Here is a 118765-nt window from a genome sequence, read left to right as displayed (position 1 = left end):
GCTGAACCTTAACGGACTGAAAAGCAGCTGAGCTGATCATAGTTTTCAACATTTAATCGTTTTAATAGAAAAAAGGAATGACTTGAAAAATAAGACTTGCACAAAAATAGCTTTAGCTTTTATTTATGTGCATAAGAACAAACAAACTTGCAGCATATTCGTCCATGATATGATTGTTAGCAAACCCTTAACTTGCAGTTTTAAGGTTACGTTTTTAGAGTAGCTTTAAGCATTATTCAACAGATTGAAACCCTATTTGTGAACATTAACAATGCGATACAAACGATAACAGGAAGGTGGCAGTTGCTGCTGCTTGAGGTGTTTTGGCACATCAGGGCTTCCGTTGGAAGTGGGCGCTTTGCGGTGTGAGCTGCGAGTTAGTTCATTTGTTCGTGATTAACGGTTTTGCACCAAGAAGGTATGTGAATATTTATATATACATATATAGTTGAACATAGCCTGTGGTTTATTTAACATCTAACGTGTTTAATGTGGTTTAATGAGCCGCAAAACTAACGATTGCTATCCAATGAACTACCGTAGCACAGTGCTAACATTAGCCAGCTTGCTAACAGAAAGGTATTCACGGCTTTTAAGGTCATATTTTCCATTGTTATCCAGCTACTCATGTCGTCGGACGCCCTGAAAAAACGAAAGTCCAAGGTTCTCCGCAACGAAGGAGGAACCCCGGAGATGAAGCGGGGTCGAGCAGATGCGGACCAACAGGTAAAGTTGAGGAGAAGATACACGACTCCTCGATCACCTGTGTCATTATCAAAGTGGCTTTGGGCAGTAATGCACAGACGTTAGTATACATTTTAAAATTAAAGTATTTAGACCCTAATGTGCTAAGCAGTGTCTGCCCTTTAAAGTTAAAGTGGTCCTTTTACACAAATACATCTTCTATCTGAATTAGATTTTCAAATGGAAAGCATAGAGACTGTTGAATCAAACAGCGAGACTCTTGTTTATAATAAACCTGGGTCATTTTCCCCCAAACCCACGATTTCCAACTTCTAATTTTAATGAGGTTGTTTCCACTTTTGTCGCAAAATTCTGATTTAATACTCTTTCAGTACAGGAGGAAGAAAAGCTCATATACTTTTGAAGTATTTACACTACTTAGTGTAGTGGTGCAGACCAACAGAGAGATGGGGACGCTGGATTTACATGGAAGCATGTTGGGAAAATGTGAAGAAACGAGTGAAAACGTAAAATGAGCAGCATCTGGCTGACATATCAATGATATGTCTGAGTGTCTAAAGGAGTCTCACAGGCCTGATTGTACACTTCAAGCCATTTATAATTCTTAACTTGTTAACAACACAAAACTGGAGCATCTGGGTGAAGAGCTACCAGATTTTTTTTCTGTAATCTTAAACTTCTTTATACTGATACAATACCTGCTTCACACTTTAGTCTAACAGTAACAAAAGTATCTTAACCTTGTAACTCTTCAGGAGCTGCACAGTGTTGTTGCATAATAAAAGTGAAATTGAAAAATATTTTCTACATGGGGTGTTCAAACTTTTTAATCACTTGCTAAAAGCTCCTTTTACCAGCATGTACCCGAATTAGTAATTTTCTTCCACAGTTTGCTCTTACTGTTAAACAGAACACAACTAACAAGTGTAGGTAGCATTGTTTGTTTGAGTCACTCGTTTATCTTTGGGCCGCACCTCACCAGCTGCTAGCATCTCCTCCTCACATACCTTTGTAGACTGGTTGTGCTCCATGATGTGTTTTTGCCTCAACCTTAATGGAAACAGAGAGTTTTTAAACTGCAGTTAAAATGATCCAGGAGGTCAGTTCCAGCTTAAGGGGTATATTCTGCCTGTGTGTTTTATAATGTGGATCCTACATTTTATCCTTAGAAATTTAGAGTTCACTCAACAGCTTTCAGCAATTTATAATGTTGTCTTTGTTCTGGATCTATACTGAAATACCTTTGAATGATTAGCAGTTTTAAAAAGGTGTTTTATATCCATCCTTTATACTGCAGCTCATCTCATCTCACAACATATTATAGACCAAAGTATGAAATGCAAAATATATCACCTTTAAGTCATATTTAACTTAGTCACACTTAGACCTCTCAGAGCAGTTAAATAAATGATATCAAGTTTAACCATGACTAATATCTCATAGTTATACATCCATCCTCTTCTGATTAGTGTTATCAGCCCCCACCCCCGTGTGAACCTTGTACTTAATATACATTTATGTCATATATTTACTTACTAATTTATATACTTTTTTTGGCCAGGATGTGCGTGTGTATCATGAGGAGGTGGAGCTTGATGGCAGGGACCCTCAGCAGGACTACATCCAATACAAAGAAACATGTCAGAGTCTGGCTAATCTCATGAGTGAGATCCAAGAGCTTAAGGCCAACGGAGCTAAGGACGGGGTAAGAATGTGTCATTATATGCTGATTTAATGGCAAACGATTCATGTACAGCAGACACCTTACACATAGAGTTTGTAGTATAAGTATATCTAAAGCACCATAACATTTGTGTCAATAATAATGAAGGGCAACTGGTTGTATGTCTCCTCAGTGTGCAGAGGTTGAGAAGAAACGTATGCAGAGCTGCATCCACTTCATGAATCTGAAAAAGCTCAATCGACTTGCTCATATGCGTCTAAAGAAAGGCAGAGACCAGACACACGAGGTAACTCCCACGCAAGTCTCAAGCACTCTCAAGTAAAACCAAGTAACAGCTTAGGTTACTATCACTCTTTCATTCGCTTACTAAAAAAAGTGCTGCCTCAAGCCTTAAACTTCAGTATTGTATTATGCATCTAAAAATATTTACTTAGAGTTTGCGAGTCAACTTTAACAATCTCTCTGTCTCTCCTCAGGCAAAACAGAAAGTCGATGTGCTGCACCTTCAGCTGCAAAATCTGCTGTATGAAGTCATGCATCTTCAGAAGGAGATCAGCAAGTGTCTGGAGTTCAAGTTAGTAAAAAAAAAAGATTTCATTTAAAATTGCTCATTGGTTTTCCTAACTTGAACTTACAGAGAATAATTAGAATAGCGTTAGTTGCTTATTAGTTCCCTTGTTTTTAGTTTATACTTAGATTTTCAGAAATGTGTCACAGTAGTAATGAGTACTCGTTTCCATATTCCAGGTCTAAGCATGAAGAAATTGACTTGGTGAGTGAAGAAGAGTTTTACCAGGAGGCACCGCCAGAAATTTCCAGGCCTCAACTCACAAAAAATGACCCCCACCAACTCACACTGGCGCGACTGGACTGGGAGCTTGAACAACGGAAGAGGTATTTAAAAAAAAAAAACAACAACAAACAAACCACAAGGCGCAGTGAAGGATTTGTGCCTGCACAAAGCGTTTGCAGCATGTTGTGTTTAAAAACTAATTTGCTAATGGATAATAGGGACACTGAACACTTGTTAAGAGTAGGGATGTGTATTGTTTAGGTTTTATCCGATACCGGTGCCAAACCGGTACTTTTGAAACGGTGCTTAAACGATGCTCAAACCGTGCTTAAAGAATGGAGAACACAAAATTGGTCCAAAAAGCTCTCATGTTCAGCTGTTTTTTTGTAAAAAGATAACAATGTTAGCCTTTTCTGCAGCTATGGGGCATATATGGTATCACTCTTGGCTGGAAGCAGTGCTTAGACAATGGAAAAAACACAAACTTTGTCCAAAAACCTCTCATGTTTAACTGTTTTCCACTTTTTCTTTGGCCTTTTTGGCCAGGGTGAAGGGAGTATCTGCCATCAAACAAGAAGACAGCTGCATGTAGCTATGATGGTGTTTGCTAGTTCACCTTACATGCATTAATGTAATAACGTGGTTAGCCTACTCAACGTAAATTACACACGGACAACATTAAGCTACTCACGCAGAGAAGAACGGCTGCTGCTGCATCATCATCCGTCATCATTTCTGCTGCACTGGCAGGGCTAGGGGCCAGGACTCTCCTCTTCGTGTTTTTGGGGGATGTTGCTAACTCCGGGTCCGATAACAGGCACCACACCCGCAGTAGATGTGCTCAGTGTGAGGTCTCGCAGCAAGCTATCAAATACGGCGCATTTCTCGGCTTTTAAAAAAAAAACGCTATGCGTCGCCAGGTGTTTCATCGGATTTGAGGTGTTACCTCCTTTGACAGTATCACAGTATCAGCTTAAAGCACTTGTTGCAGGCTGCTGAGTTTGCATATTTTGCTGTGAAGTACAGCCAGACTTTTGACCGCTTCGCCTTGGACATTTTTAATCTGTAGCTCTGCTCTAAAAGAACGTACGTACCTGGACCCACCTACTATCCTCGGAAACGTAAAATGATTGGCTAGAATTCGAAGTGTATGACATCTCAGGGAAAAAAAGCACCGAAATAAAGCACCGAAATGTGCGCTGCTTTTCGGTCTGGTTACTACCATTTATGTCAGAACCGGTGCCATCATGGCACCGGATACCGGTACCCATCCCTAGTTAACAGTCTATTGTTGGATGCAGGTTGGCAGAGAAATACAAGGAATCACTAGCGTCGAAGGAGACAATTCAGAAGAGCATTGAGGTGAAGAAGGAGCATCTGAGAAGCTTGCAGCCAGGTCTTAATGCCATCATGCAGGTATCATTGCTGTGTTAATTCATAGTTTGTAATCTAAAGAAAAGCTCAGCGGTGTTTTGTACTTGTTGAGGTGAATTTTTAACTGCCGTGCCAACAGTTACACCACATATGCCTCCTATGTATGCTCACAGGCCTCCCTCCCAGTCCAGGAGTTCCTGTCTATGCCTTTTGAACAGACTCAGAAGCAGACGGAGATTGCCCGCCATCTGCCTCCACCTCTCTATGTCCTGTTTGTTCAAGCAAATGCTTATGGCCAGGCGTGTGGTGAGTAAGAATGAGAGACAATGATGTTTTCCAAGACAAAATATTAGTTTTTCTTTAAAGGATTGAAGTTTGGATCGCTTTGATTTTATTGCAGACAAGAACCTGATTGTCTCAATTAGTGGTGATGTAGATGAGGCCAAAGCCCTGTCCAAACCTCCAGAAGATTCCCAGGGTACAAAGGCACACATTTAATCTATGTATAACACACAGACGACTCATTTTGGGATTCATCAACAAACTTAAAACTGTGTATTCTGGTTTTATTCAGATGATGAGAGTGATTCTGATGCAGAGGAGGAGCAAGAGAAAACTGTGAGTATCTGGCACTGCTTTACTCATGAACGAACACACACACTCAGGACACTGAGGTCTATTGTTAGTTAGTATACAAATCACTGCTCTGGACACATGAACTGTCTCTGAAGCCATAGCTGTCATGCATTGAGTGGCAGCTATTGATCGGAGTGGCAGTGGGGGTGTTCTGGGAAATATTTACCGAGAATGGCTCTGTGACTGTAACCGGATCTTAGGTTTGTATTTGATTGCAAATACAGTGTGTATTTCTTTTGTTCTATCTCCATATTTGAGCTCATCTGGAGCACTGTTTGCTTTTCAGGCTTCCTTTCGGTATTCTTTTTAAATGTGCTTGCAGGGGGCTAAGATTTTAGAGATGCTTTGTCACTGGAATTACGTCTTTTATTTATTATTTTTTCTTTTTTTTTTGTCTTTTTATTCAATTGCTTTTTATTGTCCATTTGACAGAAGAGAAGAAGGCCAACTGCAGGTGGCCAGCTGGATGATAAAAGACGAGAGATGCTGAAGAGGCACCCTCTGTCCCTAGGCATAGACTTGAAGTGTAAAGGTAACTCTTTCTCTGTGCTTCATGTCCTTGTTGGCAAAATCATTCTCTGTATTCACACAGCATCCTTCAACCCAAATATTTGCAGCCCCTTTGTGCTCCAACCCTTGTAACGTGACCATATATATATGGTGCTGTGCAACTGTACACCTATCAGATGGCATGTGAAACAAAGCAACTGTGGCTGTGACATGACACCACTTGACCCTTGTGTTCCCTCTGCTGGCGATATATGGAATACAGTGACAGATTATAGGGAGATCTGCATTGCAGGCGTAACTCTACCTAAGGGGGGGTGGAGTGAGGAAGTGAGGGGGAGGCCGAGGGATGGAGGTGAGAAAGATGCTTGCAGCCTTGTAGTTCTGCAGCACCTACAACATCTTGTAAGCAGTTTTTCTCATCACTGCTCTTTGTCTGACTTCTGCTTTTATTTCTGGAGCCCCTCCTTTCCTCAGTTATCCTCACTGCTGCCAGCTGCAGCATTCGGTCTAGTGCAGTAAAAGCAAAAAGTGAGCGGTGTAGGTGTGAGTGAGTGACAGTGTGTCACTGAGTTCACCGTGACTGCAGGGAGTGCAGCGAGAATGATGACCATCGGTGTAGTGGGTATCCCATAGGTGCCATTAGCTGCTGCTATGACCAAGGCCTGTTATTGCTCTGTAATGCGCTGCAGTGTAATATAAACCCAGAGGAGCTATCGCTGGCAGGATTAATGAAAATATTGAGTAGAGAGAATATAAGATTAAGATAGCAATCCATTAGTGTAACACCATGTGTTGTCTTCCTTGTGTCTACAGATGGCAGTGTACTCTATCTTTACTTCTACTACCTGATGAATCTGAACATTATGACTGTCAAGACCAAAGTGTCCACCTCCACCGATCTCAACACGGCCATCAGCGCAGGGTATGTGTGTAAACGTAAGGATTTGGCTCTCTCTCTGACCATGACAGCCTTATAAAAAAACCTAACAATGACTTTTTTCCCCCCAGGGAGCTCCTGAAGTCAGACACTCTCCTCAGCTGTCTCTACACCAGCGACCAGGGACGAGAAACACCCAATCCAGCTAATCGCTACCAGTTTGATAAAGTCGGGTAAGGAAGTAATGTTCATGGTTGATGTGGTGTGTACTGGATTACAGCTGGCTGAATTAACCTATAAGTTATTTTTAGGATCATTTCCTTTGGCGATTATGTGGAGGAGCTGGGCCATCCCTACATGTGGGTTCAGAATCTCGGAGGACTTCATTTTCCTAGTGACGCTTCGGAGGTGCGTGTGTGCTAACCTCAAGTATACAGCATGTGTTACAACTGTATAATGTTAACTTTTGCTAATTTATTTATTTATTTATTTTTTAGGGTGTGCGCGTGGGTAGTTCACTGAGTGCGAGCCACATGGAGAACACCATGAAGCTGCTGAGGGGACGAGTCCAGTCCCGCTTGGCTTTGCACAGACAGTTTGCCTCTTTAGGTATGTTATTTGATTACAACCTTGCACACTGAATCATCCTAATGAAGAGATTGTTAAGTTTGTTTGTGTTCCCGTCATCAGAACACAGCATCATCCCCATCTCCAGCGAGTGTCAGCACCTTTTTCCTGCCAAGATCCTTTCCCGTTTGGCACGTTGGACCACAATCACTTACCAGGAGTACTTGGTAAGTGAAAGCAAATTGTCAAACGATTGTACTCAAATGTAAAGAAAGCATTAGTTAGAAGTGTGACTGATTTTGATATTTCCTTTCTTTTGCAGGAATTTCCATATACACGTCATGTGACTGAAGCTGGGCTGGCAAAGGAGACTGATCTGTACTTTATGGGAGTGGTTGAAAGAGGCACAGGTAACTCCTGTCGCTGACAGCATAACTGAATATTGCTGATGTTTTTTTTTGTTTGCTTTGAATGTGATTCTATACGCAAACTCATCTGTGTCCCTTTCAGCTCGTCTTAATGCTGCAGTGGTGCTGAGTCCCAGATACCCAGAGATATCTCCTGTCTTCTCCCTCTCTCTGAGCTGGAAGGGAGAGCGCAGCGGACGCACCGACGACAACCTCCGAGTATGAACATTTCAAAACCTCTCAATATGATTGTTTATAAATACAAGTCATTTTTCACTTTTTGACTCCCTTTTTCACTTTTAAGGCCATGGAGAGCGAAGTTAACGTGTTCAAAAACGAACTACAAGGACCACGTCCTGGGCACCAGCTCCTGACCAATCAGTTTGCACGACTGTGCGTCTGCCTGGATGTTTATTTGGAGACAGAAGGACAAGACGACAGCGTGGAAGGACCGCGAGAGTTCCCCCGTGAGAAGATGTGCCTACGCACTGTCAGGTACAGTTAGAGAAAGAAGTGGGAAACTTTTTGATACATTTGGTGAAAGATTTTATCTCTGACCACCGGTTTGTCTCGTTCAATTCAGGGGTCCTAATCGTCTGAAGCCGTTCAAGTATAACCATCCTCAGGGTTTCTTCAGTCATCGCTAAAATTTGTGTGCACATAATTGTGTGTGTGTGCGCGCGTATGTATATAATTCTCCTTCTGTAGTTTATCACTCTTAACTCCCTCAAGATTACCTTTGTGACTCTTTGACACACAAGTATCCTTTTTAAACACTTCATACCAGTTTGAAAATAAAAGAACATCCTATTTTCTGGAATGAGTTTGTCTTTTTTTGTCTTCCTTCGCTGCGTACAGACTTTGTTGTGCACACAAAATGTTTCTGTTTTATCCCCTTTACTTCCTCTCCACCCTCACCTCTCTGAGTGCTGCTCTATTTATAGGTGTCGTCTGAGCTTGCTGATTATTATGCCATTGTGGTTCAATGCTGGATATAGCTGAGTCATTTCCACAGAGGATCTCTCGCATTGAATAAAATATTTGGGCTATTGTCTGCTGTTAGCCTTTGACTTCTCATTTATCATCATAGTTTCAGTAAAGAGCAACAGGTTTTCATGTAGGATACTGATCCTCAATTTCTGACTTGATGCTAAAGTCAAGGAAAACGGTCATTTAATGATTAGCTAGCTTTAGCTTTATAGAAGAATCTCTCCTTTGCTCTTGTGTGTTGCAGCAAAGATCCAGCAGCAGGTAATCGAATCTAGGAATTCAATGCTGCACTGATGCATGGAAATAATGTCTGTAATTGCAAGAGAAAGGAAGCATTACTTATTGGAAAATGGGCAGTAAATGCTAATGGTTGAGATGAGACTGGTAAATGGTACAAAATGATTCAATAGATTGAGAATACTGTAAAGCTTACCAGTGGCACAAACATAAAGCCCAACAGATGAGTGTCTATTGGCTGTGCAAAGCTAGGGGAGCATCTTACAAGCATATTGTTGAGCCAGCCTATCCCCATTTGGAGTTAAGAGTCACCGCTAACCAGTACGAAGTTGTGAGTGATCGTCCATGATGAAATGTGAATACTGAAGTGTTTTCCAGTGTGTCATGGTGGATTGGTTTGCACTGCGACCTCACTGGGTATGAATGCACCACCCAGCCACTGTGTAGAGCAGGGGTCCCCAATCCCAGTCCACGAGGGCTGGTGTCCCTGCAGGTTTTAGATGTGTCCTTGATCCATCACAGCTGATTTAAATGGATAATTACCTTCTCAACATGTCTTGAAGTTCTCCAGAGGCCTGGTAATGAACTAATCATGTGATTCAGGTGTGTTAAACCAGGGTGAGATCTAAAACCTGCAGGGACACCGGCCCTTGTGGACTGGGATTGGGGACCCCTGGTGTAGAGTGTGCATGTTCCCCCTGTACTCCAGTTTCATCCAACAGGCCAAAGACATGCACGTTAGGTTAACTTGTGATTCTAAATGGGCCATAGGTGTGAATGTGTATCTCTGTTCGCCCTGTGAGAGACTGGCAATCTATCCAGGATGTACCTCTCCCGCCTTGTGACAGCTGGGATAGGCTCTGCGACCCCAAAGAGGACGAGCAGTTAAAATTGATGGATCTTATATTGGTTCACTTTTGTTCAGTTTGCACCGAGAGCAGTCACATTTAGCAATGATGTAAATGTTTTGGAAAAAAATAAACTTTACAGAGTACACAATCATCAATAAAACAGTCAATTTCTGTTTAACAACAGATGGCAGTGACAGCAGTCAAAGCAATCTCCGTCTTCCGACTCTGGTTTTTTAATGACACGGTCGCTGATCTCATTAATACACAGCCATCTATTAGATGCAGTGAAATTGGATTACAGGGGGGTGCAGTCGTGCCAGGAGAGAGAGCCTCACAATGTCAGCCAAAGTGTGTCCAATGTCAGTGTTTCACCAAGAAAGAGAAGCTTTTGGTGATGGCACAAATCTAACAGTTACCTGCTTTTCAGTAGGATGGTAATGAATTGTCTTTTTCACCAGCACTCATTAGAAAATCCTATTAAAAGTAACCACACATTTTATTTCTGTCAAACAAAAGAAATCTTAATATTTCAAAATATTACCAAACCACAAGTGACAGAGGAGGATTTGCATTTCTTATTTATACGTTTCAAAGCAAAAGCCTGCTCTGTTTAATTTTATGGCTGTGCCTGTAGGACAATTTGATCATTCTGGTGATTTTTAATTAACAATCCTAAGATAAATGTGTGTCCTCTGCTCCTGTTTGTAATGAGACAGGCCTTGGAAATGAGAGAGAGAGTCTGTGCGAGCCGGCGACACTGCTCTTGATTTATACATGAACGCGGTCTGTGGGACATGAGGAAGGGTGCAGCAGCTTTGGAGAGTGGGTACAGCTCCCCCTCTCCACAGCCGCAATGCAGTGCAATAACTCGCAGCGTTTACCTTTTGGCATCGCACCTCGTAGAATTTCTCTTGACACTTTATTAATCTTCACTTTAATGAGCTGCAGATTTCTGCATACATGAAGAAAAGCCGCCAAGCCTTGTGTGCTTCATTTTTCATTCTTTATTTTTGTGTTTCATATTGCATATTCTCAGCAGTTTATACAGAGCACAGTCATCATTGTCCTAACACTGCAGACTAGAAGAGTGAGACACTCCAGTTCACCCGTAAGGAGAAGCTGCATTAAGGTGCACAACAAGCAAAATTCAAGTCTTCCTTATTTATTCATTTGTAAATATAACATTTGTGTTTCCCTAAATATAAGTTTTCATATTCAATATCTGTGACAATCTTTAGCTAGACATTGGTTTGACATCTCTACCCTTGAAGGCTTGCGTAGGTGCAGCAGGGTCCTCCTGCCCCCATCAGCGGGAATCCTGTTTAAATGCACTTGATATTGATTAAGGGCAGTTGTCACATTCTGATAAAGAGTTTAAGAGCATTCTGTATTCACTACAGTCATACATCAGAAGCATCAGGGGCATATAATGGCCATACGTAGGGAGCGGGGGGGTATTTGCTACAGAAATCACTATTGCTTACATACTGTTACCTGCTTGGCTTTGGGCATTGCCCATCTGAACTGCTGGGTACATCCAGCTTCTCTTTCTCTTCAGTCACTTTTTGCCCTTTCCTCACCTCACCTCCCTCCATCACAGATCTTTGGCATCTCCTCCTCTAGCCCTGAAACGCAGCATTTTTGTCTTACTTCTTGGGTTTCTCCTCCTTGCTTTCCTTTGACTCAGTGCCAGAAGATTTCTCAGCCTTCTCCATCTTTGCTCCTTCCTTCACCTCTTTACTAGCCTCCTTTTTCTCCTCTGGCTTCTTCTCCTCTTTCTTGCTATCTTTTTTCTCAGGCTCTGCTTTAGGCTTCTCCTCTGGCTTCTTCTCCTCTGTTTTTTTCTCCTCTGGTTTCTTCTCCTCTGGCTTCTTCTCCTCCTTCTTGCTTTCTGTTTTCTCAGGCTCTGCTTTAGCAGCTGGCTTTGCCTCAGGTTCGGCCTTCTCTGATTTAGGAGCAGAGGGCTTCTCCTCCTCCTTGGCAGGGGGAGTACTCTCTTTAGCCTCAGACTTGGGGGCTGGCTTGTCCTCAGCAGGCTTGCTGGGAGTTACAGGTTTTGAAGCCTCTTCCTTTTTTGGTGTTTCCTCTTCTTTGCTTTCTTTCTTTGTTTCAGGTTTGTCCACCTTCTCTGGTTCTTTCTCTTTGGGTTCCTGCTTCTTCTCCTCCTTCACAGGCTGCTCTTTCTCCTTCTTTTCCTCTTTGACAGGCTGAGGCTTCTCTTTTTTCTCCTCTTTTTCCTCCTTTTTAGGGGTGTCTTTGGCAGAAAATGGTTTGGCCTTCTCCTTCTCTGGAGACTTTGGTTCAGGGCTCTTGGGAGGAGGAGATTTGGACTCAGGAGACTTGCTGGGTGGGGATTTGGACACGGGTGACTTTGACTCATCTCCTGCAGGAGACTTGGCTGCAGGGGATTTGGCTGCTGGTGATTTGGCTTCTGGTGATTTTTGTGGCGATTTAGATTCTGGTGATTTGACAGTAGGAGATTTAGATTGAGGAGATTTTGAAGGAGGGGAAGCAGCTTTTTCTGGAGATTTGGACTTTTCTTCTTCTTCACCTGCCTTTTCTTCCTCTCCTTTCTCCTCTTCCTCTCCCTCTTCTTCCTTTTCCTCCTCTTTTTCTTCCTCTCCCTCTCCTTCCTGCTTCTCATCTCCTTTTTCCTCACCTTCTTCTTCACCCTCTTCTTCTTTGGTTTCTTCACCCTCTCCTTCCTCTGCTTCTTCTTCATCTTCTTCTTTCTTTTCCTCCTCATCTTCATCTGCTTCCTCTGTCACCTCCGTCACCTGTGTTTCATCTGTCTGTTCCTCTACAATGACTGTATCAGAGATCTCTTCTCCTTTTACTTTCAAGTGGGCAGAGATTCTGCTTTCCAGGTAGGAGTATGGGCCTCCACCTGACACAAAGCGATTCTCCTCTCCCTCCAGTAGTTTCCTGTTTGGAAGACAAGAACACAGAGAATGAAAGTGTTAATCACTTTTAGCATAAAGAAACCAATTTAAAGTTACATTTTTTAGATCCCAACTAACCTGTAAGCAGCAATTTCGATATCCAGAGCCATCTTCACATTCAGAAGCTCCTGGTAATCTTTTAGCTGGCTAGCCATCTCCCATTTTGTAGTTTTTAACTCGTTGTCGAGCTGATTGATGGTTTCCTGCAAAACAAACGTAAACATCCTCTCTGGTCACATATCATTCATCAAGTGTCTGAAAAGAGATTTGCAGTATTGGTGCATTTCTGCTTTTTCTGCATGTCTGTGCTGATGCCTTGCCTGTAGTGAGTTGAGGTCGTCTTGGTGTCTGTCTTCACTCTCTATACGCTGCCTCTCCAGTGACTCCTTGGTTCCTCGAAGAGTCTCCAGCTCAATGGTGCGGCTCTGGAGCTTGCGGCGGTATTCTGCAATCTCTTCCTGGGTTCCACGGATTGCATCCTGGTTAGACCGAGCAGCCTCGGACAGATGCTCCATGCGCACTGTGGAAAAAAACGAATTTTAAAAAGTACATGACATGTTTAGAAATCACTTTTAATTAAGATAATCGCCTGAAATATGACACATATGCATACTTTTAAAAGAAAGGGGAACATTTTGAGTCTAAAGACGTAGGCCTTTTTTTAACTGAAAATATTTAACCAGTCCTGCTTTAGAGAACAGACAGTTACTACAAAGATCCTCTGTAACCTTGACACTGTCCAGCTGCCAGTCAATAGTCTGACTCAGCTCCCTCCTGCATCCAAGCATGAATAAACCACTGCTGCAGTCAGCTGGACTCAAAGAAGGTCAATTTGTTTGTACCTTTTACTAGCTGTACCAGGTCAAAATGTACACCTACTGAGAGGGATTGGGTATAGACCAATATGTCCTTTGACATACCCAAAACTACAATGCGCAGGAAACCCTTCTGGGCCTTCAAAGTTGTCAGCAGTTTGTTTATGTAGCACCATAAAAGTCAGCAGTGCTGTGTCTAAGTGCTGCTCACAGTGGCTGTAAGATCATGTCTCACTTATTTCTTTGCTAGTAATTCTATGCATCAGATCTACGTCCAGGTGCTTTTATTAATCACATCAGCCAGGAGAAGATGGCTGTAAAAAGCACGACCGACTGATGAAACATTATCAGCCCGCCGCGACCTTGAAAGGTACTTTTCTACTCGTGGAAGTCCAGGGTCAGATCCATCAGCACAGCAAAAAGAGAAACAGGTAGTGAACACCCACTGCTAGTCGGCAAGAGTGCAAATTAATCGTAGTCTCTTCGCTGTGTGCCACCTCACCTCTGCAGGGCTGGCCTTTAATTTTTTTTAAATATTCTTTTAAAAGGTCACTATGCCGCAACTGCGCAGTCATAGAAAAGGGCACCAACTAAGATAAAAGGCAAATTATTGATATTATTTAAGTGATTATTATTATTTTATGTATTTATTTGCGCATTTCCAAACTGGTTACCTTGCTTCTTTCGCGTAATTCGTCACTTGTAATTTAACCTCTAAAGTTTTCGATGTGATAGATTAATAAATGTTATCAACCAACATTCCAACGTAACAGTCGGAGACGCCTCAAATAAATCCCGATCTGGATCCATGAGGCACACCTCAGCACCACGGACAGCGGACAAACGTGACTTTACGCACGGAGACTTTTGATCGTTTCAATAAACTTTCCTCCTCTTTTTTGATCGGACTCACCTTTGAACCACTCCTCGGCGTGCACTGAGGTCTTGGATGCGTGACTGTCCAGCTGCGAGCGGATCTCGCGCAGTGCGGTGGTGACATCCGCCTTCAGGGTGTCCCGCATGTCGAAGCTCACCTGCGCGCTCTGAATCTGCTCCAAGAGCTCCGCCACTTCTTCCTCGTGGTTCTTCTTAAGAAAAGCGGCCTCCTCTTCCAGCGCACGGAGCTTCTTGTCTAGCTCCAGGCGTACCAGCCGGCACTCCTCGACATACTTTTTCATAGCGCGAGCGGCAGCCTCCAACTCTTCCCGGTTCCGCGCTTCATCCTCCAGCCTGACCCGCAGGTGCTGGATGTCCTCTTCCAAGTGCTCGTGCTCCACAGCCGCGCGGGCCTTCTCTCCGGTCAGCTGCTGCAGGAGACCCCTGAGGTCACCCAGTTCCCTCTCGTAGTGCTCCCCGACCGAGGCGCGCCCGGCTTGGTTCTGCCGCAGCGCCGCCGCTTCCGCCTCCAGGTTGCGGTTGTGCATCTCCAGGTTGCGCACCTTGTCGATGTAGCCGGCAAACCGGTCGTTCAGAGCTTGCAGGATCTCTTTCTCGCTCTTCCGAGTCATGTCGCCGTTAAAGGTCTCCAAGCTGTCGATTGAGGATGGCTGGCTGTAGGTGAGGCGACGGCGCTGGGAGTGAAAGCCGCTGGAGGACACGGAGGCGGGCCGAGCCTTGCGGTACGAGCTCGGGCCCATGAAGTGATGCTCTACCGTGAAACTCATGTTGGCTGGGCCGGTGAGAACTGACTGCAGTAGGAGGGAGAGCGATCAGCTTTTATAGGAGGGAGGGAAAAGACAGTAGTCAGCACCAAGACACGCTCGTTTTTAAAGAGATACCTTTTCCTCAGAAAACTACCGGCTGCGCAGGAATGGCAAGACGATACTCGCTCCCGTTAGTGTAGGATCCTGATGATAAGTATGTATTTTGAAGGTATTAGAGGTGTTGATGAGGGGATACTTTACTGACGGAACAATCCTAAATATTGGGACTATAACATGCGATATGTTTTTTAAGCATCCAAAACTGCACCTGGAAATATCTAGGCGATGTTTCAAAACAAGATTGTAATATAAATAATTTTAATCATATTCACAAATGCCTGCTTCTGGGTTTCTTTACGCAGTTTAAAAAATATATATTTAAAAACACATGGGAATACTGTGGGCATAGATGTGGCTAAAGTCCTGGTGGACCTTCTTTCTAATATGTTTCTTTAATAGGGACAACTCATCTTAATAATAAATACCACTTTAAAATGTAACAAACTGTAAATGATTTTAGCAAATTTGCTCATTTCCATCTGTGACTGATTGTGTGGGTGTCCACTGTGTTCTGCTGATGCTCTCTGTAGCTTCACTACTGCAGTGTGAGTTTGCAGATCCACAGCCATACCCCCTGGGACTCAACTCAACTGCTGGGCCATTGACAGACTCCTTCTTTTAGTACAGGCACACACACAAAGAGTATTTCCTTCTTTCCCCTTTTCAGAAAGCAGCTTCCCATCACTTAGTTTCTGCTTCTTTTTGAGAGAGCAATTTTAACATGTGCAGAATCTGATTGCAGGTTGAGTGTGTGATGCACACAAATGACACAGAAACCAAAAACAGCAGCATGAGTTACACTGATACAGCATTCACAGAAACCCCAAACAGCTGTCTCTGCTGATCTAAAGAGATGTCTGCTCTGAGAAGAGGAGCAGTTCTGAAGAGCACATACAGCACCTATTGATCACTCAGGGTGAGTGAGTTTATTCTACCTTAAAGGGAAACTGTAGGCCTCGCCTTTAATATGAGCAAATATTTGGAAGAATCCACCATTTAGCAGACAGCAGCGATTTCTCATTTTCAGCCATTCTTTGTTATTGTAACATTAATGTCATCAGCTCAGTGACACCCATAGATGTGTGACACTTAAGTGCTCTATAGCAGATGCGCTACATTTGTAATGAAACACGCAAAAGTCTCTGTGTGCTTTGCATCACGTCTCACACGTTTGGGGTGGGGTGGTGGGGGTTCTCCAGCATAGGAATTACATGCGTCACAGCCCCTCCATCCACTGGCTGCATGTTTTATAGATGAGGATAATGCAACAGAGATGACAGGATTCTGCTGTGAAAGGCACTTTCTGTAGCGCATGTCAAAATGTAAGTGCACATGAAATATAAGCAGCAGGCCAGATCTGAGGTTTATCAGCAGTTATTGCAGTAACTCAAAACAGTCTGGCCTGAAAGCACGAGTATCTGTTACTTGAAACCAAAAATCTTGTAACAGCCAAACTAAGATATATTGCTTGGAATATGACCTCCAAATAACAGGTCACCTGCAGTCTGTCTCCTGCTTTTGCTTCTCAGAATTAACATAATCCTCTCTCCTGTGCTGTCATAGGTGAATTAATCAGTCACATTTTTCAATATAGCTGAAAGCTTGATGACTGCCACTGCAAAGGCTTTTGATAGAAGAGCACAAAGGATGTTGCCATGTAGCGGCCTTGTCCTTGAAGCGATGGATGGACAGACAGCAGCAGAGTGAGACAGATACAGAGATGGAAAATAGCAGAATCGATGCAGAGGAAAACGTCAGAAAAAAGTGAAACGTGTCCCAGAGGAATGATATCTTGCATTTGCAGGTGCACTGAGTTTAGGCTGTGGAGTTTCCCTTGTTTCAGAGGGGTATATTTAGACATTTCAGTGATTTGAGACTATCAGAGAACAGAAGAGCTGCAAGGCTGTGTTGGAAGGCAGACAACGAAGAACACAGTCGTCAGGGAACAAGTGGATGCACTGAAGGAGGGATGACAGGGTGTGACTGGAACTGGGGGACAAAACAGGGAGTCACCTTGGGAATGACATCCAGAAAAATGGTAGTCCGAAGTCTAACGGATGAATCAGCTGTAATTCAATTAAGGTTTAGATAGTGTTTCCTTACATTAGACTTCTGTGTGTTTGAGTATGTGTGCATGCATGTTTATACATGTAACTGAGGCTGATGCTTTTTTTTTCAGAACTACACAGCAGTCATGCAGATAATAAAAAATAGCTTTGTAACTGTGGAAATTTACTGACCATAGAGAAGTAGCTCACAGCTTGATCATGGCTCTGCCAGACCCAGAGATTGAACTTTCTAGAAAGCATCTAAACTTGACTCCGTTACAGCACCACCTGCTGGTCAGTCAGCAGAATGCCGGTGTCATCCCCACATGTGTCCACAGGGGGCAGCAGAGCCCCGCTGCCACTCAGCCTGTAACGTTTTATTTCCTGTGTTGCTCGCTTCTCTTTCACAAACGAGGGAAAGTTCAAACGAAACCACTCCAGCTTTTTCACCAAACACCGATGTGATGTGTGGTTAAAATGTATCAGCCGCCCTCTTTACTCGAGAAGTGGAGTCAGGAGAACAACGAGTTGGTAAATAAGTGTAAGGTGGGTAAGGCCGGCTAGCAGGTATACATTTAATCACAGCTCTGCGATTAATTAGCAATACTAACATCAAATAAAACTGTAACTGCGAATAGATTAGATGACCAAAAATCTCATAGTTTAATTCATGTGCTAAAATGTAAAACAGAGCCAGTTTTTCTCCTGACAGACTGAAGTCCTTCTGTGCTGTCTTTTTCTTCAATGATTGTATATTAGCCTCCCTACCGTAACATAATACAGAAATAGAAGAGGTTTGCGTATGTATTAAGGTGTTATACAATTATGTAAAATACTCTACCTGGAGAACAAGTCATGAAGTCTTCTTTATGATATTGTTTTGGATTATTATTGGAGCTGTAGAACAGCGTTAAGTTACACAAAGCCACTTATACCAAACATAAGAAAGGAGTAGGGGGTATCCCTCATGATGGTAGTTTGCAATGTGAAGTGCTCTCAAAAATACTCTCATGAAGGTATCTGACATAAATTTATCCAACACTGTGGTACATCCTGATCATGGTGTCATTTTGCTTTCACTTGATTGTTTCAGCAGCAGGAGGCAGCTGGAGGTGCTGTGAGCCGAGACCACAGGCAGTCCAGCCTGAGGTGGTGTTCCTCTGAATTTCACAAACTTTTGAGGAAAATCCAAGGTACTATGTGATATATTTGTCACATTTTATTTTTCAAATCATCACAAATGTTAATATTAGACACAGATAATTTGAGTAAATACAAAAAGTATTTTTTAAATGTAAATGATTAGTTCATTTATTAAGAGCTATTCAATAAAAAAAGCTATCCAAACCTACCCACCTCGGAAAGCTGAGAATAGGTTCACTAGCCACACCCAGGTCTGATTACTGCCAGACCAGCTGAATCAAGAAATCTCTTAAATTAAAACAGTCTGACAAAGTGAAAAGTTCTCAAAAAGCAACACATCATGCCACGACCCAAAGAACCACCCGAGAAACAAATTCACTGACATCCTTCAGTCCGGAAAGGGCTACAAAGAAATTTCCTACGGCTTTAGGATTCCAGTGAACCACAGTAAGAGCCATCATACACAAATGGAGAAAAACTTGGAACAGTGGGGAAACTTCTCAGGAGTGACATGGGGCCCGTTCTTCGTACCGCGCTAAGTGAGTTAGCTGGATTTGATTGTTGACGATTTCGCGTGATCCTGGATCGTTCGGTTCCCCGAAGCCCATCCGGGACTTGCTGTCATAGCAACAGAGCCGTAAGCGTAAACCTGCTCGGGAGCAGGTTTACTTTATGTAAACAGGATTAGATCGCGGCCACGCAGGTATGTCCGCGTCATTCATACGAAAGCAACAGCGATATTCCACCACTGTTTCACCATAAATAAATAACATCAATGTAACCAAAGATAATGCAGCACTTGATCCTTTTATTGATGTCACACAGATACATACAGGTCATTCCCTAAAAAAGGGACATGTACTATTAACATTCTATTACATGTATGTGATTATTACAGATGTAATTCATATTTCAGAGTAGTAATTGTAAATTACTTCGTGTAATCAAGATGAGAGACCACGGCTATAAAAGCGAAGGTGGATTTGGGAAGTCTGTCGCAGCCATGTCCTGTCCGTATACGCGAGCCACCCATTGCGGAAGGTGCAAGATTGATAAGGAGAGTTTTCAGAATTCAGCGTATATTGCGGGACAGACAGGATCCTTTAGCTCAGCGCGACAGTGTGCTCATAGAGAGATATCGATTTTCCCGTGAGGGTATTATTCACTTAACCAACTTGTTGACGAGGGGGTGCAGGACCACCACCTGTCTTTTTTTTTGCTCTGCCCTTTTCTTGGTTGCTGTTATGAACAAACAAACAGATTATTTCAGGGTCTCTGTCCAAGAGACGAAAAGCAATATAAGTGATAAATATTACCATTCTGTAGAATGTTCTTATATTTCACTTTTACTTGTTCCCATGTTCTTGTGGGTCCTGTTGTGGCTCTAATGTGAAAGGGGATATAATATAACATATTATAATATAATATAATGTAATATAATATTGGATAATATGGTGTGATATGATAAATCTACCCTACCGCCTACTGGTGTTGGCCAGAGGGGCCGATGGCGCAATATGGCAGCCTGGCTTCTGTCAGTCTGCCCCAGGGCAGCTGTGGCTACAACCGTAGCTGCTTCCACCAGTGTGTGAATGTGAGAGTGAATGAATAGTGGCATTGTAAAGCGCTTTGGGTGCCTTGAAAAGCGCTATATAAATCCAATCCATTATTATTATTATTATTAAATTACTTACGAGTTTGATTTGTCAGCAACTTTCTGCCAGCCCTCTCTCCTTGCTTTTGCAGCCTTTGCAGTGTTCTCTTGCGTTTTAATTAAACTCTGAAACTCCTGAAATCCCTCACTCAAGAGTTCTTGCTCTGCTGCCGAAAAATACCGAGCGCGCTCCTTCGACATTTTCGCCGACCAATCAGAGGGTTGCCGATCAATGTTTCTACTATCGATGCGTAGCCCCTGTTGGGCCACCCAGTGATCTCACATTACTTCATCCAGCTATACTAATCGTCAACAACAGGTGTGTTCGGGGAACCGGAATAGCGAGCTCAGAGTTAGCGCGATGATTTGGTCTTGGATGTTTCATTTGATCTTGGATGTAGTAAGCGACGTACGAAGCACAGGGCCCAGGAGGCCAAAATTACTCCAAGAGTGCAGCGACGACTCATCCAGGAGGTCAGAAAATACCCCAGAACAACATTAAAGAACTGCAGACCTCATACGTCAGTTAAGGTCAGAGTTGATGATTCAATAATAAGAAAGAGACTGGGCAACAATGGCATCCATAGGAGAGTTCAAGGAGAAAACCACTGCTCAAACACAAAGACTTCTCGATCCCCAAGACAGGAGAATATTTTGTAGGCTGATGAAATGAAAGGTTGAACTTTTTGAAGGTTTAATAAAAAAAAATTCTGATTTACTCAGTTTATCTTTGTCTAATATTGAAATTAGTTTAATGATCTGAAACATGCAAGTGTGAAAAATATATATTTAAAAAAGGAAGTCATGACACCGTATAATTTACCTCAATGCAGCTTCTTTCTACGCGTCTCTCTTCTGCAGGTATTCCTCCTCATGTAGATCACTTGCAGCTGGAGTTGGCAGTGGTGTATAATACGTGTGTATGCTTTACTGCTCAGTCTCAATTTTCAGAAGCTGAGCTGCTCCTCAAAGAAGCCACTGAGCGAGGTAGGCCTCTATGTGAAAAAATGGCCATATATGATACGATTCAGGAACTAATGCCACAAATCCAAGTTTTTGTAAGTTCAGAGATTCTCAAGTGTGAATTTTACAGCCTGCCATTCTTCTTTACAGTGTTACAGGTGACAGGAAATAACGCTGATACTTCTGATCCGCTTGTGCTGTGGAGAGCAGGGCTTAAATCAGCGGGAAACACAGCTTTGCATCCTCATGTTTTGTACCTCCTCTGTCTGCAGTGGGCACTATGGCTGGCCAAATGCCAGCTAGAAAATATAGGGGAATTACAGGTAAGATGATTTTTAGGTTATGTCCACGCCTTTCTACTTTCTTTTTAGTTTTAAACAAACTATAGGATCTATGCATTGATTAGCCACATGAGATGCCTGTTTAACTGCTTTATATGGGAAAAATCACTGTGCTGATTTTGACTTGTTCTTTGTCACCTGACACAGAGTTGGTAGAAACTATTTTCCCACAGTTATTTGTTGGATTCATGCTATCCCAGTGTTTTCTGTCACTGCATGTAATACAAACTACATTGATGATACTCCACAGTGTATAAGCATTTAAAGACCTGTGTGCAGTCCCCATCTGTCGAGTGGAGATGGAAGTTTGATCTTGGATTTGTTTTTGTTCTTGTTTAAAATGATTCAGTTATTGTATTTTTTCATGTCATGCAGGAGCAGATGTCTTCTCTTTGTGAGATAGTATGTGATGGAGTTGGGGATTGCAGTCCAAGCGAGGCAAAAGGAAGGTTGTCAAAGAGTCCTCTGTTGGTGATGGAACCGAAAAGGCTTACCGAATTATTACAGATCTGCACTTCCATTGCTCAAGGTTGGCTACATTCATGCTTTTTAGCAATGTATTTTTGAGGCTCAGTTATAGTTGTTTCTGCTCATGCTACCATAATTAATAAGGCATAAGTCATAGTGTAGATTTCTCCTCTCTGCTTTGCAAATTAACATTTCACCTCGGTGATCCCTTGTCAGCAAACTATTATTACATGCTTCCAAAATCAGTATTTGTGACATGTTTAAAGGTTTGTGTGTTGCTAACAGAGACGGGCAGTAACGCGTTACTGTAATCCGATTACTTTTTTCAAGTAACGAGTAAAGTATGGGATTACTATTGCAAAAACGGTAACTAGATTACCGTTACTTTCCCGTAGGAACGCTGCGTTACTGCGTTACTAAAACCGTGATTTTTTTTTTGCGAGAGTGTCTCATGACAGTGACATAAGCGAGTGCGACGTTCGTGGCAGCAGCTGTGTGCAGATCAACAATGGATAACATATCAAGTGCGGGAGAGAGTATGAGCGTGCAGCGTTTAAAGCGTGGAAGCACTGACCTTACTTTGAGTTTGATTCCATAAAAAGTGACAAAAACATTAATGTCCGTTGTGCGTGGGAAGAAAACTTCTTTTTACAGCGAAAAAAACCCCTAAACTTCCAAGCAAGCACCGAGTGCGCCATGACGTAATGTGAAACTCACAGAGAAACTCGCGGATTCTTCCACTGACCGCTGCGGCACACCTGCACCAGGGTAAACCTCCGCCTACCCAACTCCTGCTTTACAGGTGAAAATAGAGCAAAAGGACCGCTAGTCTTTGACTTTATTTATTTTCTGCTGTGTTTTACTTGCATCTATTTGAAAGAGTGAGTGTAAACACACACAAAAAAAATTATTTTATGTGCTGGAATGTGCACAAAATAGGTTTAAATATTAAACAAATTTCTTCCAGTCAGAGAATGTTGCATTTAATTAAATTTTTGCTTGATGCATAAAGTTAAAAGATTAAAACTAATAAAACAAGTTTTAAAAAGGGACCTTTCCATTTGATTACATTTTGTATGATGGATTATGTAGAAAAAGTAGAATTGGGCTGAAAGATCTATTGCTTTATCACCTATTCAGGTTGTAAATCGTGTTTTTAAAAAGTAACTAAGTAATTAATTACTTTTGAAAATAAGTAATCAGTAAAGTAACGGGATTACTTTTTTGGGGAAGTAATCAGTAATTAGTTACTGATTACTTTTTTCAAGTAACTTGACCAACACTGGTTGCTAATGTGTCTTTTTACACTAGCGACAGCTATGAACACTGATGATGGTGAAATATGACTGTGATGTATTCATAGACTTCCTCTGTGTGACTCCACATGTTTAAAAAAGGTGCAGAAAAGCTGAATGAGGGTCGGAGTTCAGAAGCGTTGTCTGATCTACAGGCGGCTTCTGCCCTGCCAGCTACCAGGGCTCTAGTGGCATATACACACCTTCTTTCAGGCTCCTGCCTCGCTCATATGGTATACACATGCACTGTAATCATATAAACAAAAGAGCAGCCTTTAAGCAGTTGTCTTAAGTTAATGTTTGTCTTTCCGATTGTCTCTAGAACCGCCCACAGATGGCACTGCAGTGTTACAAGAGGGCACTCGAGACAGACTCCCGTTGTGTGTGTGCTCTGTACCGAAGCATGCTCATCTATAGACAGCTGGGAAACACACAGGCTGAGATACAGGCTCTTCGCCTACTGCACTCAGTGAGTGATGCACATACACTCTCCACATAAAGGCCATACATGCAGACGAGAGAAAGGATGCCGGTAATCCCTGCATGTACATATATTTTTAAGTTAGAAGCCTCACAGATGAAGATAAAGAAGTTTATTTTGATCACTGACATATTTTCAGTTAAATTCAGGCCTGCATCAAACATCAGACCTATCTTTTCCCACAGACTTTGATGTTGCCCCCTGCTACAGAGCCCGTTCTGGGAGGTATCCAACCCCTCTCTCCGTCCTTACTCCTCAGTAGCCAATCACTAAGCAGGCTGCTTTCAGTCCCGTCTGCCCTAAGTGTCCTTTACAGCCTTGCCCTCAAATGTGTGCTCAGTGGCAGGTAAGAAGAGCAGCAGGGATGCTTGCTGACCTCTACTCCAAAACAGAAAATGCCAATAGAGAGGAGGACAAAAGTATACTTGTATTAACAGTGGAGTGTTGCTGATGTTTCTGCAGGGTTACTGAGGGTGTTGAACATTATCTGGATCTGCTGGCTGCTCTTCACTCAGAGGATCAACATGCAGTAAGAGTGAAAATAATAACAAACAAAATCACAATTCAATTCTCCTTAATGGGTTCAATGACATGTATTTGTTTGCCTCAGGTTGATGCTGAGGTTTCTGTCCTACCCAGGATGCCGGAGCTTTACCTGGAGGCTGGCACTGCCTTGCTCTTTACCTGGCGTCCTGCAGATTGTATGGCGTTCTGCAATGAAGTCATCAGCACGACACTGGAGCTGGTACCAGAGAAAGTGGTGTTGGAAGAGCCAGAGGAAGGAATTGGAGGAGACGCGAGGGGTCTGAGTGTGGAGGGTGAAGATAAAGTGGCGATGCTCCTCTGGGCTGCAGCTGCCTACCTCGTCCAGGGTCACTGCCACGCTCACTTGAAGGACTGGAAACAAGCTGTGACTCATTACACGAGGTGTGAGAGATGAAAGTAATTTTACTTGTTTCAGCGTAATTCAGTTATTAAAACAAAACAAAACACTGCATTCTGTATTACAGGTGCATCAACCTGCTGGTGAAGGTGCACTTAAAAAACAGAGGTGAATACCTTAATGAGTTTATAAATACTTGGGAGACTTTTGCCTTTTTTTCTGTCTTTCTGTTATTTTCTGTATTTTATGGTCGATTACAGATTTCCAACCACAGATCCCTGCTGCAGATGTGAATGTTAAGCATGGGAAAGATCTCTGCACCCTGCAAAGAATGAAGGGGCTTTCACTAGCATGGAGGGGTATCAGCTTCACCCAGATGGACCAGCTGAGAGAGGCGCTGAGGGACCTCCAGCTCAGCCTGCAGGCCTTCCCAGGTATACACGCCACAGCTGTAACTTAATCCTGTGAATAGCAGAAGTTGAAGCTATTTCTGACATTTGATATATCAGCAGTACTCTGTCATTGTAGCTAGCTGGTCATACAAAGAGAAAATAATATAAGTCATAGACTCCTAATCTTATACATCAGTGTATTTAATACTTTTTTTCTTATATGTAACATTTATCACATTGTTCTTCACTATTGGCCCACACTCAGTGACAAATAGGGGACACAAGACAAGTTGTATTGCTCATCATTGTTTTATTTACCATAAAGAAAACTAATAAACATGAGGTATGAGGAGTCAGAAGTATCAGTCATTACATGGATGCACGGATGAGCATTACATGTATGTGCTGATGTTGGCATCGGTGTGAAAGAGGAAACAAAAACAAAATCTGGAGGTGTCATTCCTAGGAGCTCAGGCCTGCTTAAACCATGTGGAATATGCTACACATGTGTAAACCAGTTATCCCAATGACCCTCTCCACTACTGTCCTCTGCAGGAGGAAACCCTGCAGAGACAAAAAGGGGAGGGGCCATAACACTGTAGACCACAGGATTGTATTGAGTGTGGATTTGATTTACATGGTATTGTGCTATAACACGTTGTTGTGCTGTATGTGTTGTCTCAGATTATACAGGAGCTGGGCTGTGGTGCGGTGAGGTGCTATGGAGGCTTGGCAGGAAGCACGAGGCAGCAGCTTGCTGGGAAAAGACCTGGAGCCTCACGACTCAGACCTCAGTGGAGTAAGGCTTTCATTCTTGTATTGTTAAATGCCGTCGCTACATTTGAAGTTTATAATGTTAACTGCTGTACGTCATACTGTAGAAGATATTTGATCCTATGGTGACTGGAACTCCGGGACACAGTTGGGGAGCATGATAAGGTCAAGGTTAGAGGTCAAGTTTTCTGAATATCTTGTGAACACAACAGCTCGAAAAGGATGTCACCTAGGTTTTTTGTTTTTTTTTTCTTAAAACTGGGTCATTGATGTTTTTATCCAGGAAGGATGTCATACTGGCCTCTCATACTGATATCTTAGCTGCATCTACTGACAGGCACTCACACCTTGGAATTTGGCAAGTTTTATACAATTCATGCATTTTTATTTTTATTTTGCAGGTTTCTCAATACCACAGTATAATATGTAGCTATACCAGTGCCACTGTTTCAGTCTTTTGATAAAGTCACATTCAAAGCTTTTCCTCAATTTGCATTCAGTGAATTTTCATAATGTTAATAACCCTTCTGCTGTCAGATTGCTGTAACCACATAGATTTCCAGGCTAGGGCACAACTCGATAGCAGAATCATTTCAACATTAATTTCAATAGATGTGGACATCTTTTAACTCCTATTCACAGCAATATTTATAAAGCATTAGATGTGCTTTATATATCCCATAAGTTGGGAAATTCCTGAGTTACAACAGCCTTCAGTATTTCAAGAAAATCTGAATAATGCATTAAGGTAGAAATGATAGAAAGTTAAATAAAGATAAAGAGAAAAAAAGAAACTCGGTAGGTAAAAATATAACTCGAAAGAAATTTAAATAGTACAAATGTAAAATGCTTATTATAACAATAATAACAATACAACATCACACAATTGCACCACACAATAATAAAATGGCTCAAAATCAATAAAATAAAATGAACCAGTAATGGTGTAAATGTAGTAAGTACATCAAATGTCAGACAGTGTAAAATATGGTGGACGGTTAGATCAGCTAGTCAGATGTATTGTGATCTGGAGATACTGGGTGAGCTTTAAAGATTTCCTTTATCTGTGTTTATGGCGAGGACCTACATTAGCCTGTTTGGATAAGGTTTTCAGCTGCATGTCCTGTAAATTCTGCAGGGGTGGTCAGGATTATCCGTGGTGGATCACAGTTTGTTCAATAACCTTCTCTACAGCACAGTTTCAGATGTGTCCAAAATACTGCTGTGCCATTTTTTTGTTGCTAGTATACACAAAAAAATGTTACCAGGTAATATAAGGTCAAATGTGTATTAAAGAGTTAGCCTTAACATTGCCATCGCTAGTCCTCTGTGGTTCAGTCAATTTCTCTCGCTATGTGCAAATGTTTTCCGGCTGTTTGTATATTCCTTCCACTCTCATGAAAGCAATTTCTCTCAAATGCCTTGAGGAGATTTCTTCAACTTAGACACAAACGTTTAGTTAGGGTCAAGGACGAGCTAAATAAATCAGGAATTTGTGCTGTAGCTACACGGTGCAGTTTCTCAATAAATTGCACAGGGATTGACACTCCTTCAGGTGTTGGTCTGTAGCTTATTGCTAAAAAAAGTTGGAGACAAATAAAGTGGCTTAGAAAGCTTAAAGATGAATTAAAATTAAGTGATTACATCTTATGGCTTAATAGAGCATGAATGAAACAGCAACTTCATTGTTGTTGGTTGACAGTCAGTCACAAGGTGACAATTTGTTTGTTCTCGCTCTTGTTGTTTTTTGTTGGAAATTGCATGTAAATAAGAACAAGCACTCAAAAGGGATTTGAGATAATTTCTAATTACACACACAAAGTGGAGTTTGATTTAGCTGGATTGCCAAGCAGGAGTTTAACATACTTGGCCCGACCAGGATGTTATTCCAGTGGTTATCAGAGGTCAGCACTGTCACCTCACAAAATACAAGCTGACAGTTTGCAGGCTCTCTCTCTGGGTATTCTGGCTTCCTCCCACAGACACACATGTTATGTTAATTTGTGATGAAACTACGTGGAAGGTTGTCTGACCTCACCAGGGTCTTCCCTGCCTCTTTCCCTAGGATTGATAGTTTAATCACTTCTCTATATGCAGATACATTAGCTATGCAATGATGACTCTAATCTTTGTCTGTGTTGCAGAAAACTGCCTTTGTACCTACAGGATCCTCAGTCTGGCCCTTTGTTGGACTCTGTGGAGTTGCGCTTTAGAATACAGGAACTTGGCTTTACCTAATCAGACTGGAGACAAAAGAAGAATTACTTGTGACTTAATGAGCTGGATCGATTTTGCTATGGGTTTCATTTCACACGCCATACAAACATGGACCTACAGGGACAATAAAATAAAGCTTACTGTAAGCATTTGAAACTAAGGATGGGCACAGTGTATGTGTATTGTATGCATGAAATGATGGAAGATTAGGGCATGCATTGTTTGGAGTTGCTGAACTGCCTTTAAGAAAGAAAAGTCTGGTGAGGTGATCTAGCCAATAAAGTTCTCTCTACATCAGCAAACCTTTAATATGCTGTACATGCACTGTCAGCTGAATTTTCAAAAACGGTTAAGCAAAAAAAACTACGAGCTACACTGCAGTCCCCCCTCCACACACCATACAGGGAAAAGTATCTGTCATGCCAGTTCCTCCAGTATAATACTCAGCTTAGTTACCATACCACACTCTAGCTGACAACGGTTCCATCAGCATCTCCATTAAGATAAACTGGACATTGATCATTACATGATGGACTGCCTTGATAAATGATGTATACCATATATCAGACTGTGTGATGGCTGGTGTTAAAAAAGTTTGGAATGAGGTGTTGTGGATGGGTTAGCCGACAATCCATTAAGGGAACATAATTTACTTAGGATGTCTTTGATCAAATTTCAAGCTACAAAAATGTATTGCTATCTAACATCTTGTCTCATTTTTTTTTTTTAAATTGAATAAATGAAGTATATCCTGTTGTTTTTCTTGGAAAAAATGCATTATTTAGCTTGAAAGTGTGTGTATACATGTGTTATCTGTCTTCCATAAATTTAATCTTACACATTTGCTGTTACCAACAGAAAGAGTCAATTTCATATTTTGGTGATTATTCTATATCAACGCGGTGAAAGTTAATTGGGTGGCTGAATTCAGTCGAAGGACCAATAAGAAGAAAAACCTTCGTCCAAAAGACTCGGTAACAACAAACTCCAATTTTTTGATTGGTTGATGGGTTTGACAGACAACCGCTAGCCAATCAGAATGAAGGATGCATCCAGTTCATGGTATAAGTGTAAAGAAAGCACGGAAACCGCTGCTCTTTCGCGTGAAATCACAGAGAAGGTTGAGCAGAGAACCGGTTAAGCTTCTTAAACATTTAGCTAGAATTTATTTATTAATTGTAATCCAGGTTGGACGACCATGGCTTCGGGAGGGGAGTGAGTATAATTATCATAGTGTATTCAGACAATGTTTATTTCGAAAAAAAGACCAACCAACAAATCCCTTTTAATTACCTAATGTAAGTTAAAATACGTTAGTTTACTAAAGTTAGCTGGAATGCTAATACATTGCTAACAGGGTAGCTAATGGGGTCAGTCACTTCATCCTCCGCACTTTTGTCCGTTGGTTAACGTAACAGTGTAGTTCTCACAATTGTACAATTCCCTATGATTGTTGACATTTGTCTAACTGTTGTCATTCAGGCCGTTGTCGTTGACCGGTTAACGGTGCTGAGCGTTAGCCAGCTGTGTGACAAAGCGCAGTCATCGCTGTCGTGTTTGAATGCTAACATTAGCTTAGCAGCACTGGCAAGGCCACAGCCATCCACCATCACACATCATACCGACACAGTGGCCTACCCACCGGTGAATGGCCCGTTTTTAGATTGGTTATCAGATTTTCATTACAGCGAATATAAATGAGCTCAGTAAATGGCATAAACCCATGTTACCTGTTAAAGGCTTTAGTAAAGAAAACGCTAGGCAGCTAAATGGCTATCTTTAAAGCTATAGCTGCACAGTACAAACAAGCTAGCAGGCTAACAGTGTTGGACACTCATTTCAAATGCCTCTCAGTTTAGTTGGATTCTATTTGCCGTTAGCTGAACAGTAATGAAATAATACATGTAAGCAATATGTACCCCACGATTACGTTGGTAGCTAACGTCTGAAAACTCACGCTACATTTGTAGCATGAGTGCTTAGGGAGGACCTAGCTAACAAAGTTTTTCTAATTCTTTTGCTGTGTCATCTGGGCTCGCTTACTCGCCAGTGTGTTAGCGCAAAAGCTACGGTTAGCGTGCTAACAACATGAAAGAGAAACCATATAAACTGTCCCGGACTTTTACAGAATCATATTGGTGATATTATACCCATATATTTTATTTTAATATTTTGAATGTACGAATGATGGCGTGAATTATCCGTATGTAGCACTGAATCACAATCGGCGAGTTGTGTAAACGACCTGTTTGCACTGAATACCTCAAAGTTGGTCATAAGTGCTTAATTACAAGAGTTAATGTAGAAACATGGGCATGGAATATAAAATGGGGGTTTCTGCCACATCCTGTAAATTACATTTATAATACTTATTTCTGTGGGTCATTATAAAAGTCTACAAACAATACACTGACGTACACAACTTAAGCATTTGCAGTAACAACACAAGGTACCAAAATTTTATTGTACAAGAACTCCCATTTGAGTACTAGACATGCCAGTGTGGTTTTTACAGTGTTGCACAAGCAACTTTTGAAGGAGTTCACATTATTGACTCCATTATTAAAGTTTCTTTCAAAACAGGGTAGAAAAAAGTGCTTTGCATTTCCCCAAAGACAAAGCCAGAAACTGTTACAAGTTTCACAGTGTGCACAGTAATTTTTGAGCCAGTTTCATCAACTTTATTAATGATGTTACTACACTTAAAATTGACTTGTTCTATGACATGGTAATGATAACATTTGACTGTTTTTATTTACTAGTTTTCCTTTTCTATTTATTGTAATGTATATAATATGCGTGGGCTTGAAAAAAAATTGCCAGGCAGAGTGTCGTTAACATTTCAATTGATTATCTCAGAAAAAAATCAAGATTTTGAGATGGTAACCTCAAATTTTGACTTGGTCAGCACTTTTTTTTCCTTCAGTGGTGGAAACTACACATGAGACCTTAAAGGTACTGAAATATTGTGTTTGACCTTTTTATTTTGCGTTCCTCATAGATCCAAAAATGATGATCTTGCAACTGCAATTCTGAAACAGAAGAACAGACCCAACAGACTGATTGTTGATGAATCCATCAATGAAGACAACAGCGTGGTCTCCCTCTCTCAGGTAAATAGTTGGAATGGTTTATCGCTTTATTAACAAGTTCAAGACTTTGATTTGTCATGAAAGGTAGTAACACTGATATTCACAAAATAATGGTTTAATGTGTTTAAAGACCAAAATGGATGAGCTGCAGCTCTTCCGTGGAGACACAGTGCTGATGAAAGGAAAGAAGAGGCGCGAGACTGTGTGTATTGTGCTGTCTGATGACACCTGTTCTGACGAAAAAGTTCGCATGAACAGGGTGGTCCGCAACAATCTGAGGGTCCGCCTGGGTGACGTCATCAGGTATGTAAAAGCACACAACTTTATAAAAAAAAATTTAACAACTTTTGAAAAATTTGTGTTTTTAAGGCTATTATCTCCCTCAGCATTCAGCCATGTCCTGATGTGAAGTATGGAAAGAGGATTCATGTTCTTCCAATAGATGACACAGTAGAAGGAATTACTGGCAACCTGTTTGAGGTCTACCTGAAGCCATATTTCTTGGAGGCTTACAGGCCAATCCGCAAAGGTGAGTACCAGTTTCTTTTGTCAGACCAGAGGTTTTATTTGCATATTTTATCTCTTTCAGGGTACACCAGCTTACCACTCTATTGAAACTGTATGTTTTCAACTTTTACCTTGTCAAGGTGACATTTTCCTGGTCAGAGGAGGAATGCGTGCTGTGGAGTTCAAGGTGGTAGAGACTGACCCATCCCCTTACTGCATCGTTGCTCCTGATACTGTCATTCACTGTGAGGGAGAGCCAATTCGGAGAGAGGTAGGTAGCAGCAACTGTGTGTGGTTTAACTTGTACCGAAAAGAAATGGAAAAAATCAACTGCACAAAAATGTGAACAGCTTGTGTTTGAACATGCAGGATGAGGAAGAGTCCCTGAATGAAGTGGGCTACGATGACATTGGAGGAGTAAGGAAGCAGTTGGCTCAGATCAAAGAGATGGTGGAACTGCCACTCAGGCACCCAGCCCTGTTTAAGGCCATAGGAGTCAAGGTGAGACTGCTGGGGCTATTTCTTTCTTTCTTTTTTTTTAAGTTAACTTAAAAAAATGTAAATTGAAAATCCGGTTTAGCTTTCTTCTAGAATTGTAAAGTAAGAATTTTAACTGTATTTTTGGAAAAAAATGAGGCCAATTTTCCCACTCAGCTAAACAATTTATACAGCCTAGAGATCCTAATCTGTTCCAGTAAAAGTATACCTGTGCAGGAATGACCTGTGGAAAATACCTACTGGTAATGACACGGACTTTTAGAGTATTCTTCATCTGTGTGTATGTGTGTTGTTGTTTTTTTTTTCTGTTTGTTTGTTTTATTTTTTGTTCTTTTTTTTGGGCTGCTGTGCTATGCTTATCATATCTAGTATGCATTTCTAGTATTTCATCAAAGTATAGTAAGAGTGCTTTCTATATTTTGTTTGAGTTTCAGTTTGTTTCATGTAATGGTTGACGAGAGGTTCAAAGTTCAAAGAGATTCAGTCTGCTGCCTTTATATCAGTCATAAAATACTTTCAATTTAAGAGAAAAAAAATCTTGTCTTAAATTTGATTTCATTCCTCACCCCCCTTATTTACAGCCACCGCGTGGAATTCTGCTTTACGGACCCCCTGGAACTGGAAAAACTTTGATTGCCAGAGCTGTGGCCAATGAAACGGGAGCTTTCTTCTTTCTGATTAATGGTGTGAACGTTAATTTATTTCTTCTATACCTACGTAATCCTAGTTAGGACTGTTTGATGCTGGAGTGGATTTAGATAGGGTTTGCTGTTTTTGTTTTTTAATGTCTGTGATTGATTTAAATGAGTATTTATGAGAGTCCTATCAGTAGCTGATACTATGGGTGGGGTTGCTTTTCAAACTGTTTGCCCGTGTCTTAGGCCCTGAGATCATGAGTAAGCTGGCTGGAGAAAGTGAGAGTAACCTGAGAAAGGCCTTTGAGGAAGCTGAAAAGAATGCTCCTGCCATCATCTTTATCGATGAGCTTGATGCAATTGCTCCAAAGAGAGAAAAGGTAAGCAAGATCATGGAACTGAATAGGTGGCTAAATACACACACACACACACACACACACACACACACACACACACACACACAGAGTCAGTTTTATTATGTGACTCTTGTGAAATAAATGCAAAAGTTTATAGACCTTGGAAATGAAAACAAAATGTTTAGCAATTATTTATGTATTTATTGAAGTTTATTTTTTACTGTGTTAAAAATCTGATTAAGTACTCTAATTCAGTCAGCACTCTAATTTCTACATGGGATTTAAAATGTCCTGTTTTTTTTTTTTTTTTTAAATAGACTCATGGAGAGGTGGAGAGGCGCATTGTTTCTCAGCTTCTGACTCTTATGGATGGCCTGAAACAGAGAGCTCATGTCATTGTCATGGCTGCCACCAACAGACCCAACAGCATTGATCCGGCTCTCAGGAGATTTGGTAAACTGTATTTAAAGCATGTCTTTAATTTACTTTATGGGCCAAAACCTAAAGAAACATCCACTTTGTGTGTGTCTGTTTGTCATAAAATGTTAAGTCAGCAACACACCAGCAATTTAATTTATAACATCTCACCATTTCACTACAAATTTGTGTGAAGAGTAATTTTAAACAATATTTAGGCTTAAATTTAAGACTTTAATCATTTATTTATGTATTTATTTTTGCATAATATTCAGCAGTGTCAGAATATGTTCGTTACAGCTTCTCTTCAGGCAAATTAAAATATAATTTTTCAAGTTAAATCATTACTTGAACAGATTCGTGCACATGAAGTTGTTAGATTTTTAGATAACATGAAGAGTACTGTTTGAATGCCTCCTAAAACCTTGTCGTTGCAGTTTTAAAACTGCTGGTGTGTTGATTTTGTGGGGTCTGCAGTTTAATTGTGGGTCACTTTCTCACAACTCTGCACTTCAGTTTGTCAAAGCTGTCAGAAACATCCTAACAAAGGCTTTTCAAAGAGTTAGACATGGATGTTTTCTGAACATTCAAATATGAATGCTGTTAAATGGAATGATTTATGCTGGTCTTCATACTAAAATACTTCTGTAACATCAGCAGATAGTGTTGTACTTCTCTGTTAGCGAGGCGCTAAACATGGGGTGTAAATGTTTTATTTATTTATTTATTTTAACAATGTTCAGTGAACTATGATGGGGGGATGCATCAGCTGCAATATGTGCTCAACAGGAAGTTAAGATGGGTTGTTACTGTGCAAACACATCAGTCATGAATTCCCACACCATGTTTCCACATTCCTGAAACATGGTGTATGCACCAATGCAAAAAACAATTTTTCTTGTTTGTATTTAAATAAACAGCTAGTTTTACTTTTGAGTTTACTCTTGGACTTTAATAATCTTATTCATGTAACGGTTTCTCATTAAAACTAATACTTGGGTTTAATCTTTGTCACTTTCAGGGCGTTTTGACAGGGAAGTTGACATTGGTATCCCTGATGCTACTGGAAGGTTGGAGATTCTCCAGATTCACACCAAGAACATGAAGCTGGCTGATGATGTTGACTTGGAACAGGTTTGTACACATAACTCCTTTCTTGTAATTGGTGTGGTTTAAAGATACAACACACGGATTCCTTGAACGATGGGTATAGCCATATGGTTATTATTGCCTGAGACTAAGAAGTAAAATTGTACTACATGTTTTAAGTAATTATATGTAACTATTGTTAATCTGCTGTTATACTATCTAATGAAGAGCTACTTTCACATTACTCAGTTCCCAAGCTAACCTTAGTGACTGTACTTGGCCTGGCATTCAGTGTATTATAATTGTTCCTTGTGACACAGTCATCCATTATCAAGTAGCTGAGTTGCATAAAGCTACAGATGGAGGTCTTTGTCACATGTAAGGCACATTGCTTGGAAACCTAGGGAAGAATTCCTAAGTGTTGAGCTCTCTGTTTCCAATTTTAGGTAGCCAATGAGACTCACGGGCATGTGGGTGCAGATCTGGCAGCTCTGTGCTCTGAGGCTGCTCTGCAGGCCATTAGGAAGAAGATGGACCTGATTGACCTGGAGGATGAGACCATTGATGCTGAAGTCATGAACTCTCTTGCTGTCACCATGGATGACTTCAAGGTAAGCAATCTGATACTCCTTCGTTAACTGGGGTTACTGTTACATACAGGGTTGCTGTCATGGTAGGGACAGTACTATGTATCTGAGTCTGGAGTTGGATTGATGCAAATTTCATTAGGGGCTATGCCAGGTTCTGTGTTCAAGAAAGTGCATGTCTGATGTCTTCAGCAGTTCCGGCCTAAGATGGTATTCACATAGCCAGTAGTTGCCTTTTGGCGTCAATACTAACACGATCAACTCTGTTATCCAGTGGGCTCTGAGCCAGAGCAACCCATCAGCCCTGAGAGAGACTGTTGTTGAGGTTCCCAACATTACCTGGGAGGATATTGGTGGTCTGGATGATGTCAAGAGGGAGCTGCAAGAGTTGGTGCAGGTATGAGCCTCATTTAGAAATGTCTGAAACAACTGATACATTGTAAACTGAAGGCTTAGTGTTGTCTCTAACTGTTTCCCCCCTTACTTGTACTTAATTTAGTACCCAGTGGAGCACCCAGACAAGTTCCTCAAGTTTGGCATGACCCCATCCAAGGGTGTGCTATTCTATGGTCCCCCTGGATGTGGTAAGACTCTGTTGGCCAAAGCCATTGCCAACGAGTGCCAGGCAAACTTCATATCTATCAAAGGACCTGAGCTGCTCACTATGTGGTTTGGAGAGTCTGAGGCTAATGTCAGAGAGATCTTCGACAAGGTGAGACTTTGTAGGATATCTGTCGTTGCATTTGGATGTCAGAGAATTTGAATGTTGTTAAATCAGAGTTGTCACATTTAACAGTTTGGTGCTGGATAGGACAGATTTCTTTGTATATTTGATGTGTGTGCTCATCTTCTACATGTAGGCTCGTCAAGCAGCCCCATGCGTTCTCTTCTTTGATGAGCTGGACTCCATAGCCAAGGCCCGTGGTGGCAACGTGGGAGATGGCGGTGGAGCCGCAGACCGCGTCATCAACCAGATCCTGACTGAGATGGATGGAATGTCAAGCAAGAAAAACGTCTTTATCATTGGAGCCACAAACAGACCAGACATCATCGACCCTGCCATCCTGAGACCTGGCCGTCTGGATCAGCTCATCTACATCCCCCTGCCTGACGAGAAGAGCAGGGTCAGCATCCTGAAGGCCAACCTCCGCAAGAGTCCCATCAGCAAGGTGACAAAGCTGCTACTTACTCACACAACTGACATACCCACTTAACTCTTGTGTTGTTTTTTTTGTTTGTTTTTTTCTTGGTGTAGTTACTGTAGCATAAAGTAGCATACAAACAGTTGATGCTGAATTCCTGTAAAATGTTGTCATTTTGTTAAAAATTTAAAATTTGCTTCTAATTACTTCAGGATTGTTTATTAGAACAATGATAGATGTTAAGAAATGGTCTTACAAGCAATTTAGAACATTAATAGAAATGTCCCCTTTGAGGTTTCATCAGGAGTGGCATCTGGTGTAAAAACTGCCAAATGAAACCTCAGCAGAGATGCCCAATATGATGGCCCTCTTGTGACAAGGGGAGCAGCCAAAAGTAGCTAACAAAAAATGTGACTTACTAATTGTAACTGAATAGAAGTTAAAATTTGACATTGTCTCCATTTGATAGGATGTGGACTTGGACTTCCTGGCTAAGATGACCAACGGCTTCTCTGGAGCTGATCTCACAGAGATCTGCCAGCGGGCGTGTAAACTGGCCATCAGGGAGAGCATTGAAAACGAGATCCGCAGAGAGAGGGAGAGGCAGACCAACCCATCAGCTATGGTCAGCACTTGTTTTATCTCCGTGTTCACTTTTTCATATCAGGATGAGCATCTTCAAACTATTGCAATGCTGCTGCCTCTGATCTCTCATGTATAAAATGTTGATTTCATAGGAGGTAGAAGAGGATGATCCTGTACCGGAGATCAGGAAGGACCACTTTGAAGAGGCAATGCGATTTGCTCGCCGCTCCGTCAGTGACAATGACATTCGCAAATACGAGATGTTCGCTCAGACACTGCAGCAGAGCCGTGGCTTTGGCAGCTTCAGGTACTTTCATTTCATACTAAATTTTGAAAGTCATGTAGTTTTAAGTTTTGCAGAAAAGAACCATTAATGTGGATGCTATTCCTTCTAAGTTCTCATTGATTGTACTGTAATTAGAGCTGGGCGATAGAACAATATGTATTGCGAAATAACTTTTTCTCGATAGAAAAATGAAACTAGAGATTGTCGAAAGGAAAGGCCAGAGAAATTCCGTAGTGTGGAGGTATTTCGGCTATTTGAAGTCTGACCAAAAAACAGAGTAACACGCACTGTAAATTGCGCCAAAAGCATGTTCCCACAAAGTCTGGAAATACAACAAACCTTTTTTATCAACTGAAGCAGTGTCACCCACTAGAGCACGCTCAATCTCTGACTGAAAGCGCTAATTCGTCATCGAAAACAACCAGGGGAATCCCTGCGAAGCAGCAACAGTCAATTAAGTCTGCTTTCTCCAGCGTCTTACCATATGACAAAAAAGCTGAGAGACATAGCAACATAACGAATGCCACAGCTTACTGTCTTGCTAAAGACATGCTACCAATAAACACGGTCGAAAATGAAGGATTCAAGCAGCTAATTAAGGTAATGGATCCTTGTTACCAACTCCGTTGACATAAACATTTATCTCAGACAGCACTTCCAAAGCAATATTATATAAGTTAGTCAATTTTGTCTCTTCTTCTGTAAAATAAACTAAGATTAATTTTTAGAATTAATATTTTGTTTCTAAGTGACAATTTAGTAGTCTGTTTTGTTTGTTCTATTTTGAAACTTAAATGCTTTAGTGGCTCATATCATGATATGAAAAAATCTTATATCGCCCAGCTCTAACTGTAATATGGCTATTTTGAATAGAGTAGATTCTTTAATACACTCAAAAGCTGAAACCAGCTGTGTATTTAAAGGATATCTGGAGAAGTTTCCTCTGAATGTAAGAATAAAGAATAAATAAAAATGTTTCCTTTCAGGTTTCCCTCCAGTGCTGCAGGCGGCAGTGGTCCAAGCCATGGTTCTGGTGGAACTGGCACCGGTCCAGTGTTCAATGAAGATAATGATGATGACCTGTATGGATAAACATACACTGCCCCACAGTGGTCAGTACTGGGATCACACCTGTACAAATCTCACCAGATTCCACATTTTTAGGACTTTGTGCTTCTTTCATGTGTTCCTTTTTTTTCTTTTGTATGGTTTGTTTTTTTCCCCCTCTTTTTTTTCTTTTTTCTTTTTTTCCCCCCTTGGAGAAAGCATGTAGCTGCTTGGTTTGCCCTGGCTTTGATGTGGGTGGGGTAAGGGGATGTTGGAATTGGAAGGTGGAAAAACTGACTGTGGATTTCTTTTTCCTGGGGTGGGGGGTGATGTTTGAGTGGCCTCATTCTCAGTATATCACAACCAACATGAATGACTATAGTGATGGAATTCTATGCTAGAAAGAAAAGAGAAAAAAAACACAAACATATTGCTAATGACTTCCTTTTTTTGTTTTGTTTTTTTAAATAAACAGTAGCATATAATGTATTACAAATTTGTCAAGGTTATGTTGTTGGAAAATAAAATCTCACGAAACAGAACTGTTGTCAGTTTCTATTAAGCTTTTTTATTGCTTGTATATTAGGCATTACAAAATTAAGTTAAACAGATACTTGATTCATCAGAGTGAGGTTAAATCATCTGCATTTATGGTACCTGGTATTATTTGCCATTTATCTGCCTGTTTGACAGAGATGTAAATCTTGCAGAAAGACGGCATGTAACAAAGTTTTTGTTTGGTTCACCCCCCTCCCCCCCCTCCTACTTCTTCTACCAGACACTAAAACTCTTTACAGGGCAGTTTGTAGTTGATGAGATCTGTCTGTTCTCTGCTGCCAGCAGAGTGAAAGTATAAAGACGTGATCAGTAGTGCTGTCACTGGGCTAAGATACTGTTCAGTTTCTGTCCACACAGTGTCACTGTAACTGTGAGAGAAACACTGCTGCTTGGATTTTTTTTCTTTTTCTTTCTTTTTTTCTTCCCCCATACTGAAAATGTAACGGGGGTGAAAATTGATCAAAATTACTGAACTAAAATTGCTATGAAATTAATCATAGTGACAACTCTTCTTAAAAAGTATACATCGACTTTGCTAGAGACTCAGTAAGCATCATGGAAGGGGAAATGAGGATGTTCAGCATCTCTCCACACTCTCTCTCTGTAGAAACAAATGCAAATTGTAGTTAATGGTTTATTTTAATAATTTGCCTATTAATGTACTACTATACCCAACTAACTCCAAACACTTCTGAGAAACTGTTTAAAATCCAAGACCCACTGAAATCACCAGCTGTGAGCCTTCTCCAGAGGGAGACTACAATAGTTCATGCTTTGGTATATAAACATCTAAATATTTAGGCTCTGGGGGAAGAAGCAGTTCAGAATTGTTTTTAGGTGCCAAGGAGACATGGTGACTTACCTCGACTGTTGGAGCGATGAAACGGTTGTTGTGATTGAAGGATTCAATGCTCTTCGTGTCCTCTTCTGACAAGTAAAAGTCAAACACATTCAAGTTCTGCTGGATTCTGGAAGGCGTCACGCTTTTGGGAATACACACAACACCCCTCTGAATGTGCCACCTGCAAATGAGTCATTGAGTCATGTGATTAGTCAAATAAATGGAGGACACCGTTTAAGGGATTAGTGGTGATTGTATTACTTTGAGTTTTCCTGGGCCGGTGTCTTCTTGTATCTTTGGGCTATGGCTCCCAGTCAAGGATCTGCTAGCAGACTTGGTTCATTAGCGGAGGCCCAGGGTCTGTCTCCACTGCCCAGAGGACTGTAAGCTGTCACACAAACTCCCACTGAGCTGAGATGGAGGTGTGAAACCTGTTACTTTGACATATTAATCTCAGAAAGGATGACTGCCAGTTTGAATGTTAAACAATCATTAAACTGACCGACAGTGTGAGAGGAGATCTGCTTGAGACAAATATGGATGGCATTCAACCTGTAACACAGACACACAATTATTAGGTACAGTTTACTGACTTGTTTGAACAGAGCTGAAAAAATGTAGCTGCACGTGGTTTACTACAGGTTTGTGTCTGGCCATGCTTATGATGTCATCAGTCTGCCTGGCATTGAAGTTGGACAGACCTATAGCCTTGACTAGCCCTCTATCTACGAGGCTCTCCATGGCAGTCCAAGTATCCCTGTAGTGTGTGTCAGAGTAACAAATGCTTCCATCTTCCTTTCGAGGCATCAGTTCCTTCCCCCTCCTGAAACGCCCACACCTGAATAGCTGCTTCAGGTAAAGTGACAATTCAATCTCTGCTCAGTTACAGCCAGATGGAGACGTATTAACATTACTGAGTGTGTGTAGTCACTCACTGAAATGCAATGGGCCAGTGCATGAGGTAAAGGTCCAGGTAGGAGAGACCCAGATCTGCTAAACTGGTCCTGCATGCCTCTTCAACATCCTGGGGGTCATGTTTGGTGTTCCACAGTTTGGAAGTCACAAACACTTCTTCACGCTGCAGAGCCTGGAGCGGAAAGTATGACACGGATACAAACCAATGACTGCTCTGAATACAGGGAAACACTTGAACAGGGCACATTACAGACAGTGACAAGTTTGAGCCTGATGGTAGTGAACTGCAGACTTGAACCTATGTTAAAACCAATCTTCATCTACATGTTTTGGCTTACAGACCAAATATTAACCACTTCTTCAAAACCATTTGCTGACACAGTGATTTGTATACACTCTTTGGACTCTTCTTTAAAGAAACATTATGTTATTTGGGTTTCTGAAATTTATTTGAAAAAAACAAACAAAAAGCAACAAAAAACCCACGAGAGAAGTATAGATGAAAAAACATCTTGGCAGAGCTTCCTAACCTCAGAAATATAACTAAAACTGTCATACATCTCTAACCCTGCAGTGGCCCTCAGGTTTAATAAACAACAGCAACAATCAACAGAAAAACACTTCACAGGTAAGATAAGGAGCAGATATCTTGTTTGTTTATGTGACTAAACTGAAAATATTTATCCGTTTTTTATCTGAATGTCAGTAGATTTATCAGTTAACACTGTAAAGCCTGAAACATGAAATAACTGCCAGGAAATTCTATTTAATTGTAAATAAATAAATAAATAATAATAATAATAATAATAATTAATTTGCTCACAGTAGCACTGCATGTGTCTGATAGGCTACCCTATTACATGGTCCAGCAGATAGCTCCTACAATTCTTAATATCATTCTAAAGCTCACTTTTAAAGCTCTGAGTCAAGAAAGCATGTGGATTGCTTTGAAAAGTTTGGCTAAATATTTGTAGTTTTTACTTTTGTATGTATTTTTATGGCACATGTCCACACCAGCCTACTGATGTGGCTGACGTGAAGAGAATAAAGGCACCTGGAGCTGATTAAAAGACCACCAAAGCTCACCTTTCCTGGACCCACCCAGAGAGCCAGAGCCTCTCCAACCTCCTTTTCATTCTCATAAGCAGCAGCACAATCAAAGTGCCTGTATCCACACTCTAAAGCTGTATGCACCGCCTGCTTCACCTGAGAACACACAGAGACAGACGTAAGCTTTAAAATTCCACCATGTCCAAAAACATTTGTTGGACCTGCTAACTCTGTGTGAGTGTTTATGTCCCTGCCTGTCCCGAGGTACTTTTCCATGTGCCGAGTCCAATCACGGGCATCCTCTGCCGTGTCGAGAGAGTCACAAAGGTGTTCATCCTCCAACTCTGAGAACCTGGCGGAGAAAAGACAAAGAGGAGTGTGTGAGGTCTTCACTCGCGAGCTTATATGAGGCTTAGTTGTCTGGTCATCATGACCAAGTCCTAACACTGAGTTACTGATTAAAACACATATGAGTTCATGATCTGCACTACAGCTGGGGTCATGTGTATGAATCATATACTCTACATATGCAAATTCCTTTAACAAGCAATCGTCTTGCTTGCTGACCCACTTTTCTGTTATTAGCTGTTCTTTTGCCATTTGAGCTTAAAACTGTGTTTCGGTGAAAATATAAACTCTTTGTGAACTCAGCCCCGTCGCAAGAAATGGCTGATGCGGCTAGATGCCATTCGTCACAGTGCAGAGTTACTGGAGCACATCTCAGGCAGCCTTTCCATGGTTCACTAATTGCCTGTTTTATCCTCAACATGTGGGGCGCACACACAGACTTTGCTCATCAGGCACTGCAGTTGTTTCACGTGATCTCCCAGCACAGATCACCTTCCCTTTGCTCTGCCCAGGGTGCAGGAGAAAACATTTAAACCAGTAACCATCAAACACAACCAGCATTTGAATAAAAAGTCTTTCTTCTCGTACCTGGAATTGCTTCAGAAGATGAACCAGTGATCAGTTGAAGGTTGAGTCCATCAGAATTTTAGCACGCTGAGGTCAGTCTGTCTTCATATGTTTATCTGTAACTACGGCTGATGGAAAATGTCCAAATTCCACCATGCACACTGTTAAACATTCATGACCAGGGTCACAAGGCAGATTTATTTGTTTAGAGGTGCTGGTGGCTGCTCAATTTTTACTTCCATATTACTTTCAGAATTTGGAGTCTTATTCCAGTTTTGATCTTGCTAACCTTAAATGCCCAATCAAATCAATAATCTATCCATCTATCTACGTCTGAGAAGATGAATGCAGCAGGGAAGATGAAAAAATAGTTTTGATACAGAGATTTGTTTACATTCTTTTGACTATTTTCTCTAAAGAAATGTCGGATAATTTAGTCTTCAAACATGAAGTTAAACAAAACCATGACTGAAGATTACACGAACAAATCTTGATGGATCTTGTTAACCTTACAACTGTAATAAAAACTGTCAGATAAATGTATTACAGTGGCCTTCATGCGCAAAGCAAAAATACAAATACACAAAACCCAACAATTTTAACTTTGCAAGCAAGGTAAGGACAGGCAGGTGTCACGGTGGTAAAGTGGTTAACAAGACAGTTACTGGTTCATGTTGGATGGCTGGGGCCTTTCTGTGTGGAGCTTGCATGTTTTCCCTGTGCCTGCATGGTACTCCTGAGGGTCCGAATAACATTCGTCAAACTTAAGTAACGATTCTAAATTGGTCATACCCGTGAATGTCTTTCTATGCTGTCCACTCTTGCCTCTGTACGCAACCACAGAAGATTTCAGATCAAACAGAACTCGAACAGTGTGACTGAAGTGCAAATTTTTAGCTTTAACTCAAAGCATTTTACAAAAGTATTGCATTAACTTTTAAGAAATTACAGCCATTTATAGTCTCCCATTTTCCAGTACTTAAAAATTATTGTCTGACACGCAGTTTCATGGCCAGGTGAGATCTGTTCCTTTGTTATTTAATGATAAATGGTGCAGATAGAAGATATGGAGTTGGAATGGACTCCAAGTGATGAACTTGCTTGAGGTACCACAGGAGACAAATATGGTGCTCAAAGACAGAATTGTGTGCATGGTTAAGAGAAACAACATCTAACAAAGTCAAGAACACTCTCTGGTAGGCCTATTCTTCAAACGTCTTCATTTGATTATGAAAATAAATACACAAGGTCTACAACACAGTGAAAACTACTCGTATTTGGTTTTTCAGTCTTATGGCATCCTCCTTCATTTCCATCAATATATCCTTGGATCTCATATTACGGTTTATCCTGGAATAATGAGAAAACAGGTCTCAGTTGGACATGAAACTGGTTGTCAGCCAATGGTCATAATTGTTAAGCAGTGAATGGAGGTGTTTTGTAAAACCCCTTTAATGAAATCAGAGAATCTGCACTTCAAACATCTTTATGCCTGGTTTAAACTCCACTGTGGTGGTGTAAAAGAGGCAAAATTAACAGGTTAAGGTATGTTTGTTGTTGCTGTTGTGCGCTGAGAAAGGTTTTAATCTTATATAATGTTGCATGTTGGTCTTTTCTCCTCCCCCCTCCTTGAGGTTTTCTTCTTTCCCACTGTTGCCAAGTGCTTGCTCATAGGAGTTCTGAGATTATCAGTTTTTCTTAGACTGTAAAGCACTTTGAGGTGAATGTTATTAGGAACTGGTACTTGTTCTCAAGCAGCAATAAATGAAAATGAAGCAAACTTCACACATTTGGTTTATTTGTTTTCATTTTGAAAAATTCATAGATATTGGCATATGCACAATAAGCAGTGTAAGTGAGTCTTTGATTAGCAGCAGCAGCACTTGTTAAGCCTGGTTGTTGCCACAGGACCATCACACAAGTCATTCAAGTCTCTCCCCAAAGAGAAAAAACAACAACATATCTTATAGTTTTGTCTTTCACAATATAAAAGAGAATTTATCAAACACGAAGCATTCAAATATTTTCCTGTACACCTCATTTATTCGACCTACTAGGACTGTCAGCATAACCCACACGTATTCTCACCACTGCTGCAAATTACAGCGAGGAAGAGCTCAAGGGCGTCCCCTGCAGCTGAGACAGAGAACAGTTTTTCTATTTGCACTACATACAGTTTGTAACGTTTGATGTACAGCTGTTAGGGAACAGAGGCATTTATCACATCGGAAACTGAGGACTCCATGTAACCAAAAAAGTAGACAACAATGCGGTCTACTTTTTGGCATTGCTCACAGTAGCACCGAGACATGGCCTTCAAATGCCACAAGAGAAAGCAGAATATCCCACAACAAAGCTGGCTTTCCCACAGGAATCGGTCTAACGTCACGCTTGCATTCCTCTGGGAAATCCAGCAATTACTTGTATGGCACTTTACAAAGACGAATTGGCAAAAATCATCAGTCTTGTATCAAATCACTTCCTATAAATGATCCTTCTTACATACAGTACAGTAAGGTGAATTACTTTACATAGCTTGCTTACCGTTTTTTTAAAATTACCAGGTCCTGGTGGTAACGCCTAACACAGCATAGGGCATCATGTGTTGTGTTCATGGCTATTTGTCTTTATTATAGTGTGACCTGTATGTGTGTTCACATATGTGGTGTGACACCGGGCTAAGGCACCTAAATGTCCCTCAGATATTGAGCCAGGCTATTCAGTTCACAGCTCAGAAGGGAAAGCACCGATATTATGTGCAGATATCTAAACTTACACTGCTGTTACAGTTACGTGATTGTCATTCCCAGATTCTTCCATTGCAGCTAAACTATGCTAATATTATTGGAGTAATGCAAGAGTTTTTAGAGCTCTGTGGCACTGCACGTCTAGGGATATTTTAGGGGAGACAGATCATACTAATGGCCTACAGATTTTCAAGCATAATTCTTTATTAGATTGAAAGCATGGGGGAGAAAAAAGAAGAAAAACTCTGGCATGTGCCAAAGGAAAGGCTATGCTAAAAACCACTGAAGCTGCTGGTACACTTAATGTAAACATTAAGCAATCCTTTTTTGACATGTTTGGAAAACAAAATCCTGTTCTTGTTATAAAATATTTCACGCTTTATCCTATCACAAAAAGACGAGGATCAGAGTCGGACGGCATATAAAACCACTGATAAATCCGTATAAAACAGTTAAGAAAAGAGGTTCCCTTAAAAACCAGAATCGTGCTGAGCCCATCCTCAGCACCGCTCTGCTGCTCAGGGTGCTTGTGTGTGTGTGTATTTGTGGGTCTGTGTGTGTCTGTGTGCGCGCGCGTTTGGGCTGAAAGACAAAATAAATATGAGTACTTTACATCCTGATACTGCCATTCTTCCTTTTGTGAAGTCCCTAAATTATCACAGCACATGTTCAAAGCTGTATTCATTCACAGGGACATGAGGGTAACTACAAACAAAGAAGGAGTAGATGAAGGAGTGTAGTTTTTTTCCTCAGGTTTAGTCTGGAGTTTGTGGTGGAGGAGTTAGAGATGTGTCTTTCTAGGACTGGGGGAGGTGTTGTCTGATAATTTCTCTGGACTGAGGGGGGATCCTGTCGGGAAAACGGACCGAAAACTCCACGATGAGGTCACCACGCTGTGAAGGGTTCTTTGGAAAAGGCAGGCCTTCGCCTCTGAGTCGTTTCACCGTCCCTGGCTTGATGATGTCGTGACAAGGGAGGGAGATAACGCGGTTTTCCAGCGTGGGAATGCTAACTGTGCAGCCACACAACGCCTGGAGAAGAGAGGAGATTGAAAGGGTTAATATCATTAATAGGAATAAAATGCCAAATCCATGAATATCTCGGTGATGTAATGTTTCGTTAAAGTCTGCAGTGTTCATATCTTCCCCCAGTACGCTATCGGGAGGCAGTATTTGTTGTGCTTTCGGTGTGGTGTGTGTAAAAGTATGTGAAGAAAAGAAATTGTACTGACAGCACTGCGGGGGTCGAAAGAGCAGTATTTGGAACGGGAACATTTAGGAAAACATGACTTGGCAGTGGGAAAGTTTTCTAGTCTTTGTTTCCAAGTGTGTGTGTGTGTGTGCATGTGTGTTAGGGAGTGTGTGTAAGTGTGTCAGCATTGCAGGGCCCCACATTGCACAGGGGACTAATTTTAGCAACGGTCTCATAGCTGGGACTAATGAAGTGAGGCAGGAATCGGCTGAGCTCGTAAATAGTTGGAGGGCCTGTCAGATCCCCACATGCACACAAACACACACATGCACAGACGCACACTCACTCACATGCCTCACCTCCTTATCACAGTGCCTGATGCATCCAGTCCGTGTAGAGAGCGCTAAACTAAACACAGAGACTTTCCGGTTATCACGACTTCACAGGCTTTCCAGTGAGCATCATTCACCAGATTTGCACTTAATGGAAAGAACTATTTAAATCCACAACAGTGTGAATGGACTTCCCTTTTCTTTTTTCTTTAAATATAACACTTGAAAAATACATCACTACAAATAAAACAGTAAATAAATACTATAAAAAGGTGTGGAAAAGAGAGAGAAAACCAGTGAGAATGACCAGCAGTAGAATTCACTGTGAGCTAAAGGGTTAGGTTAAATAATGAAGACGGGGAGACAGAAGCTTAATTTGGAGATTCCTCAAACTACTCTAAGACAAAGAAAGATATAGAAATTAAAATTAAACATTTTAAAGTTGTTAAAGGGTCGGCTCTCTTATGCCATTTGTTACTGGCTCCATTAACCTTTAGCCGAGGAGATAAAAAAATGTTACTGTTCATCAGGTATAGACCAATTTTAACAGCATGTTGCTATTGTTACTGTGCTACTTTTAAATGCATTTACAGCTAAGGCTGATGAAATACACTCACCAGCCACTTTATTAGATATGGCAGCAACTCAATGCATTTGCAGTTCAAACAGAGCATCAGAATGAGGAAGAAATGTGATTTAAATGACTCTGAACGTGACACGTGGTTGTTGCTGTCAGACAGGCTGGTCTGAATATTTCAGAAACTGCTGATCTACTGGGATTTTCCAACACAACCATCCCTAGTGTTTACAGGCCGTGTTCCAAAAAAGAGAAAATATCCAGTGAGTGTCAGTTTTCTGAGTGAAAATGTCTTGTCGAAGCCAGAGATCAGCAGAGAAGTGCTTTGATCTAATAAGAAGGAAAAAACAACTCAAATAACCACGCATTACAAATAAGGTATGCAAGAGAGCATCTCTGAATGCACAACGCGTTGTACCTTGAAGCAGATGGGCTACAGCAGCAGGAACACCACACTCATGTCAGCTAAGAACAAAAAACTAAAGCTACAATTTACAAGGGCTCACCAAAATTGAACAATAGAAGAATGGAAAAACATTCAGTCTGATAAATCTCTATTTATGGCACGATATTCACATGGTAGGGTCCAAATTTGGCATGAACAACATGAAAGCATGGATTCATCCTTCCTTTTATTAACCGTTCACGCTGCTGGTGTGGGAGATATTTTCCTGGCACACTTTGGGCTTGTACCCACTGAGCATCACTTAAACCACAGCCATCCCTTTATGACCACAGTATGCCCGTCTTCTGATGGCTGCTTCCAGCAGGATAACACACCATGTCACAAAGCTCAAATAATCTAATACAGGATTCTTAAACACTGTACTCAAATGGCTTTCTCAATCCAACATAGTGGCTCTGGGATGTTGTGGAACTGGATTTCATATCATGGATGTGCAGCTGACAAATCTGCAGTATCTGTCTGATGCTGTCATGTCAATATGGACTAAAATCTCCAGCACCTCTGTTTCCAGCAGACTTATAGCAAACCAAAAGCGTGTCCAATCCAGTACTACATACCTACCTAATAAAGCAGTGAGTGTGCATCTAGTACAGGTAACTATAGTGGTGCTAGATATAAAAAGGGAGATCACTTATATCACCTGGGTATCATAAAAGATCAAATCCCTGAAGGATTAAGATACTCAATAGCTAGAGATGTATAAATTCTATCCCCTTCTGGTGTAATTGTGATTTTTGCCCAGAATAATAGCTCCAAGATCCAATCCATGCGCTTAGACACTATTGTACTAATTGGAAGATTTTCAGGCTGTGCCTGTTTCTTTGAAAAGAAACTGGGGTGTAAATGTGGCCTGGAGAGCAGCTGCTTCACAGGACCAAGTTTTCCAGCCATGACATCATCATCATCCTTTAACCCATCACATACATTAGAGGGTGATTTCTTTGACTGCAGTGGAGAGCAGTGGCTCATCCTTCAGTTATGGACAGCTCCATTGACTAACACACGTCTCGCACACAGACAGGTTGCCATGACGCGCAACACACATTGCCAGCTGATCCGAGGGCCCACTGATTGCGTAAGCCTCAGCACAGACAAGGCTTTAGAAACTGACACAGACACACAGTCACTTTTTGCTATATTTGAAAGAACATTTTCTAGACTTGTATTACTGAGGGCCATATGCTAATGTTAACTTTCACTGTTAAAACCCAACAGTTTTGTTACATTTAGCTGTCAGAGCCAGCTTAAGGCGTGCTCATAGTCCGAAGTGTCCTTACAAGTGTGGGCCGCCTGTCACAGAGCCTGTCCTGAAATACTGGTTGCTAATGCTACACACAACAGATGCTGCAAAATGCAAATGCTGTCTTACTCCCATAGATTCAGCAGTTATTTGCCAGAGAGCTGCAAAAAAGCTGTCCACGCTGCCTTCAGAGCCCAGCAGCTACAGTTGTCCTGGATGTGGATTTTACAGCAATGACAGGAGCTAGACAACTCAGAGGCTTCATTATTGCCATAGAGCCTACCTACAGATCCCAATATAGACTGGTTTCAGGGAAGCCAGTGTGTCATATTTGAGGTAAACTCTCAAATTGCTTCTGACTGTAACTGTGAAAAGACAGCGGGGCTGAATGTTACCTCTGCTAATGTCTCCCAGGAGTTTATAGCATAGCCAAACAAACTTGGAGACACTAAACTGAGCCGCTGATCAGGGCATGCTTCAGGCAGAAAGCAAAACTGAACAGCCAAATATCTGGAGACTCATACAGCAGCCAAAAATATGACTAAATAGAGATACCTGCTTCAGAAAGGCGATTGCAAATATCAGCATGCCTCAGTCTCACCCCTTTTGGTTTTTACTTTGTAATGAGCACTTGCAGAGATTTTTGCTAATATAATCAATCATCTGATTCGTGAAGCTATATTCTCTACTGAAGAACTGGATAACATTTGCCACATTATGCGTGGTAGGTTTTCTAGCATGCGGCATGCATCTGGTGCTGTGATTTTACTGCAGTATTTAGCATCACATCTTCAAGAGAGCAGTGGAATATGAGCTCTTATTTGCTTTGGATACTGAATCATCTGACCCACTTCCCTAATATTCCCTAGATACCCCCCCGACACACACATCCCAGCCACAGTTCCCCTTCGCTTCCTCATCTCAACTTTAGCTGCGTCAGAAATTAAGTCTCTTATCTGGCTGCTGTGGGAGCAGAGGGTTTTAGCTGTGGGAGTTCTGCAGTGCAAACCTAATCACTGTGCTGGTTTGATCAAGTACCATCCCCTGCTTAATGTGACTCAACAAACTCTAATGTGCTCTCGTCAACTTAGGCTTCATTGTCTTTCCGTGTGCAGACGCACTTATTTTCCAGCGCATTAACTGCACGGTGCGAGAGTCAGTGCTGCTTTTAGAGGAAACCTGCTAAAAAAACAAAACAAAAAAAAAAACAAAACAAAAAACACAGGCCCGAGTTGAGTAAAAACAACATCTCCCCTGACATCTCCAGCTATTTGAGAACACCTGCCATTAAGCAGATCACGTCGAGAGCAGGCCAGTGAGTGGCAACGCTATTAGAAACATTAAAGTTTGTCTAATATAGAGCCAGAGCAGAGCTGGTGCTGGACTCTCTGCCCTCTAATTAAATGTCCTGCCAGTCACAGTAATAACAGCCTGGATCATCACCAATGTCACACTGCAATCCGTCTTTAACGGAGTGTGTTGGCAAATACGCTTGAAGATGGAGAGTGTGTGCACACACACTTGCTTGTGTGCAGCTTTGTGCTTGTGTGTCTATTTATGTATTGATGCATATGTTTTCATACAGTGTGCAGAACAAGTGAGGATAATGGCTTTGTGCCAGTCGCACAAATACACCACATTCTGGCTTCCTCTATCACATTGCAGTGGCAGAGACTCTGATGCACACACTCTCCCACCTTGGTATGTTTGATATGACCACCCACCCAGCACTGTTAAATTACAGACACACCTCTCTGGGCTGAATGACATGAATAATTTGTATTTTTAGTTCAAACTTTGCACATCTTCATTAAAAATTAACCTGGGACTGCTCCACTGGGAATCAACATCAGAAGCTTGGCAGCATTATCTACAACTACATGTAGAACAGCAACAAAGAGAGTTCAACTGGTGACAGAGGGAAAATCAGAAGACAAGACAGATGAGAGAGGGAGGTTAAATCGAAGGAGACAGGCGCACCTCTTTTAGGCTGATCTTGCAGTTATAGATTATGTTGGAACCGTCTCTTTTGAAGTGGGCGTGCCCTTTGTCTTTAAGCACAAACGCTATGTCGGCGGGAATGTTCTCAGGGGTCTCGTCCCCTTCCTTTGGGAAAGTAATCTTGGTCCCCTCCTTCCAGCCTTTCTTGATGACAATGTTGAGGATCTTGTCCTCCGTCCTCATGCTCCGTCCGTCTGGGTTCAACCTGCGGCGCGTGATCTTCATGCGCTTGGTGCAGCCGTGGAAGATCTCTTCCAGCGAGACCTTCAGCTCGTGGACGACCGGAGGATCCTGCTGCTTTCGGTTGGTCCCGAGGCGCTCTGATGGTACGCCTCTCCTCCTGCGGCCTTCCCCTGGGAAGCCATTGTTCATCCCCCCCGGAAAGCCAAACTGCCTCCCAAAATGGGTAAAGGGATCATCCTCGTCCATTTCCGCGTCCTGCTCCGTGTCATTGCTGTGGTCGTTGTGGAAGGAAAAGCCGTTGGAGCGACTGTGACTGCGGTTGGAGCCGAAAAACATATCAAAGGGGTTGGAGCCACCGAAGAAGGAGGCAAAGGTGGCATGGGGATCTCCATGAAAAGTGTAGTGGTACGATGAACTTCCGGGAGGACCCGAAGAGCTGCTGCCTCCTGTTTTTAAGCCTGAGAGATTTAAAAAAAGAGAGTGAGAGAAAGAGAACAAGAACGTGAGACCTCACATGCACACACTCAAACACCCACCAGCCAAAATACACACAATAATATGAATTCAGATACCAGACGTAGGACCTAAACACAAAGTGTGGGTAACAGTAGAGAGAAGAGTGGTGCCCGCGTAGGTGGGAAAAATCCCACAGCATCACCGGTCTTCCAAAAGCACTGCTGTTGGAGAAACTCAGGTCACTCCATCCAACACACTCGCACAGAAACACACACTTACACGCACACGTTTTCAGCAGAGACACATGCACAGAACACCCACAAATGCAAACTACAGCAGTCGCTGCTATTCATATCTGAACCACGTAATAGTCTTATGCCATCTGTCTGTCATCTAGCACACCACACAGACACGCACACAGAGTTACATACACACTCTACGGGCAGCTGAGGTAGACTATAAGGTATTAGAGCTGGTAAGTGTTGTTGACACCGAAGACAACAACAGAAAATTAAACATGTGCCAGCACATAAACATGAAAACATGGAAGAGACGGCATTATTACTTCAGTGACTGAAACCCACCAAGCTGCGATATGAGATGGTTCCTGAGCTATTTCAATAACAACTTAATCCATCATAACCCCGGCTTAATAAGGCTTCACTAACAAAGCCTGCACTCTCTGACCCCTTGCACTCAAATGACCCAGAACACCCTCTCCTTACCTTCCTCTCCCAGCTGATCATAGACCACCCTCTTCTTGGGGTCACTCAGCACCTCATAGGCTTCTGCGATCTCCTTGAACTTCTCCTCTGCGCTAGGATCCTTGTTCTTGTCTGGGTGAAAGCGGAGCGCCATGCGCCGGTAGGCCTTCTTGATTTCCTCCTCGTTGGAGCCCTTGGGGATACCCAAGGTCTTGTAGTAGTCCTTCCCCATGTTGGCACTCTCAGGAATGGGACCCCCTCTTCAGCTCAGGCTGTTGTCAGTCACTGGTGAGATACAAGACTACTTTAGAGTCTTAAGATGGATACTACGCTGAAGGAGAGGTTATATTTGAGTTGGCAAAGGTACAGAGTGGACTGCATCCATTAGGGTTTTACTGTGAACACTATTTAATGATGCTGTAGCTGGAAATAGAAGGTGCTGCTTTCACTGCTGAAAAATCAAGAGTGCCGAGGAATCCCCCTTCATCTAATTCATCACAGGGCTTCTGGCGACCAGCTCAGCCTGTTAGGCAGGGTATAGATAATACTTTAATAATAATGGTGATGATTATCTGCCTCCATCCCAGTTTTGTTTAACCATCCGGGCATAAAAACCCAAATGGACAGGCAGAAGTGCTTCGCCGAAGCACTGCGGTGGACACAGCGGGAGCGCACACGGCAGGGGGAAAGCCTGGTTTCATCTGTAACACTAAAACACCCTGACTATCTGCTGCTACAGAAACCGTTCGCTATTACAGTAAAGCCCACTCCCACGGGAAAAAAACCCCCTTTAGCGTGACAATTTCAGCTTTATTTGTGCCACTGTAAAAACCAACAGCGGGTTTAATCTGATTCACATTCCGACAGAAAGGAAAAGCCTAAAAAATAAAAAACGAATAAATGGACAGTGAGAAGAAATACAAGCAAAATCCTACCAGGAAGCTTTGCAATTAATGAAGAATCAGAACAGCATGGCCCGGCTTCTCCCTGTCTCTCTGTCTTTCTTCCCTTCAGCCCCTGCTGTCTGCCTGCCTGCTGCTCTGATGCTGCTGGGTCCTTATAAATTGACGTCAGGACGCCGGGAGGATCACTGGCTCTGAAATAACCGGTGACCAAACACCGAGATCCCCCTGACGTTTCTCTGAAAAATCTCGGACAAATGTCCGTGAACCTTCGAGTCCACATCCACCATGGGTAATAATAATAATACTAATATATATTTTTTAAAAGCAGGGTACCGTTCTCTAAAAAATGGATTAAAGCATGGGTGCGCAAGGAATCTATGAAAAAGTTACTAAGTGATTGTAACTTCTTTGATACGGGGCTGTGTTCGGTTTTTAATAACTCCTTTCACTCTGGTGATGGTTGATAAACCTAACCCCGCTTCTCGTCCGCAGTCGTGTTCTTTTCTGGTCCACCCGACTTTGAAATTTGCGCAAATATAGAAAGCTTTTCCTTAAAAAGCGTCAAAACATTTCCTTACCGAGCCTGCTCCTCCTGCTGCTGCTGCCTTGTTTCCGATTCTGGTCCTGTGTCTGAAAATTGCAGCCGGGAGAGCAGACCCAACCCTCTGTCAGCCAGCAGCGCTCTTTGTTCAGGGTCTGCTCACATACACACAAACAGCACAGGCTGATTTCTATTTAGGATTAAGTTAAATTAGTGGCATTGGTTTAACTTTTTGATTTATGGGCAGTCGAAGCTGGCAGGTCTGGGGCTTGGGTGGACATATTTGGACAGGCGTCGTCCTGATACCTTTCTTTAATTTTTTTTCTTTTTAAAGGAAAAAGAAAGCGGTGTGTGTTAATGCGTGTGATCCTGCAGTCGTGCCTGGATTTAATCGGTATAAACACTGACTGCTGAGTCATGTGATGACTCCCCTCTTCCCCACACACGCATTTTCATCTTCTATCTTTGTGAAAAGTTAACATTATTCACATCCTACTTTCTCAACACCAAACCTCAACTTTCACGCTTTCCCATCCCTCAAAAACCCATTACATCCTCAACCCAAATCTTATTTTTAATATTTTCACTTTTACACTTAACCTCACCCCCAACACAGATTACCTTTTTCCCTCCCAACCTTTAAGCCTTTCACCTATTATTATAAATCCAAGTTTAGCCATTTCCAAAATAATCCATCTGACCCCAAACCTTGACCCAGAGCTGCTTGGAGATTGTTGGAGAGTGAAAATGGCTCCATCAAGGTTGATGTTTGGTAGAGATTCAACACATACACAGCTTCTAAATAATGTCTTATTAGAATAAGTATATAAGTATATATAATAAGTATAATAAGTCTTAATTTGAACAAATCAGTAAGCAATAAGCATCCACATTTAGGCCTTCATCAGGTTACGTGCTTTACTAGTGAGGATTCCCAAACAAATAGTTAAACTTACCCAAACCTGTTGACAAATGGTCTTAAAGCTCAGAGTGACCCCTAGACTGTCCTTGTGTACAAGTGAACCTGATATTACAAGATTTCACATCTTGTAATATGTGAAATCTATTAATCTTCACATTAATATGAACTCAGATACCAGATGTAGGACCTAAAGACAAAGTGTGGGTAACAGTAGAGAAGAGTGGTGGCCACGTGCTTAAAATCCCCAGAGATACATTAAATAGATTTTGTTCAATAAAATTTACCTTATTTGGAGTTTTTTTTCCGTCTTTCACTGCAGGGAGATTTCATTCCACACATCACATCTCAAAGGAGAAATATTCCTTTGTGCAGATCAGATCAAGGAGCAGCCTACCTAGCTTTAAAAAAAAAAAAAGTAGAAGAAAATTGCATGTAATGTGGAGGTCTGAGTCATTATTGATGACTTTTAGCATTAAGTGCACAGGAAAGTACACCCAGCAGGGTGAAACGCTTCTTGTCGAATTGAGACGGGGAGAGATAATGAGAGAGAAATAAAGGCTCATTTAGGTTTGAGTCATCACTCCCCACTGGACTGGCGAGGAGGTGCGAGAAAAGTGGGCGTCTCAATGGAGGAGTCTGTCTGACACACGCTTAACATTCAAAATAAAGCAAGCACGAAGAGAACTGGCGTATAGCTGTGCAGGGCACTGGGGAGACATTCCTGTGCGTCTCGATAGGTGTGTGTGTTTTGGCAGTGGGGAGGGACTTTGAGCCATTGCAGCTGTCCCACAAGAACAACTGGTTAGTGGTGGAGTGCTATTCGTGCTTGGGAATGTGACTGCCACTGAAACATGTTGAAGCTGACTGCAATGCAACATCCGGTTAGGTGAAGATCTGCATCTGTCTGTATCAAATCACTGAACTGGTTACACAATCGACTATTCTTATTCATTACAGGCAGGAGGTCTTGCATAACTGGTGAGCTTTCAGAGAACAGAGTCACATTTCTGCTGCCGTGCACCATGTGTGTGTTTGTTTGCAAACTAATAGCCATTGATGACTGCCTGGGAGCTCATCCACGTGCTCCTCTGATGCTGAGTGTGCACCGAAACGGGGTGATGCTGGGTTTCCATGGTGACACAGGGATCTGCCAGACAGTGATGTGTCTGCTAAGAATATCAGCAACGGGTCCCACCGAGCATGTGCATGTGTATGCGGGTCGGATGGGATGGAGGACACGGTGAATGGGTTTGGGAGGAGAAATTTTATGAGGCTGTTTCCAGAGCAAACTCTCTCACATTAGTACCGACCACTCCACAGCACTTCACCACCTGAGCTGAGAGACGGGAGAACAGAAGGTCGAATTAGACGGTGAGAGACAAACACACACGGCTTCACAGAACGCACCGAAGGCCGTTTTTGAGAGCCAAGAGGAGACGGTGAGTGTCTGCAAGCATCTCCCACCTCCCCTTCTTTTCTCCCGTCGTCTCCACCTCCTCTCTCACTTCCACCCTTCCAGTAACCATAGAGACCACAGTTGCCCGAAGAGAGGTTTTTCTCTGAGACAGAAGTGGTGGTGTCAAATGCTGGATGTATGCATGCACACAAAAGCTCATTTTCAACACCCCCTGCTTTTTAAAGGCTCTATTTATAGGGGAAGAGTACTTTTTTCAAAACATTTTTTTAGTGGTGGGCATGTACTGTTACTTTGTGCATATGAAGAGAATAGGAGGATGTGGCTGTCCATGAAAATCAGTCCACAATAGGTTCTGTCATAACTGCCTTCTTTGACGAGGAAGATGCAGTTTAAGTCTATCCGTCGGGAGCATTATGAGCAGAATGTGAAGATAAAGACAACTTTGTTTTGTTGTAGAGGCTGAACAATGCATTGTACCTCTAATTGCTGTCTGGACCGGTCCTGTTTGTGCTTTCAGCGGCTCCATGTGCAACATCTGGTCCCAGATTGCTGCGTTATATTGATAAATACCAGCTGTGAGGTGTTCAGTTCCCTTTATTGAGCAGTCATGTCTCTTTTGTTCTGCTTGGCTACGGAGTACACCTCCTGCAGCAGTCCTTACAGACCCATTCCTGATCACTGACTCATAAAAAAGAAACGCTTTTGACATTAACAGTCACCACATAATACCAGCGATAAGGCGAGCTGCAGGCTGCTGAAGTGCAGCTCGATGATTACTGAGATGGCACAGAGCAACAGAAGTGGTGAGTTGACAGGAGTAATTAAAGTAAGAAAGCTGTCCAGTTCTGTTCTAGCTTCAACAGCATTAAAACCTCCTTATACCATTAGCAATTTGAATAACACTGCACATACAATTCTACAAGGAAGACAAGTTGTACTTCGCTTTTCCAGACTGTAGTTTTGGACTTAACGGACACTGATGACACAACCAGAGATCACGGTTAAGGAGGTTTAAGTAGCTAAGCAGATGAAAATAACATCTCTTTGGCAGAACAAGGAAAGCACTTTTGGCTGGAAATGAACATAATACTGGCAAATGTGCTGTTACTAGACATGATCACCTCCTACTGTATACAGCACCTTGGATTGAAATATTTCAGACTGCGGATCATGGATATGCAAGCATCAGCAGCAAAAAACAAGACTTGTGTTAAGCAATGAACCCCAACTACCAGCATTCCTGGTATGTCCCACACCCTATTTTAAGAAGGTACTACCAAACCTATAGGTCTATTAAATGAGTCCTTTAACATCCTCTAAATAATCTGTGGACCCTTCATCTTTTTTTCCTGTTAGATTCCATGTACAGGTGTGAAACTCACACCCACAGAGCCTGCTGCTGAATTCTGATTCATGAGTTCTACTTCAATAAATACATGCAACATCCTCTCAAATCAAGAACAGAACCGATGGAGCTGAAAATCAACAGGCAACTTATGCAAAAAGCAACAAGGCATGAACATCAGAAGAAAATAAAGTGCCTAAATGTCAAAGATTAGCACACATGATTGCTTAAACTTCTGACGGTCTGTGTTCCTTCACTGTACTCTAGCAGTCAAGAGGTTTGTTCCTCACAAATGTTCAGTCAGCTTTAATGAGTAAGTTTCTGTCACACAAGTCCCCCGCTGACACAATAAAAAGGCAATTCAGAACAAGTGTCTTCATCACTTAAAACTTTTGTGCTCCTTCAGGATTTTTGACTCTATTGAACAATTGTTTACTCTCAGGTAGAAGGTGAGTTCACAGTCAGCGGATAATGTGCAGGTATCTGAGGTCGGGGTATAGGAGGTTAGCTAGGAGGGCCAGCAGCCGGGGTCCATCTTTGAGACAATGTCCTGGGTAGCGAATGAACTGGACGGCTTTATTCACAGAGTCCTCTAACTCGGCGTACTGCTTATTACTGGGCATGGCTTCCAGCGTCCCCAACATCTGAAACCATCGGAAAGGAAAAAAAGAAGTTATTTTTAGGTGATAATTACAAACTAGAAAATGAAACACTTCAAGTTTTTGCATACTTGCTGTGCTTTTGCAGAGAGCTGCAAGTCAGTGGTGGGTTGAAGTCGAAGCTCGCTCTCTGATGGCACTTGAATGGACAGAAAAGCTGCCAGACTGCGTACCACCACCCTGAACCTAAAGCATTGTATACATAAACAGTTAGGTTATGAACATTTGTGAATTTGTTTTTACACATTTTTTACTCTTTATGGACTACAGGTGTTTTGATTTACTAATAATGTGCAAGCCAGCTCACCTATTAGAGACAGGAGACCTTTTTCCAAGGCCTATAGCTCCGAGCAGGCCGGAGTTCAGTCTTTCTTCTCCCAGTTGAAGCAGCCTAGTTTGAAACCTCATCAGGCCCAAGACCACACCTGATACTTCAGTCAAGCCTGCCTGTGGCTGTAGCTGCTCCGCTGAAAGATTCAGGGATTTGTGCCACCACAGAAACAGCTTGGCTTCATCAGCCGGACCGCTAGAGACAAATGAAACATGTTCATATCTTTACAGCTCACAGAGGACAAACGCTACATGCTACACAAGAGCGAGTGAAAGGGACAAACCTGGGAAAGACCTGATTGGTCCAAGTGTTAATTAGAGCCAGAGTCCTCCTCTCATTGGCTGCTGTGTATTCACTGTTGAGACGCTGCAGAATAAAGGCGTAGAGCGTCAGGAAACTGCCTCCTGATTGGCTCTCAGAAAGGAAGTCATCTACTGTGAGCTCGGGCACCTGCAGCGATGCCAACACAGGTCCCCACCTTACAGACTCTTCCTCGGCTGAATTGAAATCACGGATGTGGAAAAAAAAAATTAGCCAATTTTCGGACATCCTTCAAATGTTTTGAAAAGAAAAGGACTAAACCAACTTTCAGGGGAAATGGTAGCACTGAAGTAGCATACCCTAAACTGCTACTTACCATGGTTGAAGTACCCTGTAATGCATGCCTCCATGATGCGTGTCATGTGTCGCACTGATGCAAGGCAACGGGAGCAGGCTGTGAGAAGGGGAAGAGTTGGAAAGCCCCTCCCTTTCCTGTCCAGCCAGGTAATGACATGGGCAGCGAGTGCCTCGCCTGTTGAGACGCCCACGCCGTTGAGCAAAGCCAAAGCATCACTGAAGAGACTGCAGAACGCCATGTGCCTCTGCTCCAAATCCACCTCTGAAAGGGAACAGGAAGGAGTAGAAATAAGGCTGTAGAAATGGAGTGTCAAACATAAGGCCCAGGGCCAGAATTGGCCTGGCAAGGACTCCAATTCGGCCCAGCATTGAAAAAAAGAAGGAGGGCATACAGTTTGGACTTTTAACTGTATTTTTATAAGTTTAGCAGCTTCTCCTACTGATAAAGACCTCCCCCGTGACCAATCATACTACACCAAAGTAATTAAGCAATACAATTAAAAAAAACCCAATTAAAATCACAGAAAGGTTCCTGTTTTGTTTTGTTTGTTTGTTTGTTTTTAACAATTCTTTACAATAGAAAGTTCTGTTTTAATAAAAAAGCTTCAGAGTAAAAAGCAAAGGGATATTTTCTGCGAGCTAACAGACTCTTTCTTTCTTTTACTGAAATTTTACACATTTATTTCTTCCAATTACATTTACTACATTCACTGCACTTCTTTTTCTTATATTTAGATATTTGAGAGATTAAATGCTCAGTTAAACTTTCTTACGCTGACAGAAAGGAGAGTTTCACTGGTCTGGCCCACTTAGCATCAAAGTGGGCTGTATATGTGGCCCACCACGTAAAATGAGTTTGACATCTCTGTTATAGAAGACTGTTTTTACTGATGGTTGAAGCTTTTGATTAGCAAGATGGTGAGGACAATTCACCTGGTGGGTTGAAGGTTATGATACTCTCCAAAAGTGTTTCCAGTTGAGCCTCCAGGCTGGTGAGGGTGATGCTGCCTCCTTGCTCCAGAGTCACCAGAGATTGCACACACCAGCAAATGTAGGCTCCAGCCTTTAGCGTCTCTTCCTGATATGAAAAACAAACAAACAAAAAACGAAAGAAATTGTAGGGTTTTTTCATATTTTTTTATTTGTTGTTATACTATTGACTATAAAATATATATCAGTTCTCTGTAAACTAAAGGTTCCTGACTGCTAAAACAGATGAAACACTTTAAATGAATTCAGGCCGAAAATGGACGTGATTATTTTACATCATTAACTCCTATTCTTGTTTTTTTTTAAGTTATTAAAGATGCTGTACAATCATTCTACCCTTGGAAAATTACTGTTTAAAGAAAATTGTTAAAAGCCCCAAATTACCAAGCCCACAATAAATGGAAGTAAACGACCGCATTTTGTCAAAAATTAGACAATTTTTTAGACTAGTGAGGAACTGTTTATTGGTCCTTACTGTGAGAGGAAAACCTTGTAGATAATAAGTAAAATATGTCTGTTTTAAATTTACAGTGAGTTTCATGCTTTATGTTAAATGTATTCTTCTTTTCCACAGCTTTTGCCACGTATTTCTGTTAGATCCTGAAACAGTCGTATGTAAAGTTAGAAGGATTGTACAGAGCTTGCCAATATATTTTTTTGGACATTGGATATTTTGGGAAAAATATCACATGATGTATAAAATGTCGTACTGCAAACATACATCTAAAGCAGCTACACAGATTGAGTGTTATTGACAGCACAGTGGCTCTGTGGTAGGATTCTGGGTCAAGGAGCTCTGCCATGAAACACGCGAGTTTTCCTGTCAATCTGCCCAAGACCAAGGCTCTGACTTACATCCTGAGTTCCCCGAACGCTGCAACTGCTTACGTTTAAGTTTCATGTGTATGTTCCAAACCTTGCACTTTTATAGCAGGCATGCCAGTTTAGTGAACTCAAGATGCTGACAGAAATAGAAGTTGTTCAAAAATTCCTATATTCTTCAACACAAGCCATATATTTTATACAGCATAATACTATTCTAATAATTATATTTTATAATTTTCTGTCATTGGTTTGATCAAGTCAAAAGCAAGAGTTGAAACGTTCTCAGAGTAATCCATTTGCTGGTTTAACCTGCCTTAAGAGATTTACGCCACCTTAACAAATCTGATGCAGAAAACAAACAGGATTGTAACGTCTCACCTGGTGTGGAGCTTCACCGGGGCAGGGGTGGAGCCCAGCAGCACTACGGAGTGATTTCAGCAGCAGCTGAGGTGCAGAATCAGCACTGAGAAGCAAAGAGGGAGGGTAGTGGGTGCTAACGTATCCCAGAATGCTCTGGTACGAGGACAGGTCCAGTTTGTGCCAGGGTAGAGATGTGGACTGAACCAGCAGACTGAACAGAGGTGAGTCCTGGAGGTTAAACAGGAAAAAAAGAAAGAAAAATGACTGAAAAAAGGAAACAGGTCTGATTCTTGATTCTGATATGATACCACACTAGCCTGAACTCACCTGCTGACTCAGGAGTTGTTCCTCCTTTGCCAGAAAAACGAGCATGTAGAGCAGGTATACCAACATAGTGTGCGACTCTTTCTGTGTGGCCATTTCTGACACAGCTGGATATGTTGTGGAGCCGGGAGGTGTTTGTAAGTGGTCACTCAGGATGCTGACCCAGTTAACTTCACATAACACTTCTCCCATAAACAGGAAGCAGCTCTTGGGACTTCCTCTCTCCACCTGTAGGCACAAGAAGCACAAGTAATCGAAAAAGCACCAAACACATCAAACCCTTTTGCTTTGGACTGTATTCAAAGTATCAGTTACAACATCTACTTAATGCAAGGTAAATGTAAAATGCACATTTTAGGCTCCTGTTACTGTGAAAGTAGCTATAACAGTGTAAATATCAAGACACTGATGAATTTATTTATGATAAATCATTAAACATCTCCGTAGTAGGAGTATTAAACCCCATAATGATGCACACATATCAAAAGTGTTTAAAGTTTAATATATTAGCTTGAATAATGTAAGAGGTTGCTTGGTAACCTTCTTCATGCTTCCAATATCAATTTCTGCTGCTCTTCAGTGTTCACAGATAAGCATGCATTCTTATCAATCTTTCAATCAGACCTTTATTATTATGAATTCAAGTATCCTATCTATGCCAATAGATTCCACAGGATAGCCTTCAAAGAATGATTGATAGGGGCTTTGAGACACAGCTTTTTTCCAAGAACAAGGAGCTGTGACTGTATTTCTGTAAGTGCAGGCTACTAATAGAAACTGGGGCCAAGGATCATGGTCTCAGGTTAACAAGCTTCCCTGTGACATACATGTCTAAATCAGTGTGAGGTGTTAGGGGTCTAGGGGCAAAGTATCTCACACTGAAGAGTTGCTCCATGAGCTTAGTGTCAGGGTGCAGGTGTCTCCAGGGCAGGCTGCGTAGGTGTGTGTGATACAAGTAGAGCAGGTACTCCGGTGTGCGTGGTGAGGTACAGCTCTCACAGTACTGCATCATACACAGCCACAGAGCACCCCTCTGACCAGGCAGCAGACGATCTGCAACATAAACACGCACACAACGTGTAAGTAAACACATCCTTTATGGTTCTAGCTTCTCCGTGTTATTACAGCACAGACGACAAAGATCACTGTAGATTAAACTGTTACTTGCCTCTGAACTTGTGATGAAGCAGGTCAGTGATCTGAATGTAGAGGCCAACCATACATCCTGCTGCACTCGCATCCGTCTCCAGCCAGGGGTAACACTTGATGTTACTGAGATAAAGATGCAGTTATTGAGATTATTTGTCCATAATTTGCTGTTCCTCTGGTTTGTCCTCTAAAATTAGAATCAAACTGCAAATTCACCTATCAGGTCCCTTCTATTAATGACAATGAGATGTAAAAGGACATACTTTATTGACATTCTTGTGTGCCATTCAATAAATAATTAATGCATTCTTTTTTTTTTCTGAACAATGCTACAGCAGTGCTTTATTCTGGGTAATGTATAGTGTGATTCAGAGGTTTGAAAGATTCAATTCAGTTAAGTAATGACTGTAACCTTTAATGACTGCCCTGTGAAAAGAAACTAAGAAAACTAAGAAAGATCAGCTTATATAACTGCCCCGTCTAAAATTTGCTCTATGCTCACATCTGTTTTAACTCTTGCTAACTGATAGCAGATCTTTGTTCCTGTCTGAGATGTGAGACACTTACCCGCCCTCGCCAGCGTCCACAGGAAAGATCCATGGCTTAAATAACTTCACAGTCTTACTGTGCAGGTCCTGCAGAGCTGTGAGAGTGCCATATTTCTTTTTCACAATGATGCATTACAACCGATATGCACAAAACTAGAAGTTAAACTCAGAGGTTTGACATAAATGTAAGTTAATAATCTGCAGCTACCTTTCATTATTTTGCTGCTGCCCACTGACTCTCGGGCGCAGCTGTTGAGCTGCACATTGATGAGGCAACTGATCAAATGGTCCCAGAAGGAAACGACGTCCTCGATGTAGGGAGTCCAGGAAGCATAGAGGCCGAAGCTGCGGAGGTCCGTCTTACTGAGACGACTTCGTAAAAAGTAGTCACTCAGCCAATCGACTGTCTCATCCACCTGTTAGCAACAAATAAAATACAAAAACGAAGATTTAAACGTCATAAAACTGAACAAAAACAAACTTGCATTTTGCAAGAAACTTCGGCTTAACGCGCAGCATGCTGACTCTTAATAGAGATGTGAATCACATATTTACAACGCCAAGACATCCCTGCCTACAAGCTAGGCAGGGATAGCTCAGTAGGTAGAGTGGTAGCCCCATGATCGGAAGGTCGGTGGTTCAACTCCACTGAACGGCTACCCTGAGGTACCCCTGAGCAAGGTACCGTCCCTACACACTGCTCCCCGGGCGCTGCATTGGTGGCTGCCCACTGCTTCACTGGGTGAATGGATTAAATGCAGAGGAACTATTTCCCTACGGGGACTAACATGCACACTTTACACTTTTAAGACTACCTGCTGAGGAGAGAGGGTGATGGGGGACCTGTAGGGGGAGGCTGGGGGTGCGACACCACGGGTGGAGACTTCAGTGCTGCACACAGCTGCTTCAGCTTTGCCCTTGGTGCTGCGGGATGGAGGTAAACAGCCGAGCACTCGCAGAGTCACTTTCCAGCACTCCGGACTGAGCAGCTGGTTGGATGAGCCTGAGGAGGTTAAAAAAAAATCCTTCTGTTGAAGAAGTTCCCAACAAAACACCCAAACTGATTATTCTTGATTAGTTCTGTAATCACAGCTGACATCAGCGGCTCCATTTGGAATAATCTCTTAACAAAAACCAGAAAAACAAAAGCCAAACAATGATGAACCACTCACTGACACTAAATTTGCATCTGTTGTTCAAAATGAACTGACTTCATTTTTCATTAATCAGTTTAATCGTAACTTGCATCCTTTCAGGAAGATTAATGCATTTTCTTAGATTCATTTTCTAGAATAAATAGCAGTCAGGGTCTAACGTGATGTGCAAGAAGGGAAAAATGGCTGCTTAATATAAGAGTCCAAGAAAGATGTCTCTTAAGGAAATTTTCATTCTTTACTACACTGAAGGGAAAGAAATGACAAAAAAATAAATAAATAAATCGAGGGTAATCGCAATTTATCACTTCAGAACAGATCAACTCACTGGTCATGAGGAGGCGAAGGCAATCGCTGTAATGGTCGGGGAAATGATGCCGTAAAAGCCAGGTCCAGTGTTTGGTGAAAAGGTGAAAAGGCGTGAGAAACTCAGGCTCGGGGTCTCGGCCGCAGACGCAGAGAGCTCCATGGACCAATTCCAGCAAACGTGTCCTCTCCGAAAACACGGGATGGGCTTCATTCAGCCACTGAGACAAATCAAACTGCAGGGGAAAAGAGTCAGAAGTGGACATTGTAACTGGCACGTGGTTTGCGGCGTATACATCCCATTTCTTCATTCCACTTGCACGTGGACTAACCTTAGTGAGCAGCATGAAAACGACATCGGCGCTGTCGAGGGACAGCGATGTCACGACGTCTTGGTAGAGAAACACCAGCTGACTGGGCGCTGCGTTGGGAGTGAAGAAGGGGGAAATGAGAGGGCAAAGCCGCCGCTGCTCCAGGATAGTCTTCAGGACACGGCCACACTCCTCTGCATTTCCCTGGATAAATACCTACACACAAAATTAAATACACTTTAATTTGAGTAGTTAATCGCAGCTAATCCATCCAACATATCTATGATGTGTGTTCTTTATGTACACAATAATGCTTTATGCCCTCTATTCAAGGTGGTTATGGTTATTCTCTAGTATTCCAGCTGGCTCAAATACCCATTTTTTGTACTTATATATTCCACACAACAATAAATAAAAACACTGCTACTCTGCAATATGTGCATGTATTTGTTAGAGCATATACACACCTGTCCCAGTACCTCCACACATGAAGACAGGTACTGACGAGTTGGTGGATGACGGAGCGTGTCCTCACATACAAAGGAGACCACCTTGTAAAAAGCAGACACACCAACTTTCTGGACTGCAGGAGATTTTTGTGCTTTGTGCATATTCACCAAAGCCCTAAGACCATGAAACAAGGTGCACTTGAGTCAAGACATTCCCCATCTACCTTCATATATGTCAATATAATGCATCTTGATATGAATGATATAAAATCTGATTGCACTGACGTGATGAAGTTTTCAGTGTGAACGGCAGCCTGGGCCAGGATTTCAGGTGGCGGAGCCATAGCATCGGTTTGAAGCTTTTTGATGTCCCTGCGCAGTGATGTTATCTGAGTCTGCACTGCCTCCTGCTTCTGCACAAGCTCACACTACAAATTTACACACACACACACACACACACACACACACACACACACACACACACACACACACACACACACACACACACACACACACACACACACACACACACACACAGATTAATAAAACATACCAAAGCTGTAACTTAAAACGTGGCTAGCCTGCAGTGTGAGAGGTCTTACCGTGACAGTGATGTTTGCAGCTCCTTGGCATGGCTGTCCACCCTTCCCTTTACACTCCAGGGCCATGGTGACTTGCTCTGGTCGGTTCTTAAACAGTACAGGAAGGCTCTCCAGCAGCTCCTGCTCCATTGCCACCTGCTGGGCTTCACGTGCTACAGCAATCCTGGTGCCAAGATAAATTACTTGGGAATCTGCATGCGACTTGTTTATGTTTATAGATAATTCAAAATAAAAGCTTTTATTTTATGATTTACACATACCTGGCTTGATCTTGCAAAATGCTGAGGTCCTGCTCTAACAGTTTACAGGCAGCTTTACAGTCAGTGAGACAGGCGGAAGGCACTTCAGGTACTGGTGCCTTCAGCTTATGCAGTTCAGGAGCTAAACGGGGAACTGGATGTTTCTGCAGATTGGACAGGATACGCTCCCTTGCTGAATTAAGACAATATCAAATGCAAGCATTTTTAGATTTGGAAGTAGAAGTAGATTGTGGCACATATGAAAAGCGAAACAAATACACTTGTGTATAGTTGGTCTACATAATTTTGGTCTCAAAGACAAAGGAGAAAAGGGAATTAAATCAACAAGAGAACAATTCTTTATTACAGGAGTTTCTGACATGTAATAGCAGGAAAAACACTAACAAATAAAAAGTGAAAATGTCTCCTGTGAAAAATATCTCGAACAGAGAATATATTATTTATTGTTCTGAAGCTGACACACAGTATATAAACTTCTTACAGAATTGCATTTTTGGTATCTGTATATTTTCTTTTTAATTAACCCCTGCTTAATCGTTTGGCTATAAAGCTTGGCTCCGTACCATTGCTGAGGCTGGTGTAGTCAGTGAAACCAGAGGTTTGAGTCTGGAGGAATGTTGGCTCACTCTGCACCTTCTTCCAAAGAGACAAAACTTCCCTCTGATCATATTGTAGACGCTCCTGGTCCACATATTCCAGCCAAAGTTCCTACAAAAACCCCCCCAAAAAACAACACAAAACAAAAACAATTAATAAATGAATCATATATTATAATATATATATATTAAAAAAAATTATACTCACCTGATGCCACTGCATGACCTGTGCCAGTCTGTGTGGTTCATACTCTGGAGGAAGAGAGGGAAGATACACTTCTTGCTTCTGCAGAGTCTCGTCATCCAGCCACACAGAAAATACTCCAAACAACCTGCAGACAAACAAACAAGCAGCTGAGAATTTAGAGCCTGCCATAGCCTGGAATATAGGAAATGATCTTTAAACAAAAAATAAGAAAGATTTTATAAAAGCTCTGTCTCAGGATCAGCACCATACCTGACCAGTTCTGTATGTAGCTGAGGAGAAGTGAGGTAAGGTGGTCCGGGATTATTGGGGGTTTCGTCACCCTGGTCTGATGAGGGTGTGTTCGGTGGGAGTACCCGGAGGGCCTGACTGGCAGCGTGGTGGAAGTCAGACACTTCCTGTATTCTCTGCCTCAGATCTCGGAGGAAAGCAGCCTGGGAAGAGGCCTGGAAGAACCTCTTGCCGATACATCCTCCTGCAGCCAGCCTGTTAGAGACACATGGACAGATAGATACAGATTCTGCCTATTCTCTGCTTTCTTTGACTGGGGATCATAACACATGAGCATGTTTATCATACCCGTACTCAGGTCCAGGCTGTCTAAGGTAGAGCTGCAGGAATTTCTGCCAGATGAGGGGTAGGAGGGGGTGATCAGGTGGTGTAGCTGCGGCCTGATATGCCCAACGATATACCTGAAGCCTCTGCAGAGACGGGGCTACCGGCAACTTAAGCCTCTGTTGAGCCTTCTGGCTCAGAAACAGAAATATTGTTAACATCATCTAAACACAACACTCCAAATCATTGAACAGCAGTAGACCAGGATCCTAAGTACTTTCTATGATATTTCTGCTCTTTAGTTTTGCAAATAGTCTGTTCACTTTTATTCAAAGGTCATAGAATACATCTTCTCTGAACAAGGATGTAAAATGGCACATTATGTAATGAGATAATGAACCTATTACTGATAAACTGTCTACCTTTAAGGCTTGTTCGGGGGAGATATTAAGCTCTGACAGGAGTTCATGCTCAACACAGCGCCTCAGCTGAGAATCTTCCTCAAACACACCCTCCATATTCAGCACCACCCAGGCAAACCAGATCTAAAGAAAACATAAATGTTAACAGGCCAGTGAGGATGGAGAATTCTACTAATGTGATCAATTGTATTTACACATGTGGTTGTTGCTTTGTTGTCTCTCACCTCAGCACTCAAGGATTGGCCCTCGATGAAGGAGGGTGTGGCATTTCCAGAAATCCAACCAACCAGAGAAGAGAGCAGACCCCGGTCTCCATGATAACCCAAAGCAGTCTGCAGAGGGTATGAAAAACAGTAAAAAAAAAACAGAACCCCCCCCCAAACATTGCTGCTAATTAGCTTTCCTCACCTTATTCCCAGTCTGTTTGGTTTGTGTCTCATTAAATATTAATGTGAAGTTCAGAGGTTGCTTAATCATGCAAAGCAAACACCACTTTGTAAATACCTTATGTTGCTGGTACAGGAGTTTTTGGACACATTCCTCCTGGTGGTAAGTGAAGGCAGCGCAGCAGATCTGATCCATGAGGAACAGGACTGTTTTGTCTCGGTACCACAAGTTCTGTTGAGTCAGAATTCCCACCCAAAACTCCAGAACTGCTGCAGCTCCAACAAGGCCTGGTTTCGAACTTTCTACCACATGACTCTGAAAGATGAGTTAAAAAATGAGTAATGAGTCCCAAAGTAATGAGGACTGAATTATTGAGTGTGTTTACATGTAAAAACAAAAAAAAAGTAAGATAAAACAAAACCCCTTCTAACATGGTTTGGCTGGCTCAAAATTTGTTCAACTACCCCGAATAATTAAATTAAATAAAACTTTATTTATATAGTGCCAATTCACTACCACAGTCAGCTCAAGGTGCTTTATATTATAAAGTGTTGACCCTATAATAATAGAGAGAAAACCCTAACAACCAGATGACCCCCTATGAGCAATATTTGGTGACAGTGGGAAGGAAAAATTCCCTTTTAACAGGAAGAAACCTCCAGAAAAGGCTTAGAGAGGGGCAGCAATGTTGAGGGTGAGGAAAATACTTGGTAATTTAATTACTGTTTCATAGTAATTTAAACAACCAAAAAATAAATGCACATTATTGCATTTTTTCCTGGACACACAATAATTAAAATCTGCTTCTTTTCCATATTTTTTTTTTCATTGTTTCTCATATAAATTCAGGAATCTTGCACACAACATGCACAAAAGTTTCACCATGCACCTGAATGACACTGTTCAGCAGACGGACGTTGTCTCCATAACTGGTTCCAGTGAGAAGTGGCGCCACTCGATGCGTGACCTGCTGCGTCATGCCCTGAGGACACACGCTGTCGTACTGCAAGAACAACTGAATACAGCTTACAAACCTGCCATTAACAAAGAGCAAGACAAGAGGTGTCGGAATAAAGTCAGTGCTTGAGTTAGCTGCAGATTTTACATGTGTTACGAAGGATGCCTGTTTCTTACTGAGCGTTGTTGAGCAGGTAGTAGCTAAGAGGATAGGTTGGGGGTAGGATGTTATCTAACAGATGCACAGCAGCTCTCAGATGGCGAGACTGAATCAGACTTTTCAACAAGCCAACACCATCAGTACAGAAATGTTCCAGGCTGAAAAAATAAAGACAAAATCCACACAAGATTATTCAACTTATACATGTGATTGCCATACAACTAAAGTTAGAAACCTCGCGCATCTACACCTTACATAATATACTGTAGCTATATTAGCCCCTGATACACATTTGCTGAAAAGCAAGAGTTCTATTTGCAACATTAATTGATTAATATTTGTATATCAAATTGTGTTAAATTATTTTATCATATTTTGTATTATTTTCAAATTGTTTTTGCCTTTCTTGGGTAAAACAAGGCTGAGTTTTCCAAAAACTACACCCATCTCTAACCAGTTCAATCCTTCACAATGTGTAAGTCAGCTGTAAATGTTCTCCTAGTGTGTGAATACAAACCTATGTCCCACGGTTGTCATTGCAATGGACAGGTAGCATCCAATCGGTATGCCTGCTTTTACAGCCCTCAGAACAGAGTGCATGCTAGGAGAGTGCGTAAGCTCTGGAGGTGGGTTGGATGCCAAAGCAGGGACCACCCAGGCTCCTTTAGGGTTCTGAGAATTGCCATGAAGCTTCAGCCTCAGCAGCAGCTGCCATGCCCACTGACTAAAGGATGCTTCAGGAGATACGCCCAAACGAAGGACACTTGCAAGGTAAGAGACCTGAAAGGAGATAGAAAGAGAGAGAATGATGTGTAATGCAGAAATAAGCATTAAAGAATTCAGCAGATGTGAGGCAAGTGTAAATGTGCCACCTGTTTGATTCCCTCTGATATGAGCCCACTGTATGGTTTGTCTGTAAGGTACTTCTGATAGGCTTCAGCCACCAGCAGTGCCACCTCATTGTGGAGAATTGAAGGCAGGAACAAAGAGCCATCCTACATAAGGAAACAAGGTTAGTGAAGGTTGGTTGTGACAAACTCACGAATGCACTGTCAGGAGTCTAAGACATCCTCTCTACCTGAGTGTTGAACCCCCAGTTCAGACCCTCAAGGATGACACAGGCCAGCCGGTTCTCTACAGCTGACAGAGGATGCTGAAGGAGCCACGCTCCAATCACGCATATTTCTTCTTGCTGCGGCTGCCAAAGACTCAGAGGCAGCTCTTTACACAAGTACAAAGCCACCTACACACAAACGAAACATGCAAATAAAAACACACGAGTGGATGGATCATGGATCAAATTAAACATTTGATGACTAAAAATCATGTACAGCTAAAACCTTTATTATGGAATCACAATACCAACCATTCCCACAGTCTGTATGGTGTCCCTCAGTCTCTCAAGGAGCACCGAGATAACATATGGGTGGGCTGCTGCTATAGCAGCCAGTAACTCCCTCCCCACCTTGGAGTAGGTTTCTCTGGTGGACACACTCACATAAGAGACCTGAAGCAAAAATGAGGAAATGGATGTCAGACGGAGACAGTACAGATCCTAATCAGGGATGATGAATTGTGTTGTGTTACAAAGTTGATACTAGTTTCAGAAAAATTAGCCCCCCCTACCTGGTAAATCAGGAGAGTTATAGTGGTGATGAATTGTGAGTCAGAGCGCTGAGTGGGTGTCGCCATTTGTGCTAATGCAGTGAGGAGCGAGATGCCGTCAGAGCTGTTCACCTCACACAGCCACTGTTCAAAACTCGCCTGATGCTGTGGGTCTGCATCCGAGAGAAAAAATAAAATCACAATGACAATTCCAGACTAAGAAGACCGACATGATGCAACTTTAGATCCAGGAAAGAAGTACAATAGAAAATGAGTTTGTTCAAAGCTCAAATTGAATGTTTTTGGGATATTTTAAAAAGTTCCTTTTTAATATGATGATGAAACTGAGTGGACACTTCTGAGCATTAACATATTCAACAGGCAAGTTTTAAGGATGTGAAAGCTTTGTGTATCTTATGTGTGTTTAATTGTACCTCTGAGAGCCTGAATGCAGGAGTATGTGTCACCAGCTGTGCTGAGTGTTTCTAGCCCTGCAGTCTCTGCGCTCTGCATAACATAAAGAATCTTCCAGAGCATGGAGCTGGACAAAGTCCCATATGGCATCTCAGACATAAACAACCAAATGCCCAACCTGTAGAGGATGAACACACAAAATTAATAACAAATATCAAAGTCTGTAAAGTAAATTGCTCCCAGTTAAAATGGAAACTTGAGGCTAACTCCTCACCTTTTGTTTCTGAGTACATGTAAAACAGCTCGGAGGAAAAGATGATCATATTCTATCTGCAGTTTTTCCAAAGACAGAGAGTGTACTTGAGAGCTAGATCCAGCGGCATCAGTCACACTCACGTACTGGGCCCAGTGATCACTCACATAGCAAACTGTCATTCTGGGGGAGAGCAGAAAAGAAAAGCCAAACATAACATTTTATTAATGCATCCTCTGACTTTGTGATATGGCCTGAGAAGTGTCAGGACATAGAAGCTGCTTATGTGCTTGGCGAACTGACCGTATGATGTGCCCTATTCGTTTGACTAGCTGTCTGTATCGGGATCTGTTATAGGTTTGTAGACCGAGAGCGAGAATTTCAATGAGCGAGGAAGCGAAAGCAAACACCCGCATCATCTTCTGACTGGAGCAGGCCTGGGGCTCATACACACCTGGGGACAGACGCACCTGTTAGTTCACACCGTGAGTCAAACAAACTAACACACAGATGGGTCAGACTGACTCTCTTACCCTGCTTGCTCATCCCAAGCATGTATGAGTAGAGCTGCTGGAAGGGGAACTGGGTAATCAATAAAATCAGATCTTCCTCACATAGTAGCAACCAGCTGGTTTCTGGGTCCTCATCCTAAACACAGAAGACAACAATGTCGTTAGGGGCCGACTTACTACATGTTGCGTGTATTTGCAATATGCTACGACTGGCATTTTTTAATTTTTGTTTTTTTGGCAAAATATAAAGCAGAAGCTACTTGCTTTTTTTTTTTTAACAGTACACAGTAATAACATGTTGAAAAAAAAATCACAAATGTGTTTTTTAAAATAATGTGACTTTTAAAAGCTTTGAAAACACCACAGTTCCTAGTGTTGGATTATAATATTATTTTATGCCATGTTAGACCCCTAATTAAAGATTGTGAATTATTATGTAGTTTTAGTTTGCATTATTCTCCTGAATTAGAAGAAGGTGATAACTATTGCCTTTGTTAAACTGATTTGCATTACATTAGACTGCTGATTTATTGTGAATGAATGATATTGTTTTATGATGCATTATACTGCTGAGTTATAAGAAATACTGTTCGCAGAAAGTCATCGCCTTATTTGTCTGATTAGAAGAGAACAGAACATACTGGAGTTTTCTGCCCCATCTCAGCAGGAGCAGATAAACAGGGAGCCAAGGTCGTAGCTTAGGCGCTGAGTGAGAGAAAGCATGTGAATGTTCAGGCTTTTATGATAAGGTGGGGGCCACTAGAGGCTATAAGAGTTTGATCAATGCTCCACCATTTTGAGATCTGATGCTGTCTGCGTACGGTGTCCATCTCCCACGCGTGTGATCATTAAAATCATCGTTTGAATCAACCCGGCCGGACCAGTGTTGTTATTATGGTTTTTCCTCTTGTATCCACCCCCAATATTTGAATCCGTAACACTAGGCAACACATTAGTACTGGCAGCAGTTGTGGTTTTAAGCCAGCAGACTGATATTTAAATGGTCATAGGTGTTCATTTAGCACAATTTCTCCACAGATCATTGATGTGACTCAAGATTAGAAGACAGACAAGAACATTTTTTTTAAAAAGCACTCTCTACAAATTTACAATCTGTGACAGCTCTTCTTTACAAACAAGCAGACTGAATATTTATTATCGCCTGCATCATAACTGGTGAAAGAAAACAAGAAAAAAGAGACCCTATTTTCAGAGACTATAACATTTTGATGCTTCTTAAAAACATATTGGTTATTTCCAATAAATGTGGTTATTTACAAATAAAGCACACCCTCTTTAACATCTAACATTTTATATATCAAGACATAATAGAAAATGTATCTGATTTTAAGACCTGTTGCTTAGCAGGTCCTAAAATAAGATAAATACAACCTCAGATGACCCACTACACCATGTCATTGTTTATTTAACAAAACCAAAGCTAAAATGGAGAAGCAGTGTCTAAAAATATCAAGTAGACCCTCACTGCTTCCACAGGAATTGAAAGGGTAAGTAGCAGTCAGGTCCAGCTAATCAAATGCACTTGATTAACTGATCATCGGCAAGTATGAGCACCTTTATAAAAACAGAAGTTCTGGCAGTTAGCTGGTCTGGAGCGTTCAGGTGTGTTAACACAATGTCAAGGAGGTAAGACGTCAGCATTGATTAAAAAAAAAAAAGAAAAGGAAAGAAAAAAGGACTTGTTTCTACTAATTAACCTGGGAAAAGAAATCCATTATTCAGTAAGAAAGTTCATGACAGTACAACAAGACGACTGAACAGGCATGGAGTGTTTACGGAGGAAAGCGTTTCCTCTCTAAAAAAAGAGCAGGATGGCTGAGGTTTGTAGAGTGCTAATTTTAAGACCTGCTGACTTCCTGTAATTTTTTTTATGTGTTCTGATACATAAAACCTTAAAAATAAAAGAGGGTGAAGTTTCTTTCTCTTATTTTGTAAGCATGTATGCACCAAAACTGGCCACATTTCACCTAGAGGGCACCAAGGAACTATCTACGGGGCAGACAATAGTCAGTGAGGAGTTAATGTACCTACATTTATTTACAGCTGCTTCTGAATTTTATATAATAATTTTACATTTTATTTTCACAAATAAGCTAACAATACTGCATGAGAAGTTAAATTAAAAAAATATAAATTTACTTTTGTTTTTCTTACAGGGAAACCAATTTAGCTTACAAAGCACTAGCATTCCCTGTTATAGTCACTCATTTGGATCACATTTTTGATATAAAAACTATTTTCTTTTTATTGCCATGTCATGTTTACAATTTCTATGGTACAAATGTATATCGGAAATGGTGAACTTGCACCTCGTACTTTAAATGATTCACTGTTGTTGTTTATTGCAAAAAGAAGTGAACTGTGCCTCTTTCTTCAAAATGAAATTGTTACATTAATAAACTTACCTCCTCTCCACCTTCATCCACTAAGGTCCAGTTGCCAGATTCTTGTCCAGAAGCACCTGAGCTCTGGCTCTCACACGGCTTCATGTGGCCCAGGAACTCTGCACGATGTCTGAGTCAAAACAAGCAAAAAAAAAGTTCCACATTCTGAGATCTTAGACTGTTGGCCCTTAAAAAGATGACCTGGATTCTCATAAAAGCCAAAAGCATAATTTGCAGTGTATAGCTCACAGTCAGTGGGTGAAAAGAAGAAACTCATGTAGAGACTTGCATTTTTACCTGGCAGGTGACATTAGAATGGCCAGAGCTTGCATAAATTGCTGAACTCCAGAGGTGTTCCCCCAAACTTGGATCTGGGTAAGATAATAAAGAAGAACTCTACTCCTCTGTATGTATAGCAATTGACGTGATAAAATGATAAATGACAGGCGTGTGTTCCTAACTAACCTGAAGGAAGTGTGCAGCCCACTTTCCCACCCCAGCAGGACAGCAGAGAAGGTGGCACAGGAGGTACAGGTGCTCCCCTGACCCTCCAACATGCAGCAGGACGGCGACCTGGAGAATAGACCAGGAACACACAAGGATTGCAACAACAAATTGCCTTGACCACTGGGGCAGTACGTTTGAAAAATGGTTTGGGGTTTGTGTGTATACCAATCTCTCAAGCCAGTGATGGATGTCTGACTGGAACTGTGTGTCATCAAGGACTCTTCGTGTGAAACTAAACAGGACGCTGATGGCCTCTTTCAGAGGTTGGAGAGAACACGGCTGTGTTTGGCCATCTAACTGAAAATCTGAGACAGCAACAGACAAAACTGATGTAACACATACATTTTACACTAGTAATATCAGAAGTACAGGTAAAATAATTCTTCCCACCTTTTATAAGACTGTACAGGTATGATTCCACCTGCAGGCGTGACAGCAGAGCGGTGTACGCATGCAGCACGACCTTTTGATGGAGCAGCTCACTGCAAGCTTCAAACAGTCTTCTCAGCTCAGCCTGCACACTCTCACTAAACTCTGCCTGCTGGAAGCGGTGATACCCACATACCTTTGTCTGATCTGCACACACACCCTGTAAGATAGAAATTATAAGTGTGAAAGCAATAGTGGGACATTTGATCTTTCTGTACTATAGATGTTTTGTAAAACACACCTGAAGTGTGAGCTGTTCATCTCTGAAGCTCCACAGACGATTCTGTGTGCTTTTGCACTCAGATGACTGTGTGTGAAGCTGTGTGTGCGACTGGGTCAGCTGTCTGCGGCAACGCCAGTAGTTTTGCAACAGTTCAGTCAGTTCGTGTTTCTCCTGCCGCGCCAGAGCACAAAACTGTGCTGCACAAACCTCAACCCCCTCCAGCCATGCTCGCAACCCTCCGCCTGGCTCCCAAACACTCAGCTGCTCCAGTGAGAACGGCTACAGAGCAAAAAGATTAAATAATACAGTAATACAGACCATTTTATTGTAAATAAAACTTAGCATTAGCAATAAATTTGATCTCATGGTACATTAGATCACCTGAACCTCTAAAGCTGTTTTGGGTAATTCTGGGTAGAGTTTGCTCCGAGAAAGGTCGGCCACGGACTCCAAAGGCCGCAAACTTGGAGGAGAAGATTCCTGATCAGGAAGTGCCAAAATTGCAGGTTCCTTTCCACATGTTTCCACAGCTTCCCCACAGAACTGTATCACTGAACCTTCTTCTAGTGTAGGAAGAGACGGATATAGTGCTGGGGCACTTGGGACATTTGAAGCTTCAAACTGAGTTAAAACACACAGCTGATTCCATGACTGTTCATCCTTTTCAAGCTCAGTGGTTTGTGGCACAATTTTAAGCCCAGCCCCCTGAGCTTCCTGCACATCAGCCTCCTCTTCCTCCTTTTTGGTCTCTTGCGCTGTGACCTGTGATGTCACTGTTGAGGAGTTCAGACTTGGCTGTAGAGTCTTACTCAGCAATGATGCTGTGTTTTCTGCCTGTTGCTTCTCAGAAGGCAGGTCTGATGACTGTGCTGTGGCTTCAGGATTCTGAACAGTGTCTAGCTTATTCTCCTCCTCCTCCTTTTCCTGATAGGGCAGACTCAGGGGGATCTCAGTGAAGTCAGAAGTGGAGGCCTCAGGTACAGCTGAGGGAGCTGGGGCTCTTTTGTCTTCCTCTGCCTGCTTCTGCTTCCTGACCAGCTGTGTGCAAAAAAAAAAAAAAAAAAAATCAACAATGACACATCAATTTCTCTTTGGAGGAAAACCAAGCTTGTGTAACAGCTTTTTACATGTGACCATAGTCATGTGAGTACAGAACAAACACTGCTATGAATGTGCCAAAAAGAATCTGCATTTGTAATCATGGATATTTTTGTTGTTTGGATCATGGTGGTATGTTAAATTTATGTGTTTTGCAAGTCATTTGATTTATTATCAATCTCTAAAGAATAAAAGTACAGACTGAAAGAAAAAAAAAGAAAAAGGAAAAACAAAGTGCCTTCACAACAGCTTCAACTTGCATTGGTACATGCTCCAAGTCTCTGGGAGGATCAAGCAGGGATCAAGCTGTTTTTTCATAGGATAGCTACTCGTGTGGTGTTTTGGTGACTGGGGCAGAGTGTCTAATATTTCAGTTTTCAGTTTAAAATCTCCCAAAAAGGTTTAACAGGGATGAGACCTGGCCACTGCAAAAAACCACAGCATATGACTCACATCATCTACAAAATAATCAAACCAATTTACTGAACCTCTCTGGTTCCATGGATGGGGTTACTATACTTACTGACTATAACTGATAGTTCCTCTTTGCTTTGTAATTTGTTTTACCCTCAGATGGCAGGAAATTGCATGTTCAGCAACAACCCAGGAACCACCAAAACTCACATGGCTCTGCCATGAATGGGAAAGTGTTAGAACACTAGTGTCACTGTCCACAGTGAAGTGAGTTTTACATTGTCATTGCGAGGGTGCCGACCAAGAAAGAAGCTCCTGTTCTAAAATCGACACCTTCAAGATCAACTGAAATTTGTAGCTGCCTACATGGAGAGGCCAAATACTCTCTGGTTTTAAAGTAAGATGAGACAAAATTGACTTATTTGGACAACATGAGAAGAGGTATGTTTGGAGAAGTCAAGGTGAAGCTTTCGACCTGAAGAACACTGTATCAACTGTCAAGTCTTGTGGAGGTAGCATCATGCTCTGGGGCTGTTTTGCTGCCAGTGGTACTGGTACATTGCACAAAGTGGATGGAATAATGAAGGAGGACCACTTCAAAATACTTCAACTTCATCTCAAATCAACAGCTAGATGGCTGAAACTTGACAATGCTGGGTGTTCCAAATGGACAATGATCCCAAATACACATCCAAATTTGTTTTAGAATGGATAAAGCAGGTTAATATTAAGCTTCTGGAATTGGCTCCCGAAAGCCCCAAACTTGACCTTACTGAAAATTTGTGGACTAAGCTTAAAAGAACAGGAAACTAGGTAACTTAAATGAACTCTACCAATTCTGCCAAGAAGAGTCGTCAAATATTCAGCCAGAATTATCCCCGAATCTTTGTTGATAGGCACAACAAGTGTCTGGTTGAGGTGTAATTTGCTAATATTATTTGGATATGTAAGAGCCTGTATGTAAAATTTCGACATTCTGTGGATTAGTGAAAATCTAAAATAAATTCAAGTGTGTGTACCTAATTCTTGATTTTTTCTAAACTCATTTAAGATGTATTCTGTACAATCATCAAACCTGAAAAAGAACAGTTCAAAAAAACAAAAAACAAACATTAAAAGCTCAAAACTACAATGACAATCATGCCCATGATGAGTGATTATAAACTGTCAAGGGAAAGCAGCAGATCCCCTCTCTAGATGGTTCACAGGTTCAATACTTTCATTCTTGTCACCTGTCTGTATCGAAGTGGATACCTGCAACTGTCCCTACATGTGAAGAGAAATGTATTTTACTGGGGTGTTCACTCTGTTTGGGACGTTTATACTTTGAAGGCCCTTCATTCCCTCGTGAAAAGAGAAGAAGGTAAAGAATACCTGTAAGGTACTTGATTTAATCACCTGAGATTTTCCGCTGGCCTTTGCTTTGTTCTTCTTTGGTCTCACAGCCTCCATTTTTAGTGTCTGTTCGTGTCCGCATCAGCTGTTTTTACAGCTCAGATCACTCTCACAAACAGCTGACTGAGGAGTTTCCTGGTGGAAATGATGCCGATCACCTGAAAACCGCTGATCATCTGAGCAGTCATTATAGGTGATCTAAATATACCAAAAACAACAGGCGACCATTAGCTGGAACAAACAGCGAGGTATTTCCTGTGATAAGCACCCCGTGGCTGGTTGTGCTGACAAGATAAACACAGTCACTGACTGTAAACAAAACACACTTTTATATTCCGTTGACAGGATTCATCTGCGGAGAATATCAAGATTAGCAGGCCACCTAGCGTGAACAAAATATTCAGACAGCACATTTTGGGGAAAACGAAACCATGAAGCCCCACGGAGGTACAGTTGGTGACACTGTACGAAGGCTAAGCTACGCTAACGCCGAGCCACTCGCCCGTTAGGCGGTGTTTCTATTGAGTTGTTTATTTACCAGCGGCTCTCGGTTTTCCGTGCTGCTGCTCACATAATAAGAAATCAAATTTCCACTCGTCCCAGAGAGTGAGACGCAGTGACAGCCACGTCCGCTGCCAGGCTGCAGTTTGTTTTGTTTGTTCCAGGAACTCCTCGATCAAAATCTCTGATCACGTGACTGCTCCACCTCTCTACGGAGTAGCAGATAGGCCACACCTAATAGGCAAAGACGATTTTCTGTCAAATGTTCATACTTTAGTGACGGGTGTCAAACTCATTTTACATCGCGGCCCGACCAGTGAAACTCCCCTTTCTGTCAGTGTAAAGAAGTTACATATTTAACTGTTTTTCTACACGATAAAGAAAAATCTGCTGTGACAAACAAAGAATCGTGTCAGCACGGCTCTTTGGACTTCAACTGTAAGAAACTGTAAGACACTGCGTCAAATGGCTCTAAGCTACATGCAGACATTTATGAATCGCTCGTGTTCAAAGATACCTTGTATATAGTTTATTTTATGTAATATTCATACAACTGCAATGTAAATTGAGTCTTTTTCAAGGCAGCAAATGTTTATTAAGTGTTTTCCTAAAAGCCTTATTTTTATGCATTTACTACTAGGGACAACACGTGAGGTTTAAGGTATGGACAAGTGTAAAACCTTTAGCTCTCCACAATGGAAAATGGCTAAAAATAAAAACGGGTATCATTGTATCCAGCTCTGAATTTTTTAAATTCTGCACTCAGCTTTGCAGTCTACGATATCATTGAAATACAGCCAGTTGCTGATTATTTTACGTTTTTGCTAGAGATAGGCAGATATCGATAAAAGATACCAATGCTGGTATTGGTATCAGATCTATATTATTGCAATAGAATCGATACTTTGTTTCAATCCTTTAAGTTCGGCATGTAGCCCACTTAATTGTGTTAAATAGATCATTTTTTAGGAAATAAATAAATAAACCTCAAACATGCACTATGAAAAATATCTGAAAGTGAGTCATGTCTATTTTATTTATGTCCTATAACACATTTAAACTACAGAAGAGGACCCAAAGTGCTTTAGAAGCAATCTAAGGAACTTGGAAAGAAAAGCGACTGGACTTCTTTAAGTTTCTTGAAGATATTTCATCTCTCGTCCAAGAAGATTCTTTAATCCTAAGAGCAGTTGGTGAAGAGTCCCAGATTTTTAAGCCTTATTGGGAGTGTCCCTAGGAGGGTCATTGACCCATTATTGATCATCAGCCTAATCATAAATCATAAAAATTTACATTCCAAGTCTCAATAAACCCAGTTTCAAAATATATGAAAAGCTGAGGGGTGTGTTTTGTTGTGTTAACTAATTGTTCACAGTGATTTAGTTGTAGTTAAAATCAGAATTTGCAAATTCATCATGATTTATCTCATAAATCATTACACAGCACTCTTCCCTACATAAACTGCCTTTATAAGTTAAAAGTGTCAGTATCAGTATTGGTATTGGCAATACTGGCCCTCTATTTATTTGGTATCTTCAATACCTAAATTTACAGTATCGCACACCACTGGTCTTCGCTCGTTTTTTCACCTTTTTCCGACACCCTTGCATTTAAATCCAACTTCGGTCGCCTTGTGTACCTGGCCTATAAGACTGAACATCAGTCCCTATTCCTTGTTTCGCATAATGGTATGATGACAGTCTGTCTTTGCATGGTGTGCCTATCAATGTAAAGTCTCACCCCTGCCTGCTCCTACATACTGACGGGCCATTGATAATTGACATATGAAATTCTCTGGCAGGCCGGATGTGGTCCGCTGGCTGTACGTGTGACACTCCTGCCTTAGATAATTATTTTCACTCACTACAAAGTCATAAATGTCTTTATCTGCAAGTTAGTGGTATCACTGCATAATTTCCTCCATCAACATACTTAAAATCTAAAATTTGACTAATGCATTATGACATAATCAAATTATCACAGTCTGAAATGACACATAGGATATTTAAAAAAAAAAAAACCCAAACAAACAAAAAAAGTCACAGGTTATGAGGGCAGAAAAAAACATTCATTTTGAAATGTACTTTTAAAATGACGAAATTAACGTTTCCCCTGAACTATGCATTTGTTATGTGTCCTTTATCAATGTAAAACAATCAAATAACATGTAATAGGTCAGGATCTTTCACTGTTCTTAAAAAAACTGACACATTACATGGCAGCCTAGACATGCAGGGAGGAGTGAAGCAGGGAGAACAAGTTTACATACAGTCATGTGAAAAAGAGTGTCTAAGCCTTCTATGATTTCCCGTGGAAAACTAAGGACAGCTTGACTGCTTCCATAGGAACTAAAAGGGTGAGCGGCAGCCAGGTGCTGTTAATCAAATGCATTTGATTAACTGACAAACAGAAAGACTCCACTGGCCTCAGTATGTTCAGTGTTACAATTAAAGAAAGACAGAAAGAGTATAAGTTGTTTGGAAAGTTTGCCAGGGGAAAGCCTATTCTGTCTAAAAAGAACATGACAGCACAAGTTGCATCAGAACAAATGACAAATCTTCTTGAGAGATGAGTCCAAGGTGGAGCTATTTGTTCATAATGTGCAGCACTACATTTGGCAAAGCCCAAACGCAGCATATCAGCACAAACACAACTGTCACCACATGGGGGAAGGGTGATAGTTTAAGCTTGTTTTGCAGTCACAGGACCTAGGCACCTTGCAGTCCCTGAGTCCACAATGAACTCTAAAACTTTTATCAAATTGTGTCACGTGCCAGGACAATGATTCCAAGCACAACAGCAAATCTACAACAGAATAGCTGAAAAAGGAAAGAATCAATGTGTTTAGTGGCCAAGTCAAAGTCCAGACCTAAACCTGATTGAAATACTGCAGGTGGACTTCAAGAGAGCTGTAGATAACAAATGTTAACAAACTTAAATGAACCAAAGCAAAGTTGTAAAAAAAAAGACTGATAAAGTCAAGTTACTGCTACTAGAGGTGCTTTAGGTAGGACTGCATAGAGTGCTATGAAAATGCTCTTTTGTGACTGTGCATGCTACATTGCTACAAGAATGTGCATAAATAAAATGTAGGACAGTGACAGAGTGCTCTTCATAAAACCCCCCAAAAACAAACAAAAAATTGAGGTCCACGTTAAAAATGTAATTAAGTTTTCTACTATTTAATCTAAATCACTTGAATGCTACATTTATTGTTGTTAAAGCTGCTTATACATTACAGTGAGCCATACTTTTATAGTCACAAACTAAATTGTATGTTAATTAATAATGGTCGGGCATCATAATAACACCTCAACCCAATTTTGTAAAACCTCTTTTTAAACTCTCAGTCATGCTGACAAAAAACATTCTAGTTGCCTTCTGTGTAGCAAATGTAGATGTAGAAGATTTTTTAGCTGCATAGGCAAAGAATACCCTCACTAACTTCTCATATGTAAAATATGACAGAAAACACTTCAGAAAAGAGCTTCATGGTTAATCCTAGTGGGCCTTTAGGAGGTATAGAGTTAAATGGCAATATGTTTTGCCCATCCTCTACTTTGTGATTCAGTTTATTCAAAGTCATCTAAAGGCTCAAATGTTTGCTCTGAGCATGGTGAAGGACTATCAGAGAGTCCAGAGGCTTCACAGACTGTTTGCTGTGTGTTTTTATGGACCGGTGGCAAATGGCTTAAGGGTGGGGCTCGCTGGGCTTCTGTTTCCTGGCTGTAAAATGTGTCTAAAGGCAGATGCTCTTGCTTGTATTTGCGACTCAGCGAATGGCTGAAGACCTCAGGTGTGTGGTGAATGTATGCTTGGCTGAGAGCCAAGCTAAGGATCTCTGTTTTTTCCTTGTAGAAGCGCAGCTCTACGCCTCGACGCCGGGCCAACACTAGCTCCCTCTGTGCCACCTGCAACTCAGCTCCGATGAGACCCGGTGATCTCTGCTCCCGTGCGAGCCAATCCAGAGCCATATTGCTGCGCACGTACTCATCAAGTCCTCGCTGAGAGTAATATCTAATCACACTCTGAGATGGAGGAGAGAAAATAGGCCATCATCACTTCATAGATACGGAGATGCTGACACTTAATCAAGCAGGACCCATACCTGTCGAGAGCACTGTCTTTCCCTCAGAGCTTTCAGAGTCCCGTTCCAGTGCAACAACTGAAAAATTGTCATCATCTCCTACAGAAAGATGAGGTTGAGAAAGAAACACAGTCAGAAAGGAAAGTTTAATGCACCTCCACGAGTACTGAGTTAAACCTAACAAACCAGATTAGCGTTGTAAGTTTGACAAAGACAAAAATATGAATATTTATTACATGTAAGTGGTTGGTTTGACAAAACTATCACAAATCCTCAAGCACAAGGTATGTTTCACCTCGATTTATAAAACACCAACTGGGTGAACAGCTGCCATGTGTTGGAAAACTAGTGACATTACTGTTAAACAGAGAGTCCATACATTAACTTAAACCAACATAATTAGACGCAGATGGAAAGTTGTTTCAGGTTGACATCCGTGTTGTACCTGCTGCTCTGTTTACAATTCTGCTGCACTATGAAACCATTTGACACCTCCTGCATTAACTGCAATTATAAATTATACATTCTAGTGACAGCTGCAAAGCTTATACTCAATGCTGCGTGCAGACCGGTGCACAAGTGTGACTACATTTCAGCCCATGTGCATGTGGATAGTGTGTGTATTACTTGGACACAATCCATCTCTATGAGTTGAGTTTTAGCAGGAATGATAATGACCCCATTTCCTTCTACTAATAACCCCTCTGTCTGCAGGCATGTGCTTATTTATACAAAAGGTAGAAATATTAGGTGTTTAATAACACATGTCTCTGCCAGGGTCTGAGAGATATGTAAGAGCAGAACAGAGGGGTAAACGATTCCAAGGAAGGGCAGAATTGCCACCCTGTGAGTGGCCTTTTCTTTTTTTTTTTGATGTTTGCCTTATAATAAACTGTTGATACTTAAATTGTGGGTGTTATTATAAACACTCTATTTATAGTGCAAAGTGGCACTTTACATTGTAAGTGTAATGCTTGGAATCTTTCAGTCTATCTAGTCATGAAGCCATATTTATGTAAAGCAAAAGAAATGAGTGTTTCTTTGTCCTTTACCTGGAACTCCAGCATGCTCCTTCCAATGTAGGAGTGAAGCAGCAAACTGTAGGTTCCTATACTGGTACCCGAATCACATGCATCTTCTACAGAAACCTTTAAACGCATCACAAAGCCTGTTAATACTGAGACATACAAGTTGTAATAATGTGTGTTTGAACTAGCTTACACATACAGCACTGTCTCTGGCCGCCTGACGCAAACTATGAGCGATGAACTCAGGGTCAATGCGTCGACATGGCAACTCATTCACAAGTGAGTTCATCAGAGCCACACGAGCCGCGTCCCTCCGAGCTTCTGCTTGAGTTTCACACACCTGAGTATGAGCAGAAAACCAGCAGAGTGCGTCAAAAGGAGTGTGTGGGCCTCAGGCTGCGTCCACATGTCCATAAATGGGCACCCAGTCTTGTATTTTTTTTGATAATTTTGCACTTGACTGCAGCTAATCATGGGATCTGAACTCACATCACTATTGAGATTAGGAATTCACAGATACCCAATCATATGCTGCCTCTGAGCTGGGGGCTGCTGTCTGGATCACAATGAGCCCATTGAGAAGCATCATGAGATTTAAACTGAACAACATCATTTTAAAACGACTTTTAAAGTCAGTGTGAAAATGTGAAATTTGATTCTATAACACTTCTATAAAACCAAAAGAATAACATTTTGTTTAAAAGCTTGCTATGGCTTTTATTTGCTGGTAATTTTGTTGAATTGTGCTGGTGCAAAGCAATTTTGTAATACTATTAAAAGGTGAAACAAGTGATAATGTAGCATAAGTTAATACTGTTATTACTATTACTTGCTCTAATTCTGTTATTTATGTACTCAACCTTTAGCATATAGTGGTATATTTCCTGTAGGGCTTTAAGGATAACAGCTGTTTATTCATATAAGCACATTAGATGAAAGTGTCGTTAGAGCACTGTTGATGTCAAACACACCTTATAGTTACCAAAACAGCTTCCTCCAGGAAGCGTGACATAGCAGACATACGGAGGTCCAGGAGAAGGTGCAGATTCGTACAACAGCAGGCTCTCTGTCTGGCCAGCTCCCTTCCCACCAAAACCATCCGAGTCACTGGAGGAACCATTCAGCTGCTTCTGCTCCCAGAAGTTATGAAGAATGGCCACCACGTTTACTGCACATACATGCATGTCAGCACGAAGATTGAAAATGTTTGTGAAAGGCCACTGTTAGGAATTCTTGCATTTGTATTAAGGAGATGTTATTCATCTGTCTGGGGTTCCCTTATATCATTCTGCTAACTCTCCTGTGTCATCACACTTGCTGAGCAGAAATTTTGACTTAAAAATAGAAATCAGACATCTGTGTTTATCTGCATACCCAGACAGCTTATATTGAAGTAGACTCTGGAACTGAAGGGAAGCACCTCACCACTTGACAATATTAGTATTTCCGAATACTTTTGTGCTCACTCTGACCCAGAAATGGGTTTAAAAGTTCCCAGAGTCCTTTACTTCGTGGCAGGAAAGTCACTTTAGGGCCATTTATGGCAACAGGGAGAACTTAACTCGCATTTATTTGAGCTATGGAGGAAATGTTACAAAGTAAAACAATGAAACACTCCCCTGACTTTCTTTTAATGTGATGCATTATTGCCTTGCTAGTGGTAAAAACCACTGTTAAGCAGTAAGACTTGTAGCTGTGCTCTCATATCTTCTTTGCTGTAAAAACTAACCTGTAAGTTTGTCACAAAGTTTCTTGCCTACTCACAGTCTTTGGGGCCGGCGCCAGTCTCAGTTTGTGATAAATACGACATGATGCTCTCCTCCACTTTCACGTCACTCATCTTCTCTCAGCATTTAGTTCCTGCTGCCTCAAACACGTTCAGACCATTCTCTTATTAAAATGATCCACCAAAACAGCACGTCTGACTCTGAGTAGCTAAGTAGAGTAATAACTGAGTAGCCACCACCGTCACCATGGCTCAAAATTAGAAGGAACCTCCACTCCCCTTTCTCCACCTCCCCAAATCCCCCTCCTCCTCGTCTGTTTGACCATCTCGTCAGGGCTTCTCTTTTGAAGCAGACCACCTTTGTCACCCTCTCTGCCAATTAGCTCAGAGGGCCCCTCGGTCCTCTTGTACATGCACACACACAGAGGTGCAGAGCTGGAATGCTGAGCCCCTCCTCTGGGGCTGTGCAGCTGCCTAATCCTTGAGCACAGTTGGACGGTTTAAACTCGACCTAGCAGCCAAGTTGAAACCACAATTTTTTATAATGAAAAAAACATAAGAGGAAATTATGTGAAGAGGTCCAGCTTAAAAAAAAAAAAATGCCCGTTCTCAGGATTACAGCGAAAAATTTTATCCAGGCCTTTTTTGGATATGTGGGGGGTGGGATATTTTTGACTTCACACGCAAATTTGGGCCCACTGAGCTTCACTCACTCTGTTCACTATGAAAGGCCATTGTTCATGTGTGAATTCAGACGCTCTCTGAAAGCCTCCTACGCATAAATTAACTGAATTTGAAGAAAAACATGTTTCGTTTTCTTCCTTCGGACTGCCTCAATATGTAGCCCATCCATTTCCGTCACTCTTTCATGATTAATGCGTTGGTGTGTGCTCTCTGTGAATGTGCACCATTTGAATTTTAAATCCCTGTCCACGTTAGTCACTTTGTAAGCAGCACATCCAGACTGAGCATGAACCTTTGACTCTGTAACAGGAAGCTAATTAACATTGTTCAATCTGTTGTAGAGCTCATGTAGGTATCAGCACACACACAAAAATGAAGCACTAACACAGTGATAAATAAGTGTTTTGTGAAAACAAGTGCCTTTATTTAATAAGAAAAACACTTCCATAATCATACTGTTTTGCTATATTAAGCAGTCCATATTTGTGTATGCAAGCAACAAAATTTTACTTAAGTTTAAAAAGAAAACCAAGAGATTTTATGAGAACAGCATCCAAAACAGTTTTCACTTTATGTGACCTCCACTTTGATTTCTCTGTGATGATTCAAATAAGCTGAGTTTTTGAATAAATACACAGTATTTATTAATTGTGTTTACAACTTCAGACAAAAAAAATTCAAAAAGCCAAAAAAGAAAAAAGAAAAAAGGGTGTAAACATGAATTTCATCAATGCTGTTCTCTTTATCCCCAGAATTCGCTGGTCTCCATGCTAGACTTGATGTTATTTTGGTTTTCCCTCCTGGATTTGGTTTCCAAGTTGGCCTCACCCTTCTGTAGACGTCTCCTCTGCGCCGCCTTCTGCTGTTTGGTGAGCTGCCTCCGCACCTTCTGACGGATTACCTCCTGCAGGACACACGATAACAACAACAGGTCATAACAGATGAATATACTCACCTCCTGTCTCTGAAAGCCAGACACAACACTGTGCTGGCATGTTGTTTCTGTGTTAATTCACCTTCTTACAAACTGAAGCTCTTTAGCAACACCTACGGGACATTTTAAGATTTTCCCCAAAACTGTATAATGTGTCTGCTGCAGCACTGGCTGAAACTTCCAAATAATGAAGACATCAAATCTGTCACCATGTTTCTGGTTACTGGGTAGATTAGCAGAGTGTCCCTGTCAACCAGATATATCAACAGTGTAAATCTATGTTATACTTACTGGTGGTATGGTAGAGCAGCTCCCTGTGCTTCCCATCGTGGCCTCACTGTCTGTCCTTTTCCTCCTGTGCTCTACAATTTGTAGAAGACTATCTGCATCTCTGCAGGGAGATAAAAATTACATCATAGCAAAGCACATAAATGTACTGTAATGTACATACTTCATTAAACCAGCTTAATTTGACACAAATTAGCATAGATTTTGATTCATTGTCTCTATAATTCACTAACAATTCAGAAAAAAATATTTCTGGCTTGTCTCAATAATACTTTGCCAAACAATCCTGTTAAAGCCTCAGATCCACGGGATAAGAGACTGCTTTGGTTACTAGGGAAAAACGTATATTCTCTGACAGGTTGCAGAGTGGTTGTTGCCTGTCGTTAGGCTGCTTTGCTGCACCAGAAAGAAACCTTTTAACTCTTTTAGCTCTGATCGCTAGCAGGTTGCTGCAGTTGCCTGTAGTTTGCATGGAAGACACAGACTTGTCCTCAAACACTCACCATTTACTCTGAGCTGTACTGAAACGTGAAAAAGCATGGGACAAACCAAAAACGAATGCACAGCTTCAAGGTTTACGATGCAGATTACTGTTACCACCAACACGTTTCAAAAGGAAAATATTCCATTAGTCTTACATAGTTTCACTACCGTAGTTGGCATCTTTTGTCTAAAGTACTTGTAAATGTAGCAGTGACCAAAGCAATAACAAGAAGGTTTCAGTGCAGTACTATACCTCTTTACAACCGATTTCACACTAGTGAGTGCCAGCAAACATTTGCCGACCGATTGCAGAAAACACCCTTTTCCCTTGCAAGTGGCAGCTGCCAGAGGATCACAGACAAGTCTCTAGCCCTGAGTCAATAAGGTTTAGCAACTGATTTTAGATTACCAGCAACCCCCACAACTACTTGTCAACCTGTCAGGTACAACAAAATTTACTAACCAGTGGTTGCCAGAAGGTCTGTGACTGGTCTTTAGACTGCTATGATTGGGGCTTTATTAGCCAGCTGCAGACTTATTTGAACATTACAAAACACAAATGGTCACATAAAAGGACATACCACACAGATGAGCTAAGCAGTTCATCAGCAGTTGTCTTATATTTCCCATATGCCGTTTTCCTGCAGTACCATTTATCTAATAGTGGCACATAATCATCAAAGAATAATCTTCATTTTGGGGGTTTTATTGTGTTGGCTATTCACTGCTTTTACCTGAAAGGTTTAAACTCCTTGTTGGAGGCAGAAAGGTCTGCCAGCTCTGGGAACTCATCCTCTGCTTCCTCCAACTCTTCATCTAACTGCTTCTCTGTTTCTTCATCACCTGGAGGCGAAGATGCAGTCTCAGTCTCTTGATCCTCTTGAACCTTGTTCTTACTCTTTTCACCGTCCTGATCTTGTGTCTCTGCAGGTGTTTCGCTGATTCGTAATCCCTCCAGTTCCAGCATTGTATGTTTATATTCCTCCATGTCCACAGCCTCCTCTCTTTCCTCATCTGTTGCCTCTTTGGCATCCTCGTCATCATTGTCACCGTCGTCGTCGTCCTCCTCCTCCTCCTCATCGTCCTCAGGTCCAGCTGGGTGTAGCAATGCACCATCTCGCTCCATGTCTTTCGTAAAGCCACTGGCTGAGACTTCAACATCTAGAGAATATGACCGCCTTTGGAAAGAAACAGGAGATCATGTTAGAACTGCTTTTCAGTTCAGAGTCTGGCCTCCACATTTACCATTTAAAATGTAATTCAGTTCCCTGTATTCATACATGTTTGTTATGTTTTAACTAGGGATGGGTACCGGTATCCGGTGCCATGATGGCACCGGTTCTGACATAAATGGTAGTAACCAGACCGAAAAGCAGCGCACATTTCGGTGCTTTAATTTTCCTGAGCTGTGATACACTTTAGATTCTAGCCAATAATTTTACGTTTCCGAGGATAGTAGGCGGGTCCAGGTACGTACGTTCTTTTAGAGCAGAGCTACAGATTAAAAATGCCCAAGGCGAAGCGGTCAAAAGCCTGTCTGTACTTCACAGCAAAATATGCAAACTCAGCAGCCTGCAACAAGTGCTTTAAGCTGATACTGTGATACTGTCAAAGGAGGTAACACCTCAAATCCGATGAAACACCTGGCGACGCCGAGTGGTTTTTTTTAAAAGCCGAAAAATGCGCCATATTTGATAGCTTGCTGCGAGCCCTCACACCGAGCACATCTACTGCGGGTGTGGTGCCTGTTATCGGACCCGGAGTTAGAAACATCCCCCAAAAACACGAAGAGGAGAGTCCTGGCCCCTAGCCCTGCCAGTGCAGCAGAAATGATGACGGATGATGATCGCAGCAGCAGCCGTTCTTCTCTGCGTGAGTAGCTTAATGTTGTTCGTGTGTAATTTACGTTGAGTAGGCTAACCACGTTATTACATTAATGCATGTAAGGTGAACTAGCAAACATCATCATAGCTACATGCGGCTGTCTTCTTGTTTGATGGCAGATACTCCCTTCACCCTGGCCAAAAAGGCTAAAATGACCAAAGAAAAAGTGGAAAACAGTGGAAAACATGAGAAGTTTTTGGATAAAGTTTGTGTTTTTTCCATTGTTTAAGCACTGCTTCCAGCCAAGAGTGATGCCCTAAATCCCCTATAGCTGCAGAAAAGGCTAACATTGTTATCTTTTTACAAAAAAACAGCTGAACATTAGAGGTTTTTGGACCAATTTTGTGTTCTCCATTCTTTAAGCACCGGTTTGAGCACCGTTTAAGCACCGTTTCAAAAGTACCGGTTTGGCACCAGTATCGGATAAAACCTAAACGATACCCATCCCTAGTTTTGACTAAAATAAAGTACAAGCAGTTACCTGATGTCTTTGAAAGTTGGAAAGAGCTCGCTTTCATAATTGAATCGCTTTGCAAAGAAGTCGCGGATACATTTGACGTCTCGATCAAAGTACCTACAAAAAGGAGTCGTAAAAGTAGACAATTATAAGTTGTATGCTTTGATACTTTTAACTGCCAACTTTAAAAATCGAGCAAATAAACCCACCATTCAGCATTGGGGTGTGATGTAGACACCATCTGAGGGAAGTCAATCATTGTTATGTGGTCCTGGTCATCCAACATGAGGTTGAACTCGTTAAAATCTCCATGAATCAGGCCATGATTGGCCAGTTTGACTATGAGGTCCATGAACTCACTGTACAAGGCTGATGGATCCTGTAATTCATGAACCTGACACCTAGTAGAGTGAGACAATGCACACAAATTATGGAAGAAACCCCCCCCCAGTAGGAACAGTACGTTATTTCTATTTTAATATACAAATAAAAAGAGGAAATCAATGGCTTGTTAACATACAGCGGATATCCATTGATGAGCTCCATCACTACAGCATGTCTGTTATAATCCACAGGTTTGGGAACTGGAAAGCCTCGATCGTACAATGCCTGGGATTAAAGAGGAGACAGACATTAAAATCCTCCAACAAAACAGTTTTTTCTATCACACTTGTAAGTGGTCCAGAACAGACTCTCACTCATTTGGTTCATTACCTTCATGTAGGCAAACTCCTTCATGGCAGAGAGGCGGGAGAGATAGAGCCAGGACATGTTCTTCCTGTGTTTGTGGTAATCTCTCTTGTTCTTCAGATTCCTGAAAGATGTACGCCCCAACCTGTGCAGCTTCAGAGCATACTGCTCTCCGCTTGGACTCGCCACAATATATATATCTACATGCAAGGTGAACAGAAAGAAAGAAATATTTATATAAACATGAGCACATAAAAGATTGACGGTAAAAGCCTGAAAACCTGAAAGAAAACACATTATGATTATAAATTTAAAAAACAAAACAAAACACTTACCCGACTCTTTGCCAACACCCATTTGGTTGCCAACAGAAATGATTATTTCTCTGGCGCACAAAGTCTTTAAGGCCAAGTAGTCATATCCTCCATAATTCAACTTGTAACCCTGGACAGCTGAGATCAACACACGCCATCATGTTAGAAAGCTAATCACTTACATCATAACTTGTGAGACAAAGCTAGTGTTTTTAGAATAGATAGAATAGAATAGAATAGATAGAATACGTTTTTGTAAGTTTTCTTACTCTTGGTGCGCTCATAGACCACGAGCTTGTGTTTCACAAGCTCTCTGAGGATCTTGTTGCAGCCACCGTGCTTGAGGCTTGCAATGGAAGACAGAAGACTTACTGGAACAATCTCATGGTTTTTCATCCCCATCTCAACCTGCGTGAAAAATTATCATCATTGTCATCAAAATTATCATCACCAGTGAGCTGACAGATTAAATTACAAGCTTATCTGCGTTGTAATGTATATTTCAGGAAAAACAGCCTTTGCTCATTCCTTCTATGTCCTTAAAATTCCCATGCTAAATTCTTCTTCCAGTTACTTCCTTCAGGGGTCACCACAACAGATCATATGCCTCCATCTCACCCTATTCCTAGCATCCTCCATTGACTCACCAATCTTTGCTTGTCCTCCTTCACTAGATCCATACTCTGTGGTCATCTTCTTTACCTCCTGGCTGGCCACTCCATATTCAACATCCTTCGCTCAATATATCTACACATGTATCAAGTTTGCCTCACCACCTTAGTCTCCAAACTGCTCAGCCTGAGCTGTCCCTTTGATGTAATGATTAGATGTTTCTAATCCTGTCCTTCCTGGTCACTCCCAACAACAATATTAGTCTCTTCAGGTATGCCACCTCCAGCTCAGCTTCCTGTCTGTTTTTAGTGCCACTATCTCCAAATCATACATTATAGCAGGTCCTACTGTAAACCTCCCCTTTCCCTTAACCTGGAGAGCTGTTCCCACCATTTTGCTACCTCTTTTGCTACCTCTCCAGACTCTTCCACCTGCTCCCTACTTTCACTACAGAGTTCATAATATCATCTGCAGATATCATAGGTCACGATAATCCATAGATCAATGAAGGAGGGCATGCAGCAAAACCCAGGACCCTAATTTTGTGCCTAAAAGACTGAAAACAAACACTAACTTTAGAAGAAAGCTGCTTTAATGGTCTAACACATATCACAAGGAACATATTAGCCTCAATGGCAGACAAATCCCTATAGGGCAACTGAAGTGCTGCAGCAGCAATTTCACATTACAGATATTAGGTAGATAACGCAAGGATTAATACATATGCAGATCAAGCGACTCTTCAGAGCTCGTGTGCACAGGACAAGTACTTATGCTTGGCAACCAATGTCGCCAGTGGTTTGTTTGTTACTAATGACAGATCCCAAACTCAGAATATTTCTACCACTGACACTCATATTTTGAAATTGTTTTAAATATGCGTCTTGTGAATCCACCATCAGTCACTAAACCACAGGAGTACAGTGAAACGATGTTCCGTTTACCTGACATGAACTATGAATGCCTGTGTATGTGTGCTCGCCTTCATTACAACTACATTAACATCTCGCATGCTGCTGTAACAGTGGCATGTGTAAAAGTTAATGAGCAATAACCAGCTGACCAAGCGCTGGCTTAGCACAGGCTAACCAACTGGGACCGAATTAGCAGTTAGCTTTGTACTTACCGCAGTAAGGACTCGGAAGTCATCTCGGGATAAATATCTCAATATCACAACATTTAACTTTCCCATATTTTAGCCGACACATACACGGTTACACTGAGCTAGCTCTTCAAACTTTTTTTAACCTAAAGGTGCCACATTTCTTGTAAACACACGTGCAAGGCGGAAGTTCTAGGAACGGAAAAGACGTCACTTCTGGCTCTAGAAAAACTGACGCCGGATTGGACGCTGCGGCAAGTACCCTGACCTCCAATCACAGCAGAGTCCACTGTGTCCCGCCGGCAGATGGAAACATGCCAGAATGGATCTGCTGGAGGGACAAAGTTTTAACTCTTATTAGCCAAAACAGGGGCGCATCTACTGCATCTACTGTAGGGGCATATGATGGGATGTGCCACCCTAAAATAATCTCTTGTCCCCCCTAGTGTCACCCTAGTTTTCCATATTTCAATGTTGTCTATTTATAATAAAACAAGGAATAAAAACAGTCATGGCCAGGGGGCAACAGAAATTAAAATATAACTATAAAAATAAAATTCTAGTAGACACAATCTGCACAAATCCTGAAAAACACTAAAAGTCTGTTTAAAATATTAAAACAGCCAGTGTCCCAAACATCCTCTTCAATCCCTTACTTCAGTCCCAAACTACTAATAGAAAGAAGAACATTGACTGTCATTTATTTTTTAAAATACTAGTCTTATCTCATTTGTCAGTTGGGTCAGTACTTACCCTGGGTGAGCAGAACTCTCAACTCTACCCGCCACTGATCAGAACGCTCCCCTGCCACCTCCAGGCACTCACCTGACGGGTGTCCCTGCACTTCACCATCCTCTGCAGCCTTTTTCTTGGTGAATCGAAGCAAATCAACAATAATAATCAAAAATAAGTAAAAAAGCAAGGGAATACAAATGAGCTGTGATTCACCTTCACAGTGGCTTACTGGAAGACAGAATAAGGTCACTGGTAATGTTATTAGTAACCAGTGTTGGTCAAGTTACTTTAAAAAAGTAATCAGTAACTAATTACTGATTACTTCACCCCAAAAGTAATCCTGTTACTTTACTGATTACTTATTTTTGAAAGTAATTAGTTACTTAGTTACTTTTTAAAAACATTTTACACCCTTTTTCTGCATAGTCCACCATATAAAATGTAATCAAATGAAAAAGTCTCTTTTTTAAAACTTGTTTTATTAGTTTTAATCTTTTAACTTTATGCATCAAGCAAAAATTAAATTATATGCAACATTCTCTGACTGGAAGAAATTTGTTTAACATTTAAACCTATTTTCTGCACATTCCAGCACATAAAATAAAATAGTTTTTTGTGTTTACACTCACTCTTTCAAATAGATGCAAGTAAAACACACCAGAAAATAAACAAAATCAAAGAATCAGCAGTCCTGTTGCTCTATTTTCACCTGTTTAGTAGGAGTGGGGCAGGCGGAGGTTTGCCCTGGTGCAGGTGTGTCGCAGCCGTCATGTCAGTGGAAGAATCCGTGAGTTTCTCTGTGAATTTCACATTCCCATGGCAGCGTACTCAGTGCTTGTGCAGAAGTTTAGGGGTTTATTTTTCGCTGTAAAAAGAAGTTTTCTTCGAACAGCAGACGCTAATGTTTTTGTCACTTTTTCCAGAATCAAACTCAAAGTAAGGTCAGTACTTCCACACTTTAAATGCTGCACGCTCATACTCTCTCCCACACTTGATATATTATCCATTGTTGATCTGCACACAGCTGATGCCACGAACGTAGCACTCGCTCGTCATTGTCATGAGACACTCTAGCAAAAAAATCACGGTTTTAGTAACGCAGTAACGCAGCGTGCTCACGGGAAAGTAACAGTAATCTAATTACCTTTTTTGCTATAGTAATCCCTTACTTTGCTCGTTAATTGAAAAAAGTAATCGGATTACAGCAACGCGCTACTGCCCATCTCTGTTAGTAACACTTGTGTTTTCCCTATTATTCAACTCTGGTAAACGGACTGGTACTTTCATAGAGCCTTTCTACACAGTTAAGCATGCAAAGTGGTTTCCTCAACATTCACCCAAACACACACACACACACACACACACACACACACACACACACACACACACACACACACACACACACACGCCCCTTTTATCTACGTCTAAGCACTTTCTAACACACACACAGTCATGCTGTGGTTGATGCTTCAGGGGTAAATCAGGATTCAGTATTTTATCTGAGGATGCCTTGGTAGACAAGTAGATGACTCAGGGCTCAAATCACTGACCTTCCAATTGGTAGACAACTCACTCTATCAACGATCGGTCCAATATCACCCAAACCTTTTTCTCACCTGATGAAAAGGCCAGATAAATGTTTTGTAAAAGAGTATAGAATAAAAATATGGCAGTAGGTTTGAATGTTGAGTGGTATGGAGTCCTGCTGTCATGATAGCTCACTGCTGTGAATAAGAGACAGGTTTTGCTCAGGAGCAATAAAGCATAGCGCATTTTATTGAAAAAAGTAAGAAATATCTGTAAAAGCTGAACTGCAGGAAACACTGTGTCAACCCTGTGAAATCTGAAGGTCAGGTGTGTGTGTGGGAGAAAGTGTTGAACAGAGATTTACTGGCAGGTTTTTGAATGCCCTACAGCAGGTTAGGTACACAGACACATTACTCATCCTGCTCTCCCACACACTGGAGCCTCTTTGGGAAAGTTGAGTATAGAACTACACAGTAAGACTGACAGAAAGCTCTAGAAAAAGATGTTTCAAGGTGCAGGAACCTCTCTGGCAACACATATGATAACACGCACAGAACCACTTTAGCAAAGGGTACATGAATGTGCTTCCTTAATAATAGCACCTATGCATTTACAATTATATCATGTTTTGACCATTTGTTCTAAAGCTTTCCTGTAAATCCAAACACTATAGAAACTCATCATCATTATATAAACAAAAAGATAGTTTGTTCACAAACTGTGAACAATATTATGTAGTTCATAATAGTTTTTGTCTTTTGTTAAATGGAAGCCTGAGTCTGGATTATCACTGAATTACTTACATTAACCAAGACCGGAAGGCTGGAGTTCAGCTTGCTGGTAAGTTTGTCTCCAAATTGTCTTCTTGTTTTATGTAATTCCTTCTGGGATTTGGATCCAACAAGTTAAGCATGTATATTATGCACACACACAAACACACATGCAGCTATTGTTGAATGAAGACATTGATCTGACACATGTAAAATGTGGCCCATTGTGTTTATTGTTCCCCCCATCTCCCAACCCTGTGTTCTCAAAAGGGAACAGAGGATTAGGAGATGATGGAGGAAATTGAAAGTTGGGGGGAGGTTGCAAGTTTCTTGCAACTTTTCTCCACGTCTTCTAATTGTGCTTGTTTTTCTTCAAGCTTGTCTTTCAGTTCTTTAAATGTTGCCTCCTCTATTAGCTTTGCCTTGTTTATATCTGTATTTATCTGTTCTACTTTCTTGTGCATGTCTTCTAAGTGCTGGTTTCTCTTCTGGATTTCTTGAAGTGTACACTGCAGGTCTTCATGTGTTTTCTGTTATTGTTGCTTTTGCGCCTGGATTTCAGTGTATTTGTACTTCAAGTTGTTAGAAAGTTCCTCAAATTCTGTGTTTTTTCTCAGCATTTCATTGATGCTACTCTGCATCTCTGAGCATTGTTTTTCCAGTTTTTTCTTTTCTCCTTCCAGTTCAGTTGCTTTGTACTTCATTTCATTATAATATTTTTGGAGTTTTTAATTTTTCCTCTGGAGAATAAGTGTTTCTTCTTTCTGTTGTATGTCCTGTTGCTTCTTCTCTTGAAGCAACTCTTGATTTTGGAGCAGTGTTTCATTAAGAGTTGTTTGGAGCATTTTGTATTTTTCCTCCATGTCTTCAAGTTTGCAATCCATTTCTTCCTCTTTTATGTCCTGCTGTTCTTTCTCATGAAGAAACTCTTTATTTCTGTGCAGTGTTTTATCGAGCCTCATTTGCAGCACTCTGAATTTTTCCTCCATGTCTTCAAGCTTGCAGTTCATTTCTTTCTATTTTATGTCCAGTTGCTTCTTCTCTTGAAGCAGCTGTTGTTTTATTGTGCTTCATCTGCAGCGCTCTGTATTTTTCCTGCATGCCTTGGAGTTTGCACTGCATGTCTCTTGGTTCTACAGGCAGTGCAGAATTATTAGGCAAGTTGTATTTTTGAGGAATAATGTTATTATTGAACAACAACCATGTTCTCAATGAACCCAAAAAGCTCATTAATATCAAAGCTGAACGTTTTTGGAAGTAGTTTTTAGTTTTAGCTATTTTAGGGGGATATCTGTGTGTGCAGGTGACTATTACTGTGCATAATTATTAGGCAACTTAACAAAAAACAAATATATACCCATTTCAATTATTTATTTTTACCAGTGAAACCAATATAACATCTCCACATTCACAAATATACATTTCTGACATTCAAAAACAAAACAAAAACAAATCAGCGACCAATATAGCCACCTTTCTTTGCAAGGACACTCAAAAGCCTGCCATCCATGGATTCTGTCAGTGTTTTGATCTGTTCACCATCAACATTGCGTGCAGCAGCAACCACAGCCTCCCAGACACTGTTCAGAGAGGTGTACTGTTTTCCCTCCTTGTAAATCTCACATTTGATGATGGACCACAGGTTCTCAATGGGGTTCAGATCAGGTGAACAAGGAGGTCATGTCATTAGTTTTTCTTCTTTTATACCCTTTCTTGCCAGCCACGCTGTGGAGTACTTGGACGCGTGTGATGGAGCATTGTCCTGCATGAAAATCATGTTTTTCTTGAAGGATGCAGACTTCTTCCTGTACCACTGCTTGAAGAAGGTGTCTTCCAGAAACTGGCAGTAGGACTGGGAGTTGAGCTTGACTCCATCCTCAACCCGAAAAGGCCCCACAAGCTCATCTTTGATGATACCAGCCCAAACCAGTACTCCACCTCCACCTTGCTGGCGTCTGAGTCGGACTGGAGCTCTCTGCCCTTTACCAATCCAGCCACGGGCCCATCCATCTGGCCCATCAAGACTCACTCTCATTTCATCAGTCCATAAAACCTTAGAAAAACCAGTCTTGAGATATTTCTTGGCCCAGTCTTGACGTTTCAGCTTGTGTGTCTTGTTCAGTGGTGGTCGTCTTTCAGCCTTTCTTACCTTGGCCATGTCTCTGAGTATTGCACACCTTGTGCTCTTGGGCACTCCAGTGATGTTGCAGCCCTGAAATATGACCAAACTGGTGGCAAGTGGCATCTTGGCAGCTGCACGCTTGACTTTTCTCAGTTCATGGGCAGTTATTTTGCACCTTGGTTTTTCCACACGCTTCTTGCGACCCTGTTGACTATTTTGAATGAAACGCTTGATTGTTCGATGATCACACTTCAGAAGCTTTGCAATATTGAGACTGCTGCATCCCTCTGCAAGATATCTCACTATTTTTGACTTTTCTGAGCCTGTCAAGTCCTTCTTTTGACCCATTTTGCCAAAGGCAAGGACGTTGCCTAATAATTATGCACACCTGATATAGGGTGTTGATGTCATTAGACCACACCCCTTCTCATTACAGAGATGCACATCACCTAATATGCTTAATTGGTAGTAGGCTTTCGAGCCTATACAGCTTGGAGTAAGACAACATGCATGAAGAGGATGATGTGGACAAAATACTCATTTGCCTAATAATTCTGCACTCCCTGTATGTTCTCCTGTTCTTTCTCTTGGAGGATCTCTCTTTTTTGTGTGTTTCTTAGTTTTAAACTAGTTGATTAGTCTACTTGTTTCCCCCCCTTGTGTAGCCGACTAAAAAATTAATTGCCAGGAGCATCCTTGGTGTGCAGGGTTACCACTGCCATTTCCGGCTGAGGGTTTTTTTTTTAATCTGAGTGGAGATATTGTCATTAGGAAACTGATACTGCAAATCTGAGCCACCACTAGGCAGAGGTTGGAAGCAATGTACAAATACTTCATTATTGTGCTAAAGTAGAATTTTCAGGTAGCTGTACTTTACTTTAGACATTTTTCTGTCAACTTTGTGCTTTTACTCCTTACAGTTCCAAAATGGGCTTGTTACTTTTGTTTTAAGGCATTTGAGGGAAGTTATTATTTCGTCTCTGCGGGCCAATGAGAAAAAAAAATGATATTTCAAATTGTTAAATTGATATTTTGAATAACCTGAAATTTTGACTTAATGATTCCAAAAAATGTTGCTTTTTTAGCATCTTCCATAATTTATACAAACAGTCCATTTTAAAGGTTCAGTTTAATGATATTTAAATCTCACTGTATAAAAACAGACTGTGCTATCAATTAATACATTGCAGTTTTTCATGTTTCAGCTAGATGGCACTGTGACACAGGGCGCTCTGAAGATTCTGAGCTGCTGTCCTTTGTCTCAAACGTGTCTGTGTATCGACTCTGTCTTGAGTTATAAACACACTGTGTCTGGAAAAAAAAGGCAGACCTTCCATTTAAGGAGAGAAACGACGGGTAATTTAACATTGCTATTTTGGTGAAATTTTCTTAGTTAAGCTCATAGATAATGCTGATATCATTTTAATTGTCTTGAACAATGATGATGAATGCTCCTTTATAATCCTGACATTTTCCAAAAATGTTTGGATTCTTGTTACCTGCTTTTCGTACTTTGCTCTCTTTTTTTCCCTTTCTGGAATCAAACTAAAGCACATGACAACTCTCTAAGTTCACTGGATAATCATAGACCATCTCTGTTTTAGATTAGATCATCATACCATCCTATAACTCAATTTCTCGAGGGAATTCTCTTCATATTCTGGTGCTGCAATAGGTAGAAATTTGATTGATGGAGAGGCTGAATGTGTTGTATCATTAATAAAACTTACAGATTGCTTGTTTGGCTCTCAGTTGTGGCAAACCTAAAGTCTTGTTGCATATGTTCTTGGTAAAAAAGAAAAGAAAAAAGAGCTGGTTAAGCAGCCAATAGCAGACAGACTTGACAGTTATACACAAGTCCAGACAATGTGGTCAGTAGTGTGTCCGTCCATGCAGACTGGGAGCACAGCGGGAGAGTGTGGCCCCGCCTGAATGTGGAATTAACTGGAATGTAGTGAAACAGCCATTCTTGCATGCACACCTGAGCACACACACACACGCACACACACACGCACACGCACACACACACACACACACACACACACACACACACACACACACACACACACACACACACACACACACACACACACACACACACACGCGGAAACAGTGAGATAGTGTCTTCTTTCCAGATGTGGTGAGGGAACATTTTACTATGTTTCAACACAAAGCAGCTCATTTTTCAATTCTAGCCCCATTCCACCCCCCTGGCCATCTCCTTTTTTCTCCTTCTTTCCAATGTTGGGAGTATAGAATTTAATACATTAAAGTGTTTTAAATACTGGATCACCTCCAGGTAACGTGTTTTGTTGTGCAAAGTGGAATTCAAATGTATTGTTTGAAATGTGTTCAACTGATCTTTTTTTCCGTGTATACAGAGCTGGTTTATTGTCAGTGGATCTGCAGTGAACCAGCTTCCTTTGATATTAAATTAATGAGCCCCTCGTTAGCGTAAGATGAAAGTTAAAGTTGGATAGGTCAAAATGATGAAAGGACCTTTGGAGTACTGACTGAAGTGAAATGAAGTACACGTAGTCTATCAAAGCTATGAACCCCCACCCCTAGCATGTACATAAAGAAAGAAATTACTGATGGAGTTTTAATAATGTATGAGAACTTAAAAGTGAGAGCATACCTACCATAGATTTAAGGATAAGCACAGACTACAGAGACAACTAAACTAGCTGCAAACCTTATTGCAAATGTTATTAGTTCATTTCTGTACATATTTGACCACGTGGGCCAAAATTAAATGCATCACTGGCCACTCTTTTGGGTACATCTGTTCAACTGTTGAATGCTAAATGATAACATAAATATTACATCACATTAGCCAATCACATGGCAGGAACTCAGTGTGCTTAGGCATATAGGCGTGATCATGATGCATACTCAAGATCAAACTGAGCACCAGAATACGAAAGAAAGGTGATTTAAGTTGTTGGCAACAGACAGGCTGGTTTGAATGTTTAAGTAAGAAAGTGCTGATCTTCTGAGCTTTTCCCCACATGACCATCTCTAGAGATTACAGAGAATGACCTGAAAAAGAGAAAAATATCTAGGAAGTGGTAATCTGGGAGAAAACGTCTTATTGATGAAAAATATCATGTCAACATGAACCAGAATTGTTGGACATTGTTTAGAGCACCCTGTTGGAGTTATGCAATGAAGACCCCATTGTTCCTATTAAAGAGGTGTATATTTAAAGGGTTGATGTCTTTGTGGTGTTTGTAGTAGTTTACCTTTCCTTGTTGTGTTTCTACAGAGTAAACATGGGATCATGACAGACTTATCTCCATCATCCCGCAGAGGATCCCTGCTACCTACCACCACCACCACACCCACACACACACACACACACACACACACACACACACACACACACACACACACACACACACACACACACACAGAGGCCGATAAATTGTTTTCCAGCTCTAAGCTTCAGGGAGGGAACGCTAAATTGAGGCAGGAATTGGAGAAGCTTAGGTAAGTCTCCAACAACAAGCGTGGGCTTTGTCCCTGGGTTATCATCACTGTGCCTTTAGCCAGCTGCTGTGTGTTTAGAAACATCAAATTTGATTAGATTAGAGGAGAGCAGATCCACTTTCTTTGCCTTTTTGCTGCCAGTCTCTTAAACAATAATCTGCTCTCAGGTGCTGGTACAAGCATCCAGCAAATGAAGGGCCTGAGGAAAAATATGTGGAGGGGAAACATAATCTAGTCTGGAGATACACACAGACACATAGACCCATGAAAGGCTGACAGAAAACCTCCATATGTTTTATGTCTTCCTAAAACATCAGCTCTATAAACACTTTACAATTTAGACGTGCAGGGAGCCTTTATCACCCTCATACACAGTCAAACAAGTGATAAGTTAATTTCACACCTCACAGCTTTTATATCTGAAACTTTATGATTTCTTTTGTGCAAACTGCATGTGTGTTTCTTCTACTGTTAAAATGCACATAAAGCATAATATGTAGCCATCCACTATAAAGATACCTCCTGCGTAATATATGTATAAAATTATTACATTGTTATCACTGTTATCACTTCTGTGAGGACAGCATTGTGCCATCACGCACCAGGGTGAGTTATAACAATGACAAACCCTGGTTTACTCCTAAACTCAAAAAGCTGTGGCTGGAAAAGAGAAAGGCGTTCAGAAGCGGAGACAGGGACTGCTACAGAGAGGCCAAGTACAGGTTCACTAAAGAAGTGGACATTGCTAAACATCAGCACTCTGAGAAGATGCAGCAGCAGATCTCAGAGAATGACTCGGCCTCTGTGTGGAAAGGTTTTAGGAATATCACAAACTACAAGCCTAAAACCCCCCACTCCACTGATGACTTGCTCTTAGCCAACACCCTTAACGACTTTTACTGCCGTTTTGACGAGCCATCAGGCAGCCTTCACACCTCCAACGGCCCCAACAATAGAGGCACTTTGGACACTAATTCCCCCACCTCTCCCCCCTCCATAGAGCCATCACCACCTTCAAACTGTTCACCTACAACACCCCCCTCCTCACCCCACACAAAAGAGGATTTCACACCACCTCCTCCCACCACAACTCTTCATATTCATGAAGCAGATGTGAGGAAGCAGTTTAAGAGTCTGAATGCTCGAAAAGCTCCCAGCCCAGACGGCGTGTCTCCTGCCACCCTCAGACACTGTGCAAACGAGCTGGCCCCAGTGTTTTCTGGCATTTTCAACTCCTCACTGCAGGCATGTCATGTGCCTGCCTGCTTCAAGTCCTCCACCATAATCCCTGTCCCCAAGAAACCTAGGATCACTGGACTAAATGACTACAGACCCGTGGCTCTGATATCTGTGGTCATGAAGTCTTTTGAGCGCCTAGTTCTCTCCCATCTCAGGACCCTCACGGCCCCCCTCCTGGACCCCCTGCAGTTTGCATATAGAGCCAACAGGTCTGTAGACGACGCCATCAACATGGCCCTACACTTCATCCTGCAGCATCTGGACTCCCCAGGAACCTACGCCAGGATCCTGTTTGTGGACTTCAGCTCTGCCTTCAACACCATCCTTCCAGACCATCTCCAAGACAAGCTTTCCCAGATGAATGTGCCTGATCCCATCTGCCGGTGGATCACTGACTTCCTGACGGACAGGAAGCAGCATGTGAGGCTGGGAAAGAATGTCTCGGACTCCCGGACCATCAGCACCGGCTCCCCTCAGGGCTGTGTTCTTTCTCCTCTGCTCTTCTCCCTGTACACCAACTGCTGCACCTCCACCCACCAGTCTGTCAAGCTAATCAAGTTTGCAGATGACACCACCGTCATTGGGCTCATCTCGGACGGGGACGAGTCTGCCTACAGGAGGGAGGTTGAACGTCTGGTGTCCTGGTGCAGCCACAACAACCTGGTGCTGAATGCCCAGAAGACAGTGGAGATTGTTGTGGACTTCAGGAAGCACACAGCCCCACTCCCCCCCATCATCCTGACTGACACCCCCATCACCTCTGTGGACTCATTCCGCTTCCTGGGTACCACCATCACCCAGGACCTGAAGTGGGAGCCCACCATCACCTCCGTCATCAAGAAAGCCCAGCAGAGGATGTACTTCCTGAGGCAGCTGAAGAAATTCAACCTGCCAACACGGACGATGATGCAGTTCTACACTGCAATCATCGAGTCCATCCTCACCTCCTCCATCACCGTGTGGTACGCTGGAGCCACTATCAGGGACAAACAGAGACTGCAGCGTGTTGTGCGCTCTGCTGAGAAGGTGATTGGCTGCAGACTCCCATCTCTGCAGGACCTGTACACCTCCAGGACACTGGGGCGTGCAGCTCGGATCTCAGCTGACCCTTCTCACCCTGGACACAGTCTGTTTGACCTGCTCCCCTCAGGCAGGAGGCTCCGGTCCATTCGCACCAGAACCTCTCGCCATAAGAACAGTTTCTTCCCCTCTGCTGTTGGACTCATGAACAATAACCATATGACTGTTCCCACCACTAACACATGACCCTACGCTGTGTCACTGCATCATTCTATGTTTGGCACTGATCACCACCTGCACTCATGTATATATCTTTCTACGTAGCACTCTTAATTCTTATTCTCATGTATATATCTCATGTATAGCTCATGCACATATCTTTCTACATAGCACTTTTAATTCTTATCCCTACTTTTATTTTTTCATGTCTATTTAAGTGCTATTTATGACACTATGTTTGCACTGAAGCACCGCAGCAATTTCCTAATGTTGTAAACCTGCTCAACATTTGGCAATAAACCCCTTTCTGATTCTGATTCTGATTCTGTGTTTGCACTTTATGTGAGTGGATGTCTCTACGTCTCATTTAAGTGTCTCTCTGTCGGAGCTGTCTGGTGAAGCAGGGCTCCAATCTCTCTTGAATCTGCACAAGAAAAATAAGATACTGGGAGGTCAGGTTTGCAGAGTAACAAGCTGGGAGTACAGTTCAGACACAGTGCCACACCAGTTGTTATAATTTTGTATTTTCCAGTTTTCCAATGGTTTTTACTTTGGTTTCATTTTGACTTTTTGTTTTCAAGTCAGTTCAGCTTCACTTGGTTTCCTGTGTGAATTTTCTTGTTTCACTTTAGTTTTTATTGTTTGAAAATGTCTTTAGTTTAGTTTTATTCATTTTAGTCTTAGTTTGAATTATTAGTGCATGGAGGGCATATGTCAGAAGTAACATTTAGGAGAATCAGTTCAGGTTTTACAATAAAAACTGTAGGAAAACAGTTGGCTTACATACTTCTAGACATCTAGAGTCTCAATAAACATGTCCATAAATACCTCATCAGGCAAGATGTAATATATATATATATATATATATATATATATATATATATATATATATATATATATATATATATATATATATATATATATATATATATATATATACCAAACTAACAACTATTAAAACTCAGGATTCTTCCTCTGCTTTTTAGTTTTAAGTTTAGATATAGTTGTTTAGAATCACACTCAGCATTTAGGCCCCTGTTTTATTGTTGTTAAATGTTATAATTGTGTAAATTTATACAAATGCCTTGTTTGGTTGCTGACTAATTAGATCAGTCTCTATAATCTAAGTTCTGGAAGAATCTTTGTTTACATTACCAACAACTAGGAGATCATTTTTGAGCCTCTGTGACACATGTTCAGTCTCCCAAAATGATAATGACCATTTTGGAGATTAAAATTTTATTTCACTGATTATAGAGTTTCAACAAGTAAGCTTCAGTCAGTTTTACTGGGACTTACATGCTGGCACATGTCTTTGCCAAGACTACCAGCCTAACAGTGGAGATGCTAAAAAGCCACTGGGGCTGGCCAAGAAACGGTCCCAGTTTGTAACTCCCTTTATAAACACATATGATCATGTTGATTAAACAAATGAGTACAGCTTTTGGACAGAGCCGTGACAGCTTTCTTTTCCCATCCTGGATCATATCCAGGATGGTGGCTATATCTCCTTGATTCAAGGTCCATAATAACTTATTATTTGTCCCTCTGGTGCACAAAAAATGCAGTCATATTCTCTGTTTCATTCATTTACAGCTATCACTATGCTTGCAGTGCAAAACACAATTTCCTTTAAACGTTCAGCTCTTCTGTTTTAGCTGTGAAAGCAGACTAAACCTTCCTAATATTGAAAAATGGAGATTGTGTCATTAAAAAAAGAGTTTTATGTTTGCATTTTGCTCCCTCTGAGAGCTTCTGAAATTGACAGCTATATTAAAACTTGGAGATCTACCTATTCATATATAATAGAGAGGTAAGTGAGTGGTGGCAGTCAATTAATCTAAGTCTTGACCATAAAACTAAAAGGTGGTTTTCCCAACACATGAAAAGAGAGGATTTGGTGACTGGAGAGTATATACAAAAATATCAAGACAAATCTGTTTCTGTTTGACTGTAGATGTGCATGTTTTTATGTGCGGACAGGCACACATGTGTGTTTGTGTGTAAGCATGAGTGATGTCACATAGGCTTTTGCCAGATAATAACATGCCACAGTGATCGAGAATGCTGCTAACTAACAGCATTTCTGAGCTGATTTTCCCCATCACTCACACACTTGCAACCCTTGCGTGGCAGACTCTTGTAATGGGATCAGTGAGGGATTGGTCCTGCATCAGTCACAGCACAGGTGCAAATTTGTGCTCACACACACAAATATATGTACAGACATATCATCTAGAGGCTAAAAATGGCTGTGAGTGACTGGAACAGGAAAGCTGCCATGCTGAGGGAACATCAGGATCTGAACAACTGCGACTGAGGTTGCAGCTACATCGTATTGGTGTGTTCATGGGCACACGTGTCTGTCTGTTTGAATGTATGCACATGTGAGTGTAACTGTGTGTCAAGTTTTATAGCATTAACTCCATCAAGCGTGAAATGAGATGGTCTCCCACTATCTGTCTTTAAGAGGGGAGCACAAAGAGCAAAGGATGAACTGAAGTGATGGATCATGCAGGCCGTCTGTGAGATGAGCCTTTTAGCTGTAAAGAAACTGGAGAAGAGAGTCATCCCACACTGAACCAGAAAAAACCATACATAACCATGCATGTTACGTTATTATGGACAACATGGGATGTACCTCTGACTGTCAACAGACTGCATCCAGTTTATTTCAAAATTGTGAGGCCACGGCTTCAGTTTTCACACACGAGCCAGCATAGTTTCATTGTATTTTTCTAGCATAAATCAATATATACTCAAGTTCAGATTGTTAAAGAGAATGCATCTTGTGTGATATTAGCTTTCACTGCTGAGAAGTGTAAACACTAGATTTTTACATTGTCGTAAATTCAAAGAAGTGCTGGAACTCCTAACCGGAGCCTTGGCATGCAATCAATGACATTACCACATAAAACCTTAAACATGTTGTCTGGGCCTCCTCTGCATGTCTGATATCTGCCAGAGACAGTAGAAATCAGACAAATTCATCCCCAAAACACTTATTTTTTTCTTGTCTGTTAGTCTCAAATGTTGCTTGTTCTGTCCAAATCCATCTCCCTGTTCTGCAAGAGCTGCTGCCCTGTGAGTAGTGAATTAACACACACACACACACACACACACACACACACACACACACACACACACACACACACACACACACACACACACACACACACACACACACACACAGAAATGCACATTTTACACACAAGCACAGACTGCATTACAGTAATCACAGCGCAAGGGATGCTGGGTAATTTGGTTAAAGATGTCAGGAACGTAAATCAACTCCAATCACTCCTGCTCTCTCATTGGTCATTCCTTCCGCCTCCAGAAGAACTGCATTGGTCACTTGTTTATCTCTGTAGGTCTTGTATCAGCTGTTGCTCACCAGGGCATATAAGTGATATAACGGCCTCCAGGCTCCTGTGTGAAAGTAAAAATAGAAATAACTTCATATGAGCTGGCTAATTAAATTGTGAAAAGAGCAATTTGGGTAAATTGAAACAATTCAATTCAGTTTTATTTATATAGAGCCTAGTTACAACGACAGTCCCCTTCAGGTATTTTATATTGTAAGTAAACTGTAAACTGTACAATAATTCAAAGAAAACCTTGACAGTCACACGGCCCCCTTTAAGGAGGCACTTGGTGACAGTGGGAAGGAAAAACTCCCTTTTAACAAGAAGAAACTTCAATCAGACCCAGGCTCAGGGAGGGCAGCCATCTACCGCACGCAGCGTGACATCTACAGGACATAAGAGAGCCAGAGATAAATAATAACTAATGACTGAATGTAAAGTGGTGTCCAAAAATAAGTGAGTGAAGAAGAAATGCTTGGCGCATCATGGGAACAATAACACTTGGATTACTCGTTAAGGAATGATTAAACTTTTTCTGAAATATTAGTATTCACTTTCTAACAGAGAGGAGTGCTTAAGTGTGATGCCAGCCTTTCGTGTAGCTAACCAATTAGTAGATCGTTAGCTTGACATATAGCGTGAACACATAAGGTCACTTGCTTTTTAAATGCAATTAGCCAAGCTTGACAGGACTCCTTCTTCAGCGATATGGCCTCCCTTCCTTTCTGGTGTCCATTATTTGGTTTAGAGGTTACAGCAATGTTACAGTCATAGCTCTGTGCAGCTGTCACAGCAATACAGATGCAGAACATGGACTTTTTGAAATCCTGCTATCCTTTTTGAAACACCAGGCCTGTCATGTATCCTCCCCTGACACCTGATCCAGCTTTGTCCACAAAATATGCCTGCAAATCTAATTATATGATTACAAAGTCATTTACCAGCCTTTGGCCTAGAGTAAACACCCTTTTGCTCGAACATGGTGTTCTTTATGGACAATTTGATTAGCACATAAGTCCAATAACACTGCACTGCTTAGGTTCATTTGGGGCAGACTGTTCCTCCCAGTAGGTTCATGTTCTCCAGTGGAGTCTCCAGCTGGGGCAGCTTCCAGCACCCAAACCAGGGACTTGATATTACTACAACTGATCTTCAGCAATTCGAAACAAAAGTCGTGACTTGTTCCCTGATTCATAAGTGTATAGAAACAAGTCTTCCATCACCTGAGGAAGATGCTAACATACAGACAGTAAACTGGTGCCCTCAGATATACTCATGTCTGGTCCTTGCCTCTCACCGAGGGCAATTCCAGAGTGGAATAGAGTACCAGTTTATTAAAACTTGAGCTGTGTATTGAAGTGATCAGAACTATAGTATCTATCTCTTAATGGGCTTCTTCGCAAGCTGAGAAGTGATATTATATGTCCCAAAAGAAGATCCTCTTGACTGCCAAGATTCGATTAATTGACCAGCTGTGTTTTATTTGTTTAATCCATACAAAACCAAAATGCAAAAACAACTTGAACTGGCATTACCGAGATGATTTGTGAACAAATAAGATATAAACTGTTAAAGTGTTTTTCGCTCAGTCTATTTTCTACCTATCCTGGAGAAAGAAACAAAATAAGCTGAAACCATTGATTTCATGAACTCTTCTCACATTCTGTGCTGGTGTTTCAAGTTCACTGTGAATATTAGTCGGCTACTTTATGCATTGTAACTGACTTTCACTTGGTGGTTAAAGCCCAAAACAAACAGAAAAACAACTCATTTATAATTTTAAAACAGCTCTTGCATCAAATTTGTATTAAATTTCAGATGCATTTGAAAAATCCCATTATGAAAACCTCTAAAACCTTCGCAAAGCGGTTTGTTACTAACTTAGAATGCAGTGATTGAATCAAATATTAAAATTAACTGTACTGTTTGCTGACTGCCTTAGACTGTAAAACAGGTGCTGGACAACCTTCAGCCCCCTTTTTCTGTCTGTGCCCTGCAGGGGGATGCTGGAAGACCTCTCTCTCTCTCTCTCTCTCACACACACACACACACACACACACACACACACACACACACACACACACACACACACACACACACACACACACACCGCTTTGATTTTCTGGAATCTGCACTACAGGGTAAGCATCTAGAGAGCTTAAAAAAACGCTCTCACACCTTCACTGGGTATCTAGTGCTAATGATTACTTGTTAAGCACAACATTCACACAGCACTCACACACAAACACACAGACATGAGCTCAGATTTAGCAATTCTGTGAGCACTGCACATCTCAAAGCCTTTTCCAGTTGGTCAATCCCTCCAGGCAAGGACCTTCATCAAAACACTGGCCATTGATTGGGATGATACACAGCATTAGTAAATAAAACAAGCACATTTACCTGAGAGAAGACACAGTCACACAGGTAGAAATATGTTTGACATTTCCAGGTCTGCTGAAAATTATGATGTGAACATCAAAATGTGACAGCGAGTATTTGCTTTCCTGGACAGGGGCAGTGGAGGTGATGGACAGTGAAAGGGGCATACAAATGAACAGCCACCCACGGGGAAAATCATCCCACCTTCGATGTTTACTGCACAGGGACTGTACTGTGCGAGACTGCGGTTCACACTAAATATTCTTGGTATGTGTGCATGTGGTACCTTCTACCCCTGGGAGGAGGTGCTGTGTGGAAGTCTAGAAATGCTGTGAAAAAAGAGACGCTGTGTGCGTGTGTGTGTGTGTGTGCCCTGTCCAGGTGGACGTATTCTAGGTCAGGCTGTTTGTCAGAGCTGAGACCAGATCGATGTGGCTCTAATCTAAGGCCATATGATGTGATTGATTACCTCATATTCTGAAGGCCTACACATAGACCTCCACTGGGTTTGATGGACACACACACAAAAACACACATGAACACATACACAAACACATGGAGACACACTCTACGGTCAGTTCATCCAAGCACAAGAATAAGAGCAGATTGGTTTTGCTGGGCACAAGATTGGACAGTCTATCCAATAGGGTCAGAAAAGATGATGGGAGCAGAAAATGTTCATTGATACCATCTTTCATGTGTGAGATGTTGATATGTGTGTGTTGTTTCCTGAAATTGGCTTTCCCTAGAAGCAGTGGTTGTGCTATTTTTTTGTCTGTCTTGCCACCCCTGATGTCTGCTTGTGTGTTAATGTAAATGCGAGAGTGCACGATGTTGACAAGATGTTTGTTTTTGTGGAACATTGACAGATGAGAAAAGGGTTCCGTCTGAGCGGCTGGAGGAGTGTGTTAAATGAGCAGAGCTGCTTGCCCCCACAGCGTGGCAGGGTGTTTGCATAATTTTTCACATTTGAAATGTTAATGACACCTGTGGGCTATGTTATAGTGAATCTGCTCAAAAGTGAATAAAACGAGATAGTGAAGTGCATGCGTAATTATGGGTATTTTTGAGAGTTGCCTGATTTTTTGTCAGTGAGAGTGTTCGCGTCCTTGTCTGAGTGTGCTGGGACAGTGTGTGTGTGCATGTCTGTGTTTTCACACACTGCCTCTCTTCATTGACATGCATGGTGTCAGGGACCTCATTTGAACTACTGGTAATGGGTTTTACTGCGTATTTGCCTGCTGGGCTGCACTGCCCCTCACAACTGAGAACTAAAATATTGTTTGAAAATTCACCACACCTAATCCAATTTTAACTTTGCACCGAAACATGTTTTTTCCTTCACTTGAAGTAAATGCAAACTGTAATTATTTAATGTTTTATTTCAAATATCTACTTTCAAGTGCACTAAGCTATAGCATGCTATATGTTCATGTAAAAACTGCTTATAGATCTGACAGTACAGCAGCTGAGGTATGGAGTCTGTCATACATTCACTGGCCAGATAATTAGCTATAACTTACTACAGGGAGTGCAGAATTATTAGGCAAGTTGTATTTTTGAGGAATAATTTTATTATTGAACAACAACCATGTTCTCAATGAACCCAAAAAACTCATTAATATCAAAGCTGAATGTTTTTGGAAGTCGTTTTTAGTTTGTTTTTAGTTTTAGCTATTTTAGGGGGATATCTGTGTGTGCAGGTGACTATTACTGTGCATAATTATTAGGCAACTTAACAAAAAACAAATATATACCCATTTCAATCATTTATTTTTACCAGTGAAACCAATATAACATCTCCACATTCACAAATATATATATTTCTGACATTCAAAAACAAAACAAAAACAAATCCGCGACCAATATAGCCACCTTTCTTTGCAAGGACACTCAAAAGCCTGCCATCCATGGATTCTGTCAGTGTTTTGATCTGTTCACCATCAACATTGCGTGCAGCAGCAACCACAGCCTCCCAGACACTGTTCAGAGAGGTGCACTGTTTTCCCTCCTTGTAAATCTCACATTTGATGATGGACCACAGGTTCTTAATGGGGTTCAGATCAGGTGAACAAGGAGGCCATGTCATTAGTTTTTCTTCTTTTATACCCTTTCTTGTCAGCCACGCTGTGGAGTACTTGGACGCGTGTGATGGAGCATTGTCCTGCATGGAAATCATGTTTTTCTTGAAGGATGCAGACTTCTTCCTGTACCACTGCTTGAAGAAGGTGTCTTCCAGAAACTGGCAGTAGGACTGGGAGTTGAGCTTGACTCCATCCTCAACCCGAAAAGGCCCCACAAGCTCATCTTTGATGATACCAGCCCAAACCAGTACTCCACCTCCACCTTGCTGGCGTCTGAGTCGGACTGGAGCTCTCTGCCCTTTACCAATCCAGCCACGGGCCCATCCATCTGGCCCATCAAGACTCACTCTCATTTCATCAGTCCATAAAACCTTAGAAAAACCAGTCTTGAGATAATTCTTGGCCCAGTCTGGACGTTTCAGCTTGTGTGTCTTGTTCAGTGGTGGTCGTCTTTCAGCCTTTCTTACCTTGGCCATGTCTCTGAGTATTGCACACCTTGTGCTTTTGGGCACTCCAGTGATGTTGCAGCTCTGAAATAAGTGGCATCTTGGCAGCTGCACGCTTGACTTTTCTCAGTTCATGGGCAGTTATTTTGCGCCTTGGTTTTTCCACACGCTTCTTGCGACCCTGTTGACTATTTTGAATGAAACGCTTGATTGTTCGATGATCACGCTTCAGAAGCTTTGCAATTTTGAGACTGCTGCATCCCTCTGCAAGATATCTCACTATTTTTGACTTTTCTGAGCCTGTCAAGTCCTTCTTTTGACCCATTTTGCCAAAGGCAAGGACGTTGCCTAATAATTATGCACACCTGATATAGGGTGTTGGTGTCATTAGACCACACCCCTTCTCATTACAGAGATGCACATCACCTAATATGCTTAATTGGTAGTAGGCTTTTGAGCCTATACAGCTTGGAGTAAGACAACATGCATGAAGAGGATGATGTGGACAAAATACTCATTTGCCTAATAATTCTGCACTCCCTGTAGTACTGGCTTAGACACAGTTTTGCTCTCAGAACTGCTTTAATTCAGTGAGGTGTTGGAAATGTTCCTCATAGAGTTTGGTCCATGCTGACATGATAGCATCACACAGTCGCTGCAGCTTTGTCAGTTGCACTTCCATGATGATAATCTTCCGTTCCACCACATCCTAAAGGAGCTCTATGGGACTGAGATCTGGTGACTGTGGAGGGCATATGAGAACAGTAAAGTCATTGTCATGTTTAATAAATCAGTTTGAGTTGATCTGAGCTTTGGGATATAGTGTGTTATCCTACTGAAGCTGCCATGGTCATAAATGAATGAACAGATGGAATACTCAGACTTTAGTGTTTAAACTATGCTCAACTAGTACTAAGTGGCCCAAAGTGTACCAAGAAAATATTTTCCATACCATTAGATAACCAGCAGCAGCCTGAACTGTATATAAAAAAACAGGACAAATCTATATTTTCATGTTGTTTAAGACAAATTCCGACTCTACCATCTGAATTTTGCAGCTAAAATTGAGACTCAGACCAGGTCATGTTTTTGCATTCTTCAATTGTCTAATTATGGTGAGCCCCGCATGAAATGTCGCCTCAGTTTGGTCAGTGTGGTCATCTGTTGCTATAGCCCATCTACTTCAAGGTTCAATGTGTTGCACATTCAGAGATGCTCTTCTGCATACCTTTGTTGGTTATTTGACTTACTGTTAACTTCCTATTGGCTCATAACAGTCTGGCTACTCGCCTCTGACTTTAAGACGTTTTCAATCAGGGAAGTGATTCTCATTAGATATTCTCTCCTTTTCAGACTGTAGAGATGGTTGTGTGGTACAGAAAGAAATGCATCTATCCATGCCACGTTAGAAATAGTTTAAATCACCTATCCGCCTTCTTCTTATGCTCGTTTGAACTTCAGCAGCTCATCTTTATTGTGTACATGCCGGAATGCGCTGAGCTGCTGCCATGTGATTGGCTGATTAGACATTTGCATTAACATGCAGAATAGATGCACTTGATGAACTGTATGCGTCATTCATAAAGCATTCAAGCAATAGTTTAATGTTTTGGGAAACGTATAATAGTTTTCTTGTAGAGTTTTATAGGATTATCATATTTAAAACTAACAGATGGTTAGCTCAGCTTAGCATAAAAACAGGATGTCTGACTCAACCCATCAGTAATAAAATCTGATTATCAACACCCCTAAATCTGACTAATTAATACATTATATCTTATTTGTTAAATGAGAATAATACACAGTATAAAAATTGGAGATAGCTACTGTGATAACTGCTGTAAAGCCTTGAATACAGCAAATCTAATCACTGCTGTCTTGTTTTTTTTTAAACAATAACAACAACAATAACATTTGAGGGGTAGACCTGACTGAGAAACAAAGGACAATGTGTTCTTGTAGGGTTGCAACTTGTCAATCAAAAGGTAGACATTCCCTAATGCATACACGCTTTATCATGCATTTTTTTCATTATACGGGACCATAATTTATAATATAAAATGATTGTGCTGTTTGAAGAAGACTTAGCAATGGAGACCATAAGCTCATTGGATAAGTGTTTTCTGTTTACACTTTTCTAAGAAATCAACTTTTTACAACCCAGCATCTGACTGCCAATGGTTTCTTTTTTTCAGCTCAACAAACACAATGCAAATGCAATAAAAGCATAGCTGAATAGAAAAACATACAACTGAACACCATAAATCATGGATTGGCCTCCAGAGAGCCCAGACCTCGACATTATTGAAGCAGTGTGGGATCAGCTCATATTTGCCATATTTTGGTAGATTGTGACCCCATTCTCTATTTTAAAAATTCTAAGCAAAATATAAAGAAATAACTTGTGACTGAAGACTACTGTATTGGTAGAGCACAGGTAATCAAACTTGGATGTGTGTTTGAATGAAAGAGAGGGAGTCAGCTGTGTGTCCGACTGCAAGTTCTGTCTATTGGATTTTTTTCTCTGCCTGAAATACTAAAAATTAGATAGTTTGAGTATTCATTCATAGCTTAATTTGAAGTCTGACACTTGCAATCTTATCTTGGACTAATAAATGTTCGAAATCAAAAACAACATCACAGGAATCAGGTCCAGTCTCAGGCGCTGACATGTAAGCGCTGTGATATATATCACTGTCTGGCCTGTAGCTGGACAGATCTGCTCCCTTAGCCATACAGGACAACACGCACCACAGGGAAACACACAAGTGAACACAGATAAGCCCAGTCTTGTGGATTTATCACGGCTAGTTTCACTTGCCAAATCTGCCAAATACTCCCTGTCTGTCCACGTTTGTCCATCTCTCTCTTCTCCCCCTCTCCCTTTGGACCTGCATCGATGGGTCCATATTGTTCTTTTATCTGAATCCCATTCCTTCCTTTCCCATCAGTCACTCTGCCTCTTTGCACCATGGGAGGAGGAGGATGTCCCTTCATGTTGTGCCCAGCTTTGCCTCTCTGAAGTAGCTGTATGTGTGTGTGGGCATGAAAGTGACAGAGGGAGCAAAACACCATTACAGAGCAGGTGTCCGTCCATCTGTGCTGATCACAGTTTACTTTTTCCCCCTCTCCCTCTGTCTGTCACACACATCCACACATTTACACAAAGACATTTGCTACAGGACAGCGTGACATTACTGAGTGAAAATGAGAAAATGTGAAAATATGTGAAGGCGAAGGAAAGGGGTGCAGAGTGGAGAGTAGAGGGGTGATATTAAAGGGGACGAAAAAGCGACAGGCTGAGCAGAGTGATAAGGGACAAAAGGAAGGCCGAGACAAAAAAAGATGCTACGGAGAGGAAAAATCACCAGCTTTTACAGGAGGCGAGATGTGAGCTTTTATGTGGAAGAAACATGTTTTTCTGAATAAAGAAATGGGGAAGAAGAGAAATGAGGAGACTAGAAATGAGGCAGAGATATGTGTGAGGTCACCGCTGCTGATATGCAGTGCGTGCAATTTTTCTGCAGTAATGTACAGCAAAATAAAATACATTGCAAACCATTGCATCCTGCACGGTTTTATTTCAATTTCAGACAGCTTTCAAACTTTCTCTCTATGTGTTGGGGGAACAAGAGGAGCCCAAATTTCAGGCTTGGCATTAAAATATGACTGAAGGCTGCAGGAAGCAGCTATGCCTCTCCCAGGGGAGAGCAGCTCACTGCCTTCACTGCCTGCATGAATGAACTGATTCTACGAATGTTTACGCACATGCATGCATGGATGAACAGTATTCATTGGTAGTTATTTTTCAGGTCTGTCAGAATAGCTGTTATTTACAGTCATGTAGTTTCAGTACTTAGCCGCACTGTCCTCTGTAGTAGTGCTATCAGTAGCACGGCTATCAAAGGCATACATGAGCCTGAAAGTGGCCGTCAGTGTTTTGTGTAGTGATCCTTGCTGAGTTGCTTTTTGCAGTGTTCTTCCTGGAGATCAATAAAATGTGCTCTCAACTGTGTTGTGCTGATGTTTTTTTGTTTTTAAATCTGAAATCTAAGTTTCTTTGCATCTGGGATTTTCGTCTGTTTATCCATTTATGGCACTGCTGGCGAGAGCATTCATTGTGCCTTTGTTTCAAAAACCCTGCCAGCAAACTGTATTATGCTTGAGTTGACTTTAGAGTGCTACATTATATTACACATATCTGCGTAAAATTTTTGCATGCAACAATAAAACACAGAGTTATTTACAGGTTTACCACCAGTAAACAGGTACACCCAATGTACACCCAATTATGTCACGTTTATGTCTATGACCTGGTATATGAAATAATGCCAAGTCAAGGTGCTGTTTGGCTCAGTTTGACTCACTGTGATGGCGAAGCATCTGTCCACGATTCATAAGAACTGCTGCCAGCTTTGGGCAATTTCATTTTCCTCAATTAGGTCCTAATTGTATCATTTACTCTTACTAGTAGCAGTTTATGAAGAAACACAATTAATATCGAATAGATGGGAAATTTTGATGTCGATCCCTGTCTGAGAGTATTTTTGTGAAACCTACACACAGTGGTCACCTGATGTATTTTCACCCAAACTGTGCATTTGTCTTGGACATGGCTGTTTTTGAGTCTCTACTTCTTAGGAGATAGCAACAGGAGTAGAGCGCCTGAATTTCAAAGCAGCGAAGGGATCTTTAGGAGGTGTACAAATTAGAGATGGCACGATACCACTTTTTTATGTCCGATACCGATACCGTTATCATAAATTTGGAAATCTGCCGATACCGATATGAATCCGATATAGTGTTTTTTAATCAACAAAACTGTTTTTTAAATATCTTGCTGCATTTTGTATAAGTTCATACTCAAGTTTAAAACAACAACTACACTAAAGCTATTCTGTTATACCTGTATGCAAAAAAAAAAATTTCATAGTTCAGCAATACTGATCAATCTAATAAACTTAAACCTACACCATCCTCCCTATTCTGGTATTTTAAAGAGTACTTAGCATAAATATTAAGCAACCTAACTAATAGGGTTCCAACTCCCAGCAACAACAAAAATAAATAAATAAAAAATAGGGAACCACCCCTCACGCTCCACCTCATGATGCTTAATCGACGTAATCAACCTTAATTTGATGCAGTGTGAAAAAAAATGCACAGAAATCAATTATTTTTCAAGAAATATTAAATAGATTCAACATCTTTCTTCAACAAAATTGCAGACTGCACAGATGGTACCTTCCCAAAGGAAAAAGTACTATAGCTTACTAGGGTATCTTAGACTTAATAGTTACTATATACAGTAATTGACTTTTATTCATTTTACATCAAATTAAAACTTTGGGTGTCAGATAATTATTTATTAAAAGCTAGACATTTTAAATGAGAATAAGAAAGAAAAGTATGTCTTTGTGCACCCTTTTCCCTGTTAATGCCCTATCGGCCCCCCTGGCTAAACTTTGCTAGATCCGCCCCTGCACAGTTACCAGCGTCAGCTATGTAGAAAAAGATCCTCGAGTAGAAAGTAATATTAAATACATTCTAACAACAGCTGATCAAGCTTAAACGTGCTGCTGTTGTTCAGCCGCTGGTTTCCTCTTTCTGGTGCAAAGTGGGCCAAAAGCAAACAAGAGAGACAGACTCACGACAGAAAAGCCGATCAGCTGATCGTTAAGCAGTTTCATGATTGAAGTAGCAGCAAGAAGAGGCAGTCGCTTGTTAAGCTTAATGTAGGAATGCTTTACAAACATTCAGAGATGGACTTACACACTTGCTTTACTTCTCTCGG

At 41.5% G+C, this 118765-nt stretch overlaps 9 protein-coding genes across 13 annotated transcripts; 3 read left to right on the top strand and 6 right to left on the bottom strand.

Annotated features, from left to right (window-relative positions):
* The first annotated feature begins 291 nt into the window (after positions 1–291).
* Positions 292–8373, top strand: thoc5 (THO complex 5). The gene is made up of 20 exons (XM_026188467.2): positions 292–418; positions 622–726; positions 2267–2410; positions 2562–2675; positions 2866–2963; positions 3137–3283; positions 4484–4598; positions 4730–4862; positions 4957–5034; positions 5131–5174; positions 5625–5724; positions 6516–6624; positions 6711–6812; positions 6891–6987; positions 7077–7188; positions 7270–7373; positions 7469–7556; positions 7657–7772; positions 7858–8048; positions 8137–8373. The coding sequence occupies exons 2-20, from the start codon at positions 628–630 to the stop codon at positions 8198–8200; spliced, it is 2055 nt and encodes a 684-aa protein (XP_026044252.2). The 5' UTR covers positions 292–418; positions 622–627; the 3' UTR covers positions 8201–8373.
* Positions 8374–10620: 2247 nt separating this feature from the next.
* LOC113034329 (neurofilament medium polypeptide) lies at positions 10621–15114 on the bottom strand. The gene is made up of 4 exons (XM_026188799.2): positions 14302–15114; positions 12894–13093; positions 12652–12776; positions 10621–12556 (listed from the first exon to the last, which is right to left on the bottom strand). Exons 1-4 carry the CDS (start codon positions 15050–15052, stop codon positions 11278–11280), a joined length of 2355 nt encoding a protein of 784 aa, XP_026044584.2. The 5' UTR covers positions 15053–15114; the 3' UTR covers positions 10621–11277.
* Positions 15115–17552: 2438 nt separating this feature from the next.
* fancg (FA complementation group G) lies at positions 17553–28671 on the top strand. 2 transcript variants are annotated; one of them, XM_026186775.2, is made up of 14 exons: positions 17553–17745; positions 18293–18392; positions 20858–20983; positions 21110–21282; positions 21676–21829; positions 23166–23296; positions 23386–23532; positions 23730–23890; positions 24007–24073; positions 24155–24471; positions 24555–24595; positions 24688–24861; positions 25504–25618; positions 27738–28671. In XM_026186775.2, exons 1-14 carry the CDS (start codon positions 17677–17679, stop codon positions 27829–27831), a joined length of 1869 nt encoding a protein of 622 aa, XP_026042560.2. In that variant the 5' UTR covers positions 17553–17676; the 3' UTR covers positions 27832–28671. The 2 variants fall into 2 exon arrangements, with proteins under 2 accessions (XP_026042560.2, XP_026042561.2); XM_026186776.2 differs by having other exon boundaries at positions 17564–17745; positions 18296–18392.
* A 200-nt stretch (positions 28672–28871) lies between these two features.
* Positions 28872–38593, top strand: vcp (valosin containing protein). The gene is made up of 17 exons (XM_026186774.2): positions 28872–29025; positions 30812–30923; positions 31033–31205; positions 31289–31431; positions 31550–31680; positions 31779–31910; positions 32489–32591; positions 32789–32922; positions 33216–33351; positions 34337–34449; positions 34851–35015; positions 35266–35388; positions 35491–35703; positions 35852–36160; positions 36603–36758; positions 36871–37025; positions 37991–38593. Exons 1-17 carry the CDS (start codon positions 29009–29011, stop codon positions 38094–38096), a joined length of 2421 nt encoding a protein of 806 aa, XP_026042559.1. The 5' UTR covers positions 28872–29008; the 3' UTR covers positions 38097–38593.
* Positions 38594–38599: 6 nt separating this feature from the next.
* akr1a1a (aldo-keto reductase family 1, member A1a (aldehyde reductase)) lies at positions 38600–42159 on the bottom strand. 2 transcript variants are annotated; one of them, XM_080309181.1, is made up of 6 exons: positions 41452–42159; positions 40386–40537; positions 39953–40002; positions 39712–39861; positions 39472–39631; positions 38600–39210 (listed from the first exon to the last, which is right to left on the bottom strand). In XM_080309181.1, the coding sequence occupies exons 1-4, from the start codon at positions 42013–42015 to the stop codon at positions 39842–39844; spliced, it is 786 nt and encodes a 261-aa protein (XP_080165307.1). In that variant the 5' UTR covers positions 42016–42159; the 3' UTR covers positions 38600–39210; positions 39472–39631; positions 39712–39841. The 2 variants fall into 2 exon arrangements, with proteins under 2 accessions (XP_080165307.1, XP_080165306.1); XM_080309180.1 differs by having other exon boundaries at positions 38600–39631.
* Positions 42160–45261: 3102 nt separating this feature from the next.
* dnajb5 (DnaJ heat shock protein family (Hsp40) member B5) lies at positions 45262–53848 on the bottom strand. Of its 2 annotated transcripts, none has more exons than XM_026186186.2 (4): positions 53711–53848; positions 52249–52512; positions 50864–51525; positions 45262–46108 (listed from the first exon to the last, which is right to left on the bottom strand). In XM_026186186.2, the coding sequence occupies exons 2-4, from the start codon at positions 52457–52459 to the stop codon at positions 45875–45877; spliced, it is 1107 nt and encodes a 368-aa protein (XP_026041971.1). In that variant the 5' UTR covers positions 52460–52512; positions 53711–53848; the 3' UTR covers positions 45262–45874. The 2 variants fall into 2 exon arrangements, with proteins under 2 accessions (XP_026041971.1, XP_026041972.1); XM_026186187.2 differs by lacking the exon at positions 53711–53848 and adding an exon at positions 53163–53296.
* A 2740-nt stretch (positions 53849–56588) lies between these two features.
* epg5 (ectopic P-granules autophagy protein 5 homolog (C. elegans)) lies at positions 56589–79467 on the bottom strand. 2 transcript variants are annotated; one of them, XM_026186183.2, is made up of 46 exons: positions 79319–79467; positions 78784–78978; positions 76255–76911; positions 75892–76152; positions 75612–75810; positions 75387–75526; positions 75180–75287; positions 75012–75085; positions 74736–74844; positions 72331–72445; positions 72101–72251; positions 71819–71980; positions 71565–71722; positions 71152–71303; positions 70892–71032; positions 70604–70768; positions 70398–70520; positions 70043–70305; positions 69543–69683; positions 69298–69442; positions 68526–68723; positions 68246–68353; positions 68022–68144; positions 67624–67790; positions 67297–67530; positions 67048–67171; positions 66807–66951; positions 66244–66415; positions 65984–66146; positions 65667–65809; positions 65400–65556; positions 64954–65148; positions 64644–64857; positions 63977–64164; positions 63370–63577; positions 63181–63256; positions 62633–62736; positions 62342–62517; positions 61468–61692; positions 61159–61368; positions 59899–60043; positions 58985–59227; positions 58631–58844; positions 58324–58542; positions 58088–58202; positions 56589–58001 (listed from the first exon to the last, which is right to left on the bottom strand). In XM_026186183.2, exons 2-46 carry the CDS (start codon positions 78835–78837, stop codon positions 57819–57821), a joined length of 7767 nt encoding a protein of 2588 aa, XP_026041968.2. In that variant the 5' UTR covers positions 78838–78978; positions 79319–79467; the 3' UTR covers positions 56589–57818. The 2 variants fall into 2 exon arrangements, with proteins under 2 accessions (XP_026041968.2, XP_026041970.2); XM_026186185.2 differs by having other exon boundaries at positions 76261–76911.
* Positions 79468–82447: 2980 nt separating this feature from the next.
* On the bottom strand, positions 82448–86522 carry LOC113033653 (protein limb expression 1). The gene is made up of 6 exons (XM_026187668.2): positions 86161–86522; positions 85368–85564; positions 84596–84736; positions 84421–84516; positions 83390–83467; positions 82448–83309 (listed from the first exon to the last, which is right to left on the bottom strand). Exons 1-6 carry the CDS (start codon positions 86234–86236, stop codon positions 82854–82856), a joined length of 1044 nt encoding a protein of 347 aa, XP_026043453.1. The 5' UTR covers positions 86237–86522; the 3' UTR covers positions 82448–82853.
* A 680-nt stretch (positions 86523–87202) lies between these two features.
* Positions 87203–93781, bottom strand: riok2 (RIO kinase 2 (yeast)). The gene is made up of 10 exons (XM_026188622.2): positions 93595–93781; positions 92126–92264; positions 91878–91994; positions 91567–91742; positions 91373–91461; positions 91062–91253; positions 90877–90969; positions 89246–89689; positions 88032–88131; positions 87203–87710 (listed from the first exon to the last, which is right to left on the bottom strand). The coding sequence occupies exons 1-10, from the start codon at positions 93658–93660 to the stop codon at positions 87549–87551; spliced, it is 1578 nt and encodes a 525-aa protein (XP_026044407.2). The 5' UTR covers positions 93661–93781; the 3' UTR covers positions 87203–87548.
* Positions 93782–118765: the final 24984 nt, after the last annotated feature.

Source organism: Astatotilapia calliptera, chromosome 12 (genome assembly GCF_964374335.1).
Source record: "Astatotilapia calliptera chromosome 12, fAstCal68.1, whole genome shotgun sequence".
NCBI classification, from domain to species: domain Eukaryota; kingdom Metazoa; phylum Chordata; class Actinopteri; order Cichliformes; family Cichlidae; genus Astatotilapia; species Astatotilapia calliptera.
The sequence above is the reverse complement of the archived record's forward strand: the minus strand, read 5'-3'. Positions and strand labels throughout refer to the sequence as shown.

Excerpts from the sequence above, each read along its gene's own strand:
- thoc5 (XM_026188467.2), top strand. The coding sequence starts at position 628 with ATGTCGTCGGACGCCCTGAAAAAACGAAAGTCCAAGGTTCTCCGCAAC. Across the intron at positions 5,725-6,515 it reads CATAGACTTGAAGTGTAAAG|ATGGCAGTGTACTCTATCTT; the intron begins GTAACTCTTTCT and ends TTGTGTCTACAG. Across the intron at positions 7,773-7,857 it reads GCACCGACGACAACCTCCGA|GCCATGGAGAGCGAAGTTAA; the intron begins GTATGAACATTT and ends TTCACTTTTAAG.
- LOC113034329 (XM_026188799.2), bottom strand. The coding sequence starts at position 15,052 with ATGAGTTTCACGGTAGAGCATCACTTCATGGGCCCGAGCTCGTACCGC. Across the intron at positions 13,094-14,301 it reads CGCCGAGGAGTGGTTCAAAG|TGCGCATGGAGCATCTGTCC; the intron begins GTGAGTCCGATC and ends TTTTTTCCACAG. Across the intron at positions 12,557-12,651 it reads ATCGAAATTGCTGCTTACAG|GAAACTACTGGAGGGAGAGG; the intron begins GTTAGTTGGGAT and ends TCTTCCAAACAG.
- fancg (XM_026186775.2), top strand. The coding sequence starts at position 17,677 with ATGTATCAGCCGCCCTCTTTACTCGAGAAGTGGAGTCAGGAGAACAAC. Across the intron at positions 20,984-21,109 it reads CAAAGAAGCCACTGAGCGAG|TGTTACAGGTGACAGGAAAT; the intron begins GTAGGCCTCTAT and ends TCTTCTTTACAG. Across the intron at positions 24,862-25,503 it reads CAGCCTGCAGGCCTTCCCAG|ATTATACAGGAGCTGGGCTG; the intron begins GTATACACGCCA and ends GTGTTGTCTCAG.
- vcp (XM_026186774.2), top strand. Across the intron at positions 33,352-34,336 it reads TCCGGCTCTCAGGAGATTTG|GGCGTTTTGACAGGGAAGTT; the intron begins GTAAACTGTATT and ends TGTCACTTTCAG. Across the intron at positions 35,704-35,851 it reads TCAGAGAGATCTTCGACAAG|GCTCGTCAAGCAGCCCCATG; the intron begins GTGAGACTTTGT and ends TTCTACATGTAG.
- akr1a1a (XM_080309180.1), bottom strand. The coding sequence starts at position 42,015 with ATGGCAAAAGAACAGCTAATAACAGAAAAGTGGGTCAGCAAGCAAGAC. Across the intron at positions 40,538-41,451 it reads TCTGGGTGGGTCCAGGAAAG|GCTCTGCAGCGTGAAGAAGT; the intron begins GTGAGCTTTGGT and ends TTTCCGCTCCAG. Across the intron at positions 39,862-39,952 it reads GATCTCCTCTCACACTGTCG|CTCAGTGGGAGTTTGTGTGA; the intron begins GTCAGTTTAATG and ends CCTCCATCTCAG.
- dnajb5 (XM_026186186.2), bottom strand. The coding sequence starts at position 52,459 with ATGGGGAAGGACTACTACAAGACCTTGGGTATCCCCAAGGGCTCCAAC. Across the intron at positions 51,526-52,248 it reads TGATCAGCTGGGAGAGGAAG|GCTTAAAAACAGGAGGCAGC; the intron begins GTAAGGAGAGGG and ends TAAATCTCTCAG. Across the intron at positions 46,109-50,863 it reads GCAAGATCAGCCTAAAAGAG|GCGTTGTGTGGCTGCACAGT; the intron begins GTGCGCCTGTCT and ends TCTCTTCTCCAG.
- epg5 (XM_026186183.2), bottom strand. The coding sequence starts at position 78,837 with ATGGAGGCTGTGAGACCAAAGAAGAACAAAGCAAAGGCCAGCGGAAAA. Across the intron at positions 70,769-70,891 it reads CCATACAGACTGTGGGAATG|GTGGCTTTGTACTTGTGTAA; the intron begins GTTGGTATTGTG and ends GTTTGTGTGTAG. Across the intron at positions 58,845-58,984 it reads TACAGGGTACTTCAACCATG|CCGAGGAAGAGTCTGTAAGG; the intron begins GTAAGTAGCAGT and ends ATTTCAATTCAG.
- LOC113033653 (XM_026187668.2), bottom strand. The coding sequence starts at position 86,236 with ATGAGTGACGTGAAAGTGGAGGAGAGCATCATGTCGTATTTATCACAA. Across the intron at positions 84,737-85,367 it reads GCTGTTTTGGTAACTATAAG|GTGTGTGAAACTCAAGCAGA; the intron begins GTGTGTTTGACA and ends GCTCATACTCAG. Across the intron at positions 83,468-84,420 it reads GGAGCATGCTGGAGTTCCAG|GAGATGATGACAATTTTTCA; the intron begins GTAAAGGACAAA and ends ATCTTTCTGTAG.
- riok2 (XM_026188622.2), bottom strand. The coding sequence starts at position 93,660 with ATGGGAAAGTTAAATGTTGTGATATTGAGATATTTATCCCGAGATGAC. Across the intron at positions 92,265-93,594 it reads ACTTCCGAGTCCTTACTGCG|GTTGAGATGGGGATGAAAAA; the intron begins GTAAGTACAAAG and ends TTTTTCACGCAG. Across the intron at positions 88,132-89,245 it reads AAGGAGTTTAAACCTTTCAG|AGATGCAGATAGTCTTCTAC; the intron begins GTAAAAGCAGTG and ends ATCTCCCTGCAG.